This window comes from Haliaeetus leucocephalus, unplaced genomic scaffold (genome assembly GCF_000737465.1).
Source record: "Haliaeetus leucocephalus isolate CR32 unplaced genomic scaffold, Haliaeetus_leucocephalus-4.0 Scaffold462, whole genome shotgun sequence".
Classification (NCBI taxonomy): Eukaryota; Metazoa; Chordata; class Aves; order Accipitriformes; family Accipitridae; genus Haliaeetus; species Haliaeetus leucocephalus.
The window spans coordinates 734,935-869,874 of NW_010972898.1; the positions used below are offsets into that span (position 1 = coordinate 734,935).

Consider the following 134,940-nt stretch of genomic DNA (forward strand, 5'->3'; position numbering starts at 1 on the left):
GCCCGCCCTTCTGCCGTCGGCCTTTCCCCGAGGCCTGCCTCGGCGGGGTGTCGCGATAGCAAGCGCAGGGAGGCCTGGCGCTTGCCGATAGTTTTGTTGTTATAATGACACCGCGCTCGCTTTCAGCAAGGAAGATAAGATCGGAAAAGTGGAGCTAGAGTAGGGTAAATACCCACGCGTGAGGCTCGAAGCCAGGTACTCGTGTTCTCTCCTCGGTCCTAATCTCTGGGCACGGTGTACCTGTTTCGGAACAACGTGTTTCAATGAGTTGCGCTTTTCAAATACCAAGCGCAAACTCTGCATCTCGTTTGCTTGCCTGGAGGTGTTTTGGCACTGTTGACTGGAAGTTGATTTTTTTCTTTTTCAGTTGACCAAAGTAATTTGCTTATTAGTCAACACGTAGTCCTTTTTCCTTAAGTACATACAAGTCTTTCACTAAAACGAAAGCTCAATGCTAACTACCAAAACACAAAGCAACTTACTTTGGTTGTAATTGAGAAAAATTGCTCAAATTACCGGAAGCGTCGTTATTCCAATAGCATTTTGGGGATATTTCTATTCTGTTTTTTAACTTCATGGTTCTGGACTGTGATTTCATGTGCGGCGAAGTTGTAAAAGATTGAAACACATGTCATACGGTTTAGAATAGAACAGACTATTTCAGTTGGAAGGGACCTACAGCGATCATCTGGACCAGCTGCCTGACCAATTCAGGGCTGACCAAAAGTTAAAGCATGTTATTGAGGGTGTTGTCCAGCTGCCTCTTAAACACTGACAGGCTTGAGGCATCGACCACCTCTCTAGGAAGCCTGTTTTACTGTTTGACCACCCTCTGAGTACAGAAGTGCTTCCTAATCTCCAGTCTAAACCTCTCCTGGAGCAGCTTTGAACCATTCCCATGCGTCCTGTCACTGGATACCAGGGAGAAGAGCTCAGCAGCTCCCTCTCCACATCCTCTCCTCAGGAAGCTGTAAAGAGCAATGAGGTCGCCCCTCAGCTTCCTTTTCTCCAAACTAGAGAAGCCCAAAGTCCTTAGCCACTCCTCACAGGACGTTCCTTCTAGCCCCTTCACCACCTTTGTTGCCGCTTTCTGGACGCATTGAAGGACTTTCACATCTTTCTTAAATTGTGCACGCAGTACTCAAGGTGAGGCTGCACCAATGCTGAATGCAGTGGGATAATCACCTCTTTTGACCAGCTGGTTATACTGTGTTTGATAAACTAGCTTTTACAGTGTTACTTTGTGATAATACTAACCAAATTGAGAAAATTAGTGTCTTTAGGTCTGCTTCTTGGGTAAGTGCATCATGTTTCAAAAATACTGTTCTTAGCAGTTATAGAGTGCACAATCCTGTGATTCCTGGCTATCAGTGAATTGAAAGAATCATAACTTATTTATGTTAATTTTCATAACATTAGCTTATTCTAGTTACAGTTTTGACTGTAACTAGAAACTCACTCCCCCTCCTTTCTTACTCATTCCTCTCCAAAAAGGAGAAAGCTTTCCATAAAAGTAATTTTTATTTTCATAGTTTTGTTTTCTTGCTTTCTGTTGCATATTCAAAATTTTTATCACACACTTTTCAATTCTTAGTTGTTTTACTGCTTTGTCAGTTGAATGACTGCCATTGGCAAATGGCTTTCAGGTTTTGGCAGTACAAATACGAGGCGCCTCTGAAACGATCTGTTTTTCCACAGTATTTGGTGCTCTCCTTGGGGGCATATACTCTTGAATGGCTATAAATACTTGTTATTCTTGCAGCACTGCAGGTTGTGAGCCAAAGGCAGGGACTGAAAGATGAATGGGCAAGTAGTGGTCTGATTATCAGGTCCACTGGAATTATGCCTTGACCTGGTTGCATTGGGAAGGGTAGTATGCAGGAGGGGAAAATGACTGCATATACTTTTGAGGGATGTGAGGTGGAGTGGAAAAAGGAAATAGTGCTTCAGAAATCTTGTTTAGGTAAGTGTTTGTGCACTTTTAAAAAAATAATAACCTAGACAACCATGCTTTTAACTGTTTTGCTGTTGCTCTTATGCTTATGACTTTTCTCATCTTATTAGTAGATCTTAAAATTATTTAACACATGTATGAGAAAGCCTTCAGTGGTATTTAATGTAGTGTATTTCTGACTACGCTTGAGTACACTGGTGGTTAAACCATGTTCTGCACCAAATTGGTTGTTGCTGTCACCTCATTCCAAAATGGTACGTTTTCTAGTACAAAAACGTAGCTGAGTTTATACATTAAAATCTGTCCCCACTTCAACTGCAGAAGCACCCCTTGGCGTTTCAAACCAAGTAAGAAACTGTTGGTCTTCCACAGCTGCAAATCTGCTAGCTTGTGAGATACTGCCTGTACTGATAAGATTTTACTGTATCTTTCTTAAATCTTCAAAGGTAAGAAGAGTTAAAATAGATGCTTGTTTATGTGAATTTCTCCATTTTTTTTTTTATTTTTTATGATTCTGAATACAAAGTAATTTTTCTAGTAAAGCGGTAACACAGTGTAGTTAATATAGTATAGTAGTAATATATACATTTTTTTCCAGCTAGGTATTTTAAGAATTATCTGTTGTAAAACTGCCTGGAAATTTGTAATGTTTGCCTTTTAAGCTTGTTTCAGTATATCAATTATGTTTTTATCAGCTTTAGAAAGATGAAGTAGCCCTACCTAGTAAATGTAACAGTGGCAGCTAAAGCTGAGAATTTTTTTTTTTTTTTTTTTTTGGTGGTGGTGTTTTATGAAAATGGGTAAAAAGACCCCTGTAGTTTGTGTGCAGAATTGTAGTTTTTCTGAAGAGATGTCCTTGCAGCTGTCTTTGAAAGTATGCATTTTTTGAGGCTAGTTCTTTCCATTATGCACTACACTGTACCTTGGAATGAGATATTGGCTCCGACTTTGGAGATAAGGTGTGTTTGAATTACGTTGCAGTGAAAAAGACATTCTGTCTTGGAACAGAAGGTCTGTGTTAACTTTATGAGGAGGAAGGCTAAGGGGCAGAGAGAATTACCTTTTTGTATTGTTATAGTTACATTAGTGAATTCTGGAACCAACTTTCCAGTGTTACCATTAAAATATAGACCTTAATGGAACTTGAGTTATTGAATCCAGTTTTCTTGCTAGAAGTGAAGTCCAGAAGGACTGCAGAATACATCCTCCTTATGTAAACAGTGAATCCCAGAACACTTCTCACTGGCTTGCAACAGAATGTTTTTGCTTTTTTGGAAGTTGCCCAGGTCGCATTTCACAAGAGAATATGACGAGCCAGGACCTCTTCAGTGTCCTAGGTCTTTGCAGAACTTGCAAATTTATTACATGGAAATGCCCATACATTGTCAGAAATGAACGATATGCCATGTCCTACAGCAGGTTTAGCCTGTGGTCCCACAGATCTTGGGTTTAGTGACTGATTGATCTCTGAATGTGGGAAAGCAAGACATGCAAACTGGATAACTAAAGAATTTCTTAGTACAACTAAATGTACATGTGAGTTCCTTGTCAAGTAGTACAGGCTTCTTAATTGCAGTGTGTGATGCCATAAAAATTAGTAAGTCTGTGGCAAAAATATATAGTCTTGTAAAAGTTAACATATTTTGATGATTATGTAAACAATGTTGTGACTATGAAGAATTATTCCCAGAGATGAAGAGGAATTGGAATTGTACTGGTATTTCAGCCAGTAATGTGCTGCATACTGGATAACTTTAGATTTAAGTTTTAAGATCTGTTTGAACTTGTTCTTTGTAGGACTGATCATGTGATGTGATCCAAGCTCTAAAACAAAAGCAGGTGCATGCCTGGAAATGCAGGGAAGTGCTCACGGCGTGAATCTAGCACCTTTCTAAGAGTGCAGCAGGAATTTGGCAAAGTAGTCAGTTCCAGGATCCTGTAAGGTGATCTGCTTTTGCTACATGTTCTTTTGCTGTTCCACTGAAACGTCTTTGGAAAACTCGGCTGAAATTGGTCCCTGCATATGGAGCAAGCCCAGGCTAGATACAAGATGTTCCTTAGACACAGGGATAACACAGTGATTCACAGGAGGGGTGCATGTGTTTTGAGGTTCTCGACAATCCTTTTGTGACATTGGTGATTTTCTGAGGTTTGGTTGGTACCGTGAAATCTCAAAGTGCCAGTACAAAACAAACTGCTGCACCATTGCATTTTTTGTTTGTTCAGGTGTATCCCTTACTGGCTAGTCTGGTTTGCATTCTTGCAGGATCACTAATAATGGGTAGTTAGAACCTGAATTCTTTATGTCATTTTCACTCTGGAGGAGCAGAAAAGGTCCAGCATTCTACCTTCTGTTAAGGGAAACAAGCCCAAGAAACTAATACCGATATTCTTTTTCTTTTTCTTTTTTTTAAAGATGATGCTAGGTGGTAAAAAATGACTGGTATCAGATGGAATTATCACAACTTTCACAAGAAACAGATTTAGGGCTATAATAAATAGTTAAAAAGGTGCAAAGAAGGATAGCTAAAATAAGGAGATGGAGGGAGGTAGGGGACTACTGTTTTTGAAACGCCTCAATTTACAGAAGAGAAAAATGAATGGGGAGAACTTAGTGATGTTTATGTAATCTGCAGGCAGTACGTAAGATGAAAGTAGAACTCTTACTCACCAAATCCTGCTCACTGAATGCTGCAACACTAGAATTAGAGAGCACTTAACAAAGCTAGTAGCAGACTGGATTGAAAATGGGTAGAATATCTGACCAAGGTCCTCCATGAAATCTTTATTTGCCAAGGATAAAAGGTTATCCTGTGGATTAGTACAGTTGGTTAATAGACGAAAAACTAGATAAACCAATGATTGCTTCATGTTGGAAAAACGTACCGGTAGATTTCTGGGACCTAGGGGTTCATTATATTAAAAAATAGTCTTAAGGAATGATAGTGTTGTGGCACCAGAGCAGTTTGTTGGTATATGAGGATCGGTAAAATCTAAACTGATTGGGTAGTTGCAGCAAAATCTTATGATACCATTGCCTAGTGCTTTCACATACAAACATAGTTCAGTTTTGGTGAATGCCAAATGATGCTCCTGTAGGGGAAAATAATGCAAGCCTATCTATGCAGTGATGAGCTCTAAATTTACTGATGTTACTTGGAGAAGGCCAGTGGTCGGAAAGCTGTTGGGAATTGTTCGCAAAGAAAGAAATAATTTTTAGGTCATTATGTATATCAATGGTGTGTCCAAATCATTAATGGTGTGCATTGACGTAATCGCCCCCGTACAGCAGAGGTTTCATAGACAGTGAAAAAGTGGGTGAAAGGTGTGGAAGAAGATCCTCTGTGCTGGGAATACTAAGATCTTTAGTCTGGAAAACAGAACAATAAGAGGAGAGGTGATAGAGGTCTATAAAATCCGTAGACCATACAGAAATGATGACTAAAAAGCAAGAATAGCTTTTTTTTTTTTTTAAGACAAGAATTAGGCCACCCAGTGAATTAAACCTGCTACCTGATGAAAACTAAAGTAGCTTTTCAAGCAATGTGTAATTAAATTGTGGAGCTTAACTGCCACATGATATTGCGGAGCAGAAAAATATAAGTGGGTTAAAATTGTAGTTAGGCAAAGTCAGATAGGGATAGAGGCACTGAATACCTAACTTTACCGCAGAGTTGGACTACCAGCTCTAACATGGCTGAAAGCTAGGAATTATTCCAGACACTTCTAGATATTTGCTGTGTTTTACATTCTTTACCTGAATCATCTGCTTCTGGCCACCCTTGAAAAAAAGAGAGCTGTGTTAGACCTAGACTGTGTAAGTAAAAGCACCATTTATGTTCTTATTTTTACATTGTTAAGTAAGTGTCATCACACTGTAGTTCTGAGGAAAGGATTTTCTCTTCATTGGAGGTGGGGAAAAAGGGAGTGGGAATTTGTGGAGAGAAACGAAGGGGACTGTTGGAAACAGGACAGAAAAGACAAAGCAAGTGTGACAGTCCCCTGTGCACTCAGTCTCACCTGTGATTTCCACTGCCTTACTGCAACTCAGCCTCCAGGTTTTCAGTAGTTGCTGGGAGAGACTCTCCTTTTCTCACCTTGTTATGCCAGATCTCAAATTGATTTATGCATCATCTTTGGGGACACAGACTTCACCTGCTGGTTTCTCTTAATACTATGCTAGTAAGCTGAAGCACTAGTATAAGATGTCCTTGATTTATAGAATTGTTGCCACTTAGAGTGAAGTTGTTGCTACTGTGAGCCATTTACTCAACAAAAGAAAAAAGGAAAAAAAAAGACAAAAGGAAAAAAGCTTAGTCTACTTGCAACACATTTACAGCAAGAAGTCCTTTAAATTGTTACAGACCCTTTTTTAACACCTGCCTTTTCAGTGACCATACTTTTCTTGATATAATGTGCCTCAGGTTGATTCTCTCCAATCAATGAGTTCTGTAAGAGTGTGTAGGCCTTCCATAGCTACTCTCCTTTTTGGAGTCTTTGGAGATTTCAGATGTATTGAGTCTTGTTTCAGAAGTTATTTCCTTAGCCTTTTATTTCATAGGCTTTGCTGTCTTTTTGAGATGCAAATACTTTATTAGGACAAGTGTAACTTAATGTGTTCGACTCAATGATGTAGTAGTTTCCTTCTTTCTGCCTCTTTTTGTCCCCATGGTCTTTGACTGACCTCGTGTTGAGCAGCACATGTTATCTCTGAGATGGCAACGTCTGCTGAGTTTCATCATGTTTTCTATCAATTTGTCTGTTGGTAAACTAACTGATATCATCACCTAAACACGGTGACTGGGTGGAGCTTATTACATGATTGCGATTGACTCTTTTGGGCTGATTTCCCTCCCACAAATGTTGCTTGTAGGTATACTGTAAGTGGACCATGTAAAAAGGTGATTTTGGTAGGGATTTGAGAGAAGGACTTGGGCAGGATGGTGTAGCAGCATGCTTTTTTATTATTTGCCTTTTCCAACAAACCCAAATGAACTTCCCAATGGAAGAGTGAGTTAATAAAAGCAGCAGTCTGTTTAGGAAGTCTGCATTTTCCTGATGATCAGTATCTCCTATAATTTGAGTAAAAGTAGGTGTGTTTTAAACTTGTATGTTCCTGGAGATTTAAATTATTAGTCAGAAAGCCTGTACCTTCTAGAAAGTGGAAATTTGAGGCATTTGGAGTAGATGTTGGATATAGATGAACCTGGTCTCAGGAGAAAGCCATTTGCAAAGATTTTTGCATTCTGAAATCACGGTATGAGACTCTTGAGAGAGATGGTTTTTTCTCTCTTCAGTCTGTGTGCTCACACTGCCCAGACCCTGAATCCCTGAGCAACAAGCTGGTGGAGGGTAGCTGGCAATTTTGGAGTGAGGTGCTGTTGTCATTCATACTGATAACAAACAGATATTCAGTAGATTTTTATATGTGCATGTTTTACAGAAGTGTCCCTGCTGGATAAAATACAGCTTAATGTAAGTAATACATGTAGGAGTATGCAGAAGTATGAAGCTGTCCTGAAGCTTAACTTAGAATTACACTTAGAAACATTGGATTTTTAATATCCTATAGATTAGTTAATTTTTTATAGATTGATTATTCTGTGATAGTCATAACAATATAATTAAAATAAATTTAAGACTGATTCTCCAAGCTCTGCATATTGTTCATCTTTTCAGTAGTAGTATGTTTTCTACTTCTTTAGAGCAAAATGAGGATATTTAATTCCAATAACAATTTTAATACAGCTAACGGAAAGAAGGAAAGGCTTTCTGGGGGATGAATGGTACGTGAATGTTTCTAACCACGTTTTATGTACTTAATGTACGGTTGTGAGGTGTCAGAATTTAGGAAGACTAGACAGCTCTAGGAGTGATGTACAACCTTTGAGAGCTGCTGTGCACATTTAAGGAAAAAGAAAGTTACTGGTTTAAATAATCTTTGTAACACTGGTGAGCAGTTGAAGCACGATGGGCATTCTTGCATTGGCATCATTTTAAGCCCTTCACTTTGAGAAATGTAGCATAGATATTTGAAATGGAAGTGATGGCATTAACTGACAGCAAGCAAAGGCTTACTCTGAGTTAGAGAACAGACTGCCAAAATTGCTTTTTTGACAGAGCACGCTGTCTGGGGAGTGTGGTCAAGACAGGCTTTTCCTTTCTTGTTGTCTCCTAGTGCTCCAAGAAAGGCTAGGAGCTTCTTGTGCTGTGTCATGTCTGAAAAAAAGCTGTTGAGGAAAGCCAGAGGAGAAAAAGCCATGTGTGTTCAGACAGCTTCAAGATACTCTCAGTGGCGTGGCAGCTGTGTCTTTGGCATGGCCCCAGCTTTAGAATATTTGTGTTCAGTTTAACGCTTTAGGGTGGCTGCCAATGTTTTTCTGGGGAAATGTGAGTGAGAAACAGTATTCACAACTTGCATCTGAGGGGGAAAAAAAAAAAAAAAAGAATTTCATTAGATGAAGAAAGAAAACCCTACTCGTTGTGACTTTTGTATGTCAAATTGCTGTGGCCTGTTACGAATCACGGAGTAACAAATCTTCTCAAGGAGCAAAGCACGCAAGAGCTCTTGTCCAGTGTTTTCTGACTGCAGGGGCTGTTTCTAGCATCTGCTGTATTACAGCACTGCTGCTTGCTGAAAGCTTATCTTACCAAAGTTTGGAGTTAGTGAGGTTATCTTGGGCACATCTCTGTGTGTTACCTGGAAGAGTTTGACATTTTTGCGTTGCAGCTAGTGCTGCCGGATAGCAGTGTGTCTACTTATCACTAAATCTCTTCCATTTAGTAGTTGTAGAGACTCATGTTAACATTTTTTTTTCAATCTGCTGAAGTTTCACTCTGTTATATTCTTTTACTGTTGAAAATACAGTATGTTGTTATCTCAATATTTAAATACTTATATAGATGTAAATCAGGATATACCATTAAAACACGGGCTAAAAGTGTATGCTATCCAGGACCCTTACCAAGTGCATTAATAATGTTATTTTCCCATTTTATGAAGATATGAAATCACTTATTTAGCTCTGACATTGATGGTAGCATACTGAATGGGGAAAATACAACTTTCAACAGCTAAATCATCTTGTTATGTAGTATTGCTTGACAGAATGATAGAAATAAAAATTACTATTTATTATGGAGCACATTTACACTTCTTTCTTTTGGTTGATGTTACTGTAATTAATGGTAGGTTCATTGTACACTGGGAGTGGGGGAGACTTTAAAAGGCATCAGGGCAGTTAAGTTTACTATGAGGTTCCAAGTACACACTTTTTTTATTTGTTAAACTGTGATCCTGTATCCAAGACAGTTTTAAATACGAAGCAGAGATGTTGAATTCTAAATTACTTTTTAGAATAGTAACAATAATGAAGCATTACATTTTTCAACTTCTTAGAACACTGTTTTATAGTTGAAAGTACTTGCAAGTGCTAAGGTTTTCATTTAGCTGTTATTTGGAGGAGAGTGTGAGGAGAAAAAGTCAGTGAAGGAGCTGAAGAGAGGGTGGGTAATTTTCAAGGGTCTGGTTCTGACTGTGCAGAGTAGTGATTTCTGAACAGCGTGTTTTGTTGAAGCAATGAGCTGCTTGGGAATGCTGAGAGGATCCGTATGTAAAAAATATGATCCATCAAGCTGCTTTTCTTTCAAAACAGAATGTATAATGAGCACAGTCATGATTTTTGATTTTAAAAACTTTTTCAGGGTTGTGTTTTTTAATTCAGATGTGACATAAGTATACATCTGTGTAATACATGTTATTGATAGACTTGAGAGTTGCCATTCAGCTAGTCTAAGAAACATTTTGGAGTTCTGCCTTGTGCTGAGTACTTGCCAAATTCCTCTGCAACTTTTCACTTGAGTGCTATCTGCAATGTTTGTTTGTAGCTATGAAAATCAAAGTAAATGAAGGAAGTGGATGCATCGATGTGTATACTTAATATTTTAAGCTAAACTAGTTTGGGTTTGTTTGATAGTTAAAATTGTTTTTCAATATGTAGCATATAATGATTTCAAACCGTTTTTGTGTGATTCAATAAAGTTAAGAATGTAATTTTTTTTTTTTTTTTAATGGCTGGAGATATGTCTCACTGTCAAATTGGCCTGAAACTTTTCTTGCATACATTTCAGAATTTCCTTTTGAAGGATTGGCTAAACTGGAGAAAATCCCTGTGGAATGAGCAAATGAGGGAACAAGAACTTGGAATGCTTTTTATGCTTGAGGTGTTGAATTTTGTTAATCTACCAAGTTTTCAACCTTGATAGATACCTATTACAGAATTTAATGATTGATGCTTATTATGATCTTGGACACTTATGCAAAAAGATTCTCCATTGTGTGGTTTTTGAGATGGAAAAAGATTTCCTTGGACAGTGCTGCTAAGGGTTTACCAGCTTGTAATGTTCTCTAAGTTTGGGAATGGGGAAGAGAAGGGAAGAGGAAATGTCTGTCTAATTTATTTACTCACTGTGTCTTCTGTTTTCTTAGTTTACATTTCAGTTCCTAACCCGACCAAGTCACTGTATGATAATAACATGAAGAAATGCAAAAACTTAGTTTATTCTAGAATAGTAATTCCTGTTATGTTCTAACTATCATCATATTTTCTTCATGCTATTGCACTAGAGAGATGAACTTAGTGCTTTATAACTGCAGAATTCCACTCTTAAAATGTTTTCCAGTTTCTTCTTCAGGTTTGATTTTGTAATCTTTTTTTTTGTTTTGTGCAGAATAATTACTGTGTTACATTATTGTTTGATTCTTAAATTAATAACATAGTTATTACCACCTGTTAGATAAAAATTGACTTCCACCTTCTGCCCAGTTACTGGCTGATGAGAAGAAAGTAATTTTCTGTCAGATGAAATGTTTCTGTGACTGACTTAGGAAGGAGAGGAAGTGAAAGCTTGAGTTAGAGCATAATTGAAAAAAAGCAGGGAGAATAAAGACTGTATGTTGCTCTCCCGTTACACATCAGCTGGCTGGGAGGTCAGATGAATCTCTTGAGTGTTAGAACCCTTAATTTAAATCCTTTCTCTTCCTGAGCCTGCAATGCTAAAATACTAAATTGGAAATATTGATTAAACAATAGAATGTGAAAGTAAAGCCTAGTAGTTAAGGAACTACTTAAACACCTGATTTTTACCTGTTATTTCAAAGAATGTTTAAGTAAAACATAGCAAATGATGTTCCCTTTCGTGTCGTACCATGTTTCTTTTTTGTGCTTTGTTCATAGCAGTAGCAGTGAAGTGCAATGCAGGTTTTCTCTTGTGCAAACTGGTCTTTTAATTCTTACAAACTTAGGAAAAGTAGGGTCTTGGTTGCATGTTCAAACTGTACTTATGGATACCTGACTTGATTTTGCAGTAGTTTGGCTGATCACCTTCATATTTTTTACAGACCTATACTTGTCTCTAGGTCAGTGGTTGAATGTGTCTTCTGTAGCTCATGTGCAGCTGATGAACTGCAACTTGAAAATAATTCTTGGAAGCCCTTTAACAGGTGCAGTAGTATTTTTCAGTTTTAGAAATACATGAATCTCTGTAACTGTAGAGCTTTTCCAATAATTAATTGTAAATACATCTTAGTTTTAGTGTGTCTTCTTTTACATTGCACGAGTATGCATGCCTTCTCATTTCTTATTTTGAGTGTTTTTTTTCTGTAAATGTGCTATAAATCTAGTTCTAAATATCTTTAGAAATGGCTATTTTTAGCAAAAAGTAAAATAAAAAGAAACCTTTCAGTTCTGCAGGGTTGAAAATAACTTCTCCCTAAGCAGAAAAAATTGCTATTCTGGTTTAAAATTATGTAATCATAGTAATAGGGATGTGTGTATTTTAAGCATTGATGACAACGGCTGTAAAAGAAATTATTTTCTGCTTGGCATTTTCAGTTATATACTACTTTGTTTCAGTAATGAGTACTCATCTTTAATCCTTGTCTTCTGAGCAGGTTGTAACTTATTTTTTTGTTTCTTTTTGTCAATTTTGATGTGTAGGAGGGAAGGATGTGCATGGGGTTTCTTCAAAAGTTATCGGTTTTTTAGCTAGAGCTAAGAACCAATTCTGTAAGAACAGTACCCCCTACAGCAGCTATTCTTGGGGACTTTGTGTTGGTGATAACATTTGTGTTTAAATATTTCAAATAAAACTGCAGGCATTTGCTTAGCATCTTGCTTTGTGAGTCAGCAGACACTGGGGATGTTAAGCTTCTATTTTTTCTGAAATTAATATGAAGTATCTTGAAGCAGTAGTAGTCCAGGTCTTTGACACTGGTATGGAAGACATGCTTTAATAACAAAATAGCAATTAATAATGTTTCCAAGTTTCATTTTGTAGTTTTATGGTTCAGTGCTATTTCTGTGTGGTAATAAAGTGAGATTTTACAGCTTGAATTGAGCAATTATTAATAGTCTCCTTCATGAGTACAGTTGATAAGCTGAATTAGGTGATCAAAAATGATCACAATTATACTTGATCTACTAAAAATATAGCCTTTTGTTACTTACGTATGAATATTATATGTTACATATTCCAGTCTCAATAAGCTAACTTTTAAGTATCCTTACTGGAAAAAAATGCACAAAATGTTCTTTTGAGAAAGCATTTTTGGGAATTAATTCTTATAAAGATGACAGGTTTTGCTCTGGTTTGAGATACTCAAAATATAATTGAAAAAAAACCAGTTTTGCTTGAACAACTTCTAGAGAGGCCATCCTAGTCCCAGCCCTTGCTCAAAGCAGGGCTAACTCCGACGTTAGAACAGCTTGCTGAAGCCCGTGTCTCATTGAGCTTTGAATATCTCCAAGGTGGCCTGCTCCAGTGCTTAGCCACTCTTCCGGAAAATTTTTCTCTCTGTTACGTCCAGTTGAGATTTCCCATGTTTCAGCCTGTGTCTCTTGCACTTTATCATTTCACTCCACGCCTCTCAGAACCGGCTTTGTCTCCTTAAACCACCTTCAGTTAGTGGGGTGAGGGGAGGGGAAGGAGTTCCTCCTTTGGCCTGCTCAGACATCAGACCTGACAAACCAAACGGTGCTCTCAGCATCTTCTCCTATGACATGGGTTCCAGCCCCCAAAATATCTTAGTGGCCTATCTTCAGTTTGTGGGTTTTCTCTCATAAAAGGGACCCCTGAAACTGGACATGGTGTTTTAGATGTGGCTTTACGCTGGGAGGAGGGGAATAATCATGTCTCTTGATTTGTTGGCTACAAAATTTTGCAGCCCAGTATGTCGTTAGTCTTTACCACTGTAGGGGCATGCTGGTTTGTGTTCACATCGTTCTTTGCCATGAACCCACGGAGCTGCTTTCTCTCCAGGCACTTCCAACCTCAGTGGTTGCAAGGCGTATGGCTTAGTGCTTATCTTTGAGTTCTGTGATGTTCCTTTTGGCCAAGGAATGGCTATGGTAGTGCTTCTTACATAGTTTGGTTTTGACTAGCATGTCATCCCCTGCACCCTACCTCCCCAAAAGAAAAAATGAAAATTAGTTCTGTTATATTTTTCTTGATGACAAGTTGTTCATCTCTCTTAAACTGTGAAGTGCTTATGTTAATGTAATTTTGACATGCTTATGCTAGCACAAGCTATGGTGATGTGTAGTGAAAAAATGTAATGTACTACTTGATTATAGAAAATGTGATATATAGAAAGTAAGTACTTAATAAGAGCCATTACTAGAATGCCTTTTTTGGTCTGGCAGTTACTTAAACTTCTGATTTCTCAAATTTATGGAGCCTAACACAAAAGATGAAAGATCTCTTCATTTTATGCGGAAGTTGTATTTTGAGTTAACTTTGCTACAGGTCCAAGAAACTTAAATCATTCTGTTCCCCATACACATCTTTCCTTGCTCAGTGTCTACAGTGGATGATCTTGGGCTGTCCTTTGCTGTGTCGATCAAAGTTTCTGTCCCAGTACTGTGTCTCGAATCAAGTCCAATAACTGATGTCTGTAGGGAAGCCTGAGAGTGTGACAAATATGCAGAGATGATGTCTCGGAATGTTTCCCCAGCTTTTAACTATTGTTTTTTCAGCAATTTCCTCAGCTGGATGTTTTCTTTCTATTACATAGATGATGAATTTTGATGAATTTCTTCTGCATGGTTCTGTGCAAGGTTGTTGTTGGGTTTTTTTTTTGAACATATGTAAAATTTTAGCAGCTACAGAATAGTGAATAACAGCTTTATATGCTTTATGAAGCACCCTTTTCCTAAGTTTGCCGAATTTCCCATTTGCTAATTTAGAGACAGTGAGTACCTAATACATTTTTATCTCTTAATGTCATTTGCAACCTTATAGATATGTTAAATCCCTTCTTCAGTCTTTTTCATGGTGAAGAAGCCTATTCTGTGTAGTTAATCTTCCAAAGAAAGGTGTTCTGTACGTTTGATCTGCTTTGTTACTGTCAGACAAAGAAGGTCAGACAGAAGATCCTGAAAGGAGGGAGAGTTTAGGAAAAGAAGGGATCTGATGAGCACAAGTAGAAAGAGGAAAATGAAGTGAGATACCTTGTAGGTGCCTATCCTTCAACCTCTGTCATTATAGAGGAGAGTACCAAATGACTGAGAAAATGTGACGTGATGCAGATGTGGGTATTGTTCACCCCCCTGCCCCCTCCCCCCAAATTAACAGCTTATTAAGCTAAATATAATGCATGATAAATTACATGCAAGTTTCAAAATTGCAAGTGTGTGGCCTTTGGGTAGTGCCTTGTAGCCTGTCATGTACTTGTGAGTTTGAATAGAAGAGGGTGTGAGAGTGTGAACAGTCAGTTGCAGTTATGAGTTGGGGCTTGACTTGCACAGGCTTCTGTGAGACTTGGTGACTGGATGTGGGTATGTTCCTATGTTGTCAAACATACAGAATAAAAAAGTTTAGCTTTGTCATGCCATCACTGTGAAGATGATAGACCTATTTTACTAATTGGCAGGTGAAGAAATGTCTTACCTCAGCTGGTTCTTGCTTGTCTGCCTGCATCCGTCGGAGTCCTGACTCCATCATACACTGTGAATTACATTTTTCTACAGAATGCAGATGTGTATTTCACTCTGTACTGTTCAGCTTAATATTACTTCCTAAATGTTGTGACACACACTTGATTTCACTATTCCTCAATTGGAATATTAGGGCGTAAACATTAAGTAACTTGCATTAAAGAAAGTAAGTAGTCCGATTTTGAGTCATAGCATTATATGATTACTTGACTCTATTGATGAAATGGAAAATAAGCTTTTCAGAGCTATGGAAATCTGAAAGTGTGGTTGTCTTCAGGCTTGTGCCCTCCGTTTCTAAAACTGAACTCATTATTGTAAACTTTCCCCTTTCACTCCCATGACCGCCTGCTGCAGTGCCCTCTCTAGTGCCTGTGTACTATCATGCCTTCATTTTCTTTTTGTGGTCTCTCCTACCCCAGAACGCATTTGGCTTCCTCTCATGTCCCTCTCTGTTTGGCAAGCACCAGCATGTGTTATGGCTGGTTTGGAGCTAGGCAAGTGCTTCAATTGACCAGTTGATTGCTGCTGCTTGAAATGGATGAGAGCCAAGTTCTGTTTCCCTTTTCCACAATGCAACTGTTAATTTGTATGTCTTGCTTCTACCCGGCAGCTGATTCCTGAGAAACTTAGAGGAACTCAGCGTCTTTGAGACCTCTGTTTCTCTGTCAAATTTGGCTGAAATTGGCCTGCGTGATTAGAATTCATCGTTGTGACAGGGCTGCTGGACAGACTGCATAATATATAATCATTGTTTTCTAAGGGTAATTGAATTCAGCTGCATTTTAAAAACTTGTGGATTTGTTCGCCAAAACAAAAATGAAGAAACTAGACTTCATGTGAAATGGTTTATCTATTTAATCTGTAAAGTGTTTGCTTTTTCCAAGTATTGAATACAAAAGGAGGGAGGAGAAATTTGGCAAAAGTGTCTGGCTCTTCCTTACACTCATTAGTTCAGCAGCTAGAGTGTTTCAGTATAGGTGAAATGGATACTAGTGCAGGCCCTGGGGATTTGAACCACGTATTCTGCCTCCTGCGGGAGAGTGCTTTGTTTGTGAATCTGTAATAGACACTGTGGTGAAATAGTCTTTCTTCTTTGATGCTATTCTGCGTTTTATAAATAATCAAACTTCCTTTAGAGTTGCCTCAGCATCTCAGGCAAATTACCCCTTAGGCTTAGTGAGTCAGTCTGGTTGTTTTCGTTTGTTTTTTTTTTTTTTTCCCCCTCCTTTGTCTCTGTGTGTATTTTAACATTTGGAGCAACTTCAACAGAAGGCATCGACAAAGGCTCAGATACCTGGCACTGAAACTGTGGAGAGATGCTAATGTTCATGCAGTGCTATGATTTGAATTCTAATTTTTGTGCACAATGTTATTCCTTGTACAATTATCCACTGCAGTTATTCTTTGCTAGGAGAATGTGCAGCTGCGGTACAGTGTTTTTAATCCCTTTATGTTTTTAGAAGCAAATCCCTTTATGCTTTTGGAAGTAGAAACTGAGCTCGTCATTCAAGACGGGTTGGAAGTGACCATTTCCTGAAAGACTGGTGAGGTAGATAAAACTTCAGCAGGTGCAGAAAGGATTTTATCAGAATTTGTCCAAAATAAAAATGGCTGAGAGGGAAGTTCTTCTCTTACGATTTAGCTTTTAGGGCTTGTATAGTTATTGGCAGATAACTATCCTGCAAAGCATGAGAGAAAATTTTTGAAGGAGATCCTCTTCATAGAAAACAGAAGTTTCAGTGAATCTTATCTTGATTTGAGGCAATGTCTTCAAAATAAGCAAGATGATGGTCCTAAGTGTTGCTTTGCAAATTTTACTTTTTCCCCACTCTGTGATGAGGCACCATGACGTCCTATCTCTAAGTTAGGCATGTTGTTCTCTTCTTCCTGGGAATCGGAAAGCAGAAGTTGTGAATTTGACTTCTTTCTTTATCCTGACATGTTAGTTTTGCTTGCCACCACCTTTTCCCTTACCTGGCAGAGATGAAGAGCAGGTGCGTACTAAGTTGTTTAGCTTTTAATACTTCAGGTGGAAGTAGACTGGAGTTTAACTGTTTGTGAAACTTGTAAGGGAAACAGAAGCTGAAGTAGCTGGACGGGGGGGAGGTCTTAATGAAGGATGACAGAACTGCAGGTAATTATAAGTTTCAATTAATCTGCAATACAGTGAATAGATAACAAGGACTTGGGTCTCCTGTTCCTATGTTTCCATGTTTGCTAACATATTAACTCCAGTCAAATAACTTTAAAGCAAGAAGAGAAGAAACAAAAAGGAGAAAAAAAAAAAGGCATTCAAAAAAAGCAACAAGTTATCTGATAAAATGGCTGTCATACTAGTTACCTCTTTATGACAATAAAGGCAGACTTCATGTTGCTCCATTCTTTCTGGATATCCTTTCTGAAAACTGCTGAAAGAACATCAGACTGCAGAAAACTGAGTGGTCTCACTTGAAGTGATATTTAAAAAAAAAAAAAGGCGAGACAATTTTACTTATTTTGTCATTTTCTTCTAGCTTTGTTCTTCATCCATATATTTCACCTCTGTCACCCTTTTTTTGTCTGGGTCCTTTGCAGTTCTGCGTACCGACGCTTGCAGTTCTCAGTCATATGAGCAGTTCAAAGAGATTTTTTGGTCAAGGGAAAGCTGCAGTGTGTAAATGCTGCTGATGACTGGAGCTCAAGACCTCAAGTCTTAGTCCCTGTACAAAACCCCTCTACACCCCATGGCTTGCTCACAGATTACCACATCTCACCTCTCTGGTAAACATAGGTGGAGCTGTGAATATGCTTGTACTTGATGTTATATAAGTTTTGATGATATATTGTCATGTTGCCTCTAGAAGATGGAGTTCAGTTAATTCAGACCCATCAAATTTTCAGACTTATGAGCAGAATGCATCAATTTAATTCATATCAAGAATACTTTGTGATGTGCATGTTACTATACAGTTTATTGGGAAGTGAGCCTTCATACTGAAGTTTGTGTTTGCAGTTGTTAGCATGGAGATCAGGAATGATATCTATCCATCAATCAAACTTCGGAGGAGATATGGGTGAATGATTACGTGTGTGAAGTTAGGCAAAACACATAGTAAAGGGTTTGTACTGGCTGTGGAAGAATGAGATGATGCCTTGTTCAGGAAAGAGTCTGTGAGTAAAAAGGGACTGTGAGGAAAGAGTCTGTGAATAAAAAATTCTCTGATCAGATTTGTATGGACAAAGCAACTTTATGAGATCAGCACTGTGAGTCATATGGCTATTTGTCCAGTCTTCCTGAAAGCTAAATTTTCTGTTGTCAAACCATTAACTTCTCTTAACTTCTCAGTAGTAAAGAGCATAATAGTCTTGCCAAGTGCAGGCAGTGACTCTTGATCTTTCAAAGAGTTATCAATAATGGCAAAGAGGTGGGGGCAATCATGTTTGGGGAGAGGGATGGGAAAATGGTCTCATGAGGAACATATTTTTTTTAATTTTATTTTTGAGCAGACATTGGCTAGATCCTTAAATCTGTAAAGACAAAATAAATAGTTGGCCATAAAGGGTAAGCATAGTCTGAGTGTACAGCAAGACAGAGTGGAGTGGAGGGGGAGAATCACCTCCCTCAACCTGCTGGCCATGCTTCTTTTGATGCAGCCCAGGATACAGTTGGCTTTCTGGGCTGAGAGTGCACATTGTTGGCTCGTGTCCAGTTTTTCATCCACCAGTACCCCCCAAATCCCTCTGCGCAGGGCTGCTCTCAATCCCTTGATCCCCCGGCCTGTATTGATACCAGGACTTGCCCCGACCCAGATGCAGGACCCTGCACTTGGCCTTGTTGAACCTCGTGAGGTTCACAGGGCCCACTTCTGGAGCTTGTCCAGGTCCTTCTGGATGGCATCCTGTCCCTCAGGTGTGTCAACTGCACCACTCAGCTTGGTGTTGCCAGGTTAGAAAAATGGCAAGCCAAGATGCCAAGTTGCTTTGCCTGAGCATACTTGCCGAAGTACTCTTTACCTGCCTCCCCGTAGCTGTTATTGAGTCTCTCTGTAACACTTTACTGACAATCTCCTTATTTTTGGAGAGTGATCAAGAGAAGACTGCTTTGCATCAGATACAGAAGGCTGAGAATTGAAAGGGTGGGAATTCTGACTAGGGACGGCAGCAGAGCAATGAGGAAAGCTGGAGTTGGGATTTTCAGAAGTGCAGAGCTCATGACTGTCATACATTCAGTGCATACCTCTAAATTAGTGTTAAAATACTAACTACTCTGACAAAAAAAAAAGTGTGGAGTTTTCAAACAGGGCATTCAAAGTTAATGCTTGTCTTTCTGATCCTTTTAACTAAAATCTAACTGCGCTTAATTCCATATTGTAAAAGAAAGGTAATGTCATCTTACCTTACAGAATCCCTTGAAGGCATGTTTAATTATTTCATACTGTTTGCTTGGATTCTCTGATGACAATACCCTAACAACAATAATAATAATAATAATAAAATCGTATCTTAAGGGTGGCATAATTTTGTATTTAGTGTGGACTGCAAATAGTAGCTGTTGAAAATAAGAGTGACTGTGTATTATGATATTGCCTGTACTTGAAGTGGTGTGTGTAAATACACATAAAAAGACTGTTTATGAAACCTCAGTTTGATTTTGAATGTTTGTATTATCTCTCTTCCGGTATTGTCTTTGAAACCTTAGTGTGTCTTTAATATAATTTTTGTGTAGTAATACATAGGTTTTAAAAGCAATCTATAGGTTTTTAATGTATCCCATCAGATAAGTAATTGAGAGCTTTATTTTTCTGTTCCTGAATTTTCTATCTACATGTGAAAGTATGGTTATAAAATCAACTTGAGAAAATTGTGAGAGGCAGTGCAAGATGGAAAAATTTTTTTGTGGTGCTCGTAGGATGAAACAGTGTAGAGATTGTAAGATTTTGCATTATTGTTACTGTTAACTGGCTGCATACATCCTGTGGCAAATTTAAGATACGCAAAGTAGAAATTTAGGTTGGTGTCTTTTCAGTGAAAAAAATAATAGCATTTTCTTCTGAAAGCAGACACCTGCATTAGGAGACTTTCAGAGTTGTTATAATTATGTGCATTATTTGCTTGTCATGGGTTTCTTTCTTTAATGTTGAGGCAGTCATTTACTTCCTGGTAGTAAAATATTCTAGACCAGACTATGCAAGCAGTTTATGTCTATAGCTGTGCTGTTGGCCGTGAGAGTTGCGGTGCTGTGTGTGCTTGGAGATGGTGATTTCCAGAAGGGACATCATTCAGTCATCCTGACTTAAGCTGTCTCCCTTCTGCATGCTTCTGAAGTCTAATGCAGCCATTGGTGCTGTAGGTGTAAAAGTAACTTAGTGTTTGAAGTAACGGTTTCCCTGAAATCATCCAGATCAATCTATATCATTTCCGTGAGCCAACAAATTCAGTCATCGGTGGAGGATGGTAAAATGATTCCTTAACTTCTTGGGCAAGTCGTCTACAAGACTGACTATGTAGTAGCTGTTTCTGTCTTCCTATTAGAGGAAAGAGTAAGAAGCACAAGTGTGGTTCCTCCTAAGAAAGACTTTTTTCCGATATTGAGGAAACTAGGGGATTTCTTGGGATTCTCAGAAGACTTTGATTATGTATATACATATTCTTAATTTGTATTTCCGAGGAGAGAATTTTCTTTTCCCTAGCGTTATGATTCTGCCTATTTTGCAGAGGCTTTATCTTTTCTGACATACTGAAAGCCTACCTTGCATTGCATTCAAGTATTGGGTAAATCTTAGCCTGTGCTTCAGAAAGTATAACTCTTGTCTTGATGCCTGTTGTCAAGAACATGTGTAGTCTAGGAGTTATGCTCGAACAGTAGACACAAGTTTAATTCTCTGTCCAAATTTAGTTGTCTAAGATATAGATGCCTATGTTGAGCTGGTTACTCTTAAGTCTCCATTAAATTTACAGAAATAATTACCTCCAGAAGGCCATTCATCTCTTTCTAAGCTAGGTGTCCAAGATAAGAAAGATAAATTACTGTGGTGATTACAAATGGAGCAAAGTGACTCATTCAGATTCAAATACCTAGTTTACCCCTGAGTGAGGGTCACTGAATCTCATCAGAACTGTTCAGATGGTACTAGTTCAGTTGCAGATTGCTTTTTCCTGTTTGTGGTTGTGTATATTATATATATATATATATATATATGTATGTGTGTATATATAGACATGCTGGTGTGTGTTCAAAGAGCAACAAGCCTGGTGAAGGGCCTGGAGCACAAGCCTTATGAGGAGCAGCTGAGGGAACTGGGGTTGTTTAGCCTGGAGAAAAGGAGGCTGAGGGGAGACCATGTCACGCTCTACAACTACCTGAAGGGGGGTTGTAATAAGGTGGGTGTCGGTCTCTTTTCCCAGGTAACGAGCAATAGGACAAGAGAAAATGGCCTTCAAGTTGCGCCAGGGGGCTTTAGATGGGATATTAGGAAAAATTTCTTCATGGAAAGGGTTGTCAAGCATTGGCACAGGCTGCCCAGGGAAGTGGTTGAGTCACCATCCCTGGAGGTGTTTAAAAGATGTGTAGATGTGGTGCTTAGGGACATGGTTTAGCAGTGGACTTGACAGTATTAGGTTTATGGTTGGACTTGATATTAAAGGCCTTTTCCAACCTCAGTGATTCTATGATTCTACATATATATATATATTTTTTTTTTTTTAAAGTGTAAGTTGACCCTCACTGTGTGCCTTTGAGGCTCTGGAGGTTTGGATGAGTTACTACTGTTTGCTTCACCTTTTGGTTCTGGAGGCCCAGTTCAGAGGGTCAGTGGTAGTTCATAAAAATGATCCTTTTCACCTGAGCTATTTTTAAAGGAGTATTTGTTTAGCCATAGTTAAGATGGATGTATAATACAGTCCAGTGATTTTTTTTTTTAACCATGGTAGACAATATTAATTGTTTTTGCTTTTTAATTATGTTTTTAATTATAGCAACAGATGTAATAAATCACCATATATAAAATAAATGTGCTTTTTTGTGTACCTTTTCCTTGGAGGATGTGGAGGAAGATAATAGAGGAAGGAGCGTGGTGTTGTGTGTGTGTGATCTTTGCAGTATTTTTGAACAGGAGGTGTAATAATTGTGTTGCTTCAAATGTTTAGCTGTTGATTAAGAAGACTCCAAATTTGCTCATAAAAATAGACACTTTTTGTCTCTGAATGCTTTCTACCTCAAATTCAATTTTCCCTTCAGCTCTTTTGTGAGGTAGGAAAATGTTGTTCTTGCTCTTTTATGGATGGCAGCTGAGGCAGAGGCTTTGCTTTTTCATGGTAAGCGAAGAGGGCAGCGTGCACATGTGAGCCAAGTGTCAAGTCCCGTAGGTGCGAGGGCTCCCTTACGTTACCTGAACAGGCAGGTGTCTAATGCCGATGGAGACTCGGGGCTGGCAGGTCTGACCCACAACTTACAGGAGCCTGGTATGCATCTGAGCTGGAAGCTGACAGTGTCTCAGTACTAATAGGTACCTTGATAGAGTGCTCTTTAGGCTGACGACATGAAGATTTCAAGATCCCTGTTACTGGAATACCTGAACTTTTGGCATATTCTTACAGCATTAGAATGCTTCAGTTCGCTGGGGAAAATAAAATCCTCAGTCTGAACTGAAAATTTTTGCGTGATTCTTCATTACCATTAATTTCTTTTTGAAGTAGGAAACTTCTAAAGCTATTTATGGAAAGAAAACACAACTTTTTTTTTTTTTTGACAAACATAGGCTTTTCTCATTTGTAAAAGCCATGCAACATGCCCTGTTACAATTCTTGTGTGTTTTGACTTAAAGTATGACAGCTTGGTGCCAAATTTTTTGTAGCTCGCTATGTTGCGAGTTGTCATGAGTGATGTTATGCTGTTAATATAGTAGCAGATATGTAGGAATATTTAATTGTAAACTAAATAAATACTTGTGTTAGTGTATTGCTGTTTATTTTCACTGCTTAGATTTTGATATTTTTTGTTTCTCTCCTCTAGTTAAGAAGACAATATAAGACTAAACTAAATGTGAAAGTTTCATTTCTAATTAAGCAGGCATAATTTTACCGGTAAACCTTCTGGATGTGTTTACACTGCCAAAGTTTATAGAGGAAAGGTATGCTGTGGTTGTGACTACCTCAGAAAATACTAATGATGCCGGGAATGATGCAACAAAACCTTAAATTCATAAATCTTGAGAAATTGTAAGTCTTCTATTATATTGCAGCAAATACTTCGATGGTGTAGTTCCTATTTTAGCCTCTATGTAGGGAAATATAAAACAGCAATTGCAAAACCTAGCGTTGTTGCCTGAATTGGGGTTGTGACAGGTGGAAGCAGGGTCACAGCAAGCAAAAATCTTTTTTTGTCAATTCTGTAATACTTTTCAACCAATGCTCTGAATTATCTCAGCTGAAATTGTATAAAAATGAATTGGATTTCATATTGAATACTGGATATGAAGCTGAAAGTTGTAGTTAGCAGTATTGAAATATCAGAGAAGCGTTAGAGTCAGAAATGTAGTTGTTTGGGGCTTTTGAAAGCTGCTCTGGTGCTGGAACACTGATTTGTGTCTCTTCCCCATACCGCAGAATATTTCCAGGGGAACTCGGGTGAAGATAAGAGTTGACTTTAATTAAATTGCCAAAAAGGTTTTGTTTGCTTGCTAAGAAATACCTAAGGTTTTACAGTCTCTGCATTTTGAGGCATCAAGTTGGTTGTATACTGTACATCCCTTCCTAAAGATGGGGCTATTTCTTGCGTATTGTCATTGAAAACTCTTCCTGGCTGTCAATAACAGTAAGGGCCTTTTGCTATCTAATCGTTTTCTCCTAGTTTTGGATCCATCCTAGTGTAAGTTCTGAGCAGAAAGGAGCTCTGGGTTGTGTTGGTTTTTTTTTTTTTTCTTCACCCTGTATAATTTTAACTTTTAATGCTCTGAAACCTTATATTTTGTTATCCATATATATAATCTTTTTTTCACTTTAATCTGTAATAATAGTAGCCATCATAGATGTGTTTCCTCATCAAGAGGAATGAACTGTAGAAAGAAATGAAGTTTCTTCAACAACAGTTACAGTAACCTGTAAATGCTTGGAGGGGATCAGCTGTTTGTAGTGTTGGCTTCCAATTCAGGGATTGAATGTTACTGTCAACCCAAAGACATTTTTGCAAATTATGAAGGAATCTACTAGCTGCTTATTCAATTGTTAGTTGTGACTTAATTTATTTGCAGTAGCCATTAACTGTTGTTTCATTGGTCATTTGTAGTCTGCAGCTAGTGTATGTGAAACAATGTTATAGGAGGATAAAGGTAAGATACCTTTAAAAGTACTGTGAGAAATGTATCACTGTCAAGTGGACGCTTTGAAAGTGGGGGGGTGGGGTTTTTTGTTTGTTTTTTTTGGTTTGGTTATGTTTTGTTTTGGGTTTTTTTTGTTTGTTTTTACTACAGCAGTAGTGTTACTGTAGCTATGATGGGCTAGGGATAAAAGGAAGCAGGATTTATAGGAAGAGGTAATAAGTTTGGAAAAAGTGAACAACCTTTTGGGCTCAGAATCCTTTCAGTTTTTAAGAAAGAGCAAAATGTAAGGTAAACATGGATCAAGACAAATACAGTTCTTCTGGATCAGCAGCTAGGCTTTTATAGTTCAGATCTCTTGGGGGAGAAAAAAAGGGAATTTAGCACCCAGTAGGCAGAGGGAGGGAAAGGTGGGAGCAGGGGCAGTCTCTCCTTGAAGATCATGCCTGCAACTGAGGGGTATTGTTTACAAAAAAGGTTTTTCTTGGTGTCTGGGAGTTTTGCTTATTGATTGAATTCTTTCTGTGGTGCAGTAGCTTGGTTTTGTCTGGGGAGTTTTTCGCTGTATGTTGAACCTCTCAAATGTGAATACTCTTATGCTTAGTGTGTCTTGGCTTTAAGAATCTGATAAATCTTCATGAATGCTGCATCTGTGTGTAAAATTGGGAAACTGTTCTGAAATGTTTTGCCATGGCATGATAGTATCTTGTCCTTAACAGAAGGAGATAAACATCAGTATACAGGTGCATATCTCCAGCAATGCAAAGCTGTTGCAGTATGCTGAAAATTAACCTGCTTGTAGTTTATTCCCTTCCTGTTTTAGTAGGATGAGAATAGGAATAGCCTTTTGCTTTAACACAGCTTGGGCTACCAAGTGAGCATTTTTATTTGTGGGCTGTAAGAGGGCAGGTTAGAACCAGCATATCTCATACATCTTGATTAAAAAGCTTGACAAATGTACTTTAAGAAGGTTGTGAAGCCCCTGTACTTCCAGTAAAAAACAGCCACCTCCTGGGAGTTTGTCAGGTCTGGGATTGGGGAAATGTGCTGAATTGCCTAACAAGCTTACAAAAGTGTTTTTACAAGCTAAGATGTATTATAGCACAAGTAGACTGCTTTCTTAAATGAAGGAAGGGAATGGGTTTACCTTTTGTAGCTAAAGGTGATTGTCACTGCTTCAACTACTTGCAAGCTGCTCTTATGATGGCAAAGCATACCACGTCTTCATAGAAAGTATTAGGGCTGCCGCTGAGAGGTTCCAGATAATCTTTGCTGTGAATTGCACTACTACAGACAGGCGCAGTTTCCTTCTTTTTTTTTTTTTTTTTTTTTTTCCAGGAAAGATATATTCATTCTTCTCTATTGTCCTGATGCAGCCACCTGAATTTGTCATAGCAAAAATTTTGCTGTAAGGTGCTGCCAACAACTACTTGGCTGCCATCCCACAACAAGAATAGCCCGCATCCAAGTTCTGATGCCAAATCATTGTAGGTTAACCTTTGTAACCCATCTCAAATCAGTGCACGCTGTCTCTGGGGAACAAATCTGGCCTATTTATAGGAATACTCTGGCTGTATTAGATAGCTTGCATGCAAACTATGCAATTAATGCCTCTAGCAGTTGTTGCCGAGAAGCCTCCTCACTGTGAGGCAATGTCTGTGAGAAACTACACTTGTAGAAAGTAAATCCTTTTTTCACCTTAGGATTCCACATGACTGACTCATTGAATATGGAATTATCAGTAAGGTGTCTGTTGCTGAAATAGTGTCATGTGCAGAAACAACTTACAGTTCATGTCTGCTCACTTTCATCTGACATATGACATGAGTGGTAAGTAGCAATGTTTAAGTGAAAGATGTTGTGGCCTGTGATCTGGGATGTCATGTGAGGACTGTAAACACTGCAAGGCATACTGTAAGCTGACATCAGTTAAATTTCAAATGCTGTACTTGAATGCTAGCATGTAACATAGTGTAATGGTCCAGCCACTAGCAACTAGCACAGAAGGAAAGTTTAAATGACCAGGTGTTCTTAAAAATCTGAACAGTAGGACAAAACTTTTGAGAGGAAAGCTGGTAAATGTTGGGGTTTGTTTGTTTGTTTGTTTTCTTTTTTGAACTCTCTTTAATTAGGGGTGAGAAACAGGATTTTTTTCCGGAAGATAAGTCTTTATCTTCCCCTATAATAAAGTAGTATCATGAGGAACAGGTTAAGATAGGGGTAGTATTGTATGAAGTACTCCTCCTTTCTCATTTAATGTGTTTCATTAGTTCATTTGTGTTATCTCCATCCAGGATTAAGTTAAAGTTGTTGGTCTATAGTTGGGTAACAAGATTACCTCCAAAATGCCTGCTTTTCGATATATGTAAGATTGAATGATTCATGCTTCACACTTTTGTAAATATGGCAGCAGAAAAACACTGGTAGAGCAGATTCATGGGCTTTAGCCATTGTTACTGCTGCTTTAGATTTTTTCCTGTAAAAATAAGAGTCTTAAAATACTCAGGCTAGCTTTGTTTTCTGTAAACAGTTTAATAATTTTTCAGTGTTTTTGTAAACAAACATGATAGGATGACAAGCAACCACAAACAGAAATTTAAGAAACAAGGTATGGCAGGTTTTGACAAAGGAAAAAGCTGTACTGTCTTGTATGTTTATGAAGCTTTTGGGTTTTTGTAGGTATTTAAGAGAAAATGTAGTTTATATATAGCAGACACAGTTGCTTGTAACATGGGGGATTACTTACAGTATGAGACAATATCTAACCTGAAGCATTGCAAGCACTTTAGCAGAAAGCCTTTGGAATTTAAAATTAACTTTGAAAAGAGTGCAGAATGGAAGGGAAACAAAGGCAATGTATTTCGATAGGTTTAATGTGGATTATTTTGTGAGCGTAGGTAGGATTAGTCACCTGCATATTGTAGGGTTCATAAGAAGTAGTTCTGCAGAAAACAGAACTTTTTTGTGGTTTTTTTTTTTTATTTTGTCATATACCATGCAGAGTATGATGCAGTATCATGCTGTTGAATGGGGTATAGAAAGCAATTGTTCTGGTTGTTAATTAAGTATGGTGTTTGTAAGATACCTGAAAATGTTCTTTCACTTTAGTCAGCATTGGAAGGCATTAGCTGGAGTTAGTGTCCAGTTTGGGTACAGCACTGTATGAAAGGTGTGTGGGTGGGAGAAGGGAAAAGTGAAAAAGAAGTCTAAGTAGAGAACTAGAAAACAGCATGACCTTTTAGGGAAAGGCTAAAAGAGTTGGGGTAGTTTAGTTTAAAAAGAGAAGCCTAGGAAATCCAAGTCTTCAAATATTTAAAAACTATGCTGTCCTCTCGTAGCTGCCTATAATACTTCAAGGGCAGTAATGATCAAGCTGTGGTCAAGGAATGTACACCTGACTTCTACATCTACTTCTGCACCTACCTCTACAAAGTATAATTGGGTAAATTTATTTTGCTTGCAGGATTAATGTGTGACCAGTACTGAAAATAAAAATAGCCTGTATGATTTATAGGCTAGCACATAAATCCCATATATGCGAGTATAATAATATTGCACTAACATGGAGAACAGTGTACTTTCAAGGAAATGTATTTATATTGTGGATCTTTTATTTTCTGTCTTGTCACATCTTGGTCGTAAAGCCCTGGTATTTTACATGCTGCCGTACGTATTATTACGTGAGATCAGCATACTTTTTTCTGCAGTCCTTCAGTTTGAGAGTAAGAACTGTTTAGATCCATGGGGAGGAGGAAGATAAGGAAGAAAATGAAATAGAAGTGAATCCTTCTGCCATTAAGTGTTATGTATGCTTATCTTATAGCTCCAGTTATTTTAGATAAATGAGGAAACACATTGTCCTCATGGGTTAATTAAATATGTGGACAAATAATGATTATACTTACAATGTCACTATTTAAAGACAAAATGAACAAACCAGAGAGGCAGGCTAGAAAGCAGAGCATTTACAGAGATTCTTGCCTTTGTAGCTATCATTGGTAAGGTGAAATCTCAAAACGTATAATAAAATTTTGCAGAAGTTTTTATACAGTGTTGATATAAACTCAATTACTTTCCCAGTATTAGCTTTGAGACTCAGAAGACTGAAATAAAAACATTGATTTTGATGATTAGGAAGTATTTCTAAAAACAATTCATGGACTTCAGCAATAACAAATACTCTAATGATTATTTTATTAGGAAAAAAAAAATCTGTGATTTGTGTTTATGTTGGAGCTGCTTTTCCTTTGTCTGAATTTTGGTATGGTTAATGGAAATTACTTTTTGCTGCCATGCTTCATGTTTCAAGATTTTAAATTTTTCCTTTTGTTTTGGCAGAAAACAAGTTGTTGTCTGATGGTAGACTTGGCTTTTCTGTGCAGTAGAATGCTGGAAGCATCACAGCCTTGCTTTGTACCTTGCAATAATAGTTTTGCATAAACGCTATAATTGGTGTATTTACCTTCATTTTATAAGCTGGAAAAACATAGTTATAAATTACATGAATTTAGAAGGCAGTAACACCAGTTTGAGTGCAAGAGGAAAAGACAAACAGTACTAAATTGGTTAAGAAATGAAATAACCAAGGTGGTTCTGGAACTACATATTGACAAATACATGCTTATGAAGATGCAACCCAACATTTGGCAGCAAGATAATGACTTAAAATTCATGCCATTTCATGCCCAATCCATTTTTTGGTCTCATTTTTTACGTCATCAGGTTACTGCTGGTAATACTTAATTACTTGATAGCCTTACCTATCATCGTTGTCTGCATCCTAATTCTAATCCTGCCTTTCTTTTGTGCCTGTCTTGAATAAGAGAATGGTTTCTGTGGGTGAAGGGCTTGTGTCTGGTCAAGTTTTTCAGTGCTGACATCCAATTAGAACCATCAAAGATGGTGATTTTAGGGGTGCTCTGTGTCACCAAACCGCAGACTTCTATCACTTAGTCAACTAAGTGGTGGTGGGATGTTAACTTTGGATGACTGATGGTGGTGGTAGATGGAATTGCTGTGTTCCTGCCAGGTATTGAGCAACACGACCTTAAAAAATACAGCCAAATGAAATCTCTAACTATCAATTGCAAAATTGCATTCAAATTCTTAAAAGTGTTTATATAACACTTAGAACTTGTAGTTGTCACTGATTGGGGGGGGGGGGAAACAAATCAATATCAGTAACAAAAAGACTCAATTGCCTACATTTATCTAAGTGATAGTTTCTTACAGATCTGTTTCAGTGTTGGAGGCATTATTGATTCTCAACTACTTCCCAAGTCATTAGTTGATGAAAATACATACTAAGTTCCTGTACAGTAAATTACCACTTCATTAGCTGTGTTGTATATGCTTAGAGCTGGTCTTGGTTAATTCTTGTCTGGCTTTTTATAGAAAGCTGAGCTCTGTAATCTGTCATGTAATCAGCTTGGTTACACAGAGGCTACATACATATCAACTCTTTGCTGTGTATCTTATAAATATGTTAGTAAACTAGGACATTAATTATAAAAGAATTGTAACATTTGAAGGCATATGCCTTGAACCGATGCTGAGGTAGCAGTACAAACTACAACACTTCATGCTCTTGATAAGATGGAAGACCTGCCACGTAGAGTATTAGATGTATTCTGAACTGTGATTTGTTATCTTTTACCTCTCTTCACTAGTAGTAGCAACTGACTTTAAACTTGTCCTGTACTTAAATGTAAAATGTATATGTTAATTAAGTTATTTGCTAAAGGATTACCAAATCAGTTTATAGAAGCTAAATAGCTTTCGCTCCAAGGTATGAAAGAAAACAGACAGAACACTGACCTGAAGGGCTGACAACAACATCTGTGAAATTGTGCCATAATTCCAGTTGAATTTAAAACCGTGGAAATAGAAGTGGAAAAAAAAGTAAAATTAAAAAAAAACCAAAAAACCCCAACATAGAAGTATGAGTAAAATGCATTAACTGAAGGCAGCATAGCTTTAGGTTACTTAAAACTAAGCCTACATGTTTGCATATTAAAATGTAATGTTCAGGTAGAGGTGCAAATTGGATTGAGTTCTTGAAATAAGAGAAAGGTTGATTGGAAGACATCCCTGAAAGCGATCTTAATTACAGCTTTTGCTCCAAGAAGGACTCCAGATCAGGTCAGCTGTAGCTTTGCCTAGCTGTGTCTTGAAGAAGCCCAAGGATGGAGGCTCTGCAACCACTCTGGGGAACCTGTTTCTGTGCTGCACTGTGTGACCTGTGGTGGAAGTCTGTGTTAAAAATTAAACAACTCATAATTTCTAGCTTTTATAACGGAAAGTTATGTACAGCAGCACTCTTGCTTAGTAATTCTTACTTGATTTGCATTGTTTTATAATGTTGTGTGTTGTGTTTTGAAAACAGATCCTGGTACTCTTTGTACGTTTTGGACTACTACTGAACCATGAGGTAGTATCCAGAAAATAACCACATGACTGCAAATTTTTATGAATGATAACTAAGTTAGAGCTCAGGACTGTGCATGTTTCGTTATGGTTGTTTTCTTCTTGTGCAATATTTTGTGATTATTAATGTTGAAATTCACGTGACGTCTTATCCTGTGGTCACAGAGGGCAGTGAGCTTCAGATTTTGGTGTCCTCTAGAACTATGTATAATCATCACCGGTTGCCACCTGGCTGTCCAGTCCTTTGTCTTAACGTCTGTGGTGTGCAGTGCAGACCAATGGAATATATCCACTGTTAACTAATCCTCTAGAAGAGGAACTGTTGTATTCACACCCTTCCTTTCCCGTGTTTTAGTATGTGAGAAAGGAGTCTTCCTTCTTCTTGTGCCTTAACAATTCAGTTTTTTTAAGAACCTTCGGTGAAGAATCTTACCAAAGCTATTTCAACAACAGTCTTTCCACTCCCTCCTCCCTGCCTCCTTTCCTGTCCACTCATTTTCTTCATCTTTCAGAGAAGTCTAACAGCTGTTGGTGGGACATCTTCTGTCTGCCAGAAGTATTGTCTTCACCGGAAAGCTCACAGGGTTCTCAGAAGCCTACAAATTCTAGTCTCTGTTATAGCTTGTATGAGTTTGCTCATAAGGTTCTGTGTAACTCCTAGGATTTCATGTGATTGCTCCTTTTAAAAATTCTGTGTGATGTTTAACTGTCTTCCATTCATTCTTCTGGTAGAGGTGCTGATTTAAAGCATGTTAGCAGCTTTGTATTTTGGCTCTTGTAGAGCTCTTAAGTGAATACTCGCTGGTCCCGGTGGGTTTTGTTGTCATTGCGGTATTTATTCTAAGACCTTTTATATTGTAATACCAATTTGAGAAACTTGCTTAGATACATATTTCAACAGTAACTTCAGTTTGGAAACCTTCCAAATCTCTGTTGTAGAGATTTAGTCTAGAAATAGATTTAAAAAGCCAACAACAACAACAAAACCAAACTTACATAACTTTTTCTTTTTTATCAATCCTCAGTCATTTATCAGCCTTGTCATCTGTTCAGTTTCTTGCATCTGCTTTGAAATGTCTTTATCTTTTATCAAATTAATCCTCTAGAATATTATCAGTCTTTCTTCAGACTTCTTTTTTGTTTGGTTGGTATGATTAACCTCACTTTTTTTCTTTAAAGCACGCCCATTAATTTTTGGGTTTTAAATATAAAATTGACTACCGCTTTACTATTTTGCCTAAGCCATCAGTAATAATGGCCTTGGAATAAAGTTCTCTGGGAAATCACAAAAACATGAAACATGGTTTTTTATTATAAAAGAATAATTCCTCACAGTTTTAAAATAATTTTTTAATAGTATCTTAAGTATCTAATTTTTCCTGTGCTTTTGGCTGTTTTCTTGAACTTGATAGCAACTCATTCGCTCTGTAAGATTGGGTATGTAACTATCTACATGGTGAAGTGAGAGCTATATATATTTTTAATCTTCACAATAAAAAGATAGTATGCAGCCACTGAAGCAGAATAGAGTTCTCAGTTTGACTCAGACACTTCTAGTCTTACATACATGGTGGTGAAATAAGTGATTTCTGTGTCTGCATTTTGATGTGATTGATGATTACCTCTGGGCTATGGAACTTGGTTGGTTACTTCTAGTAGAGAAAGTTATACTCTGTCTCCTGTGTTCATGCAGGACTGAAAAAGTGGAAATACAGTCATGGGTGAGACGGACGAAAGTTCCTTCTAGACTGATGCTAAGCAGCTGATGATTGCAATCGTTTATTTGGGGAAAATTCTGTTCTCTTTCATCCTTTCAATCCACTTAATTCCCTACTTCCTTACAAGTGCTTCAGACTTTGACATATTTAATAGGAAAAATTTATACTTTGTTAGATAATTTTTGGATGTAAACCACCTGTCAAAGTATTTATCAGTAGCTTTTGCAATTGTTTTAAAGTTCAAAATAAAATGGCTGTTCACTTATGTAAGCCTTGAGGGTAGTTACCTTTGCATATACTCACAGTGCTGCTAACGCAATTTAAAAGTATATCACAAATAATACCCTAAAATTGCAGCTGTACAATTTATTAAAACCTACCACGTGCAGATCTGACAACTTAATATGTAGCTTTTATCCTGTCCTTTAGTGATTTCTTACTCTGTTTACAGATGACAGTGAAAAGAGATGAGCATTGCAGCATTCGGTGAAGGCCATCTAATTTGAGCTTTCTGAAAGCATAAGGAAGTAAATTCAGCAGCTGCGCAGCCCTTTCAGAGAGTACCCTGCTTAGTTTCTTGTCTATTCCAGTGAGGCTTCTCCACATGCATTTCTCCCTTTCCCAGTCGCTTGCTTGGAGAAGAATGGTGGGTGTCCTGAAACCAGCCTCTTGTAGGAACTGTGTGATGAGACATTCTCTAATTTCTAGGATTTCTGACTCTCGTTCAGGGCTTTACAAGTGATTATTTTATGTTATTCTATTGGGAACTGAGATTATAAAGTAAAGTTGATTCTGGTTTTTAGTTTTGCTTACATAGTTTAGACAAAGCATTTGGTGAACGAAATATATTACGTGTAGGAAAGAGCACACATAGAGTCTGAGGTTTTTGATGGTTGCATGAGTGGAGATGGGTAATGTAGCTGTAGAAGTGTTACAAGTTTTAAGTTTGGTGTAAGGACAAAGTTTTTCTTCATTTTTCTGTTGTGAAATGCTTGTGAAAGGTGTGCTGCCAGTCTCATAATATAGTTTTAAACGTTTTTGTGTTTTAAAAAAATAAAATGGCATTCTCAGCAGTAGGAATTTTATAGAAGAAAACAGACTTGCAAAAAGCATATGTCACACTACGTATCACACTATGGGAGGTACTACTATAAACACCTCACTAACACAGGTGTTAAAATGTCTTAAAATGTATGTTCTCTGTGTAAGACCTTGATGAAGAGTATGCTGAAAACTTGCTTTTGATACTTAATTTTTGGAACAGAGTCATTTCAGGGAGGCTGGAGGGGAAAAAACCACCAAACATGTGCCAGTGAGAGGAGTGGTGTGTGGGTCTAGGGAGGCATGAGGGAGAATGATGGACTGTCAGGCTAACCTAATAATAGACTTATACTTCTGTTTGCATATCAAACATATTAAAAGAATAATTCTAAAACTATCACTGATTACTCAGGCTTTTGTGTAAAAATAGTCCTTGTCTTTTGGAATTGGATGAAGAGCTGGGTTAGTAAAGGTGACTAGAACATCATGACACAAATACAGACTTTGAAGCACTTAAAGTATTGCAGGGAGTGCTGGGGTGCCCTCTGCCTTTGGTGACCCCTGGCAGAAACCTCCTTAGCACCAAATCCCGTCTCAGGACCTAGTGACCCAGGTATAAAGCAGCTCTCATCTCCGATATTGTTGTAGGAGAGAGGAAAAACGCTGCTTGTTAGGGAGAGCAGTTCTGTCCAGGGGAGCAGGAGGTTCCCCAAGGAGCAGCACAGTGGGTGCTTCCATTGGGCCTCGCCATCAGATGCCGGACTGGTATTGCTTATGCAATGAAGGAATTCTTGTAGTGTATGGTATTACATATGTTTAGGACTGTAATGCTCCTAAATTATTGGTCTTTAACCCATTCTTACTGAAAGTTTCAGGTAGAAGTAACCGACGAAGAAGCTAATGCATTGGTTTTGTTTAAAGCACTGTACTTTTTTTTTTGATGTCTTTTTTTCCTTGGCTCTGAGCATTTTCTGTGCTTTTCTTAGGTCATGATTTCACTGACAAAATAGATTTTACTGCTAGATAATTAACTTGTGTTTGCTTCCCCACATTTAAAAAAGGGGGGGTTGGCAGGGGGCAGTAATAGCAGACATTCTGCTTCTACTATGTAATGTAAGAAAAAACCCACCCTTTTTTGTTGTTGTAAAAATACATTGTCTTTCTCAGCTGGTGTTTTTATTGAAAGTCAAGTGTCACAGACATCTGAGAGAGGTTTAGGCCTTTAATTTTGTCAGATAAACGTGTGAGAACTTGAGTTTGGGAATGCATATTTTCTGGGTTTCAATTTGACCTGGATTGGAGACTGCAGTTAAGGAAGTGATGTATTCTCAGGAGTGATAAGTTATGTAGCTGGGATGCAAGTTTAACCACCTGGGCAACTGAGGTGCTGTAGATGCTGTGCACCAGTTTTAGGAATGCCAGTAATATTTTAAAGATACACTTAAGTACCTTGGTGTCTGTTCATCTAAACGCTTCCTAGTTGCAACCAAAATTTTGTAATTCTCAGTGTGCTTTCTGGATGGTGCAAATAGGTTTTTGCTAGCATAATTCCACTTGGTGAGTTTTGAATAGTGATGTAATACACTACACTTACTTTTAACGTTTTGGTTTTGCATCTTTAAGGAGTGAAATAGGGAAACAGTATAGATTAAGTTCCTGTAAGGCAATTATAAAACTGGTTTGACCGTACTAGAAAGGACGGCTACAGATGGTTCACTGTCAAAATCTGAGGCTGCATGAAGGTATCTTCTAGGTCAAATTTTATTTGAAACTGTCATTAAACAGCTGGACGATGGAGCATGAAGTACTAAGCTTAAACACAAGATAAAGCTCCTTAGGAATGCGAAGCTGTGGGTGCTCAGGGTTGGAGTTCAAAGTGATGTTAACAAATTGGAGAAGTGATAGGAGAACAAAAATACACTTGGATAGCAATAATCATCAGTATAAGTACAAGATATACAGGAAGATATACCGGATGTACCAGATACAGAGCAAGATGTACAAGATGTAGGAAGTAAGTCTTTAAATGTGATTGCAAAAAGGAAAGGCACGGTCTCTTCTCCATAGGTGTGCAGAAAACAAGAGGCAACAGAAGGCAGTGCAGCAAGGTTAGACGTTAGGAAAAATGTCACTTGTCTGGGTGTGAGAATATTAATAGTAGAACTGCCAAGAATGCCACTGAATCTACATTTGTCATTCCTTACAGACGTTTGCCTTGTGGATAAAGGAACAGTTGGCCCTAATTTTGGCAGGGCTTTTGAATCTTTCTAAAATTTTCTCTGTTCTTTTTACCCTTAAGTTCCATTTTATTTTGTCTGGTAGTTTGTATAATGCTACATTATTCTTTAAATAAAAAGCTCAGAAGTTGAGGGGAAGAACAGTGTCAGTTGCCTTCCCAGTATTGTTATGCAGGTTATAGAGTATGAAGAAACCTTCTTTGAAATCTGATTTTCATATTTAGCATAATGTTTTAAAATGGGTTGTTTAGTTTTTCGTTTTTTTTTTTTTTTTTAAACAGCTCTAGTGATAGCCCCTCAATAAAATTTGTAACATTGCGGTGTAATTCCTTTATACAACTGAAATTCAGCAGAACATTTTGAAACCCTATTAGGAGAACTCCCAAGTTTTTAAAATAGCTAATATAGGAGATACTGTTCTTCTGTTATGGAACAATACTGGCACCCAGTGGTGGTCTCATACTAGTGCGTTCTTTGACGTTTCACTGTGCTTTATTGTTAAAGTTGTTCTCTCTTCTTTTGTGGTGTCACCAACTATAAGAAATTTGAAAGCTGTCTGTGGATTCTCCCCCCCCCCCAACCTTATCTTTTTTATGACATGATTGTATAAATCTGTTTTCTTAGCAAAGTAATAGAAGGAACATTCTGATTTCTGCATAGACACATTGAAAATAGCTATATAAAATTTACTGTAAAACTTCAACATTGTTTCATGTGGCTGGCACTGAATTACAAGAAGTACTGTTGGTGCCTTTTGTGTTTTCTGCTAATATCACAGTGATTCTGTGAAGAGTTGTGAATCTGAAATATGTAAATTTTATACAGCATGTTTATTAACATTAATTTCCCTTATTTACTTCTTCCCTTAAAGAAAGCTTCTACTTAATAAAATGTTAATTGTAGAGTTGATAGGAAAAAATTACGGAGGATTTCTAGAAATACGGGACAGAAAGAGGATGGAAGATTGAAGATTTGTGTTTGCGCATGAACTGTTAATTACAAATAGAGAAAACATGCTTTTCAAGAATGCTGCTTGTGAAAAATAAATATTATTAGGAAAGTTGTTTACCTGGTGCATTTAATTCTAGAATAAAGCTCTTATTTTAAACCTTTTAAAGTGTGTGTGTGTGTGTGTGTGTACATGTGCATGTTTGTCTGCAGATCAACTATTTGATCCAGCAGTATAGAACAGACAAGCAAAAATGCATCTTCCTTTGATGCTGCTGATTTCTTCAGTGTTTCAGACATAGGTGGCAATACTGTAGCAGTGCAGAAATCTGTCTATTTAGGCCACGTCAGGTGTAATCTGTTCTTGATGAAGTAAAGTGGAAGATAAAATGAGATGAGTAGAGGTGCAGGTGAGGTTGGTACTACAGAGTTATAGCCCTTAGCAATGGGAAATACTGAAAAGGAGAAGGTGCACACCTATAATGTGCAAAAGTGGGTTATTAAATTGATGTCATACTTGATACGAAGGAGCAGTGGGAAAACAGCTCTGCTTGTCACTGATGTAATATGTTTTTCTGTGTATTACAAAGGAATAATTACTGAAATCTGTTTTTTACAGAAGCTTATTTGAGAACATTTTGACAGAAAAATTGTAGATTTGGATTTATATGTAATGTGTAAATGGTTCATGTAGAAAATTCTGATTCATTACTAATGACTTTGTTTTAATGCTTCATTTGAAGATAAGGTAAGAATCTAGGTGCTTTCTAGGAGATGTTCTGACAAAAGCTGTAGCTAAGAGGATTGTACTGCTACATGTCTCAGATGAGCGGAGCTGGGAGGCAGGGGAAGGAATAGGTGAGAGATCCCACAGGTTTCAGCAAGCATAATGTGGAAGAATTGCAGTAGAAGCATTTATTTTTCTCTCACTTCTGGTCTTCTCTCTCAAGAGAATGCTCCACAAATAACCATCTCAACCATTTGCAGCAGCTTTGTGCCCATTTGGTTGTAAACTGATTTTATTTCTTTTTTTTTTTTTGTTTAATTTGTATTAATGTTCCAAGGCCACAAAATCCCTATGTGACTCATGCAGCATTACTTGCTATAATTCCTTTGAAATCAATTGAATTGTCTGCATTACTTCAGTTTATAACTTTTGAGATTGTTTTAAAACATCTGCAAGAAAGAAGTCTAGTGAATACTTTTTTTTTTTTTTTGGAAACCAAAGGTGCTTGCAATGTACATTACTCTAGTTACCACTCCCCATAGAGGAAAGTTCAGTGTGGTTTTTTTTGTGTGTGCTGGGGTTTTTTTTGTGTTTTTTTTTTTTTTTTTTTTTTTTACTCAAAAATATAAATATCTCTTTAGGATGCTTAAGACTTTGGTGGATAAAGCAAAAAATTAAGCTTCCATTTGGAATATAGTTGCCTCCTTTTAAGTCTTTCAGGCTCATCTTCCAGGGTAGTATTATCTGCATTGTGTATTAAGGAAATAATTTGTCTTGTTGCTGTCAGTGTAAGATACCAGTGGTCAGCTACTGGCTAGCCTTTGACTTCTTAGAGAAGTTTGTGGAGCTTGGCTGCTTCTCACTCCATGCTTCTCACCCATTTATTTTACCATTTATTTATTCACTTCTTCACCTTAAGCAAAAGTGCATGATTCTGAAATGTTTGTTTATGGCAAAGACAAGGGAAATTTTGTTGATTGCGGCAGCAGCATTTCTGTGCCAGGTTATTCTCTGTGCTCCTTTGCCCTTTAAAGAAAAGGTGGGGACAGCTTGGGATGGAGGTACGGAGAGCAAGAATTGACGAGGACACTGCTCGTACAGCACTGCCAGGTACCTCTTGGGGAGTGGGAGCTCGCGACCTGCTTCCAGCACTGTGGTCTGGTTCATGGGTGGTTTAGAATTGCTTCCTACTCCTTGGCAATAGGAAATGTGTTGGATTAGTGTAACAGGATCTCATTGCAGTTCACCTTTCATTACCTAAGGTTGTGATAGGTTGTGATATTTTGCAAAATGGGCAGAACGGGTGTTGTGGTTTAATCCCAGCCAGCAGTTCAGCCCCACACATCTGCTCATTCACCCCCCTGTGGTGGGAAGGGGGAGAGAATCGGAAGGGTAAAAGTGAGAAAACTCTGGGGGTGAGGTAAAGACAGTTTAATAGGTAAAGAAAAAGCCGCGCACGCAAGCAAAGCAAAACCAGGAATTCATTCCCCACTTCCCATGGGCAGGCAGACGTTCAGCCATCTCCAAGACAGCAGGGCTCCATCATCTCCAACAGTGACTTGGGAAGACAAACGCCATCACTCCAAAAGTCCCCCCTTCCTTCTTCTTCCCCAGCTTTACATAGTGAGCATGACGTCGTATGGTGTGGAATATCCCTTGGGTCAGTTGGGGTCAGCTGTCCCGGTGGGCTGGGGGGAGAAGCAGAAAAGCCCTTGGCTCTGGGTCAGCCCTGCTCAGCAGGAATGAAAACATCCCTGTGTTATCAACACTGCTTCCAGCACAAATCCAAAACATGGCCCTGTACTAGCTACTATGAAGAAAATTAACTCTATCCCAGCCAAAACCAGCACAACGGGTTATGTAGATGTTGTGACACACTCGAATGTAATAGAGACACAGAGCTGCAGGGCTGTTGTCTTTGACTCCAGAGGAGTTTTTTTGCTGTCTTTGATTCTATTCAGGATCAGATTTTTTTTCTCCTTCATCTCATACAGAGAACAAAAAGATTGAGTGGCTTTGTGCTGTAAAGGTCCTACCTTCAGCATATGGCATGCCCTTATTAAGAGCAGATAGAAAAGGGGACTCTGTTTCCTTCAGAGCCTGGAAAAAGAATTTTAGCCTTAATAATCTGTATGTTGTTGGGGGAAGGATTATGCCAGCTGAAGAGTTAATTTTGCCTGTTGTAACTCGCATTTCATACTTGAGAGAGGTAGATGTATGTTTTTTTGTATAAATATATTTATTTTAAACAACAAAAATTTCCTAAAAATACTTTTTTTTTTTTCTTAAATAATTTGTGGGCCTGTAGCAGGAAATACTCAAAACTAAAACTTAGGTAGTTTTTATAGGAGACTGTACAGGCAATGAAGAGAAAGTAATTTATTTTAAATAAGAACTTTCTGTAAGGTTGTAAAGAAAATGTAAACATGTATTTGGAATATTCGTTGCTGTATAAAGTAGTCTGTATAAGAGTTATTAGGGCAAAATGGAAAAGACTGACTTGATATACACTAGTTCCAGGCTTCTATTAAAGAAGGAGAAATCTGTGCTTCGGTTAATGCTAGTGTATGGTGTGTCCTGGTTGTGGTTTGTTCCCTGACCAATTCCTGACTGTTTCTGACAAAATCTGCACTTTTATGTCCTGTTGCACAGAAGCAACACCTGACCCATTACTGGAGAGCTCTGCTAATTTTGTTTTTTTTTTTTCTCTGTTGAAGTTCTTCAGCATAGTTTTGCTGATATAGTTGTTGATTTGATCTTTTATCTTGAAAGTAATTTTGATCCTGATCTTATGCATTGAAGTAATTTATGCTTTCATGTAATAAATATCTAGAAAAACTAAACGAACCAACCCCAAACTATAAAATATCCCCTCCCCTTAAATGTTAACAGCCTTTGCTTTTTTGAAGACTATTTTAATAACCATTTTAATCAGTCTTTTGCTGAAAAGCTTTAGTGTTTGTTTAAATCAAACTAATGTTGGCAGAGATTTCAGTCAGGTAGGCAATGTTTCTGCTAAGTGCTGTTGCTTAAACGAGCACAAGTAAAATATGAATAGTCTTTTCCAGTGGGTTTCTCTTTATCTTTCCATCTCAAAAAAGCTCCAAGGTAATGAGACAAACTAAACTGAAATTTATATATAAAAATTTATAAACTCAAAATTTTGACTAAAGAGTGGGATTTTGTCAGCTGTGATTCAGTCTTCACTTTGAAGTGAGAAAGTAAAACATGTCTCAGCAGTGAATTTTGTGATAGCAGAATTAATCTTGTCCTACATTGGGAAAATTTAATTCTAGGTCAGGTTCTTGTTTATTCATGCTCTAAAACCATTTTTTTTTTTCTTCCTGGAAAATGGTAGTGCTTACATCTAAATACTAGGCTGAGTAACTCTGTAAGAGAACTGGAGTCCTGCTAGCTTCAGTAGAATTGAAGAATGACTTCATTTACATTAGGAGCAGAAGATGAGGAATCTTTCCACAACTTGCCTGACAGTCTAAAACTCAGCTTATGGATTTTGCACTCCCCCTAACTCCTGGTGTTGAACTTGTGTTCATTTTTACACTGAAGATGACGGATGGTAAACTTGTAGAGTTTCTGATACTGCTCTTTCTAGGAAGTCTGTTGGTGTAATTAAACCCCAGTTGAAGTCTTGAGAATAAGATAGTGCCTGTAGGATGTATCTGTTCTAGTTTCCTCTGGCACAGAGTGGAAATGTTGTTTTACTTTACTTTCCGACTCCACCTAATGAGATCTGCTAATTCACAGTAGTTACCTGAATCTTCACAGGTCATAGTACTTGAGGTCAGAGTCACTTAGCTGGGAAATCCTGCATTCCCATGCAGGCCACCAAAACTTGCCACCTTATTCTTCTCAAGCATCTGCCTTTATATAAAAAATAGGATCGTTCCTTATGTTTTTATATGTGCAATTTTTTCCCATTCAGTGCATCTGGGTTTGGGCTGTTTTGTTTTTTGGGGGGTTTTGGGGGTTTGTTTTTTTTTTTTTTTTTGGTGATGCCTGTCTGGTCTCTCAGAGTTTGCTAGATGTCAGTGTCCAACTTGAATAGTTAGATCCCGCCAAATGCCTGGGTTAGATCACAACTGGAATCATTAATTAGTCTGGGAACACTGGCAGGGCTGGAAAAGGTGATGTTAGTGTTACCTGGGCCAGAATCAAAAAGGCCTATCAAGAATACTTTCCTTCAAATGTTTTGCCTTGTTTATATGTTACACTGTGGATATTATCTTCTTTAAAAAGAAGTATTTCTTGAAGCACTCAGGAATATTTATTTTTAATATTTGTTAATGTATATTAAGCTTTATTTCTTAAATCATTCTTTCATTCTTTGGGGAATAGTGATTTCTTGGTAGGTAGGTAGCTATTTAAAAGTTACTTGGGCAAGTACTGTGTTTCAGACTACCTAGCAAATATCAATTATTTAATGATTGCTGTGATGTATTTAAATAAAATGAAGAGCTGTGCAGAGAAAGCAGATTGCCAGCTACGTAAAAATGAGCTCTGTGGCTTTGAATAGGAAATATTATGCAAAATGAATAACAAATGTCACAAATTCTGACCACTCAAGTTAAAATTATCTTTTTTTTTTTAAAGTGTTTTTCAAGGTTAGAATAGGTCAGCCCTTTTGACTTGATTAGCTGAATCCATTTAAAACTTCCTTAGTTTTCAGATGAGCAAATTTATTGTATACTCACAGAATTTTTGCAGGAAGATACTGATCCTGGACTACCAGCACGAGGTTCACAAATGCTGTGTCCATATGTGATTGTGGAGGAGATTTTCTATTCTTATTTAAACTTTTTCACCATATTTGCTTACCGATACACTGTAATGCGGTTCAGTTTTTATCAGTTTCTTTGTAGCCCAGGCAAGCAAGAATACACTTTAGAAGACGGCAGTGTTGCGTGCCCCAGCCCTTGAGGGCTTAACCGTATGGTCTTGCTCTTGAGAAATGGATGTGGTTGTGGTTTGTGTTGTGTGTGGGATGGTTTGTTTTGTTTTGTTTCTTCCTTGCAAGTGCGTGAGTGAAAGTATGCCGCTTACATCAATTAAAACCCGAATGGTTGACCTGGAAACCAGGTTCCTATCATTTGGGGGGGCGGGTATGAGGAGCGTAGTGTTACCATGTTTGACATAATTGGAATGGTGGCTGTTCTTACTTTGTAAGCAAAGCTGTTTGTTTGTTTGTTTAGAAATTATGGAAGAAGTCTCTTACTCAGTCTCACTTCAGTGTAAGGAAACTGATTACATGAAGTAATTTTCTAAGTATTTTTAAATCTATGCTTCACCAGCACAAAAGATACAAACTGAAGACAATAATCTTACATACAGAACAAAATGTTTGCCTAATAGATACATCATGTGATATTCTAATATTGTTTTTTCTTTAACAGGTATCTTTCAGATGAAGGAATTGAAGCTTGCATAAGTTCCTCTGAAAAAGTTAATACAAATGACATTATCCTAGTTGCCCTTAATGTAAGTTATGATTGTGAAAACTTTTTTCTGACAAATCATGCTAAAAATGATGTATCTAATGACTCAAGTGTTACGTTTGTGTGGCTAATTAAGTGTACCGTTGTCTGTGCGATTTACGTAAAGGATAGAGTACCTCCTCTCTCCTTGCGTGTTTGAGTTGTGAATTATATTTGGAAATAACACCTATTCCAAACCATGGAACCTAGAGGAGAAAAATGAACATAATTTTTAGTAGGAAAATATTTTTATGATTATGAAATGTAAATCTAAAGTCAAAGTATAAGCAGTAATAAAATCAGGAGTGCTGTATATTGACATGAGTATGAAATTGTAGTACAAAATATTAGTTTGTTGGGATGAATAAAACACCCTTACTTAGTTTGACTTCTGGACATGATATACTTTAAAGCATATTCAAACTAATGGTGAATTTTCCTGTGACATGTACATATTTACGTAACTACAAACAGTTGGTTTTTTGTTGGGTTTTTTTAATGTAGAAATCTGGATTAGTAGTCACTATTCCTGCAGACAAATAAATACAAAAATATGCAAGACAGAGAACCAACTTGGAAGCAATAAACCTTAATACTTTCAAGGACTCCAGAAAAGTGTGCATGTGAATTTGTGTTTTTCAGAATTTTAGTACATACATTGTTGGTAAACATTAGTAAGTCTGCTCCCTTTCAATAACATTGAAAAGAGGGCAGCTACTTAATCCATGTATTTACTTATTTTTAATTTATTCTATCAAAATCATGAGGGAGAGTTTGAGAATTTTACATTTTCTTTGTTTAAAACTTCTCAGTCATCCATACTCACAAGTTTTAAAGCTTGTATGCACTGTATATGGATTTATGTAAACTTTGTCCTTTGTAATAACTATATGTAGTTCGAAGGGGAAAAACAATGTAGTAGAGCGCTTAAGAGAAAAGTAGTCTTTCTTAATGAAATTGTGAATGAGAACTGTTAGGGATTATTTTGTCCATCTTCAAGATTCAACCACTGTTGGTTTAGGGTGATACTCTGAAAAGAGTATCCCCTCTGTTCCTTTCATTTATTCTTTGAAGCACGTGTTTGATCACTCATGTATGCATGCACCAATTCATGTAATGAATTTGAAAAGAAGTAAAGCAAAATTATAATGCAAAAGTGCAAATAATGTAATACAAAACATGCAGAGGGTAAGCATTTGGTTTCTGGGCTGTAGTAGGATGCCTATATATATCTGAGAGTGCATTACTGGTTTATAAAAAAGCAAATAAAATATTTCCAAGTTGCTGGGTATTACCCACATGTAATTATATGCTGAAACAAGCACTAACATGATCATTTGAGCATGTATGTGTTGTATTTCCAGTTTCTTTGATACATAATAAAAATAAAATAAATCAGAAATGTTATGCAAGCACCCCAAACCTAGTTTTAATTGCTTATCAATATTTTTGTCATTAAATCAGTTGTTTTGATACCTCGAAGGTTAAGTTGCTTGTTGGGTAAGTAGGGAATAGCATTGTGGCTTGAACAACAGGATAACAGTGAATTTAGGTTTCGCTTCTTACAAATTCACAAATTCTTTCCTTGACTGCTAGAGATACATTTCAGGCAGAAGAAACCAAGAAGTCAACTGACCCTTTTTTTCCTGTGAATTGCTTAATTAAGTATGAAATAGACATAAAGGTACCTTCAGTCCTTCAAATGTTTTTTTGTATAACATCATGCAAAGAGTTTGTAAAAGTTGTGTCCTCTTTCTGCTGCTGTGATTGCAAAGCATCTTGCTGGAGACTTGTTAATTATATAGGTATGGAACATGTGGGAACAGTTTATAGGAACCTGTGTGCTAGTCAGAGATAAATAACTGACAGATGACAGATCAGTTCCCTCAGGTGGGCTCAGATTGAAAATGGAATGTGCTTTCTTATCACTGTCTATGGCTATCTTGTGCAACAGAAAGTGGGTTGAGCATTTATCCACTCTATAGATACTCAGAGTAAATAGCCTAAAAGAATATCCCCACAATTAGTTTTCCATTTGTAGGGTACTAATGTTTCTTGCTGAAAAACAAACTAAACCATTTGTTTAGTGTTTTAGATACTAAAATGTAGTGCTGCTCAGTTCTAGATTGGGATGCCAGAACAATAGTCCATTGGCATATATTAATGGCAAGTTAGTGTACAAGTTCTAGTAGTAATTGCATCTAGGCCGTCTTCTTTTGGAAGATCATAATAAATAAGAAGGGTTTTCAGCTTCAGTACAGTAATGTGCATCAGCATGTTCTATTTAAAACAACAGGCTTATTTCAAACAACGGAGTTTACAAGACATGGGTGTTTAGGCTGCACTGCTATGCCTTATTTTTTTTCTTAACAGATATAAATGCACTAAAAAGAATAGTGTGTAAAGTTTAATTAGTTTTTATACCATTTGCTATTTTCCTGTGCTGCACCTTTTAGCCATCCAGTGCCTCCCTTTGTCACACATCACCCTGATTGATAGTTCTTGTACAAATACTGTTAGGTAAAGGAAAGTGCTTTTGTGGAGACTTGTTCCTTTGACCATATGAATTCTTCAGTTTAGTGTTGTCAGTGGCCATGTTGCACAGTTGCTGAATAATGTCATGCAGCTGTCTACCTCACTTCCAAAAGAAGTAATCAGACATTTAAGTTAAAAAGCATTTAATGGAAATATGAGGTAAGCTTTTACTCCAGGTATAATTGCAAAAATCATCCCAGACTTTTATGAAGGATTTCGGCATGTAAAACCACGCAAATTTGAAATGCTTTTCTGTAAGTGCCAGATGGAGAGTGAAGAAAGAAGTTTACCTCTATTAAACCTCAGTTATGTCTAATAATTCAATGTTACTTAGTCATTTTGTTTCATCTATTAAGAGCATTTTAATTATCTTTGAAAATGTGCTTAAAACAAGAATATAATTTAAAAAGCAAAGGAATATCTTTTGTAAACTCTTTTAGTTGTTGAATTTTTTCATATGCAGTTAGAGGGATTTTTTTTTATAGTCTATAAATAGTTGGCATTATGGAAGAAATACCCTTCTTTTTCCTATTTTATGATGAAAACTTTTTTTGGAAACAAGTTATTTTAGGTTAATATTCTCTTGTCTTCTGTATTAATTTCAGACAGATTTAAGAACGATTGGCAAGAAATTCCTCCCCAGTGACATCAATGGTGGAAAGGTGGAAAAGGTAGACAATATTTTTTACTTCACTTCTGTGTTCTGTGATTTCTGCGTGATGACAGCTTTCTATGGTGCATTAGTCTCGTTTTGTCATTATTTCACATACAAAAGAACCCAGTATTTGAGTATATTATAGGATAAATCTATGAGCATAATAGTTTTCCCACTAGGTTTCATAAAGAGGGGACTCTCTCTTTATTTCTCCACTTTGAAATGCTTAAATAAATGCAAACAACCCCAGCAACTTATTTTATCATTCAAAAGTCATTTAACCTGTTTGATCTTGATGTGGCATCAGAAGTTCCTTTTTTCTCCTCTTTTGTTCTTGCGAGGGTAACAAGGCAGGTTAGGAATAAAGCAAAGCAGCTGTATGATTATGATACTTTATATGCTACAGAATAGTAGTATACTCGAAACATGGATGTGCTGGATTTTTAATATATGTTGTATGTTTACATAAAAATTAAATTTGGCTCCTTCAGTACACCCTTCCTGTTTTCTTCCTCACATGCAGTTAAGAGAGTGGATAAATGGAGGAATTTAATTTTAAACCTAGTAGTAGTTCTCAATTCAAATTGTTATCCCTAACTTCCAAATATTGACAGTCTGTATCACTGATGTGAAAGTTCTGGCGAAACATACTTCATTACTGTTGAAATTCGAATAGTGATAAATCAAGGCGGGTTTGTTTTAAGAAAACAAGATTGATGAGAGAAGCTGTTAAGAGCTGTTTGGATTTGTTTTTTCTGCTGATGCTATTGTCTAAATGGAGTGGTGACTGCTGTAAATGCTGGCTTCTATAAGAACAACAACAGGAACATTATTATCAGATATGAAAAGCACACTGCAGAAATAGTGTATTGCAGGATCATAGTTTTTAGCTAGGCAACAGTCTGTGCATGCAACATATTACTTACTTTTCCCAGAAAGTTAGTTCAGTTTTAACTTTATTTCTTACTATTTGGAGCTATGTTTTTTGCAGGTATTACTTAAAAAATCAAGGTGATATTTTATGAAACTGTTCATCTGTTTAGGTTTCTGGATAACTTGCTGTTAAAGATACTTCAGTGCTTAAATAATTTTTTACTACCTGAAAGTTTTTGATTTAGCTGTTTCTTCTGTCTGATTTTAAAATTTCTTTTCCTCTTCAGTATCCTGTTTTTGAAATATGGAAAACAAGCAAAATAATTGCTTTTTATGTCATCTGTTTTTGCATTGCTTGTTTCTCAGTTGCTTAATTGGAGTATTACTGAATTTTGCATTTCAGATCATGTAATATTCACAAGGTCCAAATGTAATTGGTCAAGTGTAACTCTGCAGAGTATTAAGGTTGTGTGTGAGGTAATGTTTGCCTTATTTGGTTTTGCTGTTGAAACATGTTTTTGGTTCAAAGTGACTTTAATAGTACTGTTTTTTCAGAGTTTTGTTGCATTATGGTATGATTTCTTTAGAGGTAGTTGTTCAGTTTTCATTTATCACTTGACAATATACTTAGTAACTTGTCCGTTTCCTTTAGAGAGAATGTTTTCAAAATTTCTGTTGTCATTATGTATTTCAAGTGGTAAATTAAAGCTAAAAGTGTCATTAATTTCATCGAAGCTTTGATGGACATTATATATGAGAATCTAAAATGTTTGCTTCTAATTTAGCTGCTCAAGTCACTGCTTTGGTTTTTCATGTGTCTCAGCTCAAAGTAGAGAAGGTGCAATTGTGCCACTCGTTTCCACAAAATACAAAACCTCTGCACAAAAATGAGGGATGTGTGCTTGAAAACTGTGGTGGTTAGTGCTTTGAAATACCTGTGAGATAACAGCTACCCTTTCGGGGGAAAAACCTTCTGCACCTGTATACACACAAATACATTTATATTTTGTAAAACTGAACATCTCAGAAAATGAAAAGGTGGAAAAGGTGAGAAAAGTCTAGTTCTACTTTAATTTTCAAGGATCCCTATTAAACTTGCTGCTGTCTCCTGAGTGTATGTTCTGCGTTGTGGTACTGTGTGTCCTTTCAAGGGTTCTCATTTTAGTTACTGGCAGTACAGAACAGTACATATGTAGGATCCTAAATTAAAAAAAAAAAAAAAAAGGAACTGTTACTGAATGGAGCTTGATAAATTTCCACATGGGATTGTCTTACAGTTGATAGAGATGGAGGACTGGATAATAGGGTTGAATCCAGTCCAATCCAAACTTTCTTTTGGAAAATTTGTTTGATTCAAGGTATTTCTGTTTCCCAGATTGTCAGAGAGTTGAGAGATCAGTGCTTACAGACTCGTTCCATTTTTAATGGTTAAAGAGTGAAAATACAGAGGAAAAAAGATATTTTTTTCTCCGAGGTAGTGACTTTTGACAACAGCAGGAATTTTGAGAAGCTGGAGGAAACAGGCAGGACAGAAGAAAACTATGGCCTTTGCTAAAGACAAATGTTTGTTTAACAAATGATGTTTGTTAAATCCTAGGGATTTACACACTTCTATCAGTATTGTTAAGGAGCCAGGGTTTTTTACATGTGAACTTCTAGTAAAATTTAGTTTGGTTCTACTTTAATCAACTGTCTTTATTTGGATCATAGATCTTAGAAAATTATTCTAAAAAAACCCAAACCAAACCAAAACAAATGCCTGCAAATCATTTGCTGGAGGATGATAATCCTTCAGGTTTTGAAAAGGAGTAATGATTGCATAGAAAAAGTCTGTGTTTTGAGAATGACTGTTAGACAGTGTGCTGAATCTTTGTTTTCTTAACTGTAATGTTTCCCTTTTTTTTGAGTAATATAAAGCAAATCTGACCACTTCATAAGTGCTGCTATTTAGCTTGTAATGTATACAAATATTTTGTTACAGAACTATGTGTTTATAAAGAAGAGTATTTGCTTTATGCAAGTAAAGGATACGGTTGGGACAGGAGTGACTTATTAATATAATCTGTCAGTAGAAAGCAGTCATTTGTGGTTCAAAAATGCTTCAGGAAACAATAGAAATAATGTGCTACTATTGTTCCTCTCATCCAAGACTAGGATCAGTATTAGTTATCTGTATCTTGAGAACATATGATGTATTTCCATCTTGCATAGAGAATTATTTTGTAGTATTAGTGTAATAGGGAAATATTTGCATAAAAGCTGGCATAGAGTCCTACTGTGAAACAACATGGGTATTTGACCATTATAGGTGGTTATCAACTTCAGTCATTAATACACAAAAATGTTTTAGTCACTAATTTGTGTCTGTGTTTTGTACGGATTAAAAAAAATCAATAATACCAGTATTAACCACAAGATGGCCACATTTGCATAGGATTTGAAAAAGCTGAACCCTCCCATTTCCATCCAGGTGACTATATACCATAAATATATGTTAAGTGTTTTTAATGGAATAAAAATGCAGAGAAGACTATAAAGTTATAACGTATAATTTAGTAATGATGTTATGTTTAAGGCGTAACTGGTTTTCTTTTGAATATATATGTTCTATTACCATGGAAACATTCATTCCAGAAGAAGCATTCAGAAAGGATTTAATTTCTGAGCTCGAAGAGATGCTTTCTGAGTTGCAACAGATTGATAGTATGCAGCTGAAACATAAGTTGCCAGTGATTCCAATTTCTGTTTAAGGTTACTGATACACTTCCCAATTTCTGCCTCATTACTTTAATACGAATAACTGTGCTTTGTTGCCTTTTAGTGTTTCTTTGATTGTGGATTTTGGTTTCCTGCAGGATTTTTTTTTTTTTTTTAATTAATAAAAGGATGATCCGATTTGCTATTCCAGTTAGAACTTAAAAAAAACCCTCCAGTCTTCAGGTGCTTGTCTTTACCTTCCAGTGAAAGCGGTTGCTACATCAGGTCTGCTGATGTCACTGCGCTTGATACTGCATGTGTCAAAAATTATCCTACGTATTTCTAGTTGATTGTTTGTGTTTTTTGCAGTTGAGATGATTTTGACAAGACTATGTGTGTGGTAATGCTGACAGAGCGAACTGAGTCATAGTCTTTTTAGAAATTGCTGTTTGGCAGCCTTAGGTAAGCTGTGGGCCTTGAGCTCTTCACCTTCATCAGTGTTTTGATTGTGTTTTTAGCTCCTAACATCTATTTCAGGAGCTCTTAAAAAGGCATGATTACTTCCATATTTTTGAGAAAAAGTATACAGTGTTAGATAAAATGAGCTAAATCTTTGTGAGAAGCCAACTAGTATTTGGTTTCAGACCAGTTTGTGTCAAAGGAATGCCTCTAGGAAGACGGTGCACTAAAAGTCTTGAAAAGAGTAGAATAGTCTAGTTGCTATATTGCAAAACTTGTTGAAAATTATTAGGCAGCCGTTAGGCATTGTTTGAAATTCTGTCTCTAACTTAGGGATCTGAAGAGATTGATTTATTAGAACACTATTTTCTACCTTGATCACATTGGCAATTATGCTTCTAGATATTTTGACACCCTAGCTTGATCTGGAGCATCTCCTCTCATTCAGAGGATGGCAGTAGTGGTTTAATCCCTGTTTGTGAGCAGTAATGTCTTAATTGGCAGACATTGAGGCAGGTGTAAGCACTGTTTGAAGAGCATAGATACAAAACAGTTTTACTGACTTTCCGGATGTGCTGGAAAGGCTATTGTTTTGTTGTAGATAGATAGTATCTCCAGTGTTGATCAGTTATTCCCCTCCACTCAATGTGTAGAGTTAGTATTTCAGAATTTTTTTTTTCTGAACATGACATGATATAAGTATTAGAATTGTTTCTTCATATTGAGGAAGCCTATAAGTTAACTGCACATGAGCGAATGATGTTTTAGTTAATTTAAACTATGTCCAGAAAGACCTGAGTATATTCTATGTATAAGATAGTGTGGATATTTGTGCACTTTGGGTTTTTTGTTTGGTTTTTATTTGTTTTTTTTCTTTCCAAGTCATGTGTGTTCTTGAATTAACACTGATAAGTTTTGTGGATAAAGGAGTGGGATGTGGTATGTCTCAATAACTTTTTATTAAACTTTCATTTTCAGTCATTCCTTTTATGCTTCTTTCTGCCGTTTCAAATTTCAGATTCTGACTTACCCAGTAGTTTTCCCATGCGTTAATGTAAAACCTACAGTATGAATATTTTAATGCCATTATACAGTATAAGATATTGTTCTTATATTTTTCACCTTGAAAAAGTAGGCAGAGTGTTAATTACGGGATTAATGACGGATAAAGCTAGTCTTCCTTCCTAAACTCATTTAGCCTGTGTTGTGTACTCTTATTTGCATCCTTTAGACTCTAATCACTGAAAGCTGTTTATACTACTACGGCACATAAAATGCAATTTCTTTATTTTTCTAATTTTTTCTCTTCTTTAAGTGTTTTGGGGTTTGGGTTTTGTTTTTTGTTTTTCTTTTTTTTTAAATTAAAATCATCTGCACCGCTTTTCATAGCATTCTAGCCTTAACATGTGTGCAGTTGCTTGTCCACTTCGTAAATGCTTCTGGAGAGAGCAAGCTACAACTGTACTATATGAAACCCAAGAATGAAGGCATTACCTAAATAATAATATGGGATTGTATACAAGAAAACAGATACAGGATCACAGAGTGGTTGAGGCTGGAAGGGACCAGATGAGGCCATCTGGTCCAACGTCCCTGCTCAAGCAGGGCCACCTAGAGCTGGGTGCCCAGGACTATGTCCAGATGACTTTTCAGTATCTTCTAAGATGGTGATTCTACAGCCTCCCTGGGCAGCCTGTTCTAGTGCTCGATTGCCCTCACAGTAAAAGAGTTTTTCTTCATGTTCAGATGGAGCCTCCAGTGTTTCACTTTGTGCCCATTGTCATTCTCCAGGCTGAACAGTCCCAGTTCTCTCATCCTTTCCTCATAAGAGAGATGTTCCAGTCCCTTAATCATCTCTGTGGCCCTTCATGTCCATCCTGTTATAAGTTTGGTCTTTTCCACGAGATCCATGGAAAGGTTGGACGTGATGGGCCATTGAGTTACACTACAGTGGCCCATCAGTCAGTGTTTTAAGAGTTCTGGACTTTGCTACCGTCTCCATTGTGGGCTGTTTGATAGGGTTTCTGTATCTGTGTATTTAATGTATTACTTTTCACCCTCTCATCTGTTTCTTATGCTGAATAGCCACTAACCTTTACAAAGTGTGGTAAAATGTACAAATGTTTACAAAGCCATTAATCTTTACAAAACATGTATCCTTTCATTCCAGATATTACTACAGTTTTGTCAAATTGCAGTTCCCTTTTTTAAAGAGTAGAGGCTGTAGAAGTGTTGAAAGAAAGAACTTGTGATTAGAGCAAGCCGAACATATTGTCCATTTTTAGAAATAATTAAATTGATTTAGCTGATGTCTTGAAATGTTTTCTCTTTCATCTGGTTTCAGCTGGAATCTGGTGTTGGTTGTCGTTGTTCTGCAGGAAGACTGATTTTCTTTTCTCCTGTCGTTTTCTCCTTTGCTTGTTTTATGTGATGAGAGGGGAAATAAGCTGAACTGGAACTGGGAGATGTGGATGCTCTAAAGTCTTGATTAAGTCCATAAAAATAATTGTGGTGTTAATGTGGTGTGTATTTGTGAAAAGCACATGCTTCCATTCCTCTTTTGCACCTGTTTTCTGAAGTGACAGGTAATTTTCTTCATTAAAGCAGCAGACACTATTGTCCAAGCTCAACAGATGTGCAGCTCTGCTTTATTATAGTGTATGCTTGACACTGTAGGCACAAAACCCTGAACATATTGGCATGTATATTTCTAGTTAGCCTAGCCCTCATTTCTTTGCACTCCAATTTTTTTGAAGGATCTACCAAACAATTGTTTAAAACCAAAACCAAGTACTTAGAACTAGAATTTGCTCAACATCTCTGAAAGAAATTGCCATCACAGTAAAGCTACTATTCAGCTGATTGACAAAGCTAGTTGTGGTTAACCAGAAATGCTTCTTAGTTGACTAGTGTTTCTTCATCTTTACTTTGAAAACATCGTATAATGTTAAAAACTGTTAGCATTAATTTATGACAAGCGTAGACTTCCGTTGAAGCAACACATGAGTGTGGCACTGTGTTTGATTAACTACTATAGAAAGAATCATTCGTACAAAAACTTGAGAAATTTTTTTTTTTTTGTGGCTTCTTTGCTGTAGTTAACTGATAGAGGAGGGGAACTTGTTTTCATACTATACATTAGATTATCCAGTTTTCTTCTGTTGAAATAAAGGGAAAAAATTTCCATTTGTATGAGAAACAGAATTAGTCTTTTAATTGTTACTGAAAGAAATAAGGTTCAGTCAGCATTTGCTAAAAATATTGTTGTTCTTACTTATGCTCTTTTCTTCAAACATTCAGTATTGAAGAAAAAAGATAAGAAAGCTTCAAGTTTCAGTAGATTCCAAATAAACAACTTCTTCAGCTTTTGAGAAATCCTCCATCCCAGATACTGTATTTTCCATGGTTTGATTTGAAGTCATAAACAATGCAGGTGCCTGCAAATTTTAAATTTATTTGGAAGTGTCAAGAATAGGAAAATTGCGTAGAAAATTTAGTTTATATTACCAGCTGTTGTCTCAAGATCACAAAACCATTTAGGAAGTGAACTTCATGGGGTGCTGCTTTTGCTCTTTTTAGTGTCCGTTTTCCCCCTCTTAGTACAATTTTGTGCTTTGTTGCTACTCCGAAGTACTTTCCTTTCTCTTTTGTTCTCATCTTAAAGTTCCTGTTTCCTCATCTTCTAATTTATCTAGTTTCACTGCTTCTATTTTATTTATTAATTTCTCTTTTCTTTTTACATATTTACCTCCTGGTTACCTGCTCTCATTTTGTGTTCTTCTGGGCTACCTGTTCTGTTTCTGAAAGGGAAGAAGCTGATGAAATGTACACTTTTTCATCTTTTCTGCTGTCTTGTAGGCGCTCAAGATCAGTTGAGCGGCAACTGATTATTCGTTTTTATTTCTTAGAGAGATCAAAATGACTGTGTACTCAGCTATAACTGAAATGTGATGAAGTGGTTTGGTTGGTTGGTTTCAGGTTGGTTTTTTTTGTTTTTCAGGGTTTTTTGTTTTATTTTGGTTTTTTATTGTAACATAAACTGTGAAGTGTATAGGAGGATATGCTGCATTTTTAGGTAACCAACAGATAGCGATGTCTCTTGAGGTTGTTACGTTCTGATTGCACCTCTGTTTGAAGAAGCTGTGTTTCTAGTTAGTGTTTATAAAGCGGTTGCACTTGAAATGTACTCTTGATACAACTAGATAGTCTTCGAAGGTGTTTTTTTTTTCTTTAGAACACTTTGTCGATGAGACCCTGCGGCACAGCGTGTGAAATCTTATCCGGAACTCCATAGTATGCTGGAAGTGACAATATTGGTGGTTTTGTTTCGTCCGTGTGTCCCCCCTGCCTTTTCATTCACTTCTTTTCCATAATTGGTATCGCAGAGATGTATGCAGCATCACAACTGTTTCTCTGAAGAAGCCATTTTTATCATGCTTTAGAACATACAGTACATGAGTGATAGAAATTGAACATGACTGCCTGATCAAATTACACTTTCCTTTGCCTGGGGGCATCTGTTAGTGTGTCTAGATATTACAGTGTGTTTGCTTAATGGTGTTAACAGTTTTGTCTTTTCTGTTTTGCATATATAGCTGGAAGGGCCATGTGTTCTGCAAATACAGAAAATACGCAATGTTGCTGCACCAAAGGATAATGAAGAATCTCAGGCTGCTCCCAGAATGTTACGTTTACAGATGACCGATGGACACACAAGCTGCACAGCTATAGAATACAGTAGCATGTCAAAAATAAGGTGAACACAACTTTATTTTCAAAGTTTTGCTTTGCTGCTTAAATGTCCTTAAAATAACGGAAGTGTCCTTAGTAATATATGGAAAAATTGCTTGACAAAACAGGCTTCCTTCTCAAATTTTGTATATAAAAGAGAACCTTAAATTCAGCATGCAAAGGTGTGTATGAATGTAATTTACAATACCGTTTATGCTGAAGTACGTAATGGAAGAAAGTGGATTTTGGCAGCCGTCTACCGAGTTGGAGTTGACATGGCATGCAGCATTTTGGGTGTGTGCAAACTTGAGCCAAATTCCCAATTTTTAGTAGTAGCGGGTCTTTTGCTTGACTTTGGTAGCAGGAATATCACAGGCCTGACACACCTAACTTAATGCAACTAGTACTGCTTTACCATGGGCAAGACTTTAACTTGGATTGAATTAGTAAATAGCCTTCAGTTACGTATGAAGGGTAAGAGAGCTAATTACTGTTTAACACGAGGATTTTTTGTGTGTTTGGTTATGAAGATACTGAAAATTTGTGTTTAGTCTCTGGAGTCATGGTGTGCTTTGCTTTTCACTCTAGTTCAGATTACTCTGATTTAAAAAATACCTTCTTCCTCTCTCTTTCTCTGCTAGCTGCAACAGTTAGATGTAGGTATATACATCATTTTTGAATGTCATCTTTTACTATTAAACTGCTCCTGAGCAGGAGCCAGCTTGCAGTTTAGAGTGATGCTCTCTTAAAAGGGAGAACACTTAATGATATTTTAATTTTAGCTTGAGCCAACAGAACTTCGAGTATCATATTCCAACATGAATATAGAGAGCAGAAACAGAAGGCAAACAGGCTTGAAAGCTTTTAGATAAAATCTCAAAAATGTCAGAGAACTCATCACTGTAGTTGATGATGGGAGCTCTTCTTTTCAAGTAACATTGTATGAAAATTTGATTTGTGTTGTATGTGGTTGTTTCAGGTTTGAAGTTGGGCTATTAACCTGGAATAATATGCTGCTTCAATACATAGTGTTTCTTTAAATAAATGATTAAATAAAAATCACAGTTTTCTTTTAAAAAAGAAGTTCTTCATGACTGGGGTTTCCATTTACCCCTCACCCCCCCCTTTGCATAATTTTCGTTTTTTGCCATATTTCTTGTCTATTTTTTCTGATGTCATTTTCTTTGCTTTTATCAGAACAATACTGAAAATCCATGAATATTGCTAAGGTTAATGCTACTAGTGCTGAAATTGGCTGACTCCACTGTGAATGTTCTTTACCATGTGGTATGGTCCTGTGATTGCAACAATAGCTTTAGCATATTTTAAAGAGGGTATTGTGTCTCAGCTGAAAGGTTATAACTGACTCTGTCCTGTTTCTCACAAGAAAAATCAGTTTCCAGATTGTGCTGCTTGTCATATCTTTCAATTACGGATTGGAGATGCATGATTCTTTTATGCATCTGCTGTTGTTTTTCACAGGGTAGATTCACATGAAAAAAGGTAAGGTACCTCCTTGTGGGAGTTGACCACAGAGAGCATCCATATGTTTTTAAATGATGGAGTAACGAGAGAAGCAGCACTACAAGATGCATGTGTTTTATATTTATTCTGGTACAGTCCTGGCTGTTAGTAATGTATAGAAAGCTTCTTTTCTAATAGCTCTTTGTTTTCTCCTAAGTTAAATGTGTAAAACAAATGAGATGATTAACCATCTGGAGATACTCTATTTATTAGCTATAAATACATCCTAGGATGAGGAACTTATTCTTAGGCGACTGACTCTGAGATATCTTATGTTAGTCTAAACAAATCACATCCTTAGTGTGGTACTGTTAAATTGGATTTTAACCAAACAGACAATTTGCAAACATTCATCTCTGTTAGAATCTAATTTGCAATATGGCATTTTTGTGTAATGAATGGGAAGTGTTCCAATAAAGCTATTGAAAAGTACTGTTCATACTGAAGGAATTATTGCAAAAGTTTTTGATGCTAATTTTTTATTATGAAATACAACATTGTTGGAAGTGTAATAAGAGTAGAGTTTTATATGTTTTTGGTGGCAGAATATTAATAAACGTATTTGAAATATTTGGCTTTGTTTCTGCTTCTAGTCTGAACACTCCACCTGGAACAAAAATTAAGCTTTCAGGAATTGTTGAAGTGAAAAATGGATTCTTGCTGTTGGATGACAGTAACACAGCAGTTCTCGGGGGTGAAGTGGAGCATCTTATAGAAAAGTGGGAATTACAAAGGGTGAGGTAACACCACTCAAAATGCTTGTCTTACAGGATGCATATTACATTTAATGACATCAAGCTTAATGTGTTGACTGTGAACTTTCATATGATAAGCTTTTAAAACTTTACTGTCCCAATATTTTTAGGGATGCAGGCAAATATATATAAATAGGTCTTATGTATGATTTTGTAAATGAAGAAATTATAAGCGATCTTTGCATGGGACCTGATTCCTTTCGTAGTCTGCAGGGATTGAAAATATTAAACAAATGTATTAAACTTATTTTAGTGCAGTCACGGGTTGTTGCTTTCCTAAACAGTGTATTTGGTACCACAATATTACAGAATGATGCCTTTTACAACTACCATCTGCAGACTGTATATTTTTGAGGCAAAAAAAATGTGGTAAGTGTACGGAAAGCATAGAAGTTGGTAACCTTAAGTATGAATTCTCTATTGCAGATTTCATCAGTGCTTTAGGTAGGTTTGTGATTAGAAAGACAAATAGGAGGTTTTAAAATCTTTCTACAAGCCATAAATACTTGTAAGCCCCTTTACTCTGTTTTAGCCTGGTTTCTGTCCCAATAGAACAGAAGTTGCTGCAGAAAGACTTTTTCGTACACTTGCTCACAAATGAGTGGCAGTTCCTAGGGCAGGAAGTTGTGACCCTGCTACCAACAGTCCCAAATACTTGCCAGATCAACTATCACTACTACTGCCACACATAGCTCTATATTTCTACATCCGTGTCTCTGAAACAGAGTAGCTGCTTATGAACACAATGGTCATTTCTGTGTAAAATACTTCTTTTATTGTTGCTGATGCCAACTTCGGCACAGTTGTTTTTGTTATGGCTAACCTTTGGTGTTTGTTTGCATTTTATAGATCTGAGCAAACCGGGCCAAAATTTATTTGAACGTTTGAGTTACACAGTGTCCATTCTAGTTGCTTCTGTTTGGCATCCTTTTTGTGCTTTTATAATTGAAAATAGTTTTTTAAAAACATGACGGGTTTTAAATGAAGCTGCCTATTTGATTAAAAAGAAGGTTCTGAGGCCAACAGCAAAAACATCCCGTTTTATCATTTTTATTCATATTTAGTATAGTCTTGTCAGTCCTCTCTCCAGTTAAAAAACACTAAGTTTTAAGATTGATGGGGACGCAGGAGAGACACATAGAACTAACACGTTCTTAAGAATGCCATCTAATTTGTAAGAGAAGGGTCAATAAAATCGGTTAGCTTTCTTGGTGGTTTTGGACAGTCTGTTTTCATGTTTCTTCTGTCTGGGCTTCAGCAAGTAAATGTTGCTTTATAAATATTAATTTGTTTTTGAGGTCAATGTCAAGAAGTAACTCGGAACATGTTCTGTTTACAAGATAGCAAACCATTTAATAACCATTGGCGTGCTGCTGACTACAAAAACTTTCAGCATTTTTTAGCCAGTTCTGTTGGCTTTATGTGATATGTTTAAAAGAGAGGTAACTAAGTTTTCACTGATTTGCTCTGAGAAGATGAAGTATAGAAAGTTAACTATTGCCTCTTGCTATCCCCTCAATTCTCTGGTTCCATCCTGCGGTTTGCCAGAGTATCCTTTTGTTTTTCTTGTTGACCAGTTAACAGCACACGATCAAGTTCCCAGCGTGAACGTGGCCATGTCAGAAAAGCTGTGGGTGACATGAAATCAGTCTAGACAGGTGAACCATGACCACTGGAAATCGTAGTTCCAGTTCTATATCTGGACTGACAGCTAGACAGATAGGGCTCAAACAAGTCTATAGAAGCCAGATGCTACTTTGATAGCAGTTTCCTCGTGAACTCAATGTTTCTGTCCTGTTCAGAAAGCTTTACAGAAGAGGACAGTTGACAAATAAGCAAGATTGTCAACTCTCAAAGATTTTTGAATGAGGACGTTGCCTCTCCTTGTCTAATCTTGCCACTGAAGCTTAAATCAAATGCTGAACTGTGTTTGCATAAAATGACAGAAAACTTGTATTTGTGTGACTATTTCAAATTACTTGTTTTGAAGCCAGTTTTTTTTCTCTCTGCTACAGTGTCTGTGAATTGTTAATTAGGCTTCTTGTGTAGACGATGAAATAAGCTAGTGCTATTAAGTCAAATAATATTACAAAACGTTAGAATTGAAGTTGTTTATCCTGTTTTAAATTATTGCCCTTGCACCTACATGTCAGCTTCTAGTTGCATAGTTGCATTACTGTTTTGTTCCATTCAGAATGTTGTTTGAAATTCCTCCCGAAAGCAATCAAGTTTTAGTAATGAAAGACTTGCACTACAAATATCGTGTGTGTGGAATGAATGCAGTATTATCACACTGCATGTGGAATAAATGCGGTATTCCTTGTAGCATTCAATTTTGTCATAAGGTAGTTCTTGCCAGGAAATTTCAATTTTTTTTGAGTGTTGCTGTTTGAGTGACAGTAAATAAGTAAGTAGGGAGTAAATGAGAATGTTACTGTGTGATCTTTTTTCTAGACTATTTGGAAATATGAGGTTATGTGTCATGGGCTTCTTTATGTGAGAATACAGTTCCAAATAATTATTACTTAATAGTGTTCCTAGTGTTCTGGTGGTGACTGGTGTTTCAATCGGTGAGAATCAGTATCTGTGAGATATTGCTGCTACCCTTCTTATGAAGGAAAAGTACTTTGTATTGCTATTAATCAAAATATCAGATGATATGTAAGTGAAGGCTGAAGCAAATTTTGCTGAGATGATTGGTGAGACTGGTAGGCCCTTGTATTTTTAAAACATAGAATTTGTCAAATTATGGATTATCTAAAAATAAAGTTCTCTAGTATACCTAATGATTCTTCTATTTTGGTGAAGGCCAGGCTAAATATTGAGGTTACCTGATGGGAAAAAGGAGTAATTTTATGTATCGTTCAAAATTCATATTAGAAAGAAGCGTGAGGGTATAATAGCATACAATATCTAGGAGTTCAGTTTTAAATTGTAAACCTTTGTTTCTTAAGCGATTCCCTAGAAAATATTTTTTTAATGTCACAATCCAAATACAGCAGAAAGGATAAAAGAAGCATACTGAATGCATTTATAACTAACTTTGTTGTAAATGATAGTTAGTGCTGTGCTACAAGCAAATTTAATTGTAAATTACAAAATATTGTTCTTGTTGCCAGTTTGCTTTTTATTGGGTGCAAAGTGAAATTTGATTTCCAAAGCACTTCTCAGCAGACAGTTCTACCTGAGAAGAAAGTGTCAAGGCTGTTATTTACCATTAGGCAGCGTTCTTTCATTCTGGATAACAATTTTATGTAATAAATCGTTATGATTCAAAATCCATGTTAATAAATGTTAGTAAATACGCAGTTAGTTTTTAAGTGCTTTTTTTGCTATTTGTCAAATTAGATGTTTGAGCAGTAGTTTGGAACAGTCTTTTTCTTGTATGTGTTTCTCTGATTTCCTTGAAAATAAGTGTGTCCTTAAACTTAAGCATGTTCTTTCTGATTACAGGATACGAGGAATTAACTATGATCAAATGCTTGAGTTCTTACCTTATCATATAAATATTTTTATTTTAATTTGATTCAGTGCTGGAGTCCATTCCAGAACTGCCTACATTTCTCTAGATCCAAAGAAAAAAAAAGTGTAGGGTTTATTGGACCTAGAATGCCTACCCTGGGAAAGCGAAGTAGCTTGGCCATGAAATAACTGTTGTACTGTGCTGCTTCAGTTAATAGATGCAGGAAGGTATGAGTGTGCTACAGTGATCAGCCCTTGGTTAGCTTGTAATTCTAAGGCAGCACTTTAAGTGAACTGGTAGAAACTGAAAGAGAAAAATGTTATGATTTCTGCACTTCTAAGTGCTTTGTTTTGAATAATTTATTGAATACTTTATCAGTGGCTTTTGCTGCAAGGCATGAGGAAAGGATTTTTTTTTTTCCCCACCCTTGAAAGGAATTAACAACCATAAATGATTTAGGAAACGGTCTTTGGTTCCTGAATAAAAGTAGTTAACTTGAAAAGAGTGGACCAGAAGTTTTGATTTGGGTATTAGTTAGCCAAATTAATCTTTTATTTTAAGAAATTCTCTGATAGTATAATGGCTTAAAGCATATTCATGTTTATACTACAGTACTCGCATGATACAATTAAATCAATTTTACATCAGGGTAATAAATGTATAGGTAAATGTCACATATAGCCTTGAGTAATTAAAACTTTCTCTGCCAATGAGGAGTAGGGAATGATGTATGTAATCATGCATGACTGTCCCAGGGGGAAAAAAGGGACAATAAGAAATAAAGATGATAAAAGAGATGCTTTATAGGAAATGCAATTTTGAAGCATTTTAACAGCATTAAGTACCTGTTCTTCCTTCTTCCATTTGTGAAACCAAATATTTCTGTGTAATATGAAATAATTAACATGGAACCAAATGTCAATTCCAGTGAATTTCATTCTTTTGCAGGTTGCTGCTGTTATCACAATTTGTAAAGAAAGAAAAAAAGTATCAACTATGAACAGATACTTTAATGCAATTTTATTATTTGAGAATGCTTTGTTTTCAGGTCTAGGTCACTGATTGCCTGATTGCGGCTAGGACTTTAGAGCACTTCTATAGATACTATGTAGCACTAATTGTTACGGTCTTTGTGATCCAAAGATCTGCAGATCAATTTAACATATGTACTGTACTTTTCATAAGGCTGTAGGGGAAATTGCCTAGTGGCACAGTATTTTGTTTCCAACAGTGGCAAAAAGAGATGTTTTTTAGGGAGAGCACACAGCCTGAGCAGTTATACATCCTTGGCATCCAGAATTGTTGTATTATGTTTTATCAGGGGATACAGTCCTGACTAATCCTTTCAGTATTTGCTTATGCATGGGTTCATGAATTTAACAGAATGGTTGAGGTTGGAGGGGACCTCTGGAGATCATCTGGTCCAACCGCCCTGCTCAAGCAGGGCCACCTGGAGCCAGATGCCCAGGACAATGTCCAGGCAGTTTTTGAATATCTCCAAGGATGGAAATTCCACAACCTCTCTGGGCAACATGTGTCATGGCTCGGTCACCCTCACGGGAAAAAAAAAAAAAAAAAAAAAAAAAAGTGATTTCTGATGTTTGGAGGGAACCTCCCATGTTTCAGTTTGTGCCTATTGCCTCTTGTCCTGTCCCTGGGCACCACTGAAAAGAGCCTGACTCCATCTTCTTTACAGTATCCCTTCAGGTGTTGTGTAGATTGGTAAGATCCCCCTGAACCTTATGTTCTCTAGGCTGAATTGGTCCAATTCCTTCTTAAACATGCTGAAACTGTATGCCTTCACAACCTCTAGTGGCAGCAAGTTCACTGGGTGCTATGTGAAGAAACATCTGCTGCCTATTTGTGTGCTGCTTTGCTCTGTTAGTGTAGATTTTGGTATATGACTGCATTTTTTGCATTTGTTGTGTGTGTTGCCTTCATGATTTTGCAAATTTTCATCATTTTCTTCATCTCCCTGCCCTTCATCCAACCTTCTCCTTAAGTTAAGTGCCCCAGGCTTTTAAGTATATCATTTTTTATGCTTAAAATGTTAATCTTGCAAGTTTTGTATACTTTCTGAAATAGAGACATTTATCATATAATTTGTTTTCTGTTTGCAATTTATTAATCAACAACTTTCTTTTACAGAGTTTAGCAAAACACAATAGAAGTAACATTGGAACAGAAGGTGGCCCTCCCCCTTTTGTACCTTTTGGGCAGGTATAGTATACTTCCCTTTGTCATTTCATAAAATAAACCCTGTATCATGATATCTAGGGGACTTGGTTCCAGTTAGATAAAGGCTATCAAAACACCTTAGATCATGATGGCTTGCATCTAAAAAATGTGCCTGTTTTTAAAAAAAAAATTGCTTTGATCCTGTCACTTTGTTGTGCCAATTTATATTTGCATTTTTCCACTCAATTTCAAACTTTAAATTTAATTTAGTATGTGGAGCCTTTGATTCTTCCAGTCAGATCTTGTAGGCCCTAATGCAATCCCTTCGTAAATGCTAAAGGTATTTACAAGAAGCATACTAGCTACATCATGAAATAAGCTTAAAATGTAAAAGTCATTGTTTTTGGCCCTTTTAGTGGACCGGAGGAGTATGCTTTCAGCAAAGACATCTAGATGTCCCAGGTGTACATTTTTGCCATCATATTCTTTAGATAAAGTTGTCCTACTTTAATAGAATAATACTTTATTTTTTTTCAAATTAGAGTAGGCAGAGGAGTTAATTAAAACTTTCTTTTGCATTTTCAGAAATGTGCATCTCACGTGCAAGTGGATAGCAGAGAGCTTGATCGCAGAAAGACTCTGCAAATGACAAATACTGTAAAAACTGTTGTGGACAATGATGAATTTGAAAAGCAAAGAACAGCTGCTATTGCAGAAGTAGCAAAGAGCAAGGAGGTTAGAAAGCATGTGTTGCAGCATTTTACTTACTGTGATTGATCTTTTCTTGGTATTTTAAGTATTTCTCTTAAATGACAAATGCTTTCTGATGTTTGCCTGCTTATAATTCTACTCATGTATCTTTAAAAAGATGAATCAAAAATAGAGTCCTTCTGGATTGATGGGTATGGTCTTATTTTAATAAAGCTAATAAATGTAACATAATGTTTTATTGTAGATATGATTTTGATTTGATACCACTATTAAAAAAATGTGGTTTTTACAATTCAGCTAATGAGATTTAAGTAATAAATACAGGTTATCAATTTTCATCTCCTTTTTTCAATTCTCAAACACCCATGATTCCCTGCGTTCAGTCTGAAAGAATAGCTAGGAATTTTAGTTCTAATGTGTCAGGTTTTTATGTTCTCCATTGGTTTTCCTTTTAGTTTATTTTTCAAATTTGCTTGATAAGTCATAAAAACTAGAATGAACTACCCTTTTTATAGTCTCATTTGGGCATAGGGTGAAAAAAAATACCTACCTAATAAATTAATCTTTTTTGTGTGTGTAAATTAGTGCTTTATTTGTTGATGCAAAGCATAATCATAAAAATACAGCTGCATCAAATTTACTGCACTTTTTCTACTAGCTAAATATTAAGGCTTATTTTCATAAGTTCTGTTTACTGAAATGTTATTTTTGTGCTTATCTGAAGACCAAGACGTTTGGAGGAGGTGGTGGTAGCAGCAGAAGTAATCTCAGTGTGAGTGCTGGAGGGAATCGAAACAGGGAACTGTTCCAGAAAGAGAAGATAACAAAACCTGAGGGAAAGAATGAAGGTGTCTACCGAGAACTGGTAAGGTGGAAGACTTAAATGGAACCTTAAACGCGTACTATTAAAACACACAAACCCAAATGTAACAGAAATAAAAAAGAATAAGGGTTTTTCTGTCCTTCAATTTATTTTGAAGTCTGATTAGAATACTTAGGGTGCTTTTGTACCTTACTGAGATAGTTACAAGTGTCAATGTGATTTTTGTAAAAAAAAAAAAAAAAAGTCGTCTTACCCAGTAAAATTTAAAACCAAGTTTTCACAGAAGAAAAATAGTAGTGTATGTGGTATAGGACATGACAGTATAGTTTTATTTTCTTGTTTAAATAAGCTTAACAGTTTTCCGTGTTAACATTTACTAATTCATTTTAGGCAGGAAGACTTTCATCCTTCAATTTCAATACATCAAATAATATTTTAATGTAGCTTTTCTTCTGAATTAATTTAATATTTATTTTAATCCATCTGGTGTGTTACCTTCTGAGAAACCTGAAGCACTGTATCTTTACCTACAAAACAAGAAAAAAAGAAGTAATTTTTCCTGTTTATTCATAGATAGACAATAGATCGCGGAGGTCAATCGTCCTCCTCTCTTAATAGTCCTTATAGGATATGTCCTACAATTAATGATTCTAATTTGAGTGATGAAGGCAGACTGAAAGAGGCATTGCAACAATGTAGTAACTCAGTAAACCAGTATTAAAATACGACTTATTTATTGTTAAAAATTTTCCACCTTGTTAAATCTTTGGTAAAAGTAAATAATGAGAAGAAAATACATTTAGGAACAGTAACTGCCTGTTACAATTTTATGTAGTCTGTGTCGTCATCTTGCAGCGAGGAGAGCTTCCAGCACTGCTGCCTTCAGCACTGTGCTCAGAAATGTCAATACAGTATTCTAGAAATACAGGCTGAAAAGACCTCAAGAGGTCATTTAGTCATCCGTCTGCCCAGTGTAGGACCAGTGGTACACCTTGTCATTCTTGACAACTGTGTCTTGACCTAAATAGACTTAAAAAAAACCAAAACAAAAAAAAAAAACCCAACAACAACAACGAAAAACCCCAAACAGAAACAAAACACCACAAAATTTAAATTGGGTAATTGTTTAAATTATTGTGTTTTCTAATTTTTACTATGAACTGCAAGAAATTTGTCTTACATTGCACTGTAAAATGGCAGTACTTCCAACTTTTCAAAACTTAGTATTATGTCATTTAACATAGCTAGGTGCTGTTTAGAAGAAGCAAATATGAACCCAGTAAGTGTATATAGAAAGCCTTCTTTGGTTACAAGTAATGCTTTTTAGATCTTAAAGCAATGGGTAACAAATTTGTTTTGTCTTTTTAGAATTGTGACATCACGTAGGTTTGATTGTTGGCTCTCGGGTATATTGTTGACTTGTGTGTATATTTAGAAACGGTTAAAAGTTTTTAATCCATCTGGTGTGTTACCTTCTGAGAAACCTGAAGCACTGTATCTTTACCTACAAAACAAGAAAAAAAGAAGTAATTTTTCCTGTTTATTCATAGATAGACAATAGATCGCGGAGGTCAATCGTCCTCCTCTCTTAATAGTCCTTATAGGATATGTCCTACAATTTTCTTTGTCTTTCCAATTTTGTATAGGAGAAGCAAGATTTATGCCATGTAAATGAAGTTGAAGGGAGACTTTTTGACATCCAAAGATACTTAAGATACAACCTCCTTTCTCAAACAGTCTGTGTATGGGAAATTGCTGTTCCCTTAGGTCTCAAATTGTGACCTATCCAAGATTATTTTTTTTTAATCTGTAGCTGAGAGTATAGTTAGTGTATATATGAGTCTTCATCTCCCACTGGTCTTTGAATGTAGCTGTCGTGCACAGAATTTCCACTGCTGAAAGGACGTGATGCAGCAGTAATGGCTAGAAGTTCTCTTCTCATCCAAACCAACTACTTACCTACAAAGGGGAGAAGAGTGAAGCAGATTTGCTGAGGAAGTACTTCTCTCTGGACCCTAGTTGCCATGCAGAAGAAACTAGGAGAATGGCCCAGAGGAGGAACTATTATATTCTGTCCTAAGACATTAGTTAGGCAACTTGAAGTCAAACTCAAGTGGGATGATGATTCCCTGCAGACACTGAGGTCATGTTTCTGCCCTATTGGTCTTCAGAGACCTTTTAAATTGTCATTCCTTTACGTAGTCAGTCTTTGGACAGTTAAGAGTATTGTTGAGTTTGGGAATGGATAAAGGCTACGTGAAAGCGTTGGAGTTAATGTTGCTGAGCATGTGGGAGTTGTAGCCAAGTGCTGCTAAGTCATGTCTTGCCCATTACAGTGATTTATGCATAGCTAAGAGGGTTATTTGAGTTGTTATATCTTCTGGCTTACTGCATGGAGATATATCTGTATTGAGACATACCTGTATTGAGATAGTGACCATAAACACTGATTTTGTGTGTCTGCCCCCAAAAGGAGACTTGCTCATGCCTGTTGTCCCAGAGCACAGTGTGTAGCTAGAATTAAGACAAAAAGTGAATGTATTAAAACATCAGGAGAAATGAGGATTGGAGAAATTAAGTCTTAAGACTGTGGAAAACAGTGGAGAGGAAGGGCTAAATGTTATTTGTCATACAACTCTCATACAGTTGTAATTTAAATCATTCTAGCAATAAAAGTTCACGTTCTTTTAAGCAGTGGGAGAAGGAAGGGGTTCTGTATCTTAGAGGTTAGATTCTGCTGGGTTGGGGTTTTGTTTTGGTTTTGGGTTTGGTTTTGTGTTTTGTTTTGTTTTTGTTTTTGTTTTTTTTTTTGAGGGTCACAATACGGCTATTTTGGTACCTGTAGACAAAATTTCATGTTGATGGGACTCCAGTTAAGAATATATTTGGTTACAGATGTTGCAGTAGATGGATAAATGGCATCATTTTGGTTGGGTATGGGATGAAGAAGGAGACAGGGCCTAGTCCCATTTCATGTTTAGTGCATGTAGGTCTGTCTGCACTGGAAGAGGCAGTTCTCACCTGAATGTTTTAAAGTACAGTGCAGATGTAAGGTTATTTTCTGTAAATAATGCTCTGTGATTCCTGATTTGCCATTTTTGTTATCATGGTCTATACAGTTTAGAGTAAGAAAGCCTGTATTTCTGTGGAAGTAAATTGTTTGTATTTATTTGCTTTCTTCTACAGAACCTTTAGCGATTATATTTTCTCCATGTTTTAAGTATTGTATAACTGGGTTTGTATTGTCTCTAAAAGCTGTGAAAGGGTTCAAATAGGAACAAATGGCTAGTTTTTATACCAGTATTACTTTGAGAGATTCCTTTTAGCTTTCATCTTGGAGAAAGTATATTACAGTCTGTCATACTACTCCAGTGTGCAGCAAAGGAAGAGGTAGACTAGGGGAATTTGTGCTTGAAACCACATAATATTGGACCTGAAAACTGATGAATTAAAGATCATCATAATAATATTTTTAAAAGCCTCTACTAGCCGATTGTTTGGACCTAAGAGAGATCGTATGTGGAGATTTTATATAATACTGAAATATTTATCATCAATTAAATATGAAATAGTGTTTCAGTTAAAAATGAAAAATTAAAGTAAAATCTGGTGTTTTTATAGTCTCTGTTGTATCTTATGATTAGTTCTGTGTGTACTTTTTATTTCAGGTTGATGAAAAAGCTCTAAGACACATAACAGAGATGGGTTTCAGCAAAGAAGCAGCAAGACAGGCACTTATGGATAACAGTAACAGCCTAGAGGCAGCATTAAATTTTCTTCTGAACAGCAGTAAACAGAAACCCATTCAGGGACCACCACCTAGAGGTAAAATTTGCAAATAAATGTTTTAAAACAGTGTTTATGAGCAAAGGAATTTGTGTATGGTGGATTACTAATGTAGTTAGAGTATATATAGGCATATCTGCATGTTTTTTCCTGCAATTTAGAATGCATTGCAAACCTGAAAGCAAGTACTTAGAACAGACCTCTGTGTATTGTATTCTTGTCAAAATTTTTGAATTTGAAGTCACAGATTTGAATATCCTTAAATGGAAAATGTCTGTATCTATTTTGTCCATGATAGAATTTTTTAAAGATAGAAAATACAAACATTTTATAAATCAAATGAAAAAATGTGTACACTTTTTTTTAATGTATTCCCCACTCACAAATAACTTTTGATGTTTACAGGTAAAGGGAAGGGCAGAGGCCGAATAAGACCTGAAGATGAAGAAGAGCTAGGAAATGCCAGACCATCTGCACCAAGCACACTGTTTGATTTCTTGGAATCCAAAATGGGTACTCTAACAGTAGAGGGTAAGTTATTGAAATTAATGTATCTGGAACCAATATTGGACAGTGTTGGTGGAATTCTTTTTCCTAATTTTGTCATCTAAAAGGTGGTTCCTAGAACTTCCTGACAGTCAGCCGTAAAAAAAACAAGGAGTGCTAGAGAGGTGTTCCTCTCCTTTGAAGAAAGGTCAAATAAATCGCACTGTGGTGGTTTGTACTTCTGTCTTGATTATAGAAGAGCTTGGGGTGTTTGCTTCAAGCTTAGATGTCTAAAAGTCAGTAATTTTGAAATAAGGTGACATAAATGCTAGTTTGTTAATCTAATTTGAGAAAGGCTCTCGCAGCTTTAATGGACTTCCATGTTGTTCAGAAGTAAATAAAGAAAAAAGCCATAACCACAGTCCTCCTTCCTCAGTTTATAAACAGCATGTTTTGTGTGCTGCTCAGTTAAGAGTTTAGTAGTTGTGGTAAGCTTAATTGGTTTTGTATTCCCTCTCTCTGCAGGGGAAAAAAAAAAAATCTTTTTGGCTGCTGTAAAATATCAAACAACTATTTTCTCCTGGTTTTCCTGTTTAATAACTGTAAGGACTGAGGGAAAGGTAGGATTTGAGAAACAGGGAAGCCAAATGATCCCTCAGATTTAATACAAAAGGTCTGAGATTTTTCTTTAATGCCATTTTAGTTACTTATCTTTCTTAAGAAGCCATATGAAAGCCAGCATGTCTGTTTAGGTCTAAATCATTCAGTGTTTTGGAAACTTTAACAGACAGATGCATTAAAACAAAAATGAGGAAACTCCATACATCCTGAGGTCTATAGAGGCTTCTGTAATATTAAAGTCAAACTCACAGTAAGCTGACTAATAAATGGAGATCATTATTTCTTTGGGGTATGGCCTTGGAGGTGTTTCAGTGGCCAACATGAAATGAAAATATCTGCTTCCATTATTTAACACGAAGGTTTTGTGATGGAGTTGTAATATTTTTCTCCCTATAAAATGACACTTTTCATAAAGGGTGAAAAAAAGGTCATACTAGTTTATATGAACTGTTTGATATTTTGGAGTTTTCTAAGGAATTTAGAAAGGAATTTAAGGAATGACTGCATTTTTATGTAATTATTTTTTTTAACTTAAGTTCCAAAATAGTCTTTGTCGACAATAGTGGACTCTTGCTTTGTGTATTTTTACTGGATTTGGGATTTAAAAAAAAAGAAGTTAATTTAAAAAAAAAAAAAAAGGTAATAAGGATAAAGTGGAAAACAAGCTTGTAGTAAATGAAATGAACAGATTGCCCTGTTTGGAAAAGTACAAACGGCTGTAATGTCAGTAGGCACCTGCATCTGAAAAAAAGTAGAATGTCCCCATCACTCCGGTTAGTCCAGTGAGAGATCTTTTGTTGAATGTATTATTTTTGTTTGTATCTTATGTATTAAAAATGTGTAAATATTTGTTGTCTTTTGCTATAGCAGTGAATTTCAGGTTAGTTGTGTTTGAGAGTCATTATTGAATTAGAAATGAAAACATGAAGCCATGTAGACTCTGTCAGTGCATCAAACCCTCAGTTTTCTGTGAGAATTACTAGGACTATCTGCTTTCTATTAAATGCATGGCCTATTTTTTTCAAGAGTTATTTTTGTTAGATCTTTCAGAACTTTGAAGCTGCACTTTTACAGTTGCTACTTGCATAAGCAGTGTAGCATTTTGCGTTAATGTGTTTGAATATGTTTTGCAGTCTGTAGGAACTGAAGGTCAGCATATTCAGGTGGAAGGAAGCACAGCAGTCTAGAAATTCAGTTCTTAGAGCTGTACAGAGGATGCCTTTATCCAAAAAAGAGGAGAGAGCAGCAAAGAAAGAGGACACATGTTTTGTCATAGAAAACTTGCCTCAGCAGATGGGCTCAGGAGTTAGTGAACCTGCTGGCAAACCCAGGGGTCTGTTGCTGCTGCTGGTAGAATTAGATGCACTGTGAGCCATTTCAGAGTTCACTGAACATTTGTATGACGTGCTAAGTTTTAACTATGAACAGAAAGGCATTTGCTGATAAATGTGATAGCTTGTAGTTCTTTTGATAGCACATACTATATTGTTGCTGCATCTAGGTTGAGTTTCATTGCAACAGTGTCTTTTTTGGCCTGCAAAATAAGTGATTTTAAATGGCTAAATATTGTTTTATATTTTAGTTGGGTCTAGGTCTTACTAAAACAGTTTGTAGAAAGTGAACAGAAAAAGTTATGAGAGTTCCTTTGCTTATGTATGTTGTGCCTAGTCACCATAAACAAACTATAAACAAGTTTATGGCTGGCTTTATGAAATGTGGCTAGTTGTAGTTTGAACATTTGTATCACGAGTCTTCACTGTGTGTCAGGAATTTAAAATATTTAAAGCAAATACCTTTCAAATACACAACCATTCTGCATTAGCTGATACAATTTTGTAAACTGTTCAGGTAATGCATAGAATCAGATTTTCAAAAGCCTGTGTAGGGAATTATGCTTAAGAGAGATCTTTTGGCATCTCATTGTGCTTACTGAAGACACTTTAGATTTTTACAGTGAACAGAAATGGAAACAGTGGTAGTGTTTTTTCTCTCACATTACAAACCTTGATTTTTCTTTGGGCAAGTTTTGTGCTTATGTTGAGAAATTAGAGAAGGCTTTTATGTGTGACAAAGACATTTCAAGGAAAAATAATAGAAATAATCCCTGTGGGATATACGCCTTTCTTATTGTCAGTAATTGTATAGTAAGTAAGTAATAGTAATTTACTATTGTGAATTGTGAAATTAGTTAATTCCTTCCTTAAAAATGATATTACTGATTGATAGTGTTTGCTTAGGGGGACTTTTCTGATCCTTTGGGTTTAGTACATGTATTGTTAAGGGAGAAGCCGCTGCCCGAGCATTCACACACCAACCAGGAGTCACGGGCACTGCGCCGGAGACTGTAACTGCTCGGACCGGAGTCCCTTCGCAGCGGGCGACTCCAGTGAGCCGACGGGTGACCCTTCAGAACCCCCCCCCCCCCCCCCCCCCACTCTCACCCTCTCACACTCTCACACTCACAGAGACACTCACTCAGCCGTCGGTGCTGCCTCTTCCCTTAGGCTCGACCCTACGTTCCCCGAAGCAGAATCTCTAATCAAGGCCTTCAAGATAAAAAAATGTAATTTAGTCTATCTATGCTGCACGCATTTAAACAGCTCGAGCTGGGTGCCTTTGGCGAGGGACCCCAAACACCAAATTATACCCTTACCATCGAAGTCCCTGCCCCTCACGCCACAGTCTGGCCCAATAGTGATATTCGGGTTTGGGGTCACCTTCTCTCTCACTGGGTCCTTTCTCTGATCTCTAGGCAGGTTCTTTCCTGGTTTTTAGGCTAGTTGTTACTATATCTCCTTTTCCTGGCTTAAACTGGCTCTGGGGCTTTCCGAGTCTCCTTATGCCTTCAATCAGAGAATAGGTCAACGTTAAGCAAAAGCATTAAGCAGTCTAGGAGTTCTGCTTTATCATGAACAACTACTTTTAAGCAGCTAAACAAAGTCCTTAAAGCCCTCCAAAACATATTAACAGCCTCTCTAATTTATATACATTCCTGTGTTATTGTAGCCTCACAATCTTATTCCGTTATTGCCATGTGCTGTTTACATCGCGTTCAGGTGTGCTCCGCATGCTCATGTAGCTGCTCTTTGCCACCTTCCACAACAGTATGTAGCCAACATACTGTAGGGTAATAAAGCATAGTGTTATGCAAGTAGAAAAAATAGTTATATTAGCATATACACTTACATTTCTAATCTTCAATATTGTGTTTTAAACATAAATATACTTTGCTTTTGTGTATTTTTTTCCTTCTTAAATAAATTAAAAAGATTCCGTAAATGTTGTAAGAAGAAAAACATAATTCTATGAAAACTTTGTAAAGGCTTTGTACTCCTTCAGTTGCCAAAAGTTGTGGCATATTTCCTAACGTGACACACAGGGGTTTTGGTGTTGTGGTTTTTTTAACACTATGTTGGGTTTTTTTAGCGTTATCTGAATGACCAATACACGCTCTGGTGCAGTATTCCTGAGTCATGCTTTTCTGAAAGAAGAACTTGTTAGCATTTTTGAAGAGTTCAGAAAGTGTTCTGATTATTTTCTGATTTTTTTTTTTTTTTTAATATTTCTGCCTTTTTTCCTCCTGAAGAAATAATAATACATGTTCTTGTACTTCCTGTTATTTGGAAGTCATGGGACTTTAAAGTGGTTGCCCAGTTTCATTTTGTTAGTTTTTATTTTCTTTACTGAATGTGTCTAGCCCATAGGATTCTGCCTCTGTTTCTATGCCAGGCTTTATTTTTATCTTGCAGAGCCAACTTCAAATGGATTTTTTTAAGAAATATATAGGCATATGCAGAATTGCAGGCTTTTTGTTTCTTTAAAAGTGCTTTTTTTTTTTCTTTGTCAAGTTTGAGAAAACCTGTGCAGTCTGATGAATTGAAACACATCTTAAAAATCATTTCTTGAAAGTGTTATTTTTCTGCCATTTTTATGCCTCTGTGGTTGAAAATAATCTCATTTAAATTCTTAGTTATTAGCTGTCTTAAGTTCCATGGAAACTGAGATGACGTGAGTGTTAACAGTGTTTGTAGAGTGATGATGTATCTGCAGAGATTATACTTACCACTGTGAACTCTTTCATCATGAAGTCTGCATCCAAGTGTTTGCAGAAAACAGGATATATATTACCAGCACCTTTTTCATTTCGTTCAATCCTGTCAGTTGTTAGCAGTAGAGGCGTATAGTTCTCTCTTAGTATTAGAAAAGTAGTGGTCAGAAATGAAAGGCACATCGGGGAAATTGCTAGAAACAACTCAAATATGTAATTTATATAGCCAAGATTAAGATCTCTTCATTGATTTTTCTGCACAGTGATTGTACTAAGGAGGGCCCTGGCAAGCAGGTTTTTCTGCATTTATATGTAGCATAGTACAGTCTCCACTGAATACAAAGGAAGATTGATTGTTCTGCAGTATTTCTGGTCCCTTGCTGTCCCATATAGTCTCTAAAATCCCAGTTTGTTTTTTAGATGTTCAGAGAGATGGCCTTTGTATAGGGATAGTGTCTTTAAATAAATGAGCACACCCCTACTATTACACTAATGCATATGATCAGGAGCATGTGATTACCTGGAATGGCCATATTTATCATTATCGCAAGCATTAGGCTTCTCTATGCTTCAGACAGATTGTAGTTCTTCTAATTGACTGAGAGTCTATGCAGAAGCAAAAACAAAAGGCAGTTTTGCTGATCTGAGGTAAGTATTTTTTCATTCTGTGCCATGCCATGTTTTCTTCAAAAATGGCTTATGTGATCTGGAGAGAAAGTGTCTGGAAAGAATTGTTTCTTTTCAAGTACATAGAGGAGCGATTTGCTTTTCTCTGTGCATCCCTTCTTGTTTTTCTTATCTAGTGTTTCTAATTGCACCTGAAACCTCAGTACTGTTGAGAATTTCTAAATTCACTTCTGGATTTGCAGTAACCAGGCTAGTTGGTTCTGTCTGTGAACAGGAACTGCAGAACAGTTGTCTAATTTAGTATCTTTTATTTGGTACCTTTTCATAGTTGGATTTAGACCAAGTAGAAAAACATCTATGAATTGAAATACCTTTGTATTTTTTTTAGGAGGTACTTCTCTTCCTTTTTAGAGTTAAGACAGCACATTAAGCTTTTTGTTGTTTGTTTGTCATTGTTAGGTTTTTTTTTTAAAGTACAAATTAGTTATAAGACAGTAACGTGTTAGTCTTTTGCGCTGTAAGTGGTGTCTTGTGAGGTTTTTTTTGCATTTCATCTCCTTTTTTCAGAGTTAATGAAATATTGTTTTAAGTAATTAGAGCTGTCAAAATTTTTAAATACCTGACTCCATAATCTGCTAGTTCTTTAATTGTAAAACATAGCATATAGTAAACATACTTTATTAAATGAAATGCAAAGAATTAAAACAAACCAACCCATTGTTTTATACTACATATTTATTTGTTTATTTTTAGCTGTGGATGGTTGGTGACACCTATGAAAATATTTCTGTGTTGAAATTAAGCAGTTTGAGTTTTGGTTGGCAAGAGAAACCTGCTGACTGTGAGAGATAACAAAAATAGTAGACAAAATTGCTGTCAACTAGCTGCCTTTGCTTGCACTTGGATTATTTCTGCTACTGAACACAAAGATTTTTCCATTAATCATCTTCTTATTTTTCTTTTGTTATGAGGAACAATTCATCCATCTTTGCCAACTTAAATAAGTAAACACAAGGATTATCAGGGAGAACAAAACTGTGCCAGAAACTCTGAGTGTAGAATTAAGAAATAATGGACAAAATGCTGAGAACCAGGCATGTTTCAGATACTTTCTCTCTCTTCGGTTCTTAGGGTCTGAGAATAGGCTGGTGCTTCCATCTGCTCAGTATCGAAAGCCCCAGAAGCTTTTGGCAGACATCTACATCTTTGTAAGACTCAAGCAAAGATTAACCCTTTCATAATTATTTATTTATTTGTTATTTAAATGGGGTAAGAAACATAATGATGGTTTTGGTTAGAGCATTGACCCAGGATGTAGAAGGCCAAAATCTTTTCAGTTTCAGACTGCGCAGAATTGCCTCTTCAGTCCTCCCAAGAGACAGGCTGTGCTTGGGGTGGACATTTCATGCTCTTCCTGTTAAACTGAACCTCCTGTGCAACAAACTACAACATTAATGGGGTCACAGAAAAAGCAAGTGAGAGGTAGCATGTCTGTGTAGTCTGTTAACAGGGCCACTTCAGGAGAAGGGAAAAGTCATAGGCTGTAGTCTTCTGTTTCTTGCTCCAACAGTTAGGCTGTGACTGAAATACAAATTTAGACATGCAGTTTTGATTTAAAGGTGGTGAATTAATTCTACTCCAAGGTTAATTGTTTCAGCAATTAAAGATCAGCATTTAAAAAAAAGAATTTTCCATTTCTAATCTCAGTTTTCTGTACTCAGCTTCTAACTGCTGCATAATATTATGTCTTTCTTGCCATATAAAGAGTGATCAAAATTTGCTTTCCTAGTAGCTATTTATAAGACGTAATTGACCTGTATTTTATCCATCAGCTGTGTTAGCTGTGTGGGTTGAGCTTTCCTAGCCTTTCATCAAAGACTTTTTTCCAGACTGCTTTATCTCTTTTCTCAACAAACTCATTTGTCAGTATTCTTCTTCAAATATGCATTCCATTATTACAGTGCATACTCTTGTAGTGGTTTGAATGATGCTGTGTAACATCAGTATCATGTGGACTCTTGCCTCCACTCACTCTGCATCTGAGCATCTCACCTAATTTAGCTGCAGTTACCCTTATGTTTGCTGCCACCAGTGTTGTCTGCGGGAGATAAGTGACGAAAGAGGTACTGACCATGTAGGAGGGTTTGCAGACAGTTGACTTCGGCAGACATTTTCTTACTGTTTCATATTAACTCTTAAAAATAGGACTTTAGTGGAAAGTGAGCATTTATCACAAGCAGAAGGTTACACACCCAAACTCTTAGGGACCCAGTCCCAGAGATCTCCAAAGGGACAGACAGGGCATTTCTGTGCTTTCCAATTCAAATTTCTGTCCTCCTACTTAACTGTTAATGCTTGAGGGAAACCAGGATGTGTAATGTATGGGGTTTTTTTGTTTTGTTTTTATAAGGTAACATATTCTTTGGACAATTTGGGGCTAGTATATCTTGTCTAATTTCAACAGTCTTTTTCTTGTTTTAGTTCATTATGCTTTATATATTACCAAAATAAGTTAAAGGTTTGAGATATGTTGGTAATGCAGTAGAATATAATTAAACATTATTTGTTTTATTTCCTGATCACACAATTTATTTGAATATTTGGGGGCGAGGGAACTTGGGAGGAAAAAAAGAGTCTGACTTTTTGGAGTTAAAGGGAATTTGTAACCTTTGGAATTTACCACTTAGTAGCTGTGTTTTCAACGAATGTGGTGCCTTATTGACAGTAAGAGATCCAAATTGCAAAATAGTTGTTTATTATGCAGCTTTACTTCTAAAAATTAAACGTCAGTCAGTGTTAATTGTGAATATCAAGAAAATAAAACTTACTTTTGTTGTAGTGTTATGTTAGCATTGGTGAAATGTTAGGAGACTTTTGTATTTTTATTTTGTCAATAACTTCTCTTTAAATATGAGAGAAAAATACAGTGAATTTCATACACTTAAAGAGTAATAAGAAAATTACCAATTTTTGTTTCAGTCCTTTTATCCTGTAAGTTAAAGTTTGTAGTGTATACAATTGCAGAATGTTTTGGGGCATTTTTTGCCACTTTATTATTATCATCATCATCATCCTCAGCTTGTATTTATTTTATTTCAACAGAAACATGAACTCAAGTTCCAGTTCCTCAGTGTTACTACATTTCAGAAAGAAAGATATTGATATTTATGTAACTTGACAAAGCTCTTGAGTAGCTGGAATTTTACTCCATGACAGGAAATGTGTGCAAATGTATCATTAATTTCCTTCTAATTTTTTAATCTCTTGGCCAGTTCAAGATAGAACATGCCCTGGGGGCAGCTGTCTTAAAGACATGCTTCAATAAAGTTGCATAAAACCATAATTTAAGTTGGAAGGAGAAACCCAAATCATTGCCACTGGTGTGGAAAGGGCTACTGTCTTTTTGTTTAACCACATTATTAAACATGATAAAATCCACAAACTACAACTTAAATTCCATTGTGCATGGGGCAGTGCTTTTTAAATTGTGTTGGCTGGGATTTCCAATTGCAGCAGGTCCTGCTGGTTTCTGGTAAGCAAGGGAATGTGTTTGGTTCTGTACGGTCTTCTTGAGTCATCACATACACAAGCTAAAATGAGTAAAAAAACTGAGTGAAGGTTTCAAACTGAGAAACACTATTCATCATCTTAAAACTACCCAATAGATGACAAGAGCCTTGTCATTAATTTTGAAATAGATTTTTTCCAGGCCGCATTCCCAAATGTCCGATTACAGTGATGATGACTGGGCTGATGCATCTGGCTGTTTGAGAGAGTAGTGTACCAAATCTTCTTGTCAAATGCCAAATTAATATTTGTTTGTTACTGCCCTGTAGGAACTGTTACTTTTCTGGGAACATTAGCTAATACTTTGTTGGAGGTGGGGCAAGAAGACGTAGAAGCAAGGAACAGCAGCTGCAATGGACAATCTGTGAATAACATACCTCATTGCTTAACTTTTTCTATAGAAGCAGCTTTAGATTCCCTTCAGTTTTTTGGTGATCAGACCAGACAGCACAAATTCATGAAGAACCTGTAACATTCTCATCTCTAGGCTTTTTTCATTGGCGACTGTTTACAAAGAAATATTTACTGTCATTTAGCAGTTTCTGTTTGTGAATGGGTTGTGCTTGAACATTAAACAATCCGTTAGCGTGTTCTGCTCATTCAAGGCTGTTGCATATGATGTGGTCCCCTGGGAAGCTTTTAGGACAATAACTGCATCTTTGTAGAATACATCAGTTAACTAGGTTTTGCATATCTTAAGGTTAGAGTAGAAAAATGTCAGGTGTTGTGTGAGCAGCTTTTGCATGTCACAGTAAATAGACCTAGAAAAAAGATGCTTATGTTCACTGTTTTGAAATTCTCTGGTCTCTTTCTATGCTAACACAGTATTATTTAAATTTTCCCATAATATTTAAAAAAAACCCCTGTAACTGAAAGTTCCAACATACTTTCAAGTCAGCTTGTTGCTTTTGTATCATGATCACATTATGTTGGGTAGAAATTATTTGATCATCCGATAGTCCTACTTTTGCAACTGATAGATTAGAAATTTGTTGTTGTTAAGTAGATCTGCAACAGATGGCCTTTTCTATTAACATACTGCTAAAATTTCTGTTGCTTGAAGAAAGGAGATAATAGGAGTTCTTCCTAACAACTTAGTTCTGGGTGGAGCTATTCATGCCAATGTTTAAATGTATTGCTATTTTTTCTTAGCAGTTACTCTGTTTTAAATATTCATGGAATAGCGGGTTATAACTCTAAAGTCCTATTTTACAGGTAATTCTTGTTAAGTAAACAAACAGCATTTGAGTTCTGAATTATTTCTTTCTAGATTTTCAAGATTAATATTGCCTTTCTAAAGACAGAAAATATTGTCTCACATGAGAATGTTTGTAACTTTTTATTGGAAAGCAGGTCAAAGAGGTGGAAGAAGGGTAGAATGAGAAGATCTCTGCAGCTGTGCGACGGAAGTAGGTTGCTCGGAGATCTAGTATATGCAGATTTTTTGGTGTCTAGTAAAACTAGTTATTTTCATTAAGGTGCCTAGACAGTAGCTAAAATTACTTATTACATGCTATGAAATTGAATAGAAATTTCAGTGAACCTTTTCCAATTATAGAATAATATGTATATGTTTCAGTTTTCCCTCAAGGCTTTAACTAAATTATTATAACTGCTCTGCATGCTTTGGGGATACGTCTTGCAGTTGTACAGAGTCCTTGTATGTACTAGATGCTGTTCGAGGTGACTACCCATTTCAGCCCAGAAAATGTTTCTTCATTTAGAAAAAGGTCAAAGGACAGCCCTCAAGAGGAACCATTTAAATTCTAAGTCAATCCTAAAATTCTGCCAACTAGCAAAATATTAGCATGCCCAATCTAGTCTTTAGCCCATTTTTACTTTTACCATTGGAACAACTTTCCCCTGTGCAAGTGACTTTGTTTAATGAATTTCATGTTACAGAATATTAAATAAGATGATTTATAATGAAGTATTTTAGAATTTTATACACATTTTTCTTTAATGGTGTATACAAGGCAGTAAACATTCAGAGGTCATCAAACAGTTCAGTCATTTCATGTGTAGTTAACATTAGGGATAGACATGAGAGTGTAAGTTGGGAGTAGGAAGAGTGGAAGCCCAAGGATTTTACTACCAGAGGAGATGAGGTATAAATTAAGAATGTCATGAAGGAAGACTGTTAATTAATTAGGAAGATAAACCTTTCTAGACAACAGGAAATCTAGAAGATTGGTATGTATTATACAGAAGTGGGAAAGTGTAATGAAGATGCTTACAGAAAAGTTGCAGACATAAAACAAAGACAGCCAGTATTTTCATGTTCCATTTGTAAAGGAGACATAAAGAGGTCTTTTAGACTTGAAGGATTTCATCTTAAAAAAAAAAAAAAATTAAGTGTTACAAGATTTAAAAAAAAAAAAAGAGTATTTATGAAACTCTTGGTTCTTTCTTAGTAGTATGTATTTACATATTCATGCATTAAAAGCATTGGTTTCAAAGTAATAAATTTTGCAGTAAAATGTGTTTTTTATCAAGATTACAATCAAGCTAAGCCTCATGTATGCTTATGTCACTTTAAAAAAAAAAACCCCAAACCACTAGGTCATTTTAGTCAAACCTTTTTGACTTCTAAAAGTTAGGGTAAATCAAGTGTATGTAAAAATAAAACTAGTTTCGTATTAGCCAATTTAGTTAATTAAATTGAAAAAGATTCTGTGAGCTATTAATAATAATATGATGCAAGGAAGTTTGGGTTGGTTTTTTTTAAAAAAGCTAAAATTTACATTTTAATTTTAACTCTCACCATGTGGCAAGTAACTATGAAAATTGATACATTTGTTGTCAGGTGTCAGCATTGATTGTTTCTAGTGGTAACATGTAAACTGGAGTTCTTAGTTTTTCCTCCCCATAGGAGTGTGTTCAGGGCCAGGCAGCACAGAGCCTGAGCGCGTAGTCCCACCAGGCCCGTGCACACACACCAGACTATGCACACCATACATCTGTGGGCAACTGCCATGGATGGACACGGGCAAGCGAATGACACCTTTGCAGGCACAAAATTGCTCATATAAACATGAATCACTCTAATGGGTTTATGCTTTCCCTTTCGATCGGGTTCAAAGTCTGTTAGCAGCCCTCATACCCAGCCACCCACATGCACATGGGTCTCTCCTGGCCCCTAGACCCTTGACCTCTGGTACCCACCTCAGATGCCTCTTGTCCAACTTGCTGGTTTGTACAACCTGAAGGTCACAGGAGGGTTGCACGAGTGTACTTACGTAGGTCTGTCCAGTATCTGAGCCCAGACCTGCAGTCTTCCTGGTAGATGGCCTTCAGACCTGTGGTCTCTCCAGTATTCAGCTGCCAGGTCTTTCTTGTCCCACTTACCAGCTTATCCTGTCTCGAGTTCGCCAGCAGGTTTAAAAACATTTCCCCTCATGCACAGAATAGAGAACTTAATCACACAGAAGATTTTTAGAAACGATTTTGATAAGGAGGTGAGACAGGCTACAGTGATCGCTTGGACAGTTTGGCCTGGCAAGTGTATTGACCAGCAGCCTGCTTACTTGCAACTGTCCTGTTTAATCTCATTCCTTCTTTATTTTCTCATGCTTATTCCTCCTGGATTAATCTTGATCTTTCCTCTCCCTTGGTTCTTCACGTAAACATCCCATTAAAAATTCCATTTCTGCCTAAAAAGAATATAATTCCATAAAAAGTTTCACAGATCCCCACAATTCCCCTTCTCCGGAGCATCCCATAGCAAGTTTGCTCTTCCTCATGAGATCCATGACCATCTTGTTTTTCTTCTCAGTAGTTAGTTCTGGTTAAATCTCTTAAAGGTAATGCTTGAGCAGTTGCTGTTACGGCTCATTGATTAGGGTCTCCAGAGTCGTGGGCTTTGTTACTATTCCCGTTATCTACGGTTTGTCAGCTGTGTTCGTTTTATCACTTCTATTTCTTGCCTTTGTCTTTTATGCTGAATAGCTGTTAACAAGTTATTTTTACAGAAAGTCTCAATTCAGTTTAAAAGTATTCCTTTTTTCTTCTCATTTTTCTCCCTTTTCCTTTCTCCATGTTGGAATTCTATTTTTCTGTCTTAAATGGCTGTTATTCAAGTGAGTTACTGATGTCCATAGGGAGAAATGAGTAACCTCCTGGAAATTATGCCCAGCTTTTCTCATACTGGTAGGTGGTTCGGTTCTAAGTACAGCCCAGAGTAGTGTAAGTTTTCCAATAACTAGGAATTACCATTCAAATGTCTCTGCTAAATTTTCTGTGTACCATTTAATTTCTGTATCACAAAGGTTAAATATTGCATACTTTTCTAAATGATACTATTGCTTACCAGTTAGGGTCTGAAACACTATTTCTAAAATACATTTGTGTGGATATGTTAATAATTGAAATAATTTTTTTCTTTGTAGAACCAAAATTGCAATTTCAGCCACCACATCAAGTGCAGCACAAAGTTATGAATACAGAACAGAATGGCATCAAAGAGAATCATTCAAGACACATTTCTCGCAATGACATGAGACAACCAAGGAATGAGAAACCCCCTCGTTTTCAAAGGGATATTCAGAATTCAAGGCAGGCTTTGGAAAGTGGTGGCTTACCAAGAAACAGAGGTCCTGAAAGGCACAACTCTTTAGAACATTGGACAGATGAAAAAAATAAAAGTGACAGACATTATCCTAGAAATGATAGGCCAAAGGATTTGGGTTATTCCATAGCCACTCACCAGAGTGATATTACTTTCAAAAAAAGGGATAACAATATGCAAAACAGAGTAGGAAAAGGGGTGTCTTTCACAGAATTCAAGGAGAACTCTGCTGTTCAAGATACTACAGACAACAATAACCAGAAACGTGGGAAAAGGGAAAACCAAATACATAATTCTGAAAATTTTTGTGATAGGAAGGCACGAACAATAAGTAGTGAAGCCTTTATGGTAAAAAGTGAGCAACATTTTGGTGTTAACAATGATTACCAAAATCCTGGTAGAACTGATAATTTTAATGCTGTACCAAATGGAGATACTGAGCATCATCAGAAAGGAAGACGAGTAGGACCTATCAAATCATCAGGACCCACTACAATCCCATGTTTTGATGATAAAATGTTGTATTACAACACCGGTCCCAAAAGGAGATCTGGGCCCATCAAACCAGAGAAAATATTAGAACCATCGATTCACATGGAATATGGAAAAAGTTGGAGACCAGGGGATGAATGTTTTGCTCTTTATTGGGAAGACAACAAGGTATGCCTTTGTCAAATGAGAAGTACCTCAAATTGTACCTTTATTGTTTTCTTACGTACATGTGGGAGATATAGCAGAGACACAGGCTTCGTTCATAGGTGCGTAGTGTGCTTCTTGGCTAGCTTCTTGTTCTATTTTTTTTATTATATATGAGATATGTCTCTTGTATTCATTGCATGAAACTTTAAATGCTTAAATTAAGTCATCTTGAAGGTGATTGTTTCTCTCATTTAGGTGGACTTTAGGATGACTAAGCTCCTAACTGAAGCATTTGACTTAAGCGCTGATAATTTGAAAGGATGAATATGGAGCTAGGTGCCCGTATTCTTTTCCAAGGAACAAGAAACAGGATGCTGTGCTATCTAGAATAGTCTGTAATGGTAGATGTGCAATGCCTTTTTCTAGAATAAGTCAGCATGCAACCTTTACTAGCGCAAGGGGAGACCAGAGTCTGCAGGAATGGGGCTGTTTGAAATAAAAGAGGGAGTTTTTCAATTGTTACAGAAAGGAAACAGCAAAAGGCTTTTTTTTTTATTATCACTAGTAGACTATTAGCTGAAGAATTTGTGCAACAAATAAGTTATGCTGCATGATGGTTTTTGTTTTACTGATTTTTAAAATTTAAATACTTCCTCTTCAGCTGTTTTTCCTATTAATAAGATTTCTCTTGCAGCAAGTCACTTTCCTTTCATCTTCTCCTTTGCTAAAAATGTTTTTGATTATTTTCTTTGAATTTTTTATTACCTGTTCAGGAGTTTTCTGTCACTCTTCTTGGGTAGTTTCTTCAGGTTTTGACCCTTTCTTATAGTCTGAGAACTACCTTAGATTTTATTGTTCTTTGAATAGGTTTTATTCCCACCATTTTCTGTCTTTTTGTTGTTGGTGGTTATTTTTTGTTATTTATTTAAGGTTTTTTCCTTTTTTTGTCTTTTTTTAGAGGAAGTAGATAGTGTTAGCTCAGCAGCATGACTTTATTTTTGTCTCTTTTGTTTGTATGACTAAAACATGGTAAGGCATGCAAAATTTTTGGTAGTGGCAACTTATAGTGAGTTGACTCTGAAATAGGAATATGTAGCTTGGATGGACGGATTAGTGAAATATAATGGCATATTATGGAATTGTTTCCTATTTTGAGAAGCATATTTGCATTACTGGGAGATAAGTTTTCGTAATTCTGGAAAGCATGAAACTTGCAAAATAAGTAGGTAGGAGGTAATCCCAGACTGTTACCTGAAAAGTATTCATCACATTAGAAGGGGTTTTTCTGAGAGTTATTGGTTTTTTAGGTAGTTACAATAAATGCTGCCGCTCACATTGAGGACAATTTTGGAATGCATTGATAAAATACATACTGAGCTTAACCACGTTAGGAGGCAGTGATTTCTTTATGTTCAGTAAGATAAAGGTGATTGAATATCTTGAAGAAGGCTGATCTGTGTTTGCATAAATGTCAAAAAAATCAAGTTTTGTGTTTAGAAAAAGGACTTTCTGAAGGGACAGTTTTATCATATTTCTATCATATTATGTATTAAAATAGGTATATATTAGCATGTACAGCATATGTAGCTTATAGGCATGGATAGATGTATTTTAAGAAGTCTTACAGTTACACTTCTCTGTATACAACAGCATTTGTGTTAGTGATGAATTTGTTCTGCTTTCAGAGAAATGAAAACAAGTCTTTTAAATGTTCAGTCTAATTCCATAAGCTGCATATTTTCTTAATGAGTATTCTAAATACATTCTACCATGTCCTTGCAGTCTATCATGTTGAAGGTTAATATATTCGGTTTAATAGCTGGTACAAATCTTATTCAAAAAATAATACTGACTAAGACTAAAAATATATATATATACATATATACATACACACGTATTTATGAAAAGGTAGTTGTTAAACTGTTTGTGATATTTCAGGTAGTATTTTATGACCTTTGAAAATTTCTCTTTTAAGTTCTACCGGGCAGAAATTGAAGCTCTCCATTCTTCTGGGACAACTGCAGTTGTTAAATTCTGTGATTATGGAAATTATGAAGAGGTACTTCTCAGCAACATCAGGCCTGTTCATGCAGACACATGGGTATGTGATAACAAATTGTATTAAAAAATACAAACTACGTAGTCTGTACAAAATATGTAACCCTTCAGAAACTAATGCCTACTCATGCAAAGAGTGCTAATTGCATGTGTAGAAAAATAGTTAAGTGAATACATGAACAAAATCTCAACTTTTAGTTGTCTATATGAAACTTCATAAAAGTGTATTATCATATGGTATTCTTCCTGTATAATAAATTTCAATTGTATTGTTTGAAAATAATTGACCTGTCAGCCAAACAGTTTTATGCATATTTTCTCTCTAAGAGTTGTTGCTTACTCTATTAAACACAGTTTTCTGTACGTTGTATGTTGTTCTGTAAAGGTTAGGAAACAGTCTTTTAAAATATATATTCTGAAGGTTTTTACTACGTGTATATGTATGGCTAAAAATAGATATCTGTATCACTTTATTTTGTATCACGATTTTATTCTTGTTTCAATGATTTCTTCTTTGCCAAATATTGTGGTGGAGGTGTATGCCTCAAAATCTGTTTTATGAGGTTTAGAATGTATTAGCCTTATGGAAGTTGGAAATTTCAAAAGGCTTTATTTGTGAATGTCATGGAAATAGAGGTACATTTTGATTTAAAAAAAAAAAAAACAGGAGTGCACAATTCTTTGCTGTTTACTCTTACTAGAAAAAGCTGCACAAAAAGTATTTGTATTTGTATATTGATTCCTTAATGATGAGTTGACTGTGCTTACTTTAATTTCTTAACTGTGGGTCATACAGCCATGTTACTACTGTTGCAGAGGCTGAACAGTCAAGTACTGTTTCCTGCCAGTGGTCTTTTAACTTGTGGTGTTGCCTGTAGATCTCAGATGCCCTGTGGCCTCTGAGATATCCTTTTCGTACTTAAAAAGATATCTGAAGCTCTTCTCAGCTGATGCACTGCTGTTTCAGTGAAAATTTACCTCCCCCTTCCCCCCCCTTTTTTTTTTCCTTCTTTTTATCCCATTAACTGAACTGTAAGGTGCTAGTTTCTTACTGTATGATTGTACTTATTTTGACCCTTTTTCTGGGTTAATAATCATCCTTTTCTTTGTGCTTTTGATTACAATCTTGAGGAGTGGCTTTTATTTTACTTTAACCCTCTGAAAGTCAGCTCTCGCAGTCTAAGAACTTGGCCTGGTGTTAAGACTGAGTTGATCTAATAGTGAGGCAGTGGTTATTCTACCTGCCTCTTCCGCCTATCTCTGACCACATGTTCTTCCTCCTCCCTCTCCTCCCGTGTTGGATCATCAGTCACGTAGCCACGGGATGAGTTGAATGAGATGGACCACTTTTTTGTTCCCCCCCAGGTTGGTTTGGTTTTTTCATAGTTTGTTAAAGCTGACACAAGATGGTGGGACAATGGATGGAGAGGCAATTCTGCCATTGAAGTAGCATAGTCCTAACATCATGCTGCATCCTGATCTAGTCATTGAGGCTTCCTCAGTTGTTACTGGGGAGAAATAAGGATTTTCCAAGGATTTCCAGTCCATTCAGGAATGACAGATACCTTTCTCAAGGTTCTTTTTTTCTCTCAAGGGAGCCTAGGTGAATGGCATAAACTCAAACAACTAAATTTATATCATTATAGTTATATAAGATAAATGCCAACCAACATCTTCACAGTAAACAAAATTTTTATGGTTTCTTTCCACGGTTTTACTGTGTTGTTTCTAAAAAGTCCTTGCACCAATAGGAATTTTGCAGAAAGTTGATTAGGACCTTGCTTTTCACTTTTTTGTGTTTGGATGCTAACTCTAGTCCTTATTATGCATTTGCAGTTCTTAATCAACCATTGGAGTCATGCTCTGATACTCAGGTTTGTGTTATAAGCTGAACACTGTTGGTCACTTTTCTTTGTCTCAGTGTTCATATTAATATATCAATCTAGAAAGCACACACAAATGCAAAATGAATGTCTCATGCTGCTTAATACTTAATTCTTTATCATAAGATTTAAGTAACTTTGTGATACTTCCTCTTTACAAGAGAACAAAACATTTTAAACTGACTTCAATAATTACTTTTCTTTCACTGATCATTATTATCAGGAAGAATGAACTTGTTTTATTAGAATTGTTATGCTGAGTTTTATTTCAGTCTTTCCAGGTAATTTCCAGATAGCTAAGTCTTTCTTAGCCATCTGTACTGAAGACTTGTTACTAATGTAGAAATATACTCTACGTGAGTTCTGATGTCCTAATATTGCCAGTTTTTCAGACTCGTTTTTGAAAGAGTTGTTAGTATTTAGAAAAGATTTAGTGAATTGAATTAAAGGCATAAATTTAGTCTGTATGTTAGAATCAATTATTCTTTACTGTTTTCTCCAGCACATTTTTTGGTACTCATATGCTGAATTCAAATTTTTTTTCCAACAAATATAAACTGGTATAAGTATACTACTGGGAGGAAGGAAAAAAAAAAAGGGGCAAAAAGTTGCTTAACTAGTGACTTGAAAAAACAGCCAAAATATCACAGTGACCTTATTTTGATGACATGACCTATTGCTTAAGCACCTGAGGTTCTGGTCTACTTTTGGCAACTTTCATAATTATCAAAAATAGTAAATTAATGGAAATTGTTTACATTGTTAGTAGGTTTAAAATAAATTTTGCATCATCCCCTGCTAGTTAACGTTCTGCTCTCTATTCCTGCTGTCTAACACTAAACTGTACTGCATTAGTACAAGTTTTGTGGGTTTGGTGGTTTTTGTTTGGGTTTTGTTGTTGTTGTTTGATTTTTTTTTTTTTTTTCCTTGACTGTAGATCGAACCTGCCTGATATTCTCAGGATACATTGTGCTTTCCACTTTAATGGAAACAGTGTTACTAGATGATCTTAAGACTCCTTGATAATTGATTGTATACTGTCCATCACCCAGTTTGCCCTGAGTCCTTGTAAGTTTTCAGTCCCTCTGACACGTAACATGCTGTTTATCTTTCTGATGGCTAGAACTGTAGAAGATAAAGCTTTGTTTTATATAAGATAAATCAAAAACCTAGTGGGGAATTTTTTTTTTCCAATAATCACATACAATACCCATATAAATATATGTAAGAACACTAAAACTGTTTGGCTTTTTTCCCTTAGTGCTTGCAAAATATGTCTTAGGTATGCAATTCATAGATATTTTTAATAATAAAATTACTTTTGGATTCCACTGTTTTAGAGTTCTTCTAAGTACTTGTATGTAACACTACAATACTGTATCCTTCTATTTCCCTCAATGTAGCAGGGGTCACTTAATGAAAATATTATAATCCCAATGAAAAAATTCACTGAAAAGCCATTGTAGAAATAAGAACTGCTTGTTTTTCTTGTAAAATATATAAGATTACACTAATAACTGAAAAGCATGGAACGTTAAGGGCCTTCCTGACTCACTTAATAGTTTGTTCTGTGGAAAAAAAAATTAAATAAAGGCAAGATAATACTTTAAACTTTAAGTCTTAATTTTATTCTCTAACTTGCAGGGGTTTTTTTCCTTAATAAATTCTGAAAATGTGTAGCCTAAGTGCTTACCTTGTGACATTTTTCCCCAAAGCCTAGTACTGGCTTTCCTTTTTCCATTCTGCATTTCCCTGGTCATGTGACAGGCCTTGTTCCTCCATTTATACTACGATTACCCTTCTTTTGTTTTTTTTTTTTAATTATATGAAAGAAATAAAGATTGTAGTCTTCCCACCTGTATATGTTATGGCCTTATTCTGATTGCTCTCAAAACAAGCTGGAATTCATATGAACTCTTTGCTTACAATAATTCACTTAAAAATACTAGTATGAAGTGAAGTCTGTAGTTTAGTGTAGTTTCCAGTTCCTGTATCTTGCACTGTATTTCTGCCTAAAGAGGTAAGAAGGCAAAAATTATTATTAAGGTATGTATAATTCTAGTTCTTGTATAATTTGTTTTGTTCCGTGGAGACTGAAAATGCACTTTGCAGCTTTCCTCAAGTCATTCCTTCAGTAAAGAATGAGTTGAGTAAAGAAAATAGCAAAGGGTCTTGGATTACAGTTAATTCATGCCAGCAGACATTTGAGAGCTCAAATCTGGTAACGTTGTGTCTTGTACCTCACAGAGCTCTAAGAGCTTCTACAGGTGTTGGATTATATTAAATAAAACCGTAATTCAGGGCTTCCCCTGCTTCAGGTAAGTAAAGAAGTAAACTCCTGTGAGTTTTCTGAAGGTGTTCGAACCTCTCTCCAGCAATGTAAAGAGCAACACTGAAAACCACTAAATGGTAAAGGCTTACAGCCGCCTCTTTAAGCTGGAGAAAACTTTTTGCCTATCTGTTTTATCGAGGTTTTGAACTCATTCCAGTGTCTTGATTTGCAGCAGGCAAACACTTACGTGAAGAATTGGGTGCCATTTCTTCATGGCTCTTTGGCCTGGACAGCCTTGGCATCACACCGTGATCTTTTTGTGTTGTGTGTCAAGCAGGAAGGCTTTCCCATTGAATAGTTAAGTAGGTGCAGTAGATAAATGTGTCTTGGCTGGATCGCTTATCTAGCTTCTGTCCTCATTGACTATACTAAAACCAAGGCTGTTAAAAGATAATTGTACAGCCTACTACCAGTTCTAAGATTGCTGTAGAAAAAATGTCCCTAAATAGTTGCATCAGACAAGAATTTGATGGCTTTAGTTCTTTGACTTGTGTACTGTTAGGAGAATCTGTAGAATAATTTTACAGTTCATAATTACTCATTGACTAAATGAATTAAATGAAGGCAGAGTTTTTTGGACTACCCTTCTTCCTGAGTGGTGGTGCATATTTAATTAATTTTAATCTAAAAAGTTACTAGTGTGGATTTAGTTTCCACAAAAGGTTGTCTTCCTGCTTCATTAAAACACTTCAGATTTAGGCAGTTATTTTGTTGGGATGTGCCTCATTTTCCATCTCACCAATATGTGGTGCTTTCAGTTGCCTCTGTCCTGCCAGGCTGAAAAATTACTTTTTGTAATCTATCCTAAACTTTTTTTAAATTTTCTTATCAGAGACTTTTTTTACTTACTGGAAATGTTGCCTTAAATTCCATCACATCTTTTGCAGAGCATTGTCGTACATGCCTTTACCTAGAATTAACCTTCAGGTTCTGTCAGGATAATTCTTTATGTAATTTATTTCCCCAGCCTTCTTTTAAGAGGCAGTATTTAGAGACAAGTGTTGTGCAAAGCATTTATCCTGATAAACTACTAGTAAGTATTTTTCTTTAGCAGCTCTGTCCTTTGAGAAACTACATAGTTTTTCAGACTTCAGCTTGGTGTATCCATGTTGGAATACAGACAGATGATCACAACTTAACTATTCCTCTGAAAGTTACTGGCCCTTAGCTGAAATGTAATAACTGACATTTAAAGGTGGTTAAGGAACTGCATTTTACTTTTTAATAAACTAAAAGCAGTCAAATTTCAGTCAAGAGGAGGTAATTTGTACTAAGCGGGCATAAAATAATGGCTTTCAATTTTCTGTCTGTATCATTAGGCATTGCAAAATATGTTTGAGTCTTCTGCTTGAGCATTTCATATTCATCAGGCTTTGAAATATCATTGCAAATTATTGCCAGCTGTACAAATCAGATTAAGGACACATTCTTCTTGGCATTTGTAGTTATTGAAAAAAGTGGTGACAGTTAAAGCAGGATACTTGGAGCATTACACTGTTCTTCTCCCTCCCCTCACCCCCTCGTTATTAAATATAATTGCATATGATGATGATTCATTATTTGGAGACTGCATATGGGCTTCTTAGGTTGTTTATTTTGAGAGGGACTGTTCCTCACTTAAACATCTTCCTTTAAAGTGACTTGCAATTTTGTTTTGTGGTAGCATAGCTTAACCTGTTTTAAGTATTGTGTTTGATCCTGTTGTCGTGATGAAAGTTCTTCAGATTCTTGTTTTGAGACTTCTGAAGAATTTTATGTTCTGATTTCTCTGTATTGTGTGTGTTAAGGTTGAACATGTTGCATGTGTAAAAGAAGTTTGATGTGTAGAAATGTCTGGACTATTCCTGCCATCACCATTTCTCTTCTGATTTCCGTGTCTCCTTCACATTTCAGTGTTGTGAGTTTGTCCATATTTAATAGATTAATTCAAAGGATTTTAATTAAAGAGGAAACTGGAGTAATAAGTGTAGTATTCCTCACTGGTTGCTTTCTAGAGAAGAGAGACATGATACTGTTGGCTTGGTATTGCAGAAGAAAAGCTATGACAAACCTAATTTGTAGTGGGGTATGTGTTTATGATTCCCGATCTTACTCCTTCTTATGTATATAGTGCCTGTTGAATAGACACGTTGTTTAATGTACTGAAATTTCTTTGTACGGAGATGGTTAACGTCTGGAATGCTTGAGTCTATTTTCCTTGTTTGACTTGCAAGTGTTATCAGTAATAATATCTGTAAACGAGATCTTCTATAATGTAAGAGCTAAAAAAAAAAAAAAAAAGTTGACTATGAAGGCAATTTTTTGCAGAAAGGTGATTTGTTTTTTCTTCCTAAATGTTAAAGCACATGAAATTACTCCTTTTGGTTTTGTTTGTTTGGGGTTTTTGGGGGGGTGGGTTGTGGGTTGTGGTTTGGTTTTGGTGGTTTGGTTTTTTTTTTTGAGATGTGTTTTTCTGCTTCTGTTGGCTTATTTTTGTAGAGTAAATTTTGTAAGGTTTGTAACAATGACAAGGACTCTACTCATGGTTTATTTTCTTCATATTAATAATGTCATTTGCAGGTTTCTTTCGTGTCCCAAGAGAGACAATTATAGACTACTATTAAATGAGCACATGTGGATGTCTGAGCTAGACATAATTGTTCATGTTGTCAAAGAATAGCAGCAATTAATCAGATTTTCTCAGAATACCTTTAGAGAGCATAAACAGAAGTGGAAATGTTTTGGTCTTGACATCTTTCCTACAAAATTTGCTTGCCTTCTCAGAACTTGGTTGGTAATACTATCTAGATTTTTCAAAGTTCTAGAGAAGTAGTATTTGCTTCAACCATATGCAAAGCATTTAATATATTTGCTACATTAGTTAAGATGCGTTTATTTATAAGTATAAAACTTGACTAATTATTCTAATTTACTGGGGGAGGGGGTAGAGTGTCAAAGATTTTGACATTAATTCCATATTCCTTTTAAAAATTAAGTGTGATGTTGAAGAGCTCTTTGCCAAAGCAGAATGCCTATTTCTCTAATGAGAGCAAGAGTTAGTTAACAAGAAAGCAATAAATATGTGATGGCTATTTAGAGGGGTTTTTTTCCATGTTTTGTGCATTTATTGTGTATGGCCAACATACCGAACATCAAAACATCATAGTATCTTCTAACTTGGGACATGCTATCATGCAGGAGGACATCAGGGAATATCTCCATTGCTCAGAAAGATTGTTCCAGATTCTCCTATGCTTATCTAGCACATTTATTGGTGGTCTTTTCTTTTTGTTTTTGTTCTTTCATTACCCTATATTCGCTAAGTATTTCCATTACTACCTAGTTGGAAATGTTATTTCTGACTTCTTACTGGAAACCTTGAGAGCTTATTTTATGCAGGTTCATTTCGGTAGATAGGAAATACTTTGCTGAAAAGGTTTGTGTAGTTATGTCATAGTATCCTGTTTCCTTTTTTAATTTGTTCCTTGTGCTGATCTGTTTCCTGATCTGGGCATTTTTGTTCTTTCCCCACGTTGTATTTGCTCATATAGGACTTCTACCGTGGGTCACATGGCATATAAGAGAAAATGAAAACAGTGGTGTTTAGCTGTTGCAGTAATCTTTGTTCCTTTCCTGACAGAGCTCCCTCAGTGTACCTTTTCACTCTAGGACAGTAATGATGAACCTTCTTGAGTGCTAAGGCTGAAAGTAGAATTTTACAAGATATTGGATGCAGACTTGGTGGGGCTTCTCTTCTTGCTTGTTTTTCTTCTTTGCCCATACCAGTCTTCTTTTCCCTGTGCACATAATCAGCCTCCTTTTGATGTCTGACACCCGTTAGGTTACGTCAACAGTCCTCACTGCTGGGCATTGTGAGGCCCAGCCATTGGAAATTGCATCAGAAGTCATAGAATTCCATCATTGCTGTCCAGGAAGAGGAGAGAAGTTGAGTCCCCAGTGAGAGAGTTGAGTCTCCCACGAGTTCCAGGCCAGTTAAAGGAGGGAGCTACTCAACAAAGGTTGATCTCTCTACCTGGAAAAGGACTTCCTTCCATATCAAGGAGAGAAACTCTCTTTTTTTTATGGGGCTATTCTGAGGTGCTTCATGGGCAGTTTCACTTTTAAGACTTTCTTAAATTGCTGTGTGCCTGCACCACCTGTAAGCAGTTTGTTTTGTTTTATTTTAATTAGGAGTTGGGATATATTTTTTTTTTTTAAATTTTACTTTATATTTCCTTAAATACCTTTTACTACACTTTCAAAAATTTTTGTGCAGTTGGTCATTCACAGGTGAAATAACATAGATGTTTATTTACTGGATATACACAACGTGTGTTTGACTTTGAGGATCTGTATACCAAATTTTGTCATGGGTGGGTGTGTGCACACAGCATTCTGTTTCACCTAAAATGTCACCAAAACTCACTGCTTTCTTGTTTAGGTTTTGATAATGGTTTCGTGACCTAACAGCAAAGCATTAGATAATTTATCACAGTATCAGTTAGCATTTCCTTTCTGAAATTTTTGTTGGCAGAATTTTCTGATTACATGCTAAAATAAGTCCAGCAATACAGCAAATACTTTTTTTCCCCCTGCATGGAAGTGTATGGTTTTGCTTACGAGTGCACTTAGTGCAAAGAAACTGAATGCTGATTTTTTTTTTTTTCCAAGTCTATGCAAGTATTCTGTTTTGCTATGTGTTTAGGACTGTGTCTGTATTACCAGCGTAAACTAGACCTTTCCAGAGGTCTTCGTTCAACTTGATGTTCTGAAAAACTGGATGAATACTTTATTTATTGAAAAACAACAACAACAAAATGTTGGGGAGAGGAAAGGTCTGACAGTTAGTTGTATGTGGGAGGAGGGATGGAGATGCACCCTTAATTTGCTGCTCTTTTCTGAAAACTGGCACAATTACTCCTTATAGTAACATTACTCCTTATGGCACATAACTCCTCATGGTGGTTACTGTTACTGATTTCATGTTGTTAAATTTATGTGTTTTGTTGAAAATGCTGCTACTTCCAGTTTGTGGCCGCCTTCTGGCTGAATTGAGAAAACTCGATCTGTCATCTGGTTGAGTGTTATTTACATAGCAGATCTCACTTCAGTGTATCTACTTGTCTTTTAGAAATTATTGAAAATAAACCTTTAAATATTTATAGTTTGATACTGATACTACTCAATGTGAAGAAGCTTTTACTAATAGAAGGGATGTGGTGTGAATGGCTTAAATATGTATTTCTAAGGAACTTCTGAAATTAATTACTTTTTTCTGTATTGAGAACATAGTAACAACTTGCAGGAGAGTATGTTTGTTTGAAGCACAAACCTCACAGGAAGAGTTGCACATTTATTTTAATATGTGCCACAGGGAGTGACTGCAAATATGAATAACTTGTGCAATACCCTTAGGGGGAACAGATAAGCTAGCAAAATGTCTGTGGGATAATCATGCCCCAGGCTTACATTATCCCAGTTTTATGGAAGTGTAATTGGAATGTAGTTGTTTAGAAAACAAATGAGTGCTTTGTTTTCAGAGTTGAAGAAAAGCAATGAAGTACAAAGAAATGTCTGATTCCAAGTTAACTGTTATGTTGCTTTTAGTGGTCTCAGATTTAAGCATGTAATTCTTTCCTTGTCCATCCATCTGTTTTCCATTTCTTGATGTTTTTGTGAAGAATCTAGAAACTTTCTGTCACTTGGTATCTAATGTTTATTGCTTCGCTCAAAACGCAGGATGTTTATTGTTTTAACGGAATCATTTAAAAATGAGCTGTGTTTGAAGATTGGCTGTTTTTGTCACAACTTCCAGTTTTCAGCAGAGGAAAAATGAGATAAATCTAATTAAAAATGTTAATAGTGTATATCCATTTTTTTCAAGCTTACTGAAACATTTATTGTAAATTTAGTATCTTAAATTAATAAGGCTTTAGTTGATAAATTGCTGGCCCTGAAGAATGCTTTGTAGAATTTTACAAAAACTGGCCAAGAAAATGTAAAATTATTTGATTTCTGATGTTTGGATAGTGAAAGCCAACAGAAAAGACTTACTAATTTATTTCTGATGCTAAAGAAAAGACTGGTTGGGGAAGGATCATCTTGAAATTTTCATTTTGAAAACGAAAAAGCAACAGATGTTATGGTGTAGCTCCATATCAGCTAGTTTTACGTACCATAGTTAGGAACACATTTACTTGTGGCTGGTGTGTGTTCAGTGGAGACAAAGACATACCATTATACGGATCAGTTCCTTTTTCTAACTGTAAATAAGGGTAACAAATGGTTTGTATAGGTTTTGGTGGTTTTGTTGGGTTTTTTAAATGATGTTACAGCAAGTTCATTTTAATAAATTGTCAGTAACTTTTGAATTTGACTACTCCTGCATTAGGGAAACCATTAACTGAGTTTCTCTGTTGCGTAAAAGGCTCTGTACTGAGCTTTAAAGTGGAATGTAGTATTTTATTTGTATAATACATCAAAATCTCATACAATTTGAGAAACACTAGAATAGAGAAGGATGGCACTAGTATAGTAGGTTAAAATGTTATATAAATGGGTAGGAATTATTCTGGCTGCATATAGAATGGCAACAAACAATAATTGTATAGTTACAGTTTAAAGTCTCAGGAGTTTTTAGTAAATCATACAATACCATACAGCAAGTCAATTGCTATTTCTGTCACCACTCTCTTATATTGTACAGTATAATATAATATTTTACTGTAGTGAAGCTAAAGCTAAAAGTTTCAACAAAGCTATTGATGGCTTTGATGTAAAAGTCAAATCAGAGTTACATATGGAGAACTATACATGTAGTATGTACATATTTATACACATGTATGTCATCTGCACTAATTATCTAATGCTTGTAATGTTCCATATGTAGTTAGATGCTTATGGGGTTGTGACTTTCAAGTACGAGAAGAACATGTATACTCTCTAAATCCTTTACAGTTGTTTATCCTGTTTATCCTTTACAGGCAGAAAATAGTGCCAATGTATCAATGCAGTCAGTAAGAAATATCTTTGAAGTCCTATGTAGTCCCTACTGCCGATGGATTTGAGCTTCCTTATTGGAAGTGGCCAAAGTCAAATTTCCTCAGGCATGTACTATTAGAAAAAATTTAAAATTAGATTGAATTAAAAGTTCTTCATAAAATTTACTTTAAAGTTAAAATCTTTTCTTTTTGATCAGACCTTACAGATGCTTACCAATTCAGGATAAAAGTATTGCTTTTAAAAAAAATCCATTTAGACAATAAGGCCAAACATTTCCAATGTATGTGATCCTTTCATTTTCTTCCTGTTTTGTTGTTTGTTGTTGTTGGTTTAGAACAATGCAACTGTTTCCATACATTACAGTAGATCCTGGTTAGTCTATTGATTAAATATCCTGTAGTTCACCAACTTGATCATTGTATCCAGAAGCAAACACTAAAACAGTACTTTCTCAATGTGAGAGAGAAAAATTTGAAAAAGCATGTGTAAACATTTTCTTTCAATTTGGGGATTTTTGTTTTGCATTTATTTGAATAATTTAAAGATGTATTCTTGGTGTTCTATAGGTTTTCTATATGCTTTTCTAAGAATAGTCTAAATATCAAAAATTTTCTCATCCAAACTGGAAGATAAAGTGCTTATTTTAGCTCTTTCTTTGTCACCTCAGTAAAATATATCTGGATACCTAGAAATATGTATATGGAGAAAGACAGAGATAGGGACAATGGGAAAGGATGAAAGAAAGAATGTAGCTTGAATGTCATTGTTCTGGTTTTGTGAGTTAGAAAATGCATGAATTTTTTCCCTTTCATTCATTATTCAAGAATGAGGAAATACCCGATTCTTTATTTTTGAATTGTCTTTGGCTTCCTCTCACTTTATTTTCACAAGTGCCATGTAAAGTTACCAGTTCTATTAGAAGTTAATGGGTTTGGTCTTTAGGATAGTTTAAAGTTAATTAGAAATCTGGACAATATTTTAAGTTCTAATTTTGCTTACAATCCATGCAATTATTTTAAATTTAAAAAACTGTCATGCTGTTCAAGTTTTAAAAAACCGGAGCAGGTCATGTTTACTAAGAGAAGTAAAACCATAAAACGTAGAACCGATGAACTCTATACTATAAAAATGTTTCTGCATTAGAAGGATATGGATGATAGTGGGGGTTAACTTAAAAATGAAAAAGTCCTGAGTAGGTTTTGTTTTAACTCTCTGTGTTTAAATAGTAACTTAGGGACTGCTCTCTGACATGCACGCACACAGACATGCACACACTCTGATAAGAAGCTGTAAGTTCCACTTCAGCTCATGACTCATTATCCTCCTCATAGATAACTTTTAATTGTTCTTAATTAATTGCTTCTAATGTCAAAATCTGTTTCACACACCTGTAACATTTGAATGAGGGCAATCTAATTGCACATTCCATAAGATTATTTTAATGGGAAAAGAATTTGAGTGACTTAGGAGTATGATTTCATGGACTGAGCTGATGACCAGCTGTCAGCTCTGAGAGAAGGAAGCAGTTCTTCCTCCCTAATCCTGACCATCCTGCTTTTGAACCTGCATTAGTTAAAGGCTGCAGCTCTACATCTGAGCAAGACAGGGAATGGAAAAGTGGTAAGAAGAGTGATGAAAAAGGTGCAGGTGAAGAGAAAGGAAAACAGCTTCAGCAGTAGCAAGACATTACATTGATGGAACTGTCTATGGCACTACAGCCTACATGTCAGAGTTAAGTTGTAAATTTAAGACTGTCACATAGTTGATTCCTTTGTTTAGTTACAAAAGACTTAATTGTAGTGTGCTAATACACTTCAAAAGATCCAGGCAAGAGTTAAGTAACTATAATAATTGTGTATCTTATAGTTAAGATTCTAAATGGTATATTAAAAGGTTAGTTTAAAAAAAGCTTTATCGTGATTACATTATAACTTTTTTTAAAAGTAACATTTTTGATTGATATCTTCACAATTAGTAATGTGTACTTTTAGTCATCAGTGATACATTACTGCAGTGCCTTACATGATATGTGTGAGCATATTTACAGTTTATTTTTCTAAAAATGTAATGCTACCCTGACTCCTTTAAAGGCACATTAATAGGGCTAAGAGTTTATATTAATTATCTGACAGCAGTGAGGGGTCAGCTCTGTGCAGGTCTAGCAGTATAACCTTGGATCCCACTTGTCCTTCTCACTCATAATTTAACTCAGAAATTTCTATGGCTGTAGGCCCAGTCTAATATAGATGTGTTGTGTACTGTGAAAAGAAAAAAAATTGTGAGCATCTGCGGGCTCACAAAGATTAGTCTGAGAAGATTACTCTGTGAAAGGAACTGGTATTTTAAGTAACAAGCATAACTTGCAAAGAAAATTGATCAAAAGCAAATATGTTGAATTATTCTGTAATAGACACTTCAAAAACGCTCTTTTCACAAAGTCAGTACTTGGTTAAGATCCTTGAAAAATCTACATTAGCAGTAGTTTCTCTTTTACTTGGAATTTTCACACCTCATTTGATAGTAATTTTTGAAATTATGCCCTAAAGCCACTCTAAGATCGTATAACTTAAAACTTGTGCTTTTATTAAATGACAAGAACTATTTTTTTCACAAAATCCTGTTTTCATTTGTAGTTGTTACGGAGTTCTAAGAATCCATTTAAGTATTCAGATAAAGTAAAAGTTAAAGGGAATACTGTAGACACTTTAGCCAATGCTTTTTCTCTTACAAACATAGGGTGTATAATATATTGCAACTTAATATTTAAGTTTAGCTTTTCCTAGGAAGCTTGTGAGTTTTTCAGTATGGCCGAAGTGGTGTTTGGTTTTCTGTTTGGTTTCTTTTTTTGATACATCTGGAAAATCTTACAGGCTATTTTCAATTGATACAAGCACAGGTAAGTAGAAAATGCAAAAATCAAAGATTAAACTACTCAGGGAGATCAACACTGGATGATTAGGCAAAAGAAGCAAGTTTTAAGAAAGCAATTTAACCAGCAAAACAAGAGATCACTTGGTGTCTTAGCAGCAGGAGACAGTTGTTGCCAGCGTAGTGGGCAATGCAAAGAGGCATTAAATCTGGACTGGGAAATGGGAGTTGAAATACACATGAAAGAAAAATTCATTTTGCAAGGAAGCCAACACTCTTTCTTTGTACTGAGTCCAGCAAGTTTTCCATGCATTGAGTATGTGGGCGAAGTTAAAACTACAGCTTAAACCGAAACAGTGGTTTGACATTACAGAAGTGGAAAATGTCTTCTGCTTGCTTTGCCTTCTGTCTCTTCCTTGTCCCATGCGTCCTGGCCCCACACTGCTCCTTCATCCCTCCTTGCAGAGGCGCTCATGCTCATCCCTTAATAGCCCACAGACAGCTATAACCGAAAAGCCTTAGCAGAAGGGCCCAGTGAATAGAGCTAAACTTTCTGTTCATAAGCAGGAATAGACTGGTAATGAGTTTGTAGGTGGCAAACTGTTGGAGCTGCTCCGCTGTGACTTGCAACTGCATCCTAAATATGTGTGAGCAGAACCTTCAGCAAAGCTTTTGTGTAATGCCTAAATTCTGTCCTGCTCTTTACTGTCATCCACCTATTCGTTGTTCTTAGAAGTTATACAGTAAGTATTCACTTCAAGGACTGTATTTAAAAAAAAGTTTCTAAGCAGTTCTTTTGAATGCACAGAAAGAAGTCTTGCAATTGAAATTCAGTGAGAAAGCTTTTAATGAAATACAAATTTACTCTGCTCTAATATTGTTAATTTTAAGAGTAAATTGGTTGTTATAGTGTTTTAAATGCTGGATTTATAACTTTATGCTGCAGTTACAAAATCAGTTGAATTTTTTATGTAAGAGCATGCTGGTAGTCACTTGGCTGGACTGAAGTTACTTGCTGATTCACTGAGCTCAGCTGGTAAAGTATGGTGGTGGTACAAGCTCTTCAGAATATATGAGTCCAAAATAAAAGCACCGAGTGTGCATATATTCCCATTTCACACTTGTTTAGTTCTTGTCTGTCTTAGGAGATGGAACAAAAATACCAAAAGTAACAGCAGATTTTTATGGCAAAATTGAAAGTTGAAATTCCCAATGACTTACGCTTCCCTGTTTACCATTCTTTTTTGAAATACCAAAAGAATGCTGACATTCTCCAACATCTCTTTCCTGTCATTCTAACCTGTTACTGCAGTAATTTCTTTGTGCCTTTCATTGTTTGCATTGTAAACCTTTCCTTGGTTTTTCCTATGGATGTGTCAGGTTTTGCTATCTTTTGCAGTTGTGCTTAGTGGTATCATTTAATCTCAGGGTAAATAGCCCTAGGTAGGCATTGTGCAAGTACTAGAAAACTCAGTCCTGAATCCTGGAATATTAGATAAATAGCGAATAATAAGCTGAAGGATGGAGATAATAAAGCATATAAGTTTTTTGAGTAGTGTACTAATATGAATCCTCTGTTGGTAATAGAAGGAGAATGAAAATGCTCTAAGAGATTTGTAGCCACCTTTGCTTTATAAAATGTAATCTAGATCTTACATGGATAGGGAAGCAGGAAATGGAATAATTTAGAATGAGTCACAAGCAACTGACAAATTGAAAGCAAGCAGCAAGAAAGATTGGAAAAATAGAGTTGGTGGCAAGATGCATGACCTAATTGACTGCAGAGTTATAAGGGAAGAAATGTAGACAGCTGAAGTTTTTAGACTGAAGAACAGAAACATTGAAATGTCATGAAACTCCAATGAAAAACATTGGAGATACTAAGTTTTGCCTATAAAGGGTGGATGCTGCTCTAGAAGAGGGGTGGCAGTTTTGAGCATGGGGTGGAGAGATTCTAAAGTAAATTGAGATAAAGATCAACCCAGAAGAAAATCCTTAAGATGGAAATAAAATGGCAATAGAAAAAGGATGAAAGATCAGCAGTGGTGGATTGAGGGTCAGTGATCAAGAAATGGTAGAAGAAAAGAAATGCAATTACTTGCAAAACAAGAAACAATGTTTAATAAAGATACGGCTTGGCAAATTGTGATATTGGAGAATGTTAGATCCAATTAAGATCACGTGTGAATAAGTAAGACCCAAGAAACAAATGATAATGTGTCATCTGACATGAAGATGGTAGACTTCAGCAAGACAATCAGTAACCGTGGGGAGCCACTGTGCATAGAGAAGAATGAGGGAACAGTTGAAAGGTGTTCTGCTGCTCATTCATTCTTATTATCATTTGCTGCATTGCGTGCTTTTGTATCATTCAGAGCTTCAAGAAGATGAATGTGATTCCACTCTTGCCTGTTGTACTAAAAATACTTGAATTGGAATGCATGCATCTGAAGCTTTTCATTCTGTGTGTAAAGGCAACAACACCAAAACAGAAATGTGTAAGACAAATTATAGTTTTAATTTGATTTTACTGAATTCAAAGGATCAACAACATTAACTTTGAGATTTGATGAAGATTTGTTGCTCTAGAAATTCCCTCTGATATACTTATCCTCAGAAAAAGGTTGGCTATTGCAGGTGAGACATGATGCACTGAACTATTTAATTTCTGTTCTTTTTGAGCAAAGACTACCAAGGTTACAAAGAAAAGATTCATGTCTAATTCGCTACAGTCTCTTGAAAACATCAATATGCACTGCTAAATTTTCAGTCATGCATATATGCCATTTAGTTTTCCAGTTTCGAAGAAATCCAAATATCGAGCATGTGAAAGTTCACCAATTCATTCTTCAAGAGTAAGCTCTTCTGTTAGACTGAAGCTTTGGCAAAGAATTTTAAGAAAACTTGCAGTTGCATCTTTCTTTACTCTTTTGGCAAATAATATTGAACTATTTTCAGCTATTCAGGTTTCTTGGAGTATGCTGAAAGAGCTAAAGGTATTTAGACCACTTCAGCCATCTTGCTTACCTTTTAACATTTTGATGCTAGTAGAGCTTGCGTTGTCAGTGACAGGAGATTACTTCATATATGAAGTTGAGGGTTTGTACTAGGGCTCACAGTATTGCAGACTGTGTGGATTTTTTGGTTAGACATCTGCTTTTTTTTCCCAGATAATTGGTGTCTCTGAACCTCTTTATATGAGGGAATCAATAGTGCTGCAAGCAGTAAAAGAGATACACTGAGAAAAATAAGTTTTATGGCCAAATTCCATGGTTCTCAGCCTTTGGCTACAGTGAAACTAAAAGATGTAAATCGATTATGCTGTATTCAGTTGTGTTGAAAATCTGCTTTCTTCTACAGTTATTGCAGATTCTCTGTAGTAGGTCTTGATCTGTTGTTCTGGAAATACAGCTATGACCACAGACCTGCCCTGTAAATAGGAGACCTTACCATAAGGAATGTGGTTGTCTCTAAGTGCCATTTTAAAAATGCATGTTTATTGATATTCAGGCTGATTCAGAAAGAATTTCTTGAGTGAGATCTGACTTTTCACAACAGAAAGAAACATAGGCTGTAGATTTTCCTTTCTGTCTCTTACAGTGAAATATTTTACTGCTGTGACTTGCTTACTCTGTTATATGCATGCTGCACTCTGAGACAGTTCCTGGGTGTTAGAATTGTTGATGAACCTTTAATGAATCATTCAGTGTTCTTGGTTTGTGTTCCTGTATGTTCCTATGTTGTGAATGAAAGGGAATTTAGAGTTACATACTCAGTACTTTTTCCCAAAAGTGGATTTCTTACACCATGTTCCCTTTAGACCTGGTGTCTGCTACAGTGTAGTGTTAATATCTTAAAGAAATGAAATTGTTACTGTTTCCCTGAGACACCATTTGACAATCATAGTCGTGTTCAGGAACTTTTTTTTCAGCCTATAATTTTTTATTCTGTTTCTCTTTGTTACCAATTCTAATGCTCTTAAAATCCTTCTCTATCTTTAATGTGTATCACCTTCAAATATTCCATCAGATGAATGTTTTTCCTTTCAGTATTTCTTGACCAAAGTAGATATGTAGCTATTTTAATCTTCCTTTGTAAATCATTCTCCAGTCTCCTGATTATTTTTGTTGGGGTTTTTTTTCTCTGAATTCCATGTAATTTGTCAATACCTTTCTGATATTGAGATGCCTAGGGGTGAATGGAATATTGCAAATATGTAATTACCTCTCCTCTCATTATTCAGAGGTTATATTTATTATTGCTGCACATAGCCAATTCATATCTAAATTGCTGTCCACTATACTTGTATGCTTTTTCCAGTATTACTGGATCACAGATTTGCATCTGCTGTTTCAGATGTGTTTCTAGCATGCATATTGCCAGATGCTGTTCCTTGTATTTTCATTTCCTAATTCTTTTATTTCATTCCACACACATTTCTAAACTCCCAAAAGCTGATATTACTTTTGCTCTGGCAGGTTATCAAGGTTATCTTGCTTCTTGAGTTGTTGCCTGTTTGACTCTTGGAAAATAATTTTGCTTTCATATATATATATATATATATATATATGCGCTTTTTTTCTGCAAATATGTAATAACTTCTACTGCCCTGGGGATTTTGATTTGAGATTCTCCATCTTGTTTCTGTTAGCTTTCCTAGGTTTGAAAAACCCACTCCCATTATCTCACTTACTTTATTAAGTGGTCATCAGCACAGAAGCAGCAGTTGCTATGTGTGCATGAATTCATTCATATGTGTCTATGTGTGTGTATGTGTTGTGTGTGTGTATGTACGCCTATACCTACTCAATGTATAATGCATTTCCCTACTCTTCCATTTAAAACAATGCTATTTACCTGCAGGAGGAGGAGGAAGAAACATATGAGCAAACTCTAGAATTCCGCAGAGGAGGTGATGGTCAGCCAAGACGGTCCACACGGCCTACTCAACAATTTTATCAACCCCCAAGAGCTAGAAACTGATTAATAAGAAATAAAAGGTAAATATATGATACTGACATTTTGTTTATGGGCTTAGATTTCAAGAAAAGTAGGTCTGGAGCATTATGTACTTCAGCGTTCTTCAGTCTTTGTGAAGTTCATGAGAGAACTTTCTACAACTTTGCCAGTAGTTGGTTGTACAAGAACCCTCAGCATTGGGTTGCAGATGATGAATATTTTGAACAAATAAATTCTTGTAATCACCATTTTACAAGCAATAGACAACTTTAATTCCTAGAAAAACCTTGTTTCTCATGTAAAAAAAAAAGTATTAAGCACTAGCACATGTATGACCTACTTTGTTTAATAGTGGTAACCTGTTTATAAAGAGCAAGCACAGAGCAGTGATTGCTACACCTACAAAGAACTATTGATACTAAATCAGTTTCTTATTTAAGTGAAAGTTTTATGGTTGTGTCTTTTTGGTTTAGAAACCACTTGTTGCGATCACCTACATGGAAGAGATGTTTGGCATATTGCTTCTAAATTTTGAGGGGGGATGTTGGTATATTTATGATAGAAATGGAATCTCTCTTCCCTGGCCTTTGTGGCTGTATGAAGAGACTTAATATACCTGTGGGAAGAGGGGAGGCAATAAAAACACTTTGGCAAATAGCTTTTTAACTTTGCTTTATGTAAGGACTCATGTCATCTGTGCAAGCTTTTACTTGATACTTTTTCACTGAGAGTAGCAGCAAGTTTCTCTCATTCACATAAATTGGACCAGCTGCTTCTCTGAAACAAGTGGCTGTAGTCCCTGCTGAACTCAGTACTGTCTGTCTCTGTCCAAGGTCCCATATTCTACTTCCCATATTCTACTTTTTATGAGCCATTTATGTGAATAAATATTCTTTCTATCATTTTGCTTAGCTTGGAAAGGAGAATTTGCACCACTAAAATCTAAAATCTGTGAGCTCGCCATTGAATGGGGAGGTACAAGGCCTAAGAATATTTACCATGCTCTGAATCTTGAGGATATACTTGCACCTATACTTTATTAATTAGCAGAAATTAAGCGATTATATATCATCCTCAGAAAATACATCTGATATGTACGTTCAGAAATCTAAAAAGGCCAGCCAGATAAAACAGTTAGAATTCTTTTACTAAACAAATCCAGGATGCTGTACTGCTTTCATTTTACTTGTGGACCTTGTAAATCTTTGATTTTCAAAACTGATTAAAAGCCTATCCTGAATTAAAGCTTTGTAGAGTCACATGCTATTTGGTGTACATCTACAATGTGTCTTTGTCTTGAATCTGATTTTTTTTTTTTCTCCTACTAGCCAGTTTATTTTTACCACGCTCTTTTAGTTCCTTTCCTTGCTCTAGACCTCCATGTTCATTCGGCTTAATAGATGCTGCCGATCTCTGCAGCTTTTGATGTTTCTGACATGCAATAACATATGATTTTACTTTTTTGATCATATGCTAAAATACCTTTTTCATTTGGGGGACTACTGGCAATATAAGAGCGAAATTTATTCCTGACTCTTGCCAAGGTGATAATTATTCTATTTTTGCCCATATAATTCAATTTTCTATTTTAAGTGTATCAATCACTATCAATAAACATGTCGTGAGGTAATTTATGCAGAAATAATTCTGAGATGTGCGCTGAGCTGAGTTCTAAACCAGCTCACTTGGCTCGGAAGAGTGTCAGTGTGATCAGCTGAATGAGGTGTGCTCTGTGTAGACAGCAGTCAAAACCAGGGAGGTTTTTTTGTGTCTTTAGGTAATATTTCTGGTATTTCTCTAATTTTACAGTATATAAATCTGGAAAACCGTATTTGGCTTTGGTCAGCTGGGAGCGGGTGGAAAACGGACATCCAGAGAGAGTGATAGTGACTCCTGTATCTCAAGAAAAGCGAATAGTTGTTGGCAAGTGAGGAACAACCTTTCTAAGCTACAAGTGGTTGTTCCTTGCATATTTTCTTATACCTTTCTTTGAAGATTCTAACAGGATCCTGATTTAAATGGACAGCAGACTCAGTATCAAAACCTACATACCATAAAAAATAAATAGTTACAGCCCTTCCCCTGCCCCAGTTCAAATACTATTGTTTTCTGTCAGACATCTCTAAATAAAGGGGCTAGATTCAGGTGGTAAATAGCGTCAGTTAAATAAACCTTAAACCATTTGTCAAGAAGTAGCAATGGACTCCTCTCATCCAGGAAAAAAAAAAATCAAGATAGATTTTGGAAAATATGTCATGAAGCTGAATATAATTTTTCAGCAACTACTTTGCTTTAAAAAGTACATCTTTTATTGGCAATACTTCCAGATATATCCTTCTTTTTCTTCATCACAATGTAAAACTCTGTTCCTTAATTGATGAAATGAGGTATTTCTTGTGTCCTCTTTTGGCCCAGGACTGTTCACTTCAACATCTGCTCAAGTTAGTGCCAATTTGTCATCCAAAACTGAACTTATTAACCCCGTGCAGTATACAATCAGTGACAGCTTAAACCTCGTAAATTTTGGCTACTTTTGTAAGTCTAACACTTTATCCTCTATGATACAAATAGCAAATATTGTAGGAGTTACACATAGCTTAAGTAGTCATCACTGTAAACAACGATTCATTAAGAGAAACTACAACTTACTGCTTGGCAGGAAGATTCATTCCCTCTAGATCAAAATATTCAATGCCATCATCTTTGGCTGCCATAACTTAATTTTCTTGAACTTTAATTAAGTGGAAATTCTCTAAATGGCTAAAACATAGTCAATTAGAATATTTGTGTATTTTATATTAAAATGATTTGCTAAATCTAGCTATTTTAATTAGCTGCTTTATCAGATTTAGGTTTGTATTTGGAAAATTTCCAGTATTAAGCTCAACTACATTTCAACATAAAATAAAGTAAGAGCTATTCGATGTTAACATCAAAAAGAAGTTGTCAAGATATGAAATTGGTCTTAGATTCTTGAAACATTAGGATCACTCGGGTAGAAAAAGAAAATAGAGAGGCAAGAGATGCCTTCTATATAGAGGTTGGGTGGTGCTACTTAAGCATAGTTAGCTCCTGTGTTATTTCCAGTCAAAACAATCCTTTATTTTATCTAGAATTCCTAATATGTATTTTTTTCATCTGCCACTGTGTTCTAGTGAATATTTGGAATACTGAACTTCTTGTTCCTTTCTCTTCAGGAGTGTGGCATTTTCAGTCATCTCTGAATAATGTCAAAAAGTGGAAATTCTTCATCGTTTTAAGAACAATCTATTGCTGATCTTTTTGAGGATAAAAATATTGTAGTGCTGTATCAAGAAGCTTTTTCTGTGTGGTACAGTCAAGCTTTCGCCTGTTAGATTTGCTTTCTGAAGCTTGTGTAGAGTCCAGTGTAGCTTCCCTCATTTGCCTTGTTTGATAGGTAAAGTCATGTGAGAAGGTGTTTACTGTGATGCTGTGGTGGACATATTTATCAGGTATGGCTTATAGCTCCCCATAGTACATCTCATGCTACCATATATCTTATACTTAGGTTGCATTTCGAAATGCATTGCGCTTGACCTAATGAGGTACTGATTGAAGACAGTGGAATTGGAGAGAAACCAGTAATGAAAATCTATTAAGCTTTTCTAAAAATAAGTGGTAGATGTAATCAGTTCTTCTCTGATTTTAAATGTAGGCAGAAAATCAAAGGTAGTCCTTTTCTAAATTGCTTCCAGCTTAGCCAGACTTGTACAACAGTGTAGAGCTTTAATGCCTTGATATGTAAAAGTTCAGGAATATTGAATGTCAGTTCCTAGAAGTGGATTTCTATGCTTTTTTCCTCATTTTTATTCCTTAGAGCTTCTGAGAGTATGGAATATTGTTGTTATGTCAAGTTTTTGATAACCTGTTAGATAAAGACGTGATTTATTAGGTAAAGTTTCAAGGGATCCAGTGAGACATAATTTTACCACAACTTTCCACTGAAAGATGCTTTACTTTTTCACAAGATCATTGATTAATGACACCTTTACTCCCTGAGAGGGAGTACCTGTGTATTATGTAAAGTAACTTAATTTTTTTTTTTCTGAAGAGAGATGGGGAGCCCTTGTTGGTGATGATTTTATATTATAAATTGGTAATTTTGGTAGAATTTTAATATTGTAGTATTTAATATTTAAAATGCCAAGGTGCCTTGTTTTCAAAGGCAACTTAGACAATTCTAAAAGTAAAGTTTGCTGGCCCTATTTGTATTGAGTATGATAGGGATGTATCAAAGATGAAACTTTAGGTCCATGCAGTAGACATATTACCTCAGACCCAAAAGCTCTTAGACGTACCGGTATAAGGTTACATGACTTGACAGGAATGACTTATTAGCACTGGTACAACAATGCAGAAATGAAGCTATACTGCTTTCGAGATTAGTTTTCAGCATACTCATTTAGGTGTTGAAGTTGCCCTTGTGAATGTTGAATTAGTATTTAAAATTATCAGCTCATAATCTACGTCTACAGTGTAATGTGGTTTTCAGTGTGAGGAGGCTTAAGTTTTTAAAATCCTGAGTTGTTTTTTGAAAGTGGAATTTGGATCCATGAGGTTGTTTAGCATGCAGAAGAGAAGGCTCTGGAGGGACCTTATTGTGGCCTTTCAGTACTTAAAGGGGCCTTGTAGGAAAGGTGGGGACAGACTTTTTAGCAGAGCCTGTAGCGACAGGACAAGGGGTAGTGGTTTTAAACTAAAAGAGGGTAGATTCAGATGTGGTATAAAGAAGAAATTTTCTATGATGAGGGTGGTGAAACACTGGCACAGGTTGCCCAGAGAGGTGGTGGATGCCCCAGCCCTGGAAACATTCAAGGTCAGCTTGGATGGAGCTCTGAGCAACCTGACTGAGTTGAAGATGTCCCTGCTAATTGCAGGCGGATGGGATCAGATGACCTTTAAAGGTCTCTTCCAACCCAAACTGTTCTATGATTCTATCCTTCTGAAGAGCTTCTTGCCACACTGTTCTGCGCTTTGGGTATTAAGAACAATTGCTGCAGACTTGCAGAAAGTTTTAACTTGGCGTTTATTATGAAGACAGAGCAATAAAGTAGTCATGTTGAAGTGAAGCGACAGAAGTATGGGGTAGTCGGTACCTCGCTGTGGTTAGAGGTGACCTGGAAATCATTGGCTATTAATATCCAGCAGCGTGAGGTAGAGAACACTAACTCAGAATTTTATCAGAGCACTGCACTGAGAGCCCTTGAACCCACTCTAGGTTGTTTAGGGTATGAGTCAAATACTGGCTTTAACAGGTCTGTAAAATAAGATATTCCTCCTAGACAATCAAGATGTAAGAATTGGAATTTAACAATAATAAAAATACATCCTGAGATTACACTGCCTGTATAGAATGTCATGATAGTATGAAAAAGAAGGGGAACAGGTAATAAGAAATGAGTGTTTTGAAGGATCATAGCTTTTGGAGGAGCTTGAAAGAACCTAAGAGTGTGAACCTATGAGTGCTGGGTCATTATCTGTTTCTTTGATCTTCCTTTATTCCATGACAGAATTAATCTACACTTTGTCACACTTGCTATAAAATCTGTATTGAAGTCCTTACCAATGGTGAAACTGCATTTTTGTGAGAAGTTATTGCCAGAAAGCGTTCTTTCCTTGTATTATACCAGTCATATTTATTGCATTGAAGTGCAAGCTTCTGATTTAATCTTTTAAAGGCTTACATCTGTAAGTACTGAAAAACAGATATCCACTTTTTTTTGAGGAAGAAAATAAAATAACAGTAAAGAGTATGTTGCACAAAGAGCAGAGAGTTTTTGTGCTTATCTATTGTATTTTATTTTTTTTCATTTAGAAACCTCGGGGTGGGGGGAAATTCACTGGCAGCTCCAACTTGCTGAAGACTTCTAGAAGAAATTCTGGCTTTTTCCAAGCAACAGGATGGAACAAAGAAAGCTCGTGTGAGCAGAAGGAATTTGGACCTGAAACCACAAGACTTTTTTAAAGTTCTTAGTTATATGAAGCTGAATAATTTTTACATATGAAAGAGGCAAATTGTCATTGCTGCCATCAATAAAACCACAGTGCACTATTCTATTCTTTGCCTTGTATTCTTTTTACTGAGCCTTCATTGTTAGTTAACATAATACTAATGTATCATTATTTTTATTAATTTTGCATTGATTTTGGTTCTAATATTGTTTCTAGTAAAAGTAAAACATATTTTCTCAAAAGCACACAGGATTGGGCCTTTAATTTAGTTTTTAGGCTAGCATTAGTGAAACGTTCAAAATTTTCAGCTAATTATTGTACAGTGAAATTCTGAATAGGTTTTGACTGTGTTTTCTGTGTTTATTTTCCAAAGTTGCTGAAGGCCAAATTACAGATTTGCCTATTATGTTTTTCATGATCTGTGACTAAAAGGTCGAAGGGGAGAAAAAAAAAAATCATCAGTTTCAATAGTCATTTTCTAAATAATTTTATGTAAATATTTTCTCTTTAGGAATATTTATATTACAGAAATAGAAACATTTCTAGAAGGTACAGGAAAGTAGTTTAATCAAAAAGTAATGGAAGATGCATATGAGTATTTTAAACGTAATTATGTGTATACATGCACACAGGTGCAACCTGTTGAATAGTGTGTTCTAACTTTCTTGTAGCTTTAAACTCTGCTTTTATTGCTTCATATTAGAATTTTTTCAATCATTGATGCTTTAAAGAATCTTATGTCAGACTACTTTTCATTCTAAGCTGTATCTTTGAATCTTATGTGATTATGACAAACAGTTGAAATTTCACTATTTCTTTAGCTGAGAAGCACTCAAGATCTATGTATCATGCAAATCCCTTCTAAGCTTTATTCTGATCATTTAATTAAGATGGAAATAGCACATATGTTTTGAGGTAGGTTTGTAAAGACAGAATTTTACCTGAGATATGTATTGATGGTATAAGAAATTCTACTGACTTTCTCTCTGAGTGCTCATACAGCACTCTGTTTGGATAGAACCTGGTTTATTTGGATGAAAAGAAGTTTTATATTGATGATGTAATTGAATGTATTTGCAGTACGTAATGTGGATTACTGTCCAAATGAAGGGAAATCTTACCAATCACATAAATATTTGCAGAATAGTAAGGAACCAAATGGTTAGCTGCCTTAATGGATCCTAAGCAGCTTCTGGAGAACTATAATGCAACTCACTAATAATTCTAAAGAAATTTGGAAGCTTAAAACATGACCTGTACAATGCTGAAGTTCTTCACTATCAGCTGACACGCACCAAATTTTATGAAGTTTGTTAGATTTAAGTTAGAAACCACTTTCCAAGTACTATGAATCATCCTGGTCAGTTCTGCTAAATTGTACCAGCAAATAAATAAATTGTAGATCTCATACATTGGATGTTGGATGCTTTACTTCCAGAATTATCGCTAAGACCACTGATAGCAGCTATTCAGCTTCAGAAGGTGATGCAGCCACTGCATCGTTTTAAAAAGCAGTTTTTTCTTTACAAACAGACTGTGCATTAAATGAGCCCTACAATCAGTGTACCAAAGCAATTTCTGAAATTAAAATAACTTTTATGTTCTTTTGAGCTTTCATTTTTGCTGTGAACTAAATCATAAAATTCAGGAAACTGCAGTCTGATTAAGTGAACTGTAAAAAAAATAAAGCCTACTGAGGAAAATTTGAAGTCTGTAGAAATACGATGCAGCATTCTTCTGTAGTGGTTGTGGCATTCTGAAATTACCACATGTATGTGCAGCTGTTTGTAGGCAAATGAAATACATTTAAGGGTGTTGGTTTTGTTTATAAGACAGTAAAGACTATGTCCTGGTCTTTTCACTGGTGCTGAGGAACTGGAAAGCCAGAGTAAGCAAACAGCTGGAGAGTTTCCTTGAAAAGACATGTTGTCTTTGTGTGTTTTAGGATTCTTTTCTGTTTTGGTTTCAACTGAAATAACTTATTTTGAAAGCTCTGCCTGTTAGGATCTGAAGATGAGTAGATAAAAACTATTTGCATCAACCTATTCTGAAAAGGAAGAATTCATATATTCATGCTCATCGATTCCTATATCTGGAAACAACATGATGATAAACTAGGTATGTATGTAAATTATTTTCTTGATTTGCATAATCCATTGAAACCACAAATACAATAATTTGCCAGTCATAATGTAGTAAAGTTTACATACACAAGACCAATGTTAATTTATGTAGCTTTTATGTTCAGAAAAAGTTGTCATGACTAGGCAGGTCTTCAAAACTGACATAAAAGTTAACTTCTGATTTGTCAAAAGCAACAGCAAAAGCAAGCTCCTGAACTTCGAGGGGCAACATACCTGTAGTTAAACAAAAAAGGCTGATAAGGAGCACTGGATCCTGATCATCCGCACTATTTATTTACTAGCTTGATTTCTGACTCTATTTTGGAGTGTTCTTGACTAGCTGTTTCTAAGACAAACCTGTTACAAAGAAACTTTGCCCTTTGCAAGCTGGACATGAGCCAATCTGTGCCTCTTGACCTGTGAACCAATAGGTCCCTGGTCTGTGGCCTTCCTTTACTAGGGTTATAGATAGAATTTATGAGAATTTCTGTCTTGAATTTAGGAATGCAATTCTAATGAGATGTTTTCCTTGCCATGGACTTGTATATAGCATTTTTACCTAAAGGAAATTAAAAGCTAGAATTTCTGATTTAAATTATTCTTAAAAGTTATGTGCCAAGTTGGTAATACTGTCATTGAATAAAATTTTAATTTGTTTTTTCCCCTTTATATTGTTGAGATATAAAATCATTTTAAAACAAAGAGTGGAAATGTTCCGGTTTTCTTGTACATGTTTTCAGAGTTTTGTAACAAAATCTGATTGAAGTTGTCATGTTTTCATTTAAAATTCTTCCTTGGACTAGCATCTTCTGGTAGATATTCCTATATATTTTATATATAAATATATATGTTAATACAGCTTTTCCTTTTGTCACTAACAGGTACTTTCTTATTAAGTCTTTGGCAAAAAATGTACAGGATCACTTGTCAAGGTCGCTCTTCCCAGAAACACTGCTGGAATTTTCTCTGCAGAATCTCTCTGTAATGACTTGAGCCTTATGCAGATGAAACTTGTTGGGAATATGGCTTTCCAAGGCAGTATTAACAACATATATTTCCATTGGGTGGTGAAAAGTCGATAGATATCACAGGAAGGACAAATCTTTTCCATGAGATGGACTTGGCATTAGATACAGAATGAGTAAAAGCTTAATGGAAGATAAATATTTAGCTTGAGGTAAACCTGAAAAGACATTTGCAAGAGAACTCTCAAACAGCCAAACTAGCTAATGGAGGTTGGTCTAATGTTAGCCAGGTAGCTGAAAGAATCTGGCAGTGTAGGGTAAACAGTCCCTTTCTAGCATTATGGTCAGAGGGGACTTCATACAGAAAAACCTCCAGTGCTTTTGTGCATACACAGGAATGTATCATTCTGAATGACTGAAAGCATAGATGCTTTCTTGAAGAAGAATCCTAGTTCAACTGTCCTTTCATCAGATGACTTGATCCAACTCCAGTAAAATCTTGTAACTTTCTTGAAAACTATATAAGCCTCAAGAATGGCTAGTTGCACAATTTAGCTACCTCAGTTTAGCTTTCTACTTGCTACACAACTATTGAGGTGTTCTCTTGTGTTTTTTTCTTTCTGAAATGTTTTAGAGCAACCTATTGCAGGAGAGCAGCTAAACTATGGAAGGTACTCCAAACATGTAGGCACTGAGCTTCTCATAGCATGGTATGCATATGAAAAGCTTTGGTTATTAGTGGTATCCTTCAAGCAATGGTAAAGACTCACAATTACTTTTTTTTCCCTCCGATATTAATTTCGTATCAATTGCTTATGTTGCCCTGTTCTGGCTTGAAATTACAATTTTGTTTTGTGGTTTTGAGAATGATTCCAAATAATTTAAAAAGTAAAGATAGAAATACATCAACACTTCATTTTCCCCCAAGACTGAGAGACCATTAAAAGTCAGTTTCCATACAAACACATGGCCTTTTGATGGACATAATTATATTCTGGAAATTATGGTGGTATGAATGAAACCAGAATCTAGTAAAATGTATTTTTAATATATACATATGTTCAAATAAATAGGAACTGTGGGAAGGCAAATGATTAGGTGTGTAGCAGCAACAGAGCATTATAGATGGTCTAAAAAAAATTCTGCAGCTGCTTCTAAGGAAAATGTTTACAGTCACACTATACTATATCCTGATTTCGGCTGGGATAGAGTCAATTTTCTTCCTAGTAGCTGGTACAGTGCTATGTTTTGGGTTCGGTATGAGAAGAATGTTGATAACGACCTGATGTTTTCAGTTGTGCTAAGTAGTGTTTAGTGTAAAGTCCAGGATTTTTCAACTTCTCATGCCCAGCTAGTGAGAAAGCTGGAGGGGCACAAGAAGCTGGGAGGGGACACAGCCAGGGCAGCTGACCCAAACTGGCCAACGGGGTATTCCATACCGTGTGAGGTCATGCCCAGTATATAAACTGGGGGGAGTTGGCCTGTGGGGGTGGGGCTCAGGAACTAGCTGGGCATCGGTCAAGCAAGTGGTGAGCAATTGCATCATGCATCACTTGTTTTGTATCTTCCAATCCTTTTATTATTATTGTCATTTTATTATTGTTATTGTTATCATTATTAGTTTCTTCCTTTCTGTTCTATTAAACTGTTCTTATTTCAACCTACAAGTTTTACCTTTTTCCTTCCAATTCTTTCCCCCCGCCCCCCGGGGGGGGGGGGGGAGTGAGTGAGCAGCTGAGTGGTGCTTAGTTGCTGGCTGGGGTTAAACCACGACACAGTGCCTTGTAATATTTCATGCAACTTGAGTAATCTATTTCTGTCTTAAAATGGATGCACAGGTAAGTATTGTGCAGAAGATACTAATGTCAGTTTCAGGCAGTTCAGTATGTCATGGGATCTTGCATGCTTTGCTTTGATTTTGTACCATATATTTCTAAACTGCAGAGGTTAAAGCATGTAAATAATATTTTATATTTGTTTTATAGTCAAAATATTCTTAACCCAAGTATATTTTGTTAGTCATTAGATAAATGGCTATGCCTCTGCTAAAACAGCTGTAATCTTACATGACTGCAAAGATTTAAGTCTCAATTAACCATCTATTTTGTTAAATCATCTGATTATTCTGTAGCTATTTAGCAAGGGAACTTGATTTATTTACAATAATAATAAAAGTAAAAATCAGAGTAAATAAGGGATGCTCTATCATTTTGACATCCTGCAAGTGAAACTTTTTTTTGTACTGGAGAACTAGAACAACATATGCAAAGTGAGCGTTCCATGTGCTATTTGAATGACTAAAATAGTTTTTTTCAAAATTGAAATGTTTTTTAATGTAAGAATTTGACACACACACCCACACCCCACCCCACTAATTAAAGAAGATTTCATGCCAGTTTAATTGATGGGATAAGACAGATGATCACTCTGGCATTTCACTGCCCTTGCCGTGTCAGTCTCTTTGGGTATGTTATGATTAAATGCTCCCAATAACAGATATTCTTGATGGCCAGGTACTAAATGTGGCTTTTACTCCAATTGGTTGGATTAAAATATGTATCAAAACTTGATTTAGCATTGTACATGGCAAAGTTGTCATGCTGACATTAATCAGGAGTAGGAGCTATAGCAAAGTTTCAGTGTACTACAGCTGCAGAAATGACAACGGAATTCAGCATGAGCTGCTCCTTTTTACTTAGTTGCTTAAACTTTGAACTCTCCTTTTCAAAGGAAAAATAATAAATTCTTACAGCTGTATGTAAAACACTGAAAATGTGACTGAATTTAAAAGAAGCTGATGCCTACTGCATCTTTAGAAAGAAACAAAAAGTTGCAAGAGTTCTGAAATGTGAAAACGTGCCATGCACATCAGCAAAGAATCTTTGTGCTCTGTGGCTGTGGAATCTGGTGTTTTTTCCAAAACATTGAAGATCTGAAAAATACCGATATAAAATAGTCATGTTTGAAAACAACTTACCCCAGCACTTCATTCAGTCTCTGTACCCCATGAGGAACCTGGCTTTAGTTGCCTCTGGCACTCTAGCTTTCTTGCAGCACTTTGCAGGAAGCCAGACCACAGCTGGGAGTCTCAGATGAAAGTTGATAGAGATGTTAAGATACTGATGTCCGTTTGAGTTCCTCCTAACTTAATGTGAGAAGCTGTACTCTATACTTGGAAAATATGGAAGAAACTGGGACACTGTGGTTAAACAGTTGTTAAGGATGAATGCTGTATCATTAACGTGTTGCAAACTGCTGTTGTGCATACTTGGACAAGACAGGTGGAAAAAATAACCATTTAAATGATGATATGGTAACAATTTTGCTAAATAAAGTATGCTATCTGCAGAGTACTTAGCATCCTGAAATGCAGCCGCTGATGGGTAAAATGCACAGTATTTATAGAAAGATCCTTTGAATGTGTCATCCGTATCGGCACCATTTGTTTGACTTCTGTGTTTTGCAGTAATGTGATTATCTTGATGTGGATGTTAAGAAGGCCTTTAACACTGTTTACCTGAGGTGTAGGTGAGATGCTGTTGTTTTCTAGTAGGCCAATAAAAATAGTCTGCCACTAGATTATTTGTTTTCTCTTTTCATTGGTTGTTAGGAATAACGATAGCTATGTATTGTTGTTTCCTTGATACTACTGGAGGCCACTCTTTTAGTAAGAGCAGGCCATATAGCTTCTTATGGAGGAATTGTGGGTCATATGCTGAAGCCCAGCCAATCTGTATAACTGAATTTATGTCCTCATCTGACCAAAACATTGATGTCTCCTCCCATAATTCTTGTACCTCCTACTGTAGAGAAAGAATTCATGAATGATGAGTCACACTGTTTCTTTGTTATATACAGTAATGTTCTGTTTGGGCAACAAGTGGCCATGGGGTGATCTGTGTGTATCTCAAGAAAATGCGTGCCCAGTGTTTGTCTGGACCACACTGTTCAGCTGGGCCATTTCTGACCTGCAATCTGTAAACTGTTAACCATTGCATTAGTCATTTTTGTGACTTTTCCCTAGGTAATGTAACACTTACAATTCAAAGCCCATATAATGCAGAATAATAACAATACTTGGTTTGGTTTTGGTATGTTGTTTTTTCCTGGCAAAAAATCTATTGTAAAACAGGGAAAAGTACTCTGGTTCAGGATTAACTAGGCAGGAGTAATACTACTATGTACTTTTGTCTCAGATCCTTACATCAAAGACTGCTTATCAGTACTACTTTACATTTTAGTATCATATTTTTAAGGCAATTTTGACATTCATCATATAGGCTGTAGACTTTTATCCAGGTATTTCTTCAGCATAGCAAACGGGAAGCTCCCGAGTCCTTTGCATATGAGGACTTTGTTAATTTTTGTGGACATTGATTAACTTATCCCTTTGATAAAATTCCTTAGCTCTTGAAAGCACTTAGCTGTTATTCCCAATTACTCCTATTACCAGATTGTTTCAGAATTTAATTCATCAGAAGGCTAAAAATCTTTTAATTACAGCCTAAACATATTCAGTTATGCACACTTGTGCTTTTGTCACCATTGACCTTTACTTTAAAGAGCTCTCATCTGACCTTTGAGGTATTTGTAGGCAATTTCTAAACTGTGCTGAATGAGGGTATGGAAGAACAATATTCTGTGAATCCTGTTCAATAACCATCTGCAGTGTGGTAGCATGCTATCGCAGGAGGTTCTATGACTCGCATGGTCCTTCATGCTTACATTGTGTGCAGTAAGTTCTGTTCAGTTGTATATGTTTTCCTTGAATTGATGAATTCTTTAAACTTGTAGTTTCATGTGCTTTTCTTCTAGTGATCAGGGAAAAAGACTGTATAGTATTACAGAGCAGTGCAGGTTAGAAGGGACCTGAGGAAGTGTATCTCCAGGCCAATCTCCTACTCAAAACAAGGTCAGTTATGAGATCAAACAAGATTGCTCAGGGCTTTATCCAGTCAGGTCTTGAAAACGTTCAGGGATGCAGTTGCATAACTGTTCTGTGCAACCTGCTCCAATGTTTGACTGTCTTGTCCTCATGCAGAAAAAAGTCCTCCCTTATGTACAGTCTGAACCCGTCCTATTGCATTGTGTGCGTGTTATCTCTTGTCCTCCTGCCATGCACCACGGCGCAGAGCCTGGCTCTATCTTGATAAATTTCCCTATGGGAAGGCTGCTGCTAGGTCCTTCTGCAGCTGTCTCTTTTCCAGGCTGAGCAAGCCCAGTTTCCTTAGTCTCTCCTCACAGGGCAAGTGCTCCTGCCCTTGACCATTGCAGTAGCCCTCCACCAACAAACTCATTCCAATTTATTGATGGCTTCCTTGTATTGGCAAATCCCAAACTATATGTGATATTCTAGGTGGAGTCTAATGAGTCCTGAGTAAAGGAGGATGATAATTTCCCTTGATCTACTGTCTATGCTTCTGTAGATATAGCCCAGGATACTGCTGGCCTTCCTTGCTGCCATGGTATACCACTGGCCCATATTCAACTTGCTGTCTACCAATACCCACAGGTCTTTTTCGACAGACTGCTCCCCAGCCAGTCAGTCTGAAGCATGTAGCACTGCAAGGGGTTCTCCCTTCCCAGGTGTTGGACTTTTTATTTGTCCTTTGTTTAATGAGGTTCCTGTCAGCCCATTCCTCCAGCCATCTAGGTCCACCTGAGTGGTAGCCCTGTCTTCAAGCGTATCACTCTGTTCTCCTCCCAGCCCACCTCCAGTTTGGTATCATTGCAAACTTTGAGCAACCACTTCATTACCTCTTTCAGGTCACTGATAAAGATGTTAAACAGGACAGATCCCAGGGTAGACCCCTGTGGTACTCCTGTTGTTACTGGCCTCCAGGCCAGTAGGTTTGTTGTCTCCTGCAAAGACATAGCATATCAGCACTCAGTGACTGCTCTGGTCCTTGAATCCTCTTCTGTCTCCTTAATTACCATAGATTGCAAAGGAACATTGGTAGGACAAAGCTTAGTTGGTAATAACGAGTTAATTATTCCAGTAACTGGGGGCTTGTCAGACAGTAATGATCTGTGCTTCAGAAAACAAATGAAACCTTTGCTCAGTAAGGGGCATCTGCAGTAAGACTATATGGCAGGGATTACCTGTTACTACAGTATACCATGTGATATTTATTATTCTAATTACAATTTCTATGCAATTTTTTCTATCTTACAATGTCTCATCTCCTTGTAAAATATTAGGAAGATCCAAAAATATACTATTTTTAAAATAATTTAAAGAAAGCAAAGGTAAGGATTTAATTGTGAAAGAAAAAATGACTTGGATTGTACACTCCCTAAGCCTGGCTGATCTAATGCTGCTACTGTGAATTTGCTCTAATATGTTTCTAAAATAGTTTGACTCATAGTCCTTGTATGCCAGATGGCTGTCGCTCAACAGAACAAAACCACGCTGTGCTAGCAGATACTGGAGTTTTGTGTCAACCTGCTGATGTTTCTTGACAAGGTGTTGACCTGACTGGTGGTTAAACTCCACCCTAAATATAATGAGAGGCGAAGAGTTGAGCATACCTGACACACAAACTCAGACAGTAGTAACTGAGCCTGAGGAAGAAGAGGTTGCTTATTATGTTGTTGATATTACCAGTACGCAGCAACTTTTTTATCTTTAATATGCTGTTTGGAATGCTTTGAAGTAGGGCAGGGAAGCCATCTGCTGACAGCAATGTGTTATGTGATACGGTAGGACTGAGAAGCAAAGTAGTCTAATGCTGTCAGAGTAAAATCTCTGTGCTAGCTACTTGTGTTTCCAGCATGGAATAGAAATGAGCGTCTTGGACAATGTTGGGAGCAGGGCTAGCCTTGGGCAAAAGATTAACAAAGTCTGATGAGCATCGACCTGGCAACAGAGAAGCTGGACTAATGTGTCTGTTCCCAGCAGCAGGACCTGAGGAACAGGGAGCTCTGGCATGGTCTCCAAATTGCCACCAAAGAAACTTGGAACTGTACAAATCATAAGGGTAGGCATATCCTGAAGTGCCCATTTAGTGAAAAATAAATGCTCTTTTCCTCCAGGACTTGCTCTCAATGGCTATGTTTTATTGCTAGCAGTTACTAGCAGGAGCTGTAACATGTATCTGTTTATCCCATAAAACTTGGAATAGACTGTGCTGGTCACAGAGTAATCTGAAAGATTAGAGTATTTTATTTTCTTTTAGATTACCACATCAATTTAAGTATGTCTTTTCCTCTATATTTGCCTGTGAACTGCAGAATTAAAGCATCACCTGAGGATTTATGTGAGAATAAATTTTAAGAGTACATTTATTGAGCCTTTTTGGTCCAGTTCCTCTGGTTGCTTATTTGAATGTACCAAATATGAGATTTGCTAGTGTATTTAAAACTTCCCTTTGCATGGAGATTTATACTGTGAGCTCATTTATTATGAGATATGATATGCTGTGAAGATAAATAACCCAAAATACAATATAAAAGTCAACATCTATATGTGATTAATTGAAGGAGTTCTAAAGGAGAGACCTCAGCTGTGCTTGGCAAATTCAAAAAGTACTTCCAATTTATCTAATGCCAAGCAATATGTAATGAACAAGATCAAATTATAATGCTATGGTCCATTGAGCGTGGTTGATTAAGATCATTGTTCATTCACCTAAGGCCTGTCATTTAATATTTACATTGTTGGAGAAATGCATGACTCGGAGCCTAGCAGTGCTTACCTTTTCAAAGAAGAGCTATTCATACAACATAGTTATTTATAAATATCTTAGCACAGGTAAACCTGGGCCTAGAATACACTGAAATGTGTTCTCTGCCTAATAACTAGATCATGTAAGGGTATACTTTTCCCTTCCTGAGCTAATTATACTAGAAGCAGTCCTCCTATTGCAAAGATCTATGGTAATTTAAAGAGTCATTCCCTTTCCCTTATGGAAACAGATTACAGGAGTATGAACACTATGGCTGTACCAGTATAGCCAAAGCAGAATGATTTTTATTGGTGTCCTTATGTCATGTGTCCATGTCCTCTGTCATACGAGCAGTGTAAGGACCTGCTCTTGAGAGCTTGTTGGGCAATGTTTGAAACAGGCTGGCTCACCAGCTTCAGGAAGGGATAGAAGATACCCTGCCCCAGACAGCGGGTATGGCTGCCTCTGCCCTGTGGAAAGACAAAGGGTTGTGCCACTCTGCCACATGGAGAACGCAAATGAAAATCATAATCTCTCCCTTTTTCCTCCTTAGCGTGTAAACAAAATAATCCATGCAACCTTTTTCCAGTGAAAATTCTGCCCATACATCACCCCTGCATATTTTTGGCTATATGGTAGCAGCAGTCTAAGAATAGCTGACCTCCTTCGGTCTGTCTTGCCCCACCCACACCACGTCTCATAGTGTGGATTGTACTAACCTAGTATGACATTATTTTTTTTTTTAATTCTTCTACACAGGCAAACAATCCTGCAGTCAACAGAGCTTATTGTAATCATAATCAATAAGCCTTTTACCTGGTAATTCTTACAATTTTCCGTTGCAATTAGGGTATAACTTGGCAACAAGTAGGAGTGAATGTTGGCTGTATTTCACTCATTTTCTAATTGAGAAAGAAAATAGAGAAACACCTGCTACTTTTATTATAGCAATTAATGGTAAACCTAGAGCAGCCAGAGCTGAAATGTCATTCATCTCTCTGTGCTCCATATATTCTTGATTTGCTATGCTACTTCTGTACGTTGCCTTTGCCCACCTTTTGCATTTTTCTCAGTCATTTTACAGGAATCCAGATTTGCATTAATGGGGTTAAGTAAAGCATTTTTTTAAAATCATGCAGAACTGCATTTCTTCTAACTAGTGCTGAGGATTAACTTTTCACTAGAAAAATGTTTTAAACCTCTACAAGCAGAACAGAGTTTTGAATACCTAGAACACTATGTCAATGTACTAAAGACATTTTTTTTTTTTTTGTAGTGTAGGAAAATTACTGTACTGGATGGCTATATGGCGTCATATAAAAACATACTAAAAAAGAATGTCACAATTGCAAATAACCATCTGTCTCAAAAACAGTTTAAAAACTCTGCAAGTATATTGTTGAAATCATCACTTCTTACATGAGAATAAAAATTGTTGTTTTCAGAAATATTATTTAATTGTTTGGGGTTCTAGCATCAGTTTTAACATTATTTTTGCTCTGGTTTGATACCTTTGTTTTGAATTGTGGCTTCTCTGTTTCTCTTGTTACAGTAATTCTGACATGCTATGGTTTATAGGATACTTTTCTTTTTCTAGGGCATAAGATTTTTCTGCATGCTGATATCTCTAAATTTCAGGCTAAAATCTGTTAAAAGTAGCAGAAATTTAGGTCTGTCCAGGATATATGGAAACACTAATATAGAAATTTTCTTATTTATATAGTAAAAAATAGGGCTTGATTCTGAAAGGAAGTTTTAATGGCTTTTGTACTCTTCAACTTAAGTGAGGTCAGCTTGAATGACAGGAAGCTCATGGAATTTGTATGTTGAGCTGGATTAGCTCAAAGCTCATGTTTCTATGATGCAGTAACAAGTAGATAACTTTTTCCTAAATAAACAAAACCCCAAAAACCAAACCAAAACAATTTCCTGCTTGTCTTCTTGTGGCTCCTCCTTGCCTTTGTGGCTTTTAAAATAGATGTTCTAATAAAACATTTGAAATGAGCTTTCTGTTTGTGCTGTGCTTAAAACACAGTGAAAAGGTGTCGCTGGTTATGACTGCTGACAGATTCACCAAGAGATAAAATATTTGTGTATTTTATAAGATTATCTTTTACTTACAAAATAATATTCAAAATTACTGTTCATATAAGGAGAAGCACTATATGACAATTTCTTTTTAAATATTTACATAGGAAGTGCTTAATCTAAACATACAAAATTCCTTTATTTTTTCCCCCTGAAATACATGGGAAATTGAGAAAATGTTGCTCATTCTAGTTCTCAATAACTATTCTTTGTCAGTATGTATTAAAGACCAGAATAATTATAAATTTCTAAGAAGACTAAACATATGTGTTTATGTATGCATTGCCTACTGCCAAAAAGTATGGTTTCCAGGAACCGGGAAGGAATCTTGCCTGTTTCTATTAACACCCCTGAAACAGCTGAGTTAAGCTAACTGTAAAATCTTTTACAGGTTGCATGAATTATTTTCCTCACATGGTTAAGGTTTCATTATTTGGAAGCTTTTTCAGCAAAGCTCCATTTTTAAATGCTTAATCATTCCCTAGTACATTGGAAGATTTCGTAACTCAAAAATATTATTGTAATCCTGGATCCCTTTGTGGGATCCAGACCTAAAATTCCTTGTTATAGAGCACTTGAATGCTGCATTAGAGAGAAAAATCCCTTTGCCCTTGACAGCCAAATCATATTAATGTGAGAGCTTAGGATAGCCCATGTTTTCAGGGGTAAAAGAAAGGGGTAATCATGTATTTGGACAGAAAGCAGTTATATTCAGGCAAATACATAGTTTTTGCCTCAAACTCCTCAATAGAGTATGCTTCACTTTTCCATCTTTGAGGGAAGGGGAATTAATGGACTTTCTGGAATCAGTAAAAACTCCATCTTAATTCTTCAGTGATATTCACATTAAGAATATCTAAGCTTCTGTCTCTGATGTGTGTTCTTCAAAGTGCTTATGTTGATTACTTGGATTTTTAGCACCTCTTGACAGAGTTTTGTGATTCTCTGGTAATTACTTTAAGAAACATCCAGGCAGTCTTTCAAACTGAATCCCTCCAGTTCTGAATGAAAAATGCCTAAATCAAAGTTTTTCAGATTGTGCAGAAATTTAAGAATACAGCTTGTCCTTTAGGGTTAATTTCAAGCAGATGCTATTTTTAACTATGGAGAGGAACATGCCCGACAACTGCAATTTCCTTTTTACCTCAGATGTTATGTTTCTATAATGGCTTTCTGTAAAAGCATCGGACTTTCAGAGCAAACTTCTTTGAAATGGAAGGTACAAAAACATGGAAAAAAACCCCAACTGAATTTATTTCCGATTTCAGTTATGTTTGTCTTCATTAATAAATGCAATATGTTACACCTGTCCATGCTGGCTAAAATTGCACTGTGTTATATTTTAACCAGTGACACTTACGGTTCAATCTGTGACCTTAGAAGGCTTCTGTCTGTTGCTGTATTAGAAAGCTCCTCCCAAATCCTTGTAGTCTGTGGTTTATCTAAACATAGTCATTGTCCTTACTGCATCACTTAAAATGCAGTAGTTGGCTTTTTTTTTTAATTGGTTTTGATTTCAACCTTTTATTTTCAAGGAAATTTTGTATCCTTTGTTGTCATTAATAAGCAGACTGTTGTTGATTAACAGACCTATATTTAGTAAACACATTTAACAGGTTTTTTTGCAAACATGAGTTGGAATCACTAAACTACAGAGCATGACTGCATGGCTACCTTGAGGGCCATCCCTTCTTCCTCCCTGCCTCCCATCCCAGGGAGGGAAAATCAAGAGTGCAAGGCAGTGTTTTAGATCTTCCTGACAACAAAGAAACAATCCTCAGAGTGTCCACGTGGAGTTGATTGATTGTAGGGTGTGTAAGTTTTGGGAGAAGAGCTTGGATTTTCACAGGTAAATTTATCATAACCTGATATTGACTGAGTGAAGTGCTCAAACTTCTAAAACAGTTCCGTGAATTTTCAGATAGAAGAAGCTCTAGCAGTGTGGTTTACATTGACTGTCCAGCCAGGGCTGCTAGGAGTGGATGGTGGTTTGTGACTTCTGCTACTAGTACAGACCTTACCATGGGAACTCACAGGAGGGTTGCATTTGGAGGCCATACATTCCCTGGCCATTTCTGTTGTGGGGGAGAATGTCCTGGTGGGTGTCCACCAGGCAGGTCTTACAAGAGATTTTTGTGAATTTTCTGCTTCCCACTCCACATGTTCATGTCACTGGGTCTGTTGCTAGCCTGAAAGCTAAGGTGAAGCAGTGGAGGCTAATTGACTTTCCAGCATGGTTTAACTTCTTAAAGTGTGTACCTTACTATGAAAGGCAAGACTGTAGTTGCAGGCAATAATGGACAAAATGGTGAATAAATACTTGCCATGGAATGCCTTTATGTCCAGCTGAGGTGTATAATACTGCTTTAGGGTCTCATTTTGGGTAGTCATTATGTATTTTCATAGAACATTTTATTTTCCTTGGTTTTTTGTTGTTTTTTTTTCTTTTTAAACACTGATTCAATTTGTGAAGTGATGTAGAGGGAGTGTAGTGCAATGTAACTGCTAGTTGCTTTATCAATCCTGTATTTAAGATCACTGTCTTTTCTCGTAATAGAGCAGTACCTCTTACTCCAAGAGTATGTTTATCTTTCTTTGGTATTACTAGTTCCAGGAACCATGTACAGTTTGGATAACTTACTGGTTTTCTGTAACACAAAGTTTTGCCTTTCTCTACATTCCTTCTCTTTCTGTCCTTAGAGAGAAGGTACTTCTCGCAGAACAGTGCGAAAGTTTCTGGTTAAAGGGGTTGCAAGGAGGAAATATATTTGTCCTATTTCTATTTTTATTGCACAAGGAATCTACTAATCTGTGTTTTTATTGGTTTATAAAATAGAGTGAAGTTCAACAGTGAAGGACTGTTTTTCCCATTGTCTCTCTTGTTTTCATCTAAAAATTGTTTCTCTGTTCAAATTTTCTTCTATATTGCAGGGAAAACCTTACCTTTATTTAATTTGCCTTTTTTGTCTGCATTCAAGGGAGAGAATTTAATAAATTTTAGAGTTAGAACCAAGTCATGCAAATGGAACTGAGTAATCTTAAGAGAAGATTTGCTAAGTTAATTGTATGAATGTGACTATCACAAATTGCTATGAGTTTCCAGGTGTTTAATTAGTACCTCTAGCACCATACTCTTTTCGGCTCTAGGCACAGTCTTCTGCTCTGCAAAGTGGCTGTAGCAGCTCCACTGCCATGAGATGGAGCTCAACTTCAGCTCTTCTCTTTCTCACCAGGGTTCTCCCCTACCAGATGATTTGGTTTCTTTTCAGAAACACAACTGTCTTGGGAGCAGGGCAACCAGCAGGTGTATAGATCTGCACATGGCAATACTTGTTAGTCTGAGGAACACAGTGTATAGAGCTCTTCAGTTAGAACAGAAAATTGAGATGTACACATGTATTTTGATCACCCTGCTGCTTAATGTACCACAGACATACATGATTTTGTTTCCTTTGCCCCAGGCAGCACTATGCTTATCACAACTAATGCTTACTTTCACTCTTTGGCTCAAAATATCAGTGAGTTCATGGGAATAACTTCTGTGCTCTCTTCTCAAGAACAGGAGAAGACCTGCACAAAGGTGGGGTTTTAGCTCAGTAGTAGTCCTACACGTTAAGGGCTCAATTTCTGCTCTGTATCACATCTCCAATGCAGCTCCTTGCATGCATAGTCTCTTTCTGATAGATGCAATTGCAAAAAGGACCAGACCACACATCTCGCAGCAAAGGTGTTCATCCCTGCTGCTGTGCTAGATAACAATGCAAGATACAGCAGGGAAAATCAAATAATGTATACATTCTGTGAAAATACTATAGTAATTCAGCATTTTCTCCATGCAGCTATACTAGTATGAAACTACTCGGATTTATACAGTGCTGGTGGGTTCAGTAGTGCATTGCTTTGTTACGTGCAGCGCTTTTGCTTGACTAGAGGGTCATATGTATGCAGACAGAGTGAAAAGAAGAAACTGATTGTGGAAATTAGTTCAAATGGTGCCTAGACATTTGGGATCTCTAAGGTTGAGGGTGGCAAGTGCGCAGGCTAAGATCCAAGTTCCTGGTGTGACACAGACAGAGATCACAATATTTGTAAATTCAGTGTCTAATTTGACAGAAAATAAAATACAGGAACATGAAAGTACAAAGAATTTAATCAGATAGGAGCCGTTTCCCCAGGAATTCCTGTGACAAAGGACCCCCCAAGAAGTGGAAGATGATGCAATTACAATTTAAAGAGGCTTACAGCAAGGATGACTGACTAAAGGTAGAAGTTTCTGAAAGCATTAGGAAAAAAAGAAATAGTGTGAAAGAGAATATGTGTGTATGAGAGACAGGTTCACATTCTTATATGAATAAAGTGAGGATTACATCTGTCCTTAAGTTATGTGGTGAATGGAGTCAAGGTCCCTGACCCTGGGCTTGGACCTGCTTGCTTTCCATCCTTTATTCTTTTCTTCTGCTTCTCTCTCTCTCTCTCCCCCAGCCCATTTTGCTATGTGCAAACTCCATATTCATGTATGTGAAAAAATTTATGCTGATTCTTATGGAGTCTTGTCAGATTCACCTGTGCTAACAAAAAGGGGCTCTTAACTTGCAAGCTCTGTTTGGGACAGTACCGGCAGAGAATAAAAGCCAGTCCCGGGCTGAGTCAGGAGAGTGGCATATGGCTTCTTCCCTTGGGGGAAAAAAGGGAGGTTCCAGAGAGCCATTATCTTGGAGATTTTTTCCAGAGCATCATCATCAAGAGCTACCAGCTCTTCCCATCTCTCTCTAGTTATTGGTAGTTGTCCACAGAAGGAGGCTATAATATAATGCCTGGGTAGAGAATTGCATGATCATGCATTCCCATTCCAGGTCCTTCATAGGTATTGCCATTCCTGAGCTAGCACAGAAAGTCTCCAATTACTTCAGAAGCATTTGAGATTGACTGCTGATCAAGCCCATGTACTCTTCTTTATTGCTAACAGCTGCTGCCTGAGCATGCCCTTAGGCATGGCTGGGCAAACCTTACTGTTTAACCCTTGCAGCTTTGGATCTGACCTTCAGTTTCAGCCAACATGGCTCTGAGTCAGTAAACTGGGTGCAAGCTAGGAGCTCTGTGTTTTTGTTGTTGGTGGGTTTTTTTGGTTTTGTTTTGATTTGTTTTTCCCTTTGGATGTACAACAGGGCTTAGAGCTGTCTTCTAGTTATTTTTTTCTAGTTCGTCAAGTTTTCCAGTTCTAATGGAGAGATAAGGACAAATTTAATGTAACTATGGCAAATGGTAATGAGTGGAACAGCCTATTGAAGAGGAAGGTACATTCTTGTTGAATTACTCAGAAGATACAGATCTTTAGTAAGAATGGAGTGATGCTGGGGAGGAGATTGTTATAGGTCTGTTCCTCGCAGGTATGACAGAAAGGAATTAAGGTTATGGAATACAGTGTATGAGTCTCGAGAAGGTGAATGGCTCTGCTGACTAACAAATACATACAGCTGATGGCAGTCAGCCCAGAGGAGCTTATTTTCAATTTAGAAGTTTCAGAGTTCTCCAGGTTAGGTGAGGAAAGCTTTGGATAAAATAATCCTTGAGATAAAGAAGGCTGGCAGTGGAGAAGGGAGATCTGAAGTGCATTGTTGTGTCATTTGAAGCAAAGCAATGTGCCTTTGCTGCAAAGAAAGCTAATGGCACCCTGAGCTGCATTAGGCAAAGCATTGCCAGCAGGTCAAGGGAGGTGATCCTTCCCCTGTGTTCAGCCCTGGTGAGGCCACAACTGGAGTGCTGCGTTCATTTCTGGGCTCCCCAGTATGAGAGAGACGTGGCCATACTGGAGGGAGGTCCAGCTAGGGGCAAAGAAGCTGATGAAGGAACTGGAGCATCTCACGTAAGAGGAAAGGCTGAGAGAGCTGGGACTGTACAGCCTGGAGAAGAGAAGCCTCAGGGGGATCTTATCAATTATATAAATACCTGCAGGGAGGGTACAAAGAGGGCAAAGCCAGGCTCTTTTCAGTGGTCCCAGTGACAGGTGAGTACTGGCACAGGTTTTCCAGGGAGGTTGTAGAGTCTCCATCCTTGGAGATAGTCAAAAGCCACCTGGACATGGTCCTGGCCAGCTGGCTCTAGATGGCCCTGCTTGAGCAGGCGTGTTGGGCCAGAAGACTTCCAGATATCCCTTCCAACCTCAACTACTCTGTCGTTTTGTGATTTTGTGAAAGTAGAGTTATTTTCTCTTAAGATGAAATTGGTAGAAATGTCTTTTTTTTTTTTCTTTTCTTCTTTATTTGAGTGGAAAAACAGGATCTTGAAAGTTTTCTTATTGAGGTGGTTAACAGGAAATAGAACCAGTTTATGCAGAGTATAATGCAGTCAAAATTGTCAGAGTAGTGAATAATGAGTGCCTGGTGACAGGAATAGTAGCTGCTCTTGACCTATATAACAATTATGGCAGCAGTTCTTGTTCTGCCTAACAACTCCTGGGAAAGAGAGACCTTAAGTGGGTGCAAGGACACAGGAATCTGCAATAGATGTGGGAGTGTTCACAGCAGTGGATAATTTAAAATCCTCCTGCTGTGATATCTATAACTAGCCTTGGAATGGGTTATCCATCTGGGGATACATCATTAACTAATGAGAAGCATGAGATGCTGAAGACTATATAACTATTCTAGTTTGAATTAAGATAAGCCTTTGTGAAGGCTGGAGATGATTAAGCAGGAGATACAGTTGTCTCAGATTTTTGCCCTGCAGGAGTGGCTAAGGAGACAGAGAGTTCCTGAACCCTATGGCTGAAACTAGAGGTGACTTCTCTCTCAAGAGATAGCAAAGCAAGTGACCTTAGAACAACTCTTCTGGGTGTTCCCAAGGAGAGACTGGAAATGGGATTGTTACAACTGGATACTGGGCCTAGAGGTGGCAGCAGTACTAGTAGAAATTCAGCTGAAAATGTACCTAGGCAGCAGACCACCAGGAGACTCCAGACCCTAGGCGCATTTCACTTGTAGAAAAGGTAATTTACACATTGAGACCTTCTCATCTGCTGTTTTTCCCCACAGCTAAGCTGAACCATCTCTTTCCCCTATGTTTGTTGGAAGCAAGTTCAGAGATATCTTCTCATCAGGAAGGGCAAGAATCACTGGTCCATCATTTGCTTACCTTTGGTGAGGAGGACCAGAGGTTTAGAAGCCATCCCTGCCATAACCTGGCCGTGCTTTTGTTCCTATCTCAGAAACCAGGGGAAGAGTGATGAGCCTGCAAGGTGATGTGGCCCAGTGTAGCAGGAGGAATTTAGGCTCTACCGGCGATGAACTCCAGGCAGGTGTTTCTTCAAGAATGGCTTAATCTTGGGGCTCTGAGAGCGCAACAGCTTGTGGCTGTGGACAGAGGCCTGGCAGCTAAAATCCTGAGGCGGACTGAGGGGCGTTGGGGCAGGCAATTTGTGCATGGGCATCTGTATGCAGATAAAACTTGAGAGAGCAGCCTTTTCTTGGACATACAGAATTATTTTGGCTCTATCAAAAGTGACAGTTCATGAACTCTAAACCCACTTGTGGGCTATGTTTCTTTTCAACTACTAAATACCCTTTTTGAATGGATCAAGATGGAGAAAGAGAAAAGGTCACATTCATGTGATGACAACCTGGAAAGCTGGTGAAGTGTGCTGTGGCCAGGTGGTTCCAGCACATTGGGACATCAGCGCTTCAGATGTTGTTGACGAAAGTGAACCTGAAAGTGTATAATTGCTTTTGTAAGCTTTTAATCAACAACATGAGGAAAAATTCCTGGTCTGCAAAGCTGCATATCCTACTTGCATGTTGCAGTATAACTTTAAATATCCCCAAGATACTCCTTGTTAAGCAACTTGCTTGTCAAAACATAGAAGAGGAAGTGTAGGCTTCAATTCTATTTGAGGGGAAGAAAGAAGCCTTTGGGATATATATATAATAGGGTATATGGCCCTTTAAAAAATCCAGGAAAATATCTGGAACTGCCATGAATAGGCACAACTGGTAAATAGATAGTGGAGAGAATATAGATGGGTTGCTGTCTATAGATATAGATACTAATTTTACAAGTTATATATACTATATAGATACTAATTTTACAAGTTTCAATCACCCATTTAGGAAAGAAAAAAAGTTTTCAACAAGGAGTCAGTCTCATGCACAGATTCAAGTTCAATGTTTGGGCAAAGACTCCTGTATTTATCTTCCAGCTGCTCTGGTCTTTATTCTATATTCTATTTTTCAGAGAGGATTTTATTCTCAATAAACTGTCCCAAAAGCTGTTCTTGCTTGCAGGTACTCACCCCTATGTTTTTTCTGCTTGCACTGGAATTTAGAAGAACTGAAGAAGTGCTTTTGGGGTTTTTTGTTTGTTTGTTTGTTTGTTTGTTTTTTAAGAAAGATCCACTTAGCTGAATGATCCCTAAGGTATTAGCTTTTAGGCTAGGAGAAGGCTCAGTCAGATTCAGTAAATGCATATATCTTTTCTCTTTGCTGTTGATCTGAAGTGAAGGGCAATTCAGTACGCTTTGCCTGGCTCTACAAAGTCAGGGCCTTTCATATTCTTGCTTTGTTACCTATAGGATGAGGATGATCAGAGAAATCAAGGCAGAAACTGTGCTGCTGGATATGAGCTCTTGCCCACAGCCTTTGACAGTGACCAGTGAGTGGTACTCTTGTACAGGGCTCTCTGTGGCTCAGCTGCAAAATAACCTTCCAGGTCTGTAAAACCCATGCAGACCCTCCATCTGGTTTGAAGAGTTCGACAGGGTTATTTGTGCGAAAAGCTGATTTTAATTGCATAATAACTTGAACATGGGCATAGTGATTCCTATATCACTGGATCATTAACTGAATGCAACAACAAATTAATATAAATTGGCTATGAATACATGTAGGCTGGAAATTAGGAGTTACCTAAATTAGGTTTGAAACAGCTCAGCAATATACTGTTCTCAAGTTCATTCTGACCCCTGTGAAGTTTGCCGAGAATTACCAGAGACCCCCAAATGTCTTGAAGTTTAAGTATATACCGAATCTTGACTCCAGGGCTTAACACTAGGGTCTATTGTGCCTCTCCTGCCTCAGGAGTCATCTCAGCCTTTCTCCCTCCCTGGCAGCAGCTTTCAGCTTTGAGGTCTGCACAATTCAGTAAAACACCTAGCTGTTGGTCTCTATCCCTCATCTTCATTCAGCTGAACCCCTATACTAATCATACTTGAAGTACTTGCTAACCTTAGATGAGGACATCAATAACCATAGCCTTGTTTCTGCCAGCACCTTCTTTCATACTAGTCATGTTGGTCTTGGAGGACCTAACCTTTTCTTACTCCCAGTGGCCCAATTCCTAATCCCAGTTTTACTTAATTCTAGCTAGATTTCTGGCTAGAACACCTCTCTTATTATACAGACTCCTGACTGCTCCCTGGCCTGGATTAATGATGTGCAGGAAGTTTAGCTTTCCTCCTGCTGGTCCAAACACAAATCCTAGCCACAATCCTGACCATATTCTGAATATCCTAATTTTGTAATCTTTACATCCTAATTCTGCAATTCTCTGAAGAACCTTGCATAAGGCATTTATGTCACCCTCTTTTTATCTGGGTTATCCTCAAAGGTTGCAGCAGGTTTGTAACTGTTCCTTGAGTACAACTACTATGACCAGACATCTGTCCCAGAGTTAGTTGTCCCTGTTGATACTGTAAGTCATCTTAGCTCTGTGTGCTGTGGATGATTCACTAGGAAATTTAATTCTTCCATTCCAGCCTTATAAAAGCCTAACCTTGCAGACTAACAATCTCTTGTTTTCTTGGCTAGGATTAAGGCAAAAACTATCAATATGCCATTCAGGTCTTCTCATTTCTCTGATGTGTGTACCCCACAAACAAATAACTGATCTCCAGTTCCTCCTATTCCGAACCATTACTGAGTTTCTGCTTAAGGCTAGAGTTAAAGCTATAGTCCAGCAAACGTGGTCTGCCTCAAAAATAACAACAACAAAAAATCATTACTTTTTACCAGCTTTGACCCTTATACTACTATGGACAATGTAGGATACTATAACAAGTAGTCAAAATTAAAGCTAGTTTTCCAGACTCTTCTGTCTCAAGACCTGCATAGCCCTATCCCTGTACTTACCTAGGCATCCCTACCTGCTCCAGGGTCAACTGCAAGTCAACATCTCTATGTCAGCAGGTCCTGCATTATCCATTGTTAGTCTTCCAAAAATTCGTCAATAGATCTCTCTTCACACTCTTTTTCCCCGTCTTAATTCTTTGCCCCAGCTTTAACCTCTGTCTACAAAATCCAAACCAGTTCTTCTCTTTTACATTAGTGTATCACGTCTTCTAAATCTGTAACTGAAAAAATTAACACAAGCATAAATAAAGATGTCCTGGTTTCAGCTGGGATAGATAGAGTTAATTTTCTTTCTAGTAGCTTGAACCCAATGTTTTGGGTTCAGTATGAGAAGAATGTTGATAACACACTGGTGTTTTCAGTTGTTGCTCAGTAGTGTTTAGACTAAGTCAAGGATTTTTCAGCTTCTGATGCCCAGCCAGCAAGAAGGCTGGAGGGGCACAAGAATTTGGGATGGGACACAGCCAGGGCAGCTGACCCAAACTGGCCACAGGGGTATTCCAGACCATGTGACGTCATGCCCAGTATATAAACTGGGGGGAGTTGGCCTGGAAGGATCGCTGCTTGGGATCTAACTGGGCGTCAGTTGGCAGGTGGTGAGCAATTGCATTGTGCATCACTTGTTTTGTATATTCCAATCCTTTTATTATTATTGTCATTTTAATATTGCTATTATTATCATTATTAGTTTCTTCCTTTCTGTTCTCCTAAACCGTTCTTATCTCGACCCACAAGTTTTATCTTTTTTTTCTGATTCTATGCCCCATCCCACTGGGGGGAGGGGGGGGGGAGGAACGAGCGGCTGTGTGGCTCTTAGTTACCAGCTGGGGTTAAACCACAACAAAAGATCATCCTGTTACACAGTGTACATGGAGTTCAAACAAACTTTTGTCCCAATTGTTAGCTGAAAGCTCTTTGAAAAAACTAAGCTGCTCTCAGATAAAATTGAAGTTACTCTTTGGGAGAGGTTAAAAGATTATGAATTGAAGAACAGGAATAATCAATTTTCCAAAAGGGGAAATATCACTGATAAAGTGTTATCAAATAGATCTGTACTGTTTAACATAGCCATAAATGATCTGGAAAAAAGGAGTGACCAGTGAGATAATTCAGTCTGATGAAGAATTATTTAAGGTAATTATAACCATGAAGGTATATGGAGAAGGAAAATGGATCCTGGCTTCTCTGGCTGCACTGAAGGAAGGATGATGGGACAAGGATACCTAGTGAGATAATGAGGAAGAATCAACAAGAAAGGAGTCAAGGGGATGTGTGAAATGTTTAAAGCTCAGTAGATCAGCTCTGATTGGGGTAGGTGAAGGGAAACCATTTGAAAAACAACACAAGACTGCAGAGGAAGGTGGGTAGCAGAAGTAAACCTATAGAATATAAGAGAAGGAAAAGTGTATAGGATGAGACCTAGCAAATGACTTAGAATAAGGTTTTGTGGTGGGAACAATAACAGGAGGGATAGGTGCAAGAAAAAGAGGGCTGGACCCTTTCTTCCACAAGCAATGTGTGAGACAGTGCCATTTGACTTCAGAGCTATGGATCAGTCCCCAGACCTCTTTTCTCCACAGCAACATGGGCTTCACCTTTGTTACATGTTTACATGTGCACACAACTTTAAGCTTCTACAAGAGACAGATGTATATGTATGCTTTTGTTTGTTTTAAATAGGGGAAGGTATGAGTCTTCTCTGTAGGGTGAAGGAAGGGGAAAATGCAGCTGTTACACAAAGAGTGGGAACGGACCCGTCCAGCTGAGGCACTGTTGTGGTTTAATCCCAGCCGGTAACAAAACACCACAAGGCGGCTCACTCGCTCCTCCCCCGTGGTGGGATGAGGAGGAGAAAATATAAAGAAACACTCGTGGGTCGAGACAAGGACAGGGAGGGCTCACTCACGGATTATTGTCACACGCAAAAACCAGACTCAACTTGGGGAAGAAACAAAATCAATTTAATTTACTACCAATCAAACCAAAACAGGATAATGAGAAGTAAACCCAAACCTTAGCACACCTTCCCCCCATCTCTCACTCCTTGCGGACTCACCCCCATCCCGGTTCTCTCTCCCTCCTCTCTCTGAGCGGTGCAGGGGGACGGGGAATGGGGGTTGGGGTCAGTCCGTCACACCTTGTCTCTGCCGCTCCTTCCTCCTCAGTCCTCCACGAACTGCTCCACCGTGAGTCCTTCCTGCGGGCTGCAGTTCCTCACAAACTGCCCTGGCGCAGGTCCTTTCCGCGGGCCGATCTTCAGTCACAAACTGCCCCAGCACGGGCTTCCCCACAGAGCGGCGGCCATCTTGTGGGGCATCCCCCCTCCGCTCCCCTCCGCGGGCCGATCTT

General features: G+C 36.8%; 1 protein-coding gene across 1 annotated transcript; it reads left to right on the forward strand.

The window, feature by feature from the left end:
* Positions 1-38,427: 38,427 nt before the first annotated feature.
* TDRD3 (tudor domain containing 3) lies at positions 38,428-109,728 on the forward strand. Its single transcript, XM_010575245.1, has 14 exons — positions 38,428-38,449; positions 42,751-42,835; positions 45,972-46,037; positions 54,646-54,806; positions 56,899-57,040; positions 62,672-62,743; positions 63,287-63,436; positions 64,137-64,277; positions 67,904-68,060; positions 68,427-68,552; positions 81,759-82,597; positions 84,552-84,677; positions 103,562-103,698; positions 109,494-109,728. The coding sequence occupies exons 4-13, from the start codon at positions 54,733-54,735 to the stop codon at positions 103,679-103,681; spliced, it is 1,947 nt and encodes a 648-aa protein (XP_010573547.1). The 5' UTR covers positions 38,428-38,449; positions 42,751-42,835; positions 45,972-46,037; positions 54,646-54,732; the 3' UTR covers positions 103,682-103,698; positions 109,494-109,728.
* The last annotated feature ends 25,212 nt before the right edge of the window (positions 109,729-134,940 follow it).

Bases quoted from the DNA above. Each gene is read 5' to 3' on its own strand.
- TDRD3 (XM_010575245.1), top strand. From the start codon at position 54,733: ATGTTACGTTTACAGATGACCGATGGACACACAAGCTGCACAGCTATA. The intron at 57,041-62,671 runs GTGAGGTAACAC...TTTCTTTTACAG, and splicing joins AAAAGTGGGAATTACAAAGG to AGTTTAGCAAAACACAATAG. The intron at 63,437-64,136 runs GTTAGAAAGCAT...GCTTATCTGAAG, and splicing joins AAGTAGCAAAGAGCAAGGAG to ACCAAGACGTTTGGAGGAGG.